At 35.8% G+C, this 137703-nt stretch overlaps 7 protein-coding genes across 11 annotated transcripts in view; 4 read left to right on the top strand and 3 right to left on the bottom strand.

Annotated features, from left to right (window-relative positions):
• Window positions 1-6963: 6963 nt before the first annotated feature.
• Window positions 6964-17306, bottom strand: septin5b (septin 5b). Its single transcript, XM_051121907.1, has 12 exons — window positions 17248-17306; window positions 17076-17086; window positions 15322-15412; window positions 13512-13598; window positions 13305-13428; window positions 13090-13224; window positions 12481-12598; window positions 12245-12346; window positions 10682-10778; window positions 10403-10538; window positions 10220-10322; window positions 6964-8118 (listed from the first exon to the last, which is right to left on the bottom strand). The coding sequence occupies exons 1-12, from the start codon at window positions 17288-17290 to the stop codon at window positions 8056-8058; spliced, it is 1110 nt and encodes a 369-aa protein (XP_050977864.1). The 5' UTR covers window positions 17291-17306; the 3' UTR covers window positions 6964-8055.
• Window positions 17307-32975: 15669 nt separating this feature from the next.
• Window positions 32976-34490, top strand: cldn5b (claudin 5b). The gene has a single exon (XM_051121805.1). It carries the CDS (start codon window positions 33118-33120, stop codon window positions 33769-33771), a length of 654 nt encoding a protein of 217 aa, XP_050977762.1. The 5' UTR covers window positions 32976-33117; the 3' UTR covers window positions 33772-34490.
• Window positions 34491-39836: 5346 nt separating this feature from the next.
• acads (acyl-CoA dehydrogenase short chain) lies at window positions 39837-47641 on the bottom strand. The gene is made up of 10 exons (XM_051120255.1): window positions 47573-47641; window positions 46485-46648; window positions 46243-46392; window positions 44707-44818; window positions 44328-44479; window positions 43958-44128; window positions 41797-41934; window positions 41567-41662; window positions 40488-40544; window positions 39837-40395 (listed from the first exon to the last, which is right to left on the bottom strand). The coding sequence occupies exons 1-10, from the start codon at window positions 47598-47600 to the stop codon at window positions 40243-40245; spliced, it is 1221 nt and encodes a 406-aa protein (XP_050976212.1). The 5' UTR covers window positions 47601-47641; the 3' UTR covers window positions 39837-40242.
• Window positions 47642-49923: 2282 nt separating this feature from the next.
• crybb1 (crystallin, beta B1) lies at window positions 49924-52466 on the bottom strand. Of its 2 annotated transcripts, none has more exons than XM_051121355.1 (6): window positions 52361-52399; window positions 52007-52153; window positions 51006-51124; window positions 50574-50706; window positions 50352-50494; window positions 49924-50264 (listed from the first exon to the last, which is right to left on the bottom strand). In XM_051121355.1, exons 2-6 carry the CDS (start codon window positions 52130-52132, stop codon window positions 50087-50089), a joined length of 699 nt encoding a protein of 232 aa, XP_050977312.1. In that variant the 5' UTR covers window positions 52133-52153; window positions 52361-52399; the 3' UTR covers window positions 49924-50086. The 2 variants fall into 2 exon arrangements, with proteins under 2 accessions (XP_050977312.1, XP_050977311.1); XM_051121354.1 differs by having other exon boundaries at window positions 49925-50264; window positions 52373-52466.
• A 4417-nt stretch (window positions 52467-56883) lies between these two features.
• cryba4 (crystallin, beta A4) lies at window positions 56884-62437 on the top strand. Of its 2 annotated transcripts, none has more exons than XM_051121414.1 (6): window positions 56884-56985; window positions 57308-57354; window positions 59191-59309; window positions 61708-61849; window positions 61984-62126; window positions 62208-62437. In XM_051121414.1, exons 2-6 carry the CDS (start codon window positions 57316-57318, stop codon window positions 62353-62355), a joined length of 591 nt encoding a protein of 196 aa, XP_050977371.1. In that variant the 5' UTR covers window positions 56884-56985; window positions 57308-57315; the 3' UTR covers window positions 62356-62437. The 2 variants fall into 2 exon arrangements, with proteins under 2 accessions (XP_050977371.1, XP_050977372.1); XM_051121415.1 differs by having other exon boundaries at window positions 56931-56985; window positions 57311-57354.
• A 1234-nt stretch (window positions 62438-63671) lies between these two features.
• On the top strand, window positions 63672-128428 carry grk3 (G protein-coupled receptor kinase 3). The gene is made up of 21 exons (XM_051120688.1): window positions 63672-65708; window positions 72148-72224; window positions 93604-93677; window positions 93919-94020; window positions 94606-94680; window positions 94826-94887; window positions 94984-95035; window positions 95126-95217; window positions 95304-95403; window positions 95492-95570; window positions 99213-99343; window positions 102678-102772; window positions 103339-103446; window positions 106040-106106; window positions 109079-109179; window positions 109690-109756; window positions 113854-113949; window positions 114308-114470; window positions 119096-119232; window positions 121889-122002; window positions 125084-128428. The coding sequence occupies exons 1-21, from the start codon at window positions 65596-65598 to the stop codon at window positions 125243-125245; spliced, it is 2067 nt and encodes a 688-aa protein (XP_050976645.1). The 5' UTR covers window positions 63672-65595; the 3' UTR covers window positions 125246-128428.
• A 6156-nt stretch (window positions 128429-134584) lies between these two features.
• LOC127172200 (unconventional myosin-XVIIIb) overlaps window positions 134585-137703 on the top strand; it is a 70146-nt gene continuing 67027 nt past the window's right edge. For all 3 annotated transcript variants that reach the window (XM_051121398.1, XM_051121400.1, XM_051121397.1), the window contains exon 1: window positions 134585-134730. The gene's annotated coding sequence lies outside the window, so the exon portion shown is untranslated. The remainder of the gene's footprint in view (window positions 134731-137703) is intronic.

Raw genomic sequence — 137703 nt, 5'->3', positions numbered from 1 at the left:
TGTACTTGTTTCGGTCGACTCGGTTGTTTTCAACGAATCGGCGAGTGAACCGTTTCTCAAAGAACGAATCTTTCTTCGAGTCACTTAAATGATTCAAAATCAATCACGGACAATTTTAGACTTTCAAACTATATTACTTGAACCAAATATATTTACTGCAAACATTTTGTAAAATTGCTAGTTTATAAAATGAAGGGAGATAAATGAGTTTTGCTTTGTTGTAATTTATGAGGAAAAAACATGTTGTTTACAAATTGTTGTGAAGTTTATTTATTTGTATACACTTGTGAATCGTTGTCTCACAGAACAAAGCTTTCGAATGATTCGAGTCACTTGAATGATTCAAAATTAAGCACAAACACATTTTAGTTTTAATCTAGACTTTCAAACTCAGATATATTTTATTACCTGAACCAAATATATTTGGAAGGATTTTCTGCTGCAGTCATCGGCAAGTAAATCATTGTCTCGGCAAACATTTTGTAACATCACAAGTTTATAAAATAAAGGCAGAAAATGATATGCTATAGTTTTGGTTTGTTGTAATTAATGAGGAAAACACATACAGTTTATTAGTCAATTTGTACTTGTTTCGGTCGACTCCGTTGTTTTCAACAAATCGGCGAGTGAACGGTTTCTCAAAGAACGAATCTTTCTTCGAGTCACTTAAATGATTCAAAATCATTCACGGACAATTTTAGACTTTCAAACTATATTACTTGAACCAAATATATTTACTGCAAACATTTTGTAAAATTGCTAGTTTATAAAATGAAGGGAGATAAATGAGTTTTGCTTTGTTGTAATTTATGAGGAAAAAACACATGTTGTTTACAAATTGTTGTGAAGTTTATTAGTAGTTCCCCTTCAGTCGTTTCACTACGACGTTACATATGGGAACTCGCTTGAGAGTCCAATCATCTCCAAGCCTTATTCAAAAGGCCATTGAACATTCATGAACATTGGCGAGTGGTATTTGCATGCCGAGCCACTCCCCCGTACATACGGGAATATAAGATGGCGGCGTGCAACCACTCATTCAGACTTTTGCTTTTGGAGCCTCGTCTTCCTGAGCCGTAAAATAAAAAAAAAAAAAAAAAAGAGTTTCAGAGTTTCCACTCTCTCTGCTGACGTGCTGCCAAACAACTAAAAGAGCTAGCTTCTGAAGAGCGTTTGGCAGCCGTCAGCAAAATCCTGCGGGCTGCCGTTTTCACGGCATCAACGCCTCCCGCACTCCAGCGAGCGCCCCGTCTGAGTGCACAGTTGTGCCGCGGTTCCTCCCTGGGCGGACCGGGATTTCAAAAGAGTGAATTTCTCACGGCTGTCGAGGGCATCTTCCCGGTATGTCTCTCCGGCCGTGCGCTTCCGGGTGCGGTAGTTTCCTCGCTTCTGTGGGCGGACATGATCGCTGTCTCACGTGCCTGGGCCGAGAGCACGCTGAGGCAGCGTTCACGGATGGTACATGCGTTCATTGCGAGCGTATGTCCATGGCCACGTTAAAGTCCCGCCACTCATTCATGGTCGTCTTCCCGCGGTAAGTCGTTGAGCCGTCAAGGTTTTTCGGCTACCACGGCAAGGCACTCGGGGGACATTCAAGTGACTGTACAGAATGTTCCGTCGGCCCCTAAAGCCCCACGGACTTCTGTGTCACTGCGCGGTCCCGTTGAGCTGCCAGAGCAGTACACCTCCCCATACAGCGGGCTGGGTGTCTCCTTTGGCGCTCCCCAGGACGTCGAGATGTCTGCTGCAACATCAGAGGGAGAGCCAGGCGGTGAGGCTGACGACTCGGCGGATCGGTACCCCTCTGCGGTTGCCGCCCCGTCTGAGACGGATGCTGAACTGTCGGCTATGCTCCTCCGAGCCGCCAAGGAGATCGGTCTGGAGGTGCCCAAAACACCTCCGGCCGATCCCTCTAGGCTGGATGATTGGTTTCTGGGGAGGGCTCCGCGGCGCGCCGCCAGTGCCTCCCCCAGTGCCTTTCTTCCCGGAGGTGCATGAGGAGCTCCTCTCCCCTCGCCTCTCTCGATGGCGGTGCAGCCCGGGTTATGAGGCCGTGGAGGTGGAGAGAATCGCTCTTTGGGGGACGACAACATCAACGTCCCCACTCCCGGTGGAGGGCCGGGAGCTGCTGTGTGCTCAGACGCTGCCGTCGGCCTACGGGTCGGCGGTACCCACAAGGTCACAGAAAGAGCCAATTTTCTCACCTCCGGGGCAGGCCCCGAGTTCCCTCTTTGAGCAGCGCCCAAGAAGTGTCTCCTCGGACTTGGAGCCTGATGTCGCCAGCGCGGGAACCAGGGAAGAAGGTAAGCACTGCTCAGTGCAGTCTGACTTTTCTCCAGGACGTTCTTCCTTCTGGGATCAGTCCCCTTCCCCTTCCCCCCCCAGGCTGCCCCACTGCGGTCACGTCGGTCAACGTCCCTTTGATACCCCTGGCGACCAGGCTGGGAGCCAGGCTTCAGCTTCCCAGCCCCTCGCGGTGGTTGATTCGGACGGTACGTCTCGGCAATGCGATTCAGTTCGCTAGGCATCCGCCCAGGTACAGAGGCGTCCTTTCCACTTCTGTCCATTCGGACACACATGCCGCTGTGCTTCGTGCGGAGGTTGCAGTCCTACTGGTGAAGGACGCAATCGAGCCTGTCCCTCCAGCCGAGATGAAGTCAGGGTTTTACAGTCCTTACTTCATCGTGCCCAAAAAGAGCGGTGGGTTAAGACCCATCCTGGATCTTCGAGCTCTGAATCGGTCCCTTCTCAGGCTACCGTTCAAGATGCTCACGACGAAGCGCATGCTAACATGCATTCGTCCCCAGGATTGGTTCGCAGCCATCGACCTGAAGGACGTGTACTTTCACGTCTCGATCCTGCCTCGACACAGACCCTTCCTACGGTTTGCTTTCGAGGGTCGAGCGTATCAGTACAAAGTGCTTCCATTTGGCCTCTCCCTCTCTCCCCGTGTCTTTACGAAAGTCGTGGAGGCTGCCCTGTCCCCTCTTTGGCAGACGGGCATTCGCATCCTCAACTATCTCGACGACTGGCTTCTCATAGCTCACTCGCGAGATCTGTTGTGCGAACAGAGGGACTTGGTGCTCCGGCACCTCAGCCATCTGGGCCTTCAGGTCAACCAAGAGAAGAGCAAACTCTCCCCAGTGCAGAGGATCTCTTTTCTCGGTGTGGAGCTGGACTCGGTCAGTATGACAGCCCGCCTCACCAACGAGCGCGCGCAGTCAGTGCTGAAGTGTCTGGAGTCATTCAGACACAAAACACCCCTCTCAAAACATTTCAGAGGCTCCTGGGGCATATGGCAGCCGCAGCCGCAGTGACGCCGCTCAGCCTGCTTCATATGAGACCGCTTCAGCGCTGGTTACACGATCGAGTCCCGAGATGGGCATGGCACCGTGGCACACTCCGGATTGGCGTTTCCCCGCAGTGTCGCCGTCTGTTCAGCCCGTGGTCAGACCTGGCTTTCCTTCAGGCCGGAGTCCCCCTGGGACAAGTCTCCAGGCATCTTGTGGTATACACGGATGCCTCTTCCACGGGTTGGGGTGCTGTATGCAACGGGCAAGCAGCATCGGGCTCCTGGACAGGACCTCGACTGCAATGGCATATCAATTGCCTGTTCGCACCGACAGCACAGCGACTGTAGCCTATATCAACCGTCAGGGTGGTCTACGCTCCCGTCGCATGTCACAACTCGCCCGCCATCTGCTCCTATGGAGTCAAACGTAGCTGAAATCGCTACGTGCCGTTCACATTCTGGGAGAACTCAACCGTGCAGCCGACCAGCTCTCACGGCAGTCCACCCATCCTGGAGAATGGCGACTCCACCCCGAAACAGTCCAGCTGATTTTGAGCCATTTCGGGGAGGCCCAGATAGATCTGTTTGCTTCCCCCGAATCCTCCCACTGCCAGCGGTTCTACTCCCTCAACGAGGCTCCCAACAGCCTCGGCAGGGACGCACTGGCACACAGCTGGCCTCCGGGGCCCAAGTACGCCTTTCCCCCAGTGAGCCTCCTTGCACAGACACTGTGCAAGATCAGGGAGGACGAGGAGCAGGTTCTGCTGGTTGCGCCATACTGGCCCACCCGGACCTGGTTTCCAGAACTCATTTCCCTCGCGGCAGCCCCTCCCTGGAAAATCCCCTTGAGGAGAGACCTTCTTTCTCAGGGGATGGGCACAATTTGGCACCCGCGCCCCGACCTGTGGAACCTGCACGTCTGGTCCCTGGACGGGACGCGTCAGACCTCTCCGGCCTCTGGGGTCTGTTCGTCGACTGGTGTTCCTCTTGCGGGGAGGACCCACAGAGATGTACGACTGCAGTAGTGCTTTCCTTCCTGCAGGAAAAGTTGGAGCGCAGGCTGTCCCCTTCAACTCTCAAGGTGTACGTTGCTGCCATTGCAGCGTACCACGATGCAGTGGATGGAACATGCCTAGGTAAGCACCAACTCATCGTGAGGTTCCTGAGGGGTGCGAGAAGGGTTAATCCCCCCAGGCCGCACCCCATACCCTCTTGGGACCTCTCCGTCGCCCTCCAGGGTCTGCGGGAGGCCCCATTTGAGCCACTTGCGTCAGTTGAGCTAAAATATCTGTCACTCAAGACAGCGCTCCTGACCACACTGGCCTCCATCAAGAGAGTAGGGGACCTACAACCTTTCTCTGTCGACGAAGCGTGCCTAGAATTCGGGCCCGGTGATTCTCACGTCATCCTGAGACCCCGGCCTGGTTATGTGCCCAAGGTTCCCACCACGCCTTTCCGCGATCAGGTGGTGAACCTGCAAGCTCTGCCCCTGGAGGAGGCAGACCCAGCCTCTGCGCTGCTGTGTCCAGTTCACGCTCTGCGTATATACGTGGACCGCACTCAGCACTTCAGACGCACCGAGCAGCTCTTCGTCTGCTTTGGAGGTCAGCAGAAAGGGAATGCTGTCTCCAAACAGAGGTTGGCCCATTGGGTGGTAAATGCCATCTCCCTGTCGTACCAAAACCAGGGAGAGCCATGCCCCTTAGGTGTTCGTGCCCACTCCACACGGAGTGCTGCCTCATCCTATGCGTTGGCTCATGGCGCCTCACTAGCAGATATCTGTAGAGCTGCGGGTTGGGCGACACCCAATACCTTCGCCAGGTTCTACAACCTTTGCCTAGAGGCCGTATCCTCCCGTGTCTTAACATAGACATCACAGGCGAGCGGGAGTCCGGCTGGTGTCGGCTTGCTGCGCCATTCCTAATGGATCCGTGAGCTATTTCCCTCAGTTGTTCCCTCCGGCGAACCTGGGTCCTCCATGCCCCGCAGTCAGGCCTAGTGCGGAGTAGTGCTTGTCTGTGCTCCGGTTGGGTCTCCTTCGCCAGCAGGTTGTGGCAACATGTTTCAGTATTTTTCCACGGTCAGCCAGAAGGCCGATGTTTCCCTCATATATCCCTAAAATCTATGGATATATTGAATTTCTTGTGTTCCACATGTAGAGATTTCATGTGCTCCGCCCCCCCAACTCCTGCTTCAGTACAACTGGCATCCCTGTGGGGCCCCCTATTGGCCCCCAGGGCGTTGGGAAGTTTACGCTCATATCCGTCTGCTGACACGTCCGCCTGTCCGCCTGTATTTTAGTTTTAATGTAGACTTTCAAACTCATATATTTTATTACCAGAACCAAATTTATTTGGAGGAATTTTCTGCGGCAAACATTTTGTAACATCGCTAGTTTATAAAATGAAGGGAGAAAATGATACGCGATAGTTTTGCTTTGTTGTAATTTATGAGGAAAACACATGTTGCTTGCAAATTGTGAAGTTTTTTAGTAGATTTGTATATACTTGTTTCTTTCGACTCCATTGTTTTCAATGAATCGGCGAGTGAATCGTCATCTTTCGAATGATTTGAGTCACCTGAATGATTCAAAATCAAGCACAAACGCATATTAGTTTTAATCTAGACTTTCAAACTCATATATTTTATTACCTGAATCCAGTTTATTTGGAGTGATTTTTTGCTGCAAACATTTTGTAAAATCGCTAGTTTATAAAGGAGGAAAATTATAAGCTAGTATTGCTTTGTTGTAATTTATTAAGAAAACACATATGTTGCTTACAGATGGTTATGGGGTTTATTAATGGATTTGTATACACTTGTTTCTTTCGACTCTCTTGTTTTCAGTGGATCGGCGAGTGAATCGTTGTCTCACAGAACAAATCTTTTGAAGAATTGAGTCACTCGAATGATTCAAAATCAAGCACAAACGCATTTTAGTTCTAATCTAGACTTTCAAACTCATATTTTTATTACCTGAACCAAATATATTTGGAGGGATTTTCTGCTGCAAACATTTTGTAAAATCACTAGTTCATAAAATGAAGGGAGAAAATGATAAGCTAGTTTTGCTTTGTTGTAATTTATGAGGAAAATGCATATGTTGCTTACAAATTATTGTGGAGTTTATTAGTTGATTTGTATACACTCGTTTTGGTCAACTTTGTCGTTTTCCACGAATCGGCGAGTGAATCGTTGTCTCACAGAATGAATCTTTCGAATGATTCGAGTCACTTGAATCAAGCGCAAATGCATTTTAGGAGTCACTGGAATGATTCTGTCATGGTGTGTTGTAGGGAGGACGTGGGAGACAAAGGAAAATAAACTTTAACAGACTTTATAAAATAAACGATGGGGGAAACAAACTAAGGAGCAGGCAAACACAAGAACAACTGAGTAACAAAGTAGACAGGACCATGAACTCGTAGAAAACAGGAACTAAAATACACTTGATAATTAAGAGCAGGTGGAGGAGTAATCAATTAACTAAACAAGAACAGGAAAATGACCAAATAAGGAAACACAGGAACTAAGACTGGGGGGAAAAACACTGAATACAAAGTCCAGAATCCTGACAGATTCCAACTCAAGCACACATGCATTTAAGCTTTAATATAGACTTTCAAACTCATGTATTTTATTACCTGGGAAAAAATATGTCATGGAAAGTTAATTTGGATGTTAATGACAAGGATGATAAATGATATCTTGGGCAATATAAAAAGTATTTACATAAATAAAAAGATGTACAGACCAGACAGGTTCTACCACAGAGGATGTGTTTATTTTTCAAAGGAATCATGATATATGGCAGATGGTGCGTTTGTCATGCTCAGAGGAATAGCTTGAGTAAACACATACATGGGATACAAATCAATATCTCAACGCATCCATCTAAAACACCAACAACAGTTTATATAAAAGATGTCAGAGCCTCTACTCACTGATAAAGATTGTCTGAAATCCATTTAGTAAAATATTATAAATAATTAGGTGCTTTAAGACTTGATCAGTCATCCTAAGTGACATATTATAACCTGAATTACATAAAACTGTCATAAAGAATCAAATTTGTATGTTCAGTCAATTAAGTAGACAAAAGTTCAGTGAAAAGTCAACATACAGCAATCGTACAATAATGTTTGCAATTCAAGGTGCTCTGATAAGGCCTTCAGAGACATAAATTAACGAAGAATAAATAAGTGTTCACTTTAATACTGCAGATGTTTTCATACTTTTAAACCTTGTTCAAAATGTAATGATTTATTAGCTGCTTCAGAAGTAGAAAATCACTCATATCTTTAGTTTTCCACTTGTTTTAAGCAAATCGGCGCAGGCACACAAACTCACGCACACATTACTAAAAATATAAAAAATTGGGATAGAAACAGATCACAAAAACAGCAAACAAAAAACAACAGAACGACAGAACATTTGCCATGTCTACTGTGAATAAAGCAGCAGTTTTTGCCATGGAAACAGTCATACAGCATCACATGGACTGTACAAAGTGTGAAAACAAACTAAATCACTAAATCTTTTAGCGTTACTAAAAATTTCAACTTGGAGCCTGGTTTTAGATATCAGGCTCAGGTGACCCTTTTAACCGCAGTGCTCGACACATGCATTCATATCTGTGCGTTACACAATACATCTCTTTCCCTACTGCATATCCTTCAGTGTGATGATGGTAAAGTGTTATGTGTCCGCTTGTGTGAAAGTGCAGACAAGCTGAATTCAGCCGTTTTTGTTCAGGACGGTGTTCACAGGTCCTGTTCGTGCATCTGCTGCTGCATTTTTTGAAGCATCTCTTGCATCCTCCGCAACTTTAAAAGACAAAGTGATACATATTAGGCAGTTTCAACATTTAGTGTTGCAAACAACACCTAAAATGAATTGTCGCCAAACACCAAATGCGAAAAAAAACAGTGTTGGTGAGTATTTGAGTTACTCGTCAGTTGACTGTTAACTTTTTTTAATTAATTCTAATGCCTGAGAATGTAATATGGTTTAGCACGATTATCAAATTGCAAAGACTGCGTTGTAATTATATAAATAAGTAATCCTGAAAATACAAGTGCCATACATCTTACCAATGAGAATTTTGGAATGATTATAATGAGAATGGTTTATAAATGTCTAAAAAAAAAAGCATCTCAACAGAAGGTCCCTCACGTTTTACATCAAAAGCAAAATAAAAACATTTGAAAGCAAGGAATTTGTACTATTTGTACTATTGTTATAAACATTAATAGTACTACTTAGTATTATTATTCAAATTATTACTATTATTATTATTATTAAATGCCATTAAATAGTATTATAGTGATATTTCTTTATTGATTTGTTTAAATTTGAACAATAATATTATTGTGCATTAATAAAACAATCATAATAATAAATAAAAGTATTTCTTAAATGTATTACATTTATTTAGTAAATTATTATAAAATAATAATAATGATTAATAAAATTATAATTATCAAATAAAATAATAATAATAATAACAATTGAAATTAGATGTGTTTCGCCAATTTGTTCTACCTGTTGAATATAATGCACATACTGTTTCATGGCTGGTAAAAAATATTTTGAAAATTTTCTCAGGTCTGTGAAAGCCCGTTTCTGACACTAAATAAAAAATATGTTTACTGAGATTTTTTTATTCAGAATTGTGAGATATAAACTCACAATTGCAAGTTATGAAGTCAAAGTTGCGTGACTTTTCTGACTTTTTTCTTGCAATCGTGAATTTTTATCTTGAAATTCTGATTTCTTTCCTCAGAATTGCGAGATAAAAACTCACTATTGCAAGAAACGAAGTCAGAAATGTGAGAAAAAAAACATGCAATTCGTAATTTTTTCTTGCAATTACGATTTTTTTCCTTTCTTGCAATTCTGACTTTTTTCTTGCAATTACGAATTTATATCTCACAATTCTGACTTTTCTTGTAATTCTGACTTTTTTTCTCAGAATTGAGATTAAACACATAATTGCAAGAAATAAAGTCAGAATTGTGAGATAAAAAACTCAAGGAATAGAGTCAGAAATGTGAGAAAAAATCGTGCAATTCTGACTTTTTTTCTCGCAATTGTGAGTTTATATCTTGCAATTCTAACTTTTTTTCTCAGAATTGAGATAAAAACTCGTAATTGCGAGAAATAAAGCCAGAATTGCGAGATAGAAATTCACAATTGCGAAAAAATTATAAAGTCAGAATTGTGCAAAAAATTGCAATTTTTACTTTTTTCTCAGAATTGATATATAAACTCATAATTGCGAGAAAAATGTTAGAATTGAGAGGCGTAAACTCACAATTGTGAGGAAAAAAGTCAGAATTATGAGAAAAAACTGACAATTTTTACTTTTTTTCTCAAAATTGAGATATAAACACATTCACGAGAAAAAAAAGTCAGAATTGTGACATTAAAAACTTGCAGTTTTTCCTTTTTTCTCAGAATTGATATATAAACTCATAATTGTAAGAAATTAAGTCAGAATTGCAAGATGAAAATTCACAGTTGTGAGAAATAGTCAGAACTGCGTGAAAAAAAACTTGCAGTTTTTACTTTTTTCTCAGATTTGAGATATAAATTCACAATTTGCGAGAAATAGTCAGAATTGCACAAAAAACTAGCAATTTTTACTTTTTTCTCAGAATTGAGATATAAACTCACAATTGCAAGAAAAAAAGTCAGAATTGTGAGATAAAAACTCGTAATTACCTTTTTTATCTTTATTCAGTGGCGGAAACAGGCTTCCATACAAGTCACTGTTGATTTTCAGGTGCGGCAAAATGTTTTAGGCCCTGATTGCAAATGTTTCAAACCCACTATATTTTCTGTATATTTTTGTGCTCAGTGCCACATTTATAAAGTAACAGCTAAGAACTGAATTGACTAGATTAAACAGGACAGTTGACTGACCTCTTCATCCTTCATCTTTATTAGCTTTTCTGTCTCTACGTCCGGGGTGGACAGTGGTAGTATCGGGATGGGGCTCTCCACGCGATTATCCTGGGTCAGTTTGCTGGTGAAAACAGAACAGCTCATTAGTGGAAAAAGTCTATGATATTTAGTAAGTTATTTGAGAAATGCATTGTGACTTGCCTTGTCATTTGCTGTATGCATTGCGCTCTGTAGTTTTCATAGTGCACGTCACACGTGATGTCTTTCAGGTCGTGCATGTGTGAGCGAATCAACATGTTCCTCAGCTTGACGAAATCGCAATGGGACTGATTCTCCACTGTGATAAAAAAATATGCACACAAATGTGAAACCGTTTCGGGTTGATTATATGAATTTTAAAACGTTTTTTGATGCATTTGTTATCAGTACAGAGCCTGTCTCATGCAAAATGTAGATATTCGGGTGCAGATCTGTACTGACCTTCCACAATGCCCCATGGGTAAAGTCTCCCTCTCACCCGCTGACCTTTGACCTCCACTATCGTGTTGCTCCCAATCACAGCAAATGGAGTGCTTTCCTGAAACACACAACATAAAAATTTAGCTTCTAAATTTGAATGTTTTACATTAGTTTACATTAGTTAATAAAGTTCTCCAGGAAAAGTTGAGTTTACATTCATTTTTTTTATGATAGATTCCATTGTTTGAGTAAAATATTTTTATTTATAAAAAAAAATTATATTTTAATTTAATTTATTATTTTATATAATAATTTTATTTTATTTGCTTTTGAAGTGTGTATTATTAATTTAGTTACTCAATTTCACAGACATTTGTACAGGCATTTTCTAGCTATATTGTATTAATTTCATTTCATTTTAAAGTTTACATTAGTTTGTTAGTTACTGAAGTTTCTAAGGAAGAGTAAGGTTTAAAGTACTTTTTCGAAGATTTTGATGGATTCCCTTGTTTAGGCGAAACATTTATTTTTATTTTATTTATATCTAATGGTATTTTTATTTCATTTTATATTTTTATTATTATTTTTATTTTATTTATATTTAATATAATTTTTTATTTGACTTTATTTTACAGTTGTTTTTCGAAGATTTTGATTGATTCCTTTGTTTACATGAAACATTTATTTTTATTTTATTTATATTTAATGGTATTTTTATTTTATGTTATTTTACAGTCATTTTTCTATGCTTTTGATGGATTCCCTTGTTTAGGTGAAACATTTATTTTTATTTTATTTATATTTAATGGTATTTTTATTTAATTTTATTATTATATTTTTTATTTAATTTTATTTTACAGTCGTATTTATTTATATTTTATGTTAATTTATTTTATTTTATTTTATTTCATTTTATTTTGTTTTTAAAATATAAAAAACAAAGTAAGTTAGTAAGTCAAGTTCTCCAGAAAGAATTAAGTTTACAGTCATTTTTTGAAGATTGTGATTGACTCCCTTGTATAGGTGAATATATATATATATATATATATATTTTATATTTTATTATATTTTATTTTAATTCATCATTTTATATTTAATTTGCTTTCAGAGTTTACATTAGTTGGTTATTTTGTTAAGACGAGTTTACGGTTAAGTGTACGACTGTTATGGATTCCCTTGTTCAGGTTAAATATTTATTTTTATTTTACTTTAATTTATTGCTTTATTTTATCCATTGCTTTATTTGTATTATTTTATTTTGGCTTAGGAGTTAGAACTTTTCTGATTTTTTTGCAAAATATAGCAGAGGTGTAGTTACAGCATCTACCAGCAAAGGCTAACTGGATCAAACTAACCAACCAGTCAAACCTTAAACCCCTCAATGAGGGCAACTCAGCTGGTTTTTGGATGAATGACTTTGATTCTTTGTCAAACTCATAATGGTTTTAATCTGGCATGGACCCTATGAGCCAGACATCAACCTTGGATGGAAACAGCAAACATCAGTTTTCAATGTTTTCAAAGTTTTCATCAGTCTCAAGTCATGAAGTACTCCAGCATCCATTTATGAGTCATTATCCTGACCTTTAGCTCTCGGTCCTGTTGCTTGAACTCTTCGTCCTCATCAGAATCACAGTCTGGGAATTGGTACACTTTAATTCCAAACTTTTCAATCTCCTCCCTCACCTTGAATAGAAGGATCAAAAACACCGGTTACGTCAGAAACCCTGACACCGCCGAGCGAGGACTTGGTGTGGGTGTGAATGTGAACAGAGCGTGCGCCTGTATAAACAGTATGAGGTGGAGGTGGTCCACTTTACCCTGTCCTTCATCTTCCTCATCTCTGCTGGCGTCAGACAGTCAGCCTTGGAAATGAGTGGAACCACGTTCACCTTGTCCTGCAATGCCTTCATAAACTCCACATCCACGGGCCGCAGCCTGAGTGGGGAGAAATGACAATGAGTGGGCTTATTATTCACTTTGCATAGAAAAAAGACACGTTTAGAGTCTGTTTTTTCATAAAAGAGGCCAAATGATAGACAAAGGATGTATTACCATTCAAATGTTTTTTTTTTAAGTTTTTGGAAGAAGTCTCTTTTGCTCACCAAGGATGCATTTAATTGATTAAAAATACAATAAAAACTGCAAAATTGTGAAATATTATTACACTTTGAAATAACTGCTTTCTGTTTTAATATATTTTAAAATATAATTTATTCCTGTGATGCAAAGCTGAATTTTCAGCATCATTACTCCAGTCTTCAGTGTCACGTGATCCTTCGGAAATCATTCTAATATGCTGATTTGCTGCTTAATTGGCTGAGCTACTACAATGCCTTTATCTGAATGTATTTTATTCAAATATGTACAGCACATATTTATATTTTGTATATTATCCAGTATATATTAGCAGAGAGTCAGGGTTGTACCCATGTCCAAATGGAGGGATGAAGTACAAGCAGCAGTGGACACGGTTATCCTGGATGTTCTTCCTGTTCAAGCCGCTTTCATCCCGAAAATACTGTTCAAACTGCTGGTCAATGTAGTCAGTAATGGTCTTCCAGCTGATGATTGAGACAAAAGCAACTATGATTAGCTGAAAACTCAATAATTTACAAATCTGAGGTGAACTTCAAGCACGTACCTCTCTGTGTTATTGACAGCGTCTCCAAAGCCTGGTGTGTCTACAATGGTCAGCTTCAGCTTGACGCCTTTCTCCTCAATGTCAACCGTGTGTTTGATGATCTCCACGGTCTGATTGATGCGTTCTAAACATAGAATACATATTTGAGGAAGGACAGATGGTATAGTTGTAATTGCAGTAAGTCTGAGTATGGAGGCAGAAATATACCTTCAGCGTTCAGTAGTTTTCTTTCCTTGTATAGATCTGTGAGGAACAAGCTGTTGATCAGGGTGGACTTTCCAAGACCAGACTCTCCTAAAAGACAAGGAGTGTAAACATTCAGAAATGCCGTTTTTGATCATGTGGTCACGGAAAGTTTGAATCTTCCTCTCTTTATCTGTCCACTTTTCATTATATGAATCATTAAAAGTAGCAAAAAGACATTTTATTTCCCAGGGTTGTTACAGTTTGTCAAACTAAAACTGAAACTAAAATTAAAATTAAATAAATAAATAAAAAGTCATTACTTGACATAAAATAAATGTTACATTAAAAAGAACTAAAACTAAATAAAATATTTGTAAAAGTTATTCAGCTATTTCAGCTTTTATTTTAGAAACAATAATTGTTTTAATTTAGTTTAACTTAATGTGCTCAATTAAAACTAAAATTGAAATTAATTAAAAATTAAAACAATTAAAAAACTATTTTAAAATGACGAAAACAACAAACTTACTGAAGTTTTAAATGAAAATGCTAAATATATTTAAATAATATATATATATATATATATATTAATAAACACTCCAATAGTTTCTCAATGATACTAAACTAACACTGTTACTTTAGTGTTTTTGGTGATAAGCAGTGTTAATTTAATATTTGTATATAATGTTATAGTATTTAATTTAATAATAAAAACTGGAAATATAAAAATAAGACTCAAAATATTAATATTTTGAGTCTAATTTTTATATTTTTATTGTTTATTTTATTCTTAGTTTAAGTTTTAGTAATTTTTTTTTACAGACAGGTTTTATTTATGATTCTATTTAGCTTCATTATTATTTGTATTATTTTAAGATTATTTTAATATTTATATTAAAATTAAAATAAAAATATATATATTTAAATAATATATATATAAATAATATTTCATTTATATTCATATTTAATATTTATTTAATCTTTATTTCAGTTCAAAAGTGAAAACTTTAAATAAAATAAAATAAATTGAGGGTGAGTAAATTATTTTATTTTATTTTATTTTATTATTATTTTTTTATATAGAGTTTTCATTTTTGGGTGGAATATCCAATTTACCTGAAATAAAGATAAAATCAAATATACGTTTACGATATACGTTTATTTTTATTTCAGGTAAATTGGATATTCCACCCAAAAATGAAAACTCTATATAAAAAAATAATAATAAAATAAAATAAATTAAATTACATTAAAAAATCATAATTTACTCACCCTCATATTGTTCCAAACCATATGCTTTTCTTTCTTGCATGTGGAACACAAAAAAAGATATTTTGAAAAATGTTGATAACCAAACAGTTTTGGATCTCATTGACTGTATTTTACCGTTTATTTTACCGTCACCGTTATTCTTCAAAAGATCTTCTTTTATGTTCCACAGAATACAGAGAGTCATGAAAACATATAGACAGCCATGGAACAAAATGAGTAAATGATGATAAAATTTTCAAAAATGTACAGCTAATGTACTCACCCCTTTGTCATCTAAGATATTCATGTCTTTCTTTCTTCAGTTGTAAAGAAATTATGTTTTTTGTATTTTTTTTTTTTTTTAAATAACCGATCATTTCGCTAGATAATACCTCAAAAAACATAATTTCTTTATGACTGAAGAAAGACAGACATGAACATCTTGGATGACAAGGGGGTGAGTACATTATCTTTAAATCTTTGTTCTGGAAGTGAATTTCTCCATTAAGACATACAATATTTAATAGTTCTAAAAATAGTTTCAGTTCACATTAACAACACCGGTGATAAGGAAACTCACCTGCCACCATGAGTGTAAAATCGAAGCCTTTTTTGACCGACTTCCTGTGAACCTGATTCGGGAGGGTGGCGAAGCCGACATACTCTTTCTCCTAAAAGAATGACATATGATGACATCACTTAATCATGCAATGCTAATACTACCACAGTCATTTCAATACCAAAACAACTGTACAGCATGCAAAAACTGACATCAGCAAAGCAAATCATGTGATAGCTGCAGGATAAAGATGAATCCAAGCGCCCCAGCGCCCCAGCGCCCAACCCCCAACCTACACAGTCAGCCTGATGTATGCCACACTCACTTCCTTACTAGGGCAATCCCAGAATTCCTGCCATGTTGCATTGTGCTTAGAGATTCTGTGCGGGAGCGGCCAATGCCGGAGGCCTCACGGTCCATATTTACAATATTACGTAATTTATCCTATTATATATAACCGCTCTGCTGTCATATAGAATCATTATGCTTGGTTTGCATCACAAATATGCAAAATTAGCCCTGTTTATTGGTCAAATGCATCTGTGTTTGTATTAAATAAAATTTTGAATCGAAAAGTGAAGGTCACAGACTTAAAATCCTCCTTGGCTTCATCTCCAGGATTGTTTGGCCTGTCTGGGTATCTTGCTGAGGGAGAAAGAGGTTTATCATCACCTAGAGGCACGGATATTGGATTTTGGTTTCATGCACGGCTGGCAACAGTCTCAGTCACTGGAAGCCGTGTGCATGTATTCGTGGGCGTTTGGAGAAATAAGACAAGAATTGAATTGAATGTTTCATAGCAGACAGAGGCATTAGTGTTACTTTCATCAGTCGCCCAGACCGACTGACAGTTCGCCCTCGGGTGGACATACGGAGGGCCAAGTGCACATTTAGACATTTTCTAAGCCAGTGCACTGAGCAGACCACATAAACAGCAGCTTAATGCACATTTATCATGTTTTTCAAGATTTGAAGAGGAATATGAAATCAGAGAAAATTGCAAAACCTCATAAAAAATTAAAACAGGCCTATAATAAATGAACTAGGATATTTATAATTTAAAAAAAACTATATGGGTTAACATAATGCATGCCAAAATTAAAAGAAAAAAATATGAAATTAGATTTTGCATAAAGGAATATTAAAAATTATTTTTTGCATTATTTCTGTAACATTTAATCAAATTTCTCCGCTAAAAAGTGTCACAATGCAAATTGCAAACATACATCATTCGTTTTCTTTCTGCAAAATGCAATTTTGCTTTTGGGTGAAATGTCTGAGATTCATGCATATAATTAAAATAATTATGTAATTAGATTCAATGAATTTTAATAAGCAGGTCAGGACTAGTGGCTAATGATTTCGCATCTTTCTCATTGTCCTCAAATGATGCAATGCATGCAGTGCTCCTGCTGCTTTACAGTGAGGTCAAACTGAGATTGTGATGAAATGTGGGACACTGAGGATTAGTTTCATGCATTTCTAAAAATAAACAGTGTTTACGAATTTGATGCACACAGGTGATTTTCAGCCTTTAAATTTCAGACCAAACATAGAATATAACATTTTTGGTGTTCTTTGTTACTCTCACAACCAAACAGATGTAAGTGAGGCAAGACTGTCATATGAGCCCCATGGCTCTATTCATAGCAACCCAACCTACTGTCCCAGAAATACATGCAGCATCCACACAAATTTGAAGCAACCTATGACAAACACATAGATACGCAGGACATTATTTAAATTGATTAATACAGACTAAAAAGTAGGCTTACCTCTCCATCCTCTGTTGTGTGATGTGAGACGCCCACAGCAGGTGAAGGATGCAGACGCCCATTAAGGCGTTAAGAAATCCAGAGCGATTGGTGCAAACAGACAAATTACATTTGCGTTATTAAACCTTGCCGTTATTTCACTCACATACCGGTAATACCTCACTTATCTTACCTGATTTCACCGCCCTGCTCTTGTACCTGGCGCTGCTCGTCATCCCTGCCGCTTTTGGAACGCGAATTCGCGAATCGTACTATGGAAAAGGAGTGTCATTAATATTCATTAGCACAGCCTTTTTTATTTGACGGTCACCGAGGAATGTCTGCGCGGGTCTATGGCTATTGGATGGCAACCGCGCAACGCCAGCATTGTGTATTTAATATTCATGAGATTAGGTTTCGCCATAGTAGGATTCATATGTTGGCTTGGAGAACAGCTGGAATAAATATGATGCTGCGGGATGGCAGGGGAGGATAAAACAGTAGCTAAACCTGATTTGAACCATAGCAAAACTATTTTTGGCGGTTTGTCTTCCGGTAACATAAAATAAAAATCGATATTTGTATTAATAAATAAATGTAAAATAATAATAATAATAATAATAATAATAATAGTAATGAATTAAATAATAAATAAAATAAAATATTTTAATATGCAATTATTTAATTAATTTAGACATTTGGCTATTATTAATTTATTATATTTATTATTATATTAATTTATTATTAATTAATTTAAATATTACATATATATAATTAATAATAAATTAATTAGGTATTAAATATATAATTGTATTTATTATAATTTTTACGTTGAATTAAATAGTTTATTCATATAGAAAAATTGAATTAAATAATAAATTAAATAAATTATTTTAATATGCAATTATTTATTTAATTTGGCTATTATTAAATTATTATATTTATTATTATATTAATTTATTATTAATAAATCATATATATATATATATATATATATATATATATATATATAGAGAGAGAGAGAGAGAGAGAATTAATAATAAATTAAATAATAATACATATATATATATATATATATATATATATATATATATATATATAATTACATTTAATCAAATAACTGAATCATGACAATATAGAATTAAATAATAAATTAAATAAATTATTTTAATATGCAGTTAGCTAATTAATTTAGCCATTTGGCTGTTATTAATTCATTTATTATATTTATTAATTATTAATAATAAATAAATTAATAATATATTAATATGATATATAATTAATAATACATTTTAGAAAAATATTTGTTTAATTATTTTTTTACATTTAATCAAAGAATTTAATAATTTAGAAAATATAGATTTAAATAATAAATTAAATAAATTATTTTTATATGCAATTATTTAATTAATTTAGACATTCGGCTATTATTAAATTATTATATTTATTACTATATTAATTTATTATTAATAATAAATACATTAATAATAAATTAATATATATAATTAATAAAAATAAATTTCTGTATATAATTTTTATTTAACATTTAATCAAATAATTTAATAATATAGAATAATATAGAACAATGAATAATATAGGCAATGAATTAATTAATTTAGGCATTTGGCTATTATTAATTTATTTTTTATTATATTAATTTATTATTGTTGTTTTTATTATTAATATATTGCCTTTTTTCTTTAATCAATTGTTTGTTCATTTTGATTACATTAAAAAAATGATAGCTTGTATTAGTGGTTCTTCCAGTCCTGCATACTGTAGAGATCCGACACATGGTGGCAGTATAGCATCAGAGTCATTTGTTGTGTGACTCTCATAAATGTTTGCCCTATAGTGGTTTGAATGGATGCATGTGAGACAGCCTGCTTAAATGACTATAGGTCATGCATGCATAGTCAAGCATTGTGATTTTCCTCCCACATGAGGACATGGAAAGGAAGATGTCCGGAGAGTAACACAATAGTGAGACCCTGCTCTGTAAATACTGCCCAGGAAACCGTGTGACAGGTTACCAGGCTGGACTAGGGGGAATTGTTCCTCTCTGTGTCAGAAACGGAGCATTTATTTATTCTAGAACCACATCAAAGGCTGCTTAAATTAGGAAGATGCTGACTTTGTAACTCTGCTGAAAAAAAAATGAAGTAGGCCATTGAATGAACATGGGGTGTATTAAGAAATTTCCTCCGAGCGTTTGAAGGTTGTTGAGGTAATGTTGATATAATAATGTTGATAGCTGTCATTTGCTTTCAGAAGCTAGTACTCTGAAAACTTATGCTGATGTTTTAACTGATATATTTGATAGCATCCATTATAATATATAAAACTACACTTTTCTGTGTTTTTAAGTACTTTAGGATTTGTGTTTAGGGGCCTCCAGTGACCACTGAGGGGCGTTTCTTCATTACAAAGGATTTGGTCAATCTAAATGCATTAGAAGCATGTCAGACCATTTCTATGGAAACTTGAAAACTGACATCTTACTGTATAGTCCTCAAACAAAAGAGCCTCCTTTGATCCATTAGGAGGTCCGCAAGCCTATAGTGTGATTTGTTGTTTCAGCACCTTTTTCTGCCCGATTCATAAATCCGATCCAGGGGAGACTTTTCTTGCATGTAAATGACTTCGGATGATTTGATGGGATCAGGGAAGGAGGTCAGCACTGCAATATGATTCACTGAAAGCTCACAGTAGTTCCCTCTGGTGCAGTTTGTAATTAATTTGGCTTATTCTTATTTCAGAGGAACTTTCGATCGCTCAGATGTTGCTTTTGCAAGAGAAATTACACAATTATGTTGTTTAAGTATCAACTCTTGATGTAGGAGAAAGAAGTGAGCTTGATATTTCAAGGGCATAGGTTTGATTTTGGCATTGATGGGGACAGCAGACAACAGAGATTTAATTCTTTGTTCAAAGCTATAGGGACAATTTAGTAGTCGCTGGATATTGGTATATGTGGACGTGTCATAGCATCCCTACTAAATTCTACACGCTTTAAAATCATAACAAGCGATATCCGACTTTGGACACTATACAGTCAACTTTTGAAGTGGATCAAAAAAAGTTCATCAAAGTTGTCCTAAGACAAGAACAGATTTAATGAAAGGTTTTGATCCACTTCAAATGTTGACTACACTGACTACTCTTTGTCAACACATTAATGAGTTCATCCAAATTTCACAAAAAGCTTATGGATGTAATTATGATATAAGTCAGGAATTGAAGTAAGTCGCTGTTTTTGTCACACTTCTGAGGAAGATATCATTCACTTTTTTGTCAATGCATGGTCAGATATGTTTAATGTTCCTAATCTCATTTTGTAAGTGAATTTTCTTTCTGTTTCTGAGTGTTTGACAACTCAAAAGAAAATATAGGAAAACATAACAATGTTTCCTGCTAGCTAAATTTCACATATATGAACAAAAATCTGGCTCTAAATCTCTCTTTTCTTTAATCAAAGTTGATCTAGACAAGTATATGGAATATTAAATATATAAAACATGGTTACTACATGTTAATTTTTTAAGGGATTTGTTTTTGTGTATACTTTCTTTTGTTTGTTTGTTTTTTTATAACTGTTCTTAAGGGGTTGATGTTCTGTACTGTTAATAAAAAAAGAAAGAAGAAAGAAAGAAATCAGCAAATAAGATTCACGAACCCGCTCCGAAGTCCCGATCTGAATCAGAAGATTTTTTTACAAATCCGTTCCGAAGTCCTGAACTAAAACAAAAGATCCCACTCTAAAGTCCTCATCTACATCAAAGTGTAAATACAAGCGATGTCGGAAATGAATGGCTCTTTAGATCTGATTTTTGCTAGTGCATCGATTGAACTGAATGATCGAAGTCATAAGTTCGAATCAATCGGAGTGTTTCCAGCATAAATGACTCACTCCATTGATTCAGTTTGTCTGTTCCACCGCATTACGTGTCTTCAGCCATGTTTACACAACACTGTCAGTAGTTCGCAAGTTTTATAGCATTAACTGAATTAAGATTAAAAAAGTATGATGTATACAAATAAAATATACATTTTCCATTGCAAAGATAACATTCAACTAATATACGATATATACAAATATACGAACATATTCAGGTGAGGTAACCGGTTTACTGCTAAATAAACACTCCATGATGAGCTGCACCACAAAATGCATGTTGCATTTTGCAACATTGTGCATTATGATTCGAGTTTGTAGCTTAATTCACTGTATTTTAAGTAGTTTGACCACTACAGTTCAGTTGGTGGCAGTTTAATCAGTTAAAAGCATCCATATCACACAATTGAAGTGCAATATATCAGTATACCCACTAAACATTGGACGTCGGATAGACGTGCAGATCATGTCTATATTGGGTCCGTCGGTCAGGGTCACGTCACTACGACGTCCAATGTTTAGTGGGTATATTGTAATAAATATTAGAGAAATTGTTGTATCTGATTGTATTAGTCTATATAGAGTGATAGTCAATGTAAAAAGAGCAAGTGGGAGAAGCATATGAACACAAAACAGCAACAATATAAAGTTAACTTCATCATTCAGCTGAACTGTGCATGTATGTTTTAAACACTTTGGCGATCTTATATGTTCTTACTCCGCCATGTATTAAATGTACATCCTTGATACCGCACAGTTTTTTTTTGAAACATTATAAATGCTTTTTACTGACATTTTTAATGCATCTTTGCTGAATAAAATCAGTGTGTGGCATTCTTTTAACATCTGACATTTTTCTAATACAAAAAAAGGACAAAGTATTGTGGATTTCATCTTTTGTTGCAATGAAAAAGTCAATGAAAGATCAGACCAGACATTTGCAAATAGCTTTATATGACCTGATGTTAAACTCGTTTATCTGATATCATTTTCAATGGCGCCAGAGTAGCCCCATAAAGCGCACTGAGAAAAGAGAGACAAATCTGGACGATCTGTAGTTTGTAATCAACTCATCAGCCTCAGAGTTTCTGTTGTGTTATTGGCCGGACGACAGCTGATAGTTACAAACAATGGTGCAACAAAACAAAAACATCATAAAAACAGCGAGGCAGCTCTGCAATGGCTCATGCGACCAAACTAGCACAGGAGCAAACCGGAGGAAAACAATGATGGGAAAATCCTGTAGAAACAGTGAAATAATCCAGCTGCTCACCACAGTCACCTTCCTGTGCTTCATTGCTAGTTATTAGACAGCAGCCAAACAATTAACGCTGCAATTAATTGTTCACTCCAGATATGAAAAATCAGCTATTTGGCAGTCTCACAAGCATTGTTGTTGTATTTTTGTTCTTCAATAACTTTGCTTACAATTTGGTTTCTTAATTGAAATTATGGCTCTGATGTCTTTATGCTTCCCTGCTGTTTCATCCCAGCATTTTATCTGTCCCTGGAGCAAAGGCCACTGTTGCTAATCTTATCATTGCATACATCAAAACTTACTAAAATGTGTCTTTAAAACACAGATATCTATGTTTTAAGTCCCTCTTTCAGATGCAGTCAAATTATTGTATTACAGTAAAATATTATGCACAAAAAAAGGTTTATTGTATATTGTCAATAGTGTAATGAAGTAAGAAGCACAGCTCACACATAAGTCACTTTCAAACCAACCAGCCTTTTGTGGGTCAATGCAGCAAATTTATATGGAATCTTGTTTCCACCACAGAATAAAAATTAAAAAGGTACCTGGAACTTTTTATTTTGCAATTCTGACTTTTTACAATTTTTTCACAATTCTGAGATTATATGCCAGAATTCAACAGAGACTAAAAGTTGGAACTTAAAGATGTAAACTAAGAAATCAGTTTAGAAAGTCAGAATTGTGAAATATAAACTCAGAATTCTGAGAAAAAGTTAGAATTGCAAGATATAAATTTAGAAAAAAGTCTGAACTTCGAGACAAAAATTTTGCAATGTTAACACAGAATTGCAAGAAAAAAGTCTGAATTCTTTTAGTTTAAATATCACAATTCTGAGCTTAAATGTCAGAATTCAGAGAAAAATGTTGGAATTGTAAGATGTAAACTAAAAAAGTCAGGATTATGAGACATAAACTCAAAATTCTGAGGAAAAGTCAGAATTGCGAGATACAAATTCAGAATTCTGAGGGAAAAGTCTGAATTGCAAGATATAAACAAAAAATTCTAAGGAAAAGTCAGAATTGCGAGAAATAAACTCTGAAATTTGAGAAAAAAAGTCAGAATTGCAAGATGTAAACTCAGAATTCTGAGGAAAAAAAATGAATTGTGACATATAAACTTAAAATTCAGAAAAAAAGTCTGAATTGCGAGATATAAACTAAAAATTCTAAAGAAAAGTCAGAATTGCGTGAAATAAACTCTGAAACCTGAGAAAAAAAGTCAGAATTTTGAGATATAAACTCCGAAATCTGAGAAAAAAGGTCTGATTTATGAGATATAAACTCAGAATTGATAGGAAAAACAATGAATTGTGAGATATAAACTCAAAAATCTGAGAAAAAAAATTAATTATGAGAGATAAACATCGAAATCTGAGGGAAAAGTCTGAATTGCGAGATATAAACAAAAAATTCTGAGGAAAAGTCAGAATTGCGAGAAATAATCTGACAAAAAATTCTGAGAAAAAGTCTGATTTATGATATATATAAACTCAAAATTCTGAGAAAAAAGTCACAACTCGAAAAAGTCAGAATTAGGAGATATTAAATAAGAATTTTGTGATTTTAATTGAATTGCAAGAAAAAGTCTAAATTCTGAGCTTACATCTTGTAATTCTGACTTTTTATTATTTTTTTTTCTCACACTTCTGAGATTCTATGTCAGAATTCAGAGTAAAAAGTTTGGAATTGCAAGATATAAACTAAGAATTCAATTTAAAAAGTCAGAAATGTGAGATATTAACTCAGAAATCCAAGGAAAAAGGTCAGAATTACAGGATACAAACTCAGAATTCTAAGAAAAAAGTCAGAATTGTGAGATATAAACAGAATTTTGTGATGTTAACTAAGAATTACGAAATACTAAGTCAGAAATTTTTGATGTTAACTGTGAGAAATACAGTTCAAATTGTGACATATAAGTAAGAATTGTGAGATAAAAGCCAGAATTGTAAGATTAAAAAATAACAATTACCTATTTAATTGTTTATTCCTTGGCAGAAACAGTCTTCCATAAATTCACACTTTGAACCTTTTGTGAAATTTTCCACAATAATCCACGTGATCAGTGATTTCATGTTAGGGCTCAAGTTTTCCACATGCATATTTCTCGTGTTCAAGTTGTTCACGTGAATTTGCCACGTTGACCAACAGAAAGCTGCTTGTTTTGAATGTGATGTCTGTAAAATGCTTATTCACAATTGCGTAAACAGTTTTTTTTTTCTTTTCTGGGATCTGGCATCTGGTACGTTTTATGGAACCTGGTAGCAGCAAATTACATAAGCACTACGTAAAACACATGAATTTGTGCCAGTTGCATTGACGTTACCGAGGGACCTTATTTGTTTCTGTTTGGAATGTCTGAAGGTGCTCGACGTACTACAGGATACTTCATGGTCGCAGACTGGGCATGGAAGCTTTCTGAACGTTTCCTCCAATGGACAGCAACAACTGCGGGCCACAATAACTTTTCTTGGGAAACTGGCACCTCAGGAACACATAGGGTTTGTGTTACGCATCCATACAATAGCTCATTAAAGGTGGATCGAGGGGCTTTGCACCAGCTCAGTAAAGATGCCTGGTACATTGCAGGAAACGTTTATTGTTCTGTACAAGCTGTTTCCTTGTTTCTCTTCTCATGACGAACAATTGAAGCAAGACGGGTGGGGGTTAAGGCAAAGGTTCCTCTCTTTTCTCATAATACTCAACTGAAAGCTATGGATTTTTCAGAAATGTAAGTGCAGAACAGTGGAGAATGATATAAAATATTTAAATAATAAAAGTAATTATTAAAAAACTAAAAATAAACTTACATTTTGCATCTAAATATTATTTTCGTTTACATTTTTTTATTTATTCATTTATTTATTTTTAAGTGCAAAAAAGCTTTGAGCTAGTTATGTTTACTGACATAAAATATTAGTTTTATCTTAAAGATTGCAATGGATTTGGCTGGGTTAATACAATTATGTTAAAACAATTAATATAACTGTGATTTTCTATACCACAGAACAACAAAAATAGCTTCTTATAATGAAAAATTGCTCTCAAAATGTTAGTCAATGTACAAATTTGAAGGAAAAGTAAAGAAACTGCATAGTCAGCTCATACCATTTCCAGCAAATCTAACTCCCACCTTTCTAAAAACAGAAGGAAAAAAAAGTACAACCATGTACAGTGTCGCAAACATTGTTAAAAGCTTATCTGAGAGGCTATACAGTCCATAAATGTTTCTTTATGATTGTACCATATGGACACAGGAAGTGGCCTCAGTCTTAAAAGATGACGGCTGATCTCAAGATTGATAGGGAAAATGGCTCAGGAAATTTGAAGGAAACAGTGAGTCAGATGAGTGAATTTTCTTCACTTTAAAGGACCAGTTAGAACCAGTTGGCCCTGGGGGCATAAATGAGTAATTCCCAGCTAAACATTTGATGAAATGATGGGCATACTTGTACAATGACTATAAACACAGCTGTATACAAAGTACTTGACTCACAATTTCCTTCAGAAATGACAACATTAATGTACAAGATAGAATCAGACCTGCTTCCTGGTGATAACTGGATCTGGATATAAACTTCACTACTGTACTTGAGGAACACTTTATAAAATTCATTTTGTAATAAAGCGTTGTGACTCATTAAGGGTGGGTGGAACTCAGTGACTCTTAAAGTCTGGCATTCGATTATTCCTATGTGCAACTGTGAATATAAACAAAACTCCCATTGGCATAAATCACCTTGAAGCACCAGCCTTCATATTCCACAAGCTCACTGTTTAACAGTTTACTCATTAAAGGAGAAGTCCACTTCCAAAACAAAAATTCACATATAATGTACTCATCCACTTGTCATCCAAGATGTTCATGTCTTGCTTTCTTCAGTCATAAAGAAATTATGTTTTTTGAGGAAAAAAATTCAGCATTTTTCTCCATATAATGGACTGGTATGGTGCCCCAGTTTTGAGCTTTCAAAATGCAGTTTAAATGCAGCTTCAAACGATCCCAAATGCGGTTGCAAACGATCCCAGCCGAGGAAGAAGGGTCTTATCTAGTGAAACGATCAGTAATAAAAATAATACAATTTATATACTTTTTAATGTCAAATGCTCGTCTCGAGACTGTTTTTTTCCAGTTCATGACAGTTAGGGTATGTCGAAAAACTCCCTTCTCATGTTCTCCCTCAACTTTAAAATCGACCGAAGGAAAAAAGACATGAACATCTTGGATAACAAGGGGGTGAGTACATTATCTGTAAATTTTTGTTTTGGAAGTGGACTTCTCCTTTAATTCTAGTACAAAAGTTCAATAGGTTTATTCACACAGACACAAACGAATGTCACTCTTGTTGTGAGTGCTTATACGGTTATGCTCACACACAATTAGGTTATTAATTTCAAGACTAGAGAACTTTTCTGTTGTTATGTCAGTCGTGCTGCACTTCAAACTCCATAAAATCCACTCAAACATGCTGTCCGATTTGACAAATAACATCACACTGGTGTTACAGACAATTACAAATTGTACCTGTCGCTATGGTTACAGCTGAAATTTGTCGCAAGTGCAAAAATAAAAAAAAGAGATTCACAATTGTTAATACAGTTGTTTGAATACTCTAGACTATGTGAGCTGTTATATATGGAAGCCCATTTCATTATGACTCACACTTTGGTAAGTCATAATTATGACTTGAAATGTTGATATTAAGACATAAAATGTCAAATGATGACATACCAAGTCATAAATATGATATTACAATGTCAAAGTTGCATTGAAAAAGCCTAGCCAGAAGTACTTTAAAGCTTGAGGTTTGAAGGTTTTCAGTTTGAAATAGTTAAGTTTTCATTTAGTAAAAAAACAACAACAGAGCAACAAAAAATAGTTAACACAGCTTAAAAAAAACAGCTAAAACCAGTTAATTTAGGAAAAACAAGAAGCTAGAACCATTTAAGACCAGCTGATTTTGCAAAAAAAACAAATAAAAGCCAGCTGAAACTAGTTCATTTAGTGCCATTAAAACCCTGCAAAAACAGTTAATTTAGGGGGTGGGGGGGCTAAAAAAGCTAAAACCAGCTGATTTTGCCAAAAAAACTAACAAAAACAGCTAATGACCAGTTTAAACCAGTTCACTGAGCAAAAACACAAAAAGCTGATTTTGCAAAAAAACAGCCAAAAACAACTAAAACCAGTTGATGGTTTCAATAAATAAAGCCTTTGTAATTTAATTATACATTTATTTCTTAGTAACTGTAACTAATTACAGTTACATTTATTTTGTAATTAAATTACGTAATTCTGTTACATGTAACTAGTTACTTCCCAACACTGCATATGAACAGAACAAGTTGAAAATCACAGTTTATTGGTCCCAAACACTGCATGAATGTACATTATGATATTATGACTCCCTTTTTAAATGTAAATCCATGTTTTTTGTCTTTTTGAAGTCTTATGTAATCAATACTTAGCGAGTATAGTGACTATTAAGCAATAGCAATGGTGAGCATTTTTGAAGCATTTTTAAAGGATGTCAGTTTAGAAAGCTTGTGAAAGATTAATCATATGAAAACTAATGGTTGATTGCATAGTTGGACTCGCCACCATGCTAGAACAATAGTCTTGAGGGAAATAATAAGACAGGACAGGATTTCCGCACCATACAACTCCATCCTTCCCCGGTCCACGTGACTCCATGCGGCTCACCTCAACCTTATCCACAGGCCGAGGTTCAGCTGCTGAGACCGCTGCCAAAGAAGGAGGTCTTGATGCTTTGTTTTCTGTGCTCACGTCCTGACTGATGTTACTGATGAGGCCCATTAGATACGTGTTTGATCACAGACACCTGGCGTGGCTTCTGCCCGCAGCTCAGAGTAGAGGAAACATCTGCAGAAAACATGCACATCAGCCGTTTTTGTGCACTTCTGGTGTAGGTGTCCGTCTGGACAGTCCTCAAGATTCGTGGTAAAAGTGACAAAACATATCGCGCCCTTTGGAATGCTTGGATGTTCACTGCGAGCGCATGAACATGATATGAGGTCAGCCTTTGATTAACACAGCTTTGTTTGTGTACTTTCTAATTATACTTCCATGAGGATGAGGGGCTGATTGTTCTCAGGAAATTACGCCAGTTATTAACTGACCCGGTTTTAATGTGTGTTCTGCACATTCACGTTCTGCACTTTAAAATAATCAAACCTAATCTTCAAAAATAAAATGTCCATCCGTCCATCCATCCATCTCTGCCTTTAAATCTTCAAACTTCAGAACTTCTTTATGAATTTCAATAATTTCCTTACATTTAAATGTGACTTTCTGCTGCTCAAACGTGAATTTTGAAAAACTAATTTCCCTGCTAATGCTTATATTTTTTGCACACTTATGTCTAGCGCATTCTGGTCTGGTCTGTACGTTTCCATTACTCTGTTATCATAAAAGCCCACTTTTGCTTCCCTTTGGTAATTTTCTTATCAGATCCCTCCCAATCAATCTAGGTCACAAGGGTAGCGTTCTTATGCTTTGTACACATGCCACACTAAATAAGGAGACTTCAGTGATTGCATTTTGGGTTTCTAGGGGGATGATTTTCCCACTGTAATGAGTAATATAAATAGGTGTAAGTAGTAAACGTTAGCGGTTTGGTGTGGTCTATCTTGTGATCACCATGCTACATTTACTTTACAGTAAACACATAAAGTAAGAAAACGTGAATCAGCCAATGAGAGCATCTTTCTCTGTCATCGGCAATTACTGGCATCCTGTTAATGTTGTTTGAAAAATGCAAAATGTCAGTTCACAGGACTGTGTTGGCGACACAAGCACCAAAACAACAAGGGCGTTGGGATAAAAGCTGTTATGACAGAAGAACCAAGACCGTTGACTGTGTTTGTTGATATTGGTAGTTTTGTTTGCATGAGACAGTTTGAACATATACATTTAGAAATATTTACATCTTTGAAATACACTCCTAAAATTGATCTTACACTCAAATAAAGGTTTTCACAGCAGTGCCATTGAATAACGTAACATTTTTTCATAGTTTGAAGAACGTTTTTCTTCAATCAAGTTTTAGTACTGTTAAAGGTTCTTCATGGAACCTTCAATGCCAATAAAGAACCTTTATTTTAAAAAGAGAAGTTCACTTCCAGAACTGAACTTCCAGAAATGTACAGATAATGTACTTACATCATTGTCATCCAAGATGTTCATGTCGTTCTTTCTTCAGTTGTAAAGAAATTGTTTTTTGAGGAAAACATTTCAGGAATTGTCTCCATATAGTGAACTTCTATGGTGCGTTTAAACGTCCAAAATGCAGTTTCAATGCAGCTTCAAAGGGCTCTAAACGATCCCAGCCGAGTAATAAGAGTCTTATCTAGGAAAACGATTGGTAATTTTCTTAAAAAAATAAAAATTTGTATACTTTTTAACCTCAAATGCTTATCTTGTCTAGCTCTGCGATGCGCATGCATACTCTGTGTAATCCAGGTCAGTACAGTTAGGGTATGTTGAAAAACTCCCATCTCATCGCTGTTTTCATCACCTTTTTGTGTAAAGGGTGTTTGACCTTGTTTGCATGTTCACTTTGTAAACACTAGGTCCGTACTTCTGCAGCAATGTAGGACGATTTTGAAGTTGGAGAAGAAAATGAGATGGGAGTTTTTCTACCCTAACGGTATTGACCCGGATTACACAGAGTAAGCATGCACGTGGCAGAGCTAGACAAGTTGAGCATTTGAGGTTAAAAAGTATATACATTTTTATTTTTTTCAGAAAATGTCAGTTCGTTTTGCTAGGTAAGACTCTTGTTCATTGGATGGGATTGTTTAGAGTCCTTTCAAAATAAATATTACAAAGGTGTACAGAACGTATATTTTTTGTGCAAAAGATACAAATATTCCAATTTTGGAGGCCATAATGTCAGCCATCAAACACCGAACTGGACTAGATCCAAAAAGCAACAGTCTGAACACAAAGAGGTCTGAGACACCATTACTGCTTAAGTGGACCAAAAAAGGATCTGAGTTCTTTTTCAGGCACAGCGACAGTGTGAACATAAAGAAAACTGGGTCCTTTTTCACTTGGTCCAACTCTTGGTCCACTTAAAGGGGTCTAGGTTTGGTTCTTTTAAAGAGGACCCAAGTGTGAAAACACCCTTACTAACCAGCCAACCTTTTAAAACGAGGTGTAAGAGAGACATGCATCCCCAATAACACAAATACAAGCATATCACTCCAAACAGATGATGTGGAGGCTGGTACATGCTGCGGAGTTTTTTTACCCAGACCCTCCTGAGGAACAACAGCCTGAATCAACAGAGATTTTCCTGCTTCAGTCTGACTCATGATTAGTGCTGCTGTCAAGGTTCCACCGAATGTGTTGCTCAGCATTTTAACACACTTTGGCTTTAACACAGCGTCTGACTTACTTATACCACACTTTTTTTTTTTTTCTGAGAATCAAATAGGTTTCAGTACCAAAGAAACCTGGTTACAGTAAATGTCATTAATAGCTTTACATGGAATTAAGCCTCTATGCGGGGCGTCCACTCTAGTAAATGGACAATTGAACCTTGTGGACATAGGAAATTGTCACTTCTGGGAAAGCAGCTTTGTGTGAGAAACCAGTGTTCATTTAGTTGACCAATTATGATATCTTTGTATGCAAAATGAATGAATAAATACATAAATAAAGGAAATAAAACTGTCTTTACACATTCTGCTCAAACAAACTGTTTGTTTCTTGAGTGTTCGGTATCTAAGGTGGTACTGTGGCTGTCCCTTCCGTCATTTTCTCTGCAGCTGCATGTTCACAATCACAAATACGAGACAGTTCACCCCCTTCCTGTTTTTCCTGCGCCACTCCTCTGCATGCTTTAGGAGAGGAAGTAACAAATCTAAGCATACATTATGACTGTACACATGACACACTGGACTGCACGTAGATAAAAATCGTATCACGCAAGTTGAAAGGCATTTAAGGATTTTTTTGTGTATAGTTTTTCTTTACGGTATTTAGATTAATCATATGACAAACCATAAAGTAAAGAAAAATGCGAGTTTATAACTTGTCATTCTGAGATACAAACTAAGAATTCTAAGAATTCTAAGAAAAATGTCAGTTGTGAGAAAAAATGTGAGTCAGAAATGTCAGATAAAAGTCACAATAGAGGGTTTTCATGATGTGTCATCAGTCAGCCATATTGGTGGCACTGAATGTAAACAATGCCACTGAACTGAAGGAAACTTGCATATTTTGCTGATTATTGCTGCTGAAAATGGTTAATTATTATCATGTTTTGGGCTGTACTAATTGGTCGGACCGGGAAAAACATTTGGAGTACTATAGACTGCCAAAAGTTATAACAAATCAAGGATAAGAGTGTAAAAAACTGAGGAACAAAAAGCATTTGTGGGTTGGCCAAACTGAACCAGGATTTCCACAGCAAGAATCTTGACAACATTCATATTTGTTCTTATTATTTCTGGACATGCAGGTGAAATATTAGGCTAATATTTTAATTAATACTGCTAGTCTGTCAAAATATTGCACCCTTTCCTGCTTATTAAATCCTTCTCAATATGATTTAGCAGCTTCCACACATTTGTGTGTGGTTTGGACAGCATAAATTAAAGAAAAAAGTATTCAGTAGTACATTTACTATGTAATCCATGCTGTTGTTTACATCCGAGTATCTCCAATATGTTCATGCATCATGACGTAAGCACAAACCCTCTATTATCTTTTTTATCATTAACTTTATTTAGTATCGCAGGTGCCAGATTAAAACAATGAAATATAGCCTAGTTAATTATTACAAAACAAAGCTGGTTTTTAGCTATCAAAATCTTGTCTTAATGCTTTAAATAGTTTTAAAAGTGTGCCGGAAATACAGAAAGCTAGATGAATAGGCAAAATGCGCATATGTAAACATTTCCTAAGATGGGAGTTCTGGCACATTGCTAGTGTTGTAGCAGCTTGCTTTATATGTTCTGGCTGGTTACTAGGCCTAGTTATGATGTTCCGTTTAGCTACTTTGCGTTGTTGGACGTCTATGAAGTAGTTCCAGGTTTTTTTTTGACCGCGTTACAGTTGCATATCACAGCGCCAAACAACCACAAGTGGCAACAGAGCGTCAATAAACAACAGGTAAGCGACAACATGGCTAATTAACGCGGATAAAGTTTTGATTTTAAAAGTAATAAATGTAAAAATAACTGTACATAGACAAAAATATTGTGTTAGGGTGTACTGAAGCGACTGAGAGAGCGAGTGACGGGGAAAAACGCAGATAAATTAAGCGCTCGTTCTCTCCCACACACACACATTTGCACAATATGAAATGATTAGCGATTATTAACGTTGTTATGGACTCTTTTTAACCGTAATAATTAATTCGCGTCGTGGCTGCGTCATCGCCTCAGGTGCGGATGCATTTGCAACGCTCCGTCGTCAGTTATTTCTGACGCGCCTTTTCAACATATCGAAATTCTCTCTTATATTATACATTTGTGTGCTTGTTTTGACACCTGCCCCCCTTGTGTAAAGGGGGCTTTTCTTCCCAAAGAATGCCAGGAAGACAAGGAAGTCACACTTCCAGTTTGTTGCTGCTACCGTCACTTTTGAAAAGTCCGAGTGAATGATCCAGTTTGGCTTTGTCCAGTTTTGTCCAGCAACTCTCACTTCTGATTGGCTGTTGGGAGACGCACTGCGCTCTGATTGGCTGTGCTGCGCTCCTCTTTGTTGTGAGTGCACTATAACAGCATCCTCCCTGCACACAAGAGCAGAAAACTCCCACTGCAACACTGCCAAGCGATGTAGAGATACTTCTGCTCTAAACACCTGCTTTGAACTAATTACAGGATTTAGACTTTACTAGACTTTCTACACAAAGCATCAAAAAAACTTTGCAAAGATGATTTCTGCATGTCTGGAGATTATTGGACTTGGCTTGAGCGTCACCGGGACCCTTTTGGTGATGGTGGCTTGCGGGCTGCCCATGTGGAAAGTGTCTGCCTTCATCGAGGGCAACATTGTGGTGGCGCAAAACATCTGGGACGGGCTGTGGATGTCCTGCGTGGTCCAGAGCACGGGTCAGATGCAGTGCAAAATGCACGACTCCGTCCTGGCGCTGACCACTGACCTCCAGACCGCTCGTGCTCTGACGGTCATCTCAGCGGTTTTGGGCGTCCAGGCTCTGATGATAACCATCGCCGGCGCTCAGTGCACCAACTGCATCAGTAAAGAGTCCATCAAAGCCAAAGTAGTCAACGTCGGAGGGGTGATATACATCATCGCAGGCTTGTTTGTGCTGGTGCCTCTGTGCTGGATGGCCAATAACATCATCTCGGACTTCTACGACCCTCACGTGCCTTATGCAAAGAAGAGAGAAATCGGAGCTGCGCTCTACATCGGGTGGGCAGCATCTGCCATGCTTCTGGTCGGAGGAGTGATTCTGTGTTTCTCTCGTCCAGCTGATGAGAAATCCTCGTATCCTCTAAAATATGTTCCTCCACCTATGAAAAGCACATCAGTCAATGGGGACTATGATAAACGAAACTACGTTTGAACTTCAACGTTCAACCATAGACTTTTTAAGGCTGTAAACTGCATATTGCGGTAGCTCACCAACAATCTTTTGTTTAATTCAAAAACAAGATTTTTATACGAAAATGAATTTTTAGGTGCTGTAACTGTGCTGAAATGTTTTTTTTTTACGTACAAATATTGTATGTTCATTAAAACGCAATGTCATTTTGAAAAAAAAACATGTTTAAAATTGTTTTGTCACTCTGCAGCCAACTTCCCATGCAACAAGTCTTGTACCAAACTTACCGGACTTTCAGATAATCAACTGACAGAATGTATAAACTTTAACTGTATGTATGTATGTATAAACTATTTTTAATTATATTGTTCTGTCTTTAGCTCGTTTAACAGTATGTCACGGTTATGATGAATTAGATGTAAACGGGTATTTTTGTCTTAGTTACTGATATTAGGGTCGGCGGCCCACTTGTTTGCATTTGATTTTAATCACTCTGGCTGAAGGGGGGTGAAGGGAGGGTCTATATTTCTTGTTTTTGTTCCACTTGATGAGAGTGCACTAATTAGATACGCTCTGTGCCCCAATAAGACACTGAATAATGCCTATTGTTCTGCCTATAGACTCCAGGCTGCAGCTTTACATGAGACTGTTTTGATCATCTAAACCTCCTGATTGTACATAATTGTATGAAACTGTTTTTTAGTAAATCTGTGCATATTCAAAGTAATAAAAAAAGTTTTTTGATAATAATGTGTCTTGTTGCATATTTTGATGGTACATAAATGATGCATGTTGATTTGTCTGAAGTGTGCACTTTAATAATTTTTTAATAAAAATCAATTTTGTTTTGAATTGTCTAAAATAAGCCAAAATTTCTTGATTTTCTTATTAAAAATCTTAATATAAAAATCTTATTTTCAATGCTGGGTTAAAAACCAGCCAACTTGGGTTATTTTGCAACCCAGCATGCTTGGTGAATATTGGACAGAACACATGCTGGGTTATTTTTGGGTTAAATGTTTTTACCCAGTATGCTGGGTTATTTTATTGAAGTCAACTATTGTTTCAAAATTATTAAATTGCTGGCTTAAAATGCGCCGGAAATTAAAAATCACACACAGAATTATAGAGGCAACAGCAATAATCAAAAGATGAATGTTTATTATTAAGCAAGAACACCCAAATTAAATTTATTTGGGCGACTACAGCATACAGAATATTACACACCATTAAACTCATTTAACAATCATTTTAGAAATAAAAAATGTAACATTTAAAAGTAGCATTTTAATTTAAGTATATTGAACCATTCTCTATAATCACTTTTCACTGAAAAAGTGCTAATTCTCATACTGGTGTGTTTCCGAAATCTAAGCTGGTGAAGGGTTGCTGTTCACCAGGGGAACTACAAACATCAGACCGCCGCCTCGTGTTTCACTCGTAGCTGAAAGATGCCGTGACTGACTCCATAACCTGCCCTTAAACAAACAGTACTGAGGTTAGAGAACACATTTTAACATCAGATTAAATTACATTCAGTATTATAACGAATAAAATCAGTTTATGTTATGCAAAGCAAAAGGCGTTTCCATCATGAAAAGCGACTGCTGCTGACACAGCAGACTGACATCTCTTCCTTGTATGTTGAGTTGTTAAAAATAATATAATTCACAGCATAGTAAAGACTTTATAAAAGAAATAAAATGTATACAAACCTTTATTTTGCTGAAGAAGTGCACTCAATCGGTGCTGAGAACCGTTCTCTCCTGTAGAGGACGCAAAAAGCCTGCACTCTGACTGTAACTCAACAGCTGGGTTGTTTCGTCAGAGACGGGCTCAACGCAGTGGTTGAGTAGTATTTTTTAGAAATAACTAGGGATGTGACGAGATCCGATGTGTCTAGCGAGATCCGAATGGTCTCGCGAGACACATCGGATCTCGTGGTGATATTCTCATAAAACATTTTGCAGTGTTTACATTAGAACTGCACAATTAATCCTTAAAATATCGAGATCTCAATTCAAACACCCACGCGATCTTATTCCTGAATGACAACGATTTAGCTATGTCTATTAGGACTGTTTCACATCGCGAGTGTCATTGGAGCGTGAGAAGCACATTCTGTCGCTGCCCATGTTAACGAATCAGAGGGTCGGGGTAAATATGAATGCAGAAAGAGCAACACAAACAGTCTTTTCAACCACATTATAATCATTATTTCTGTGTTGCAGACATTTAAATAACAGAAGTACTGGGATAAAAGTTTATAGTTTGGGTATAAACACTTATTGTCTACAGTAGCGATAAAAACAAAATTATCTTAAAACTTGTATGTATAGTAACGCTTATCCTCTTAGGCCAGGAGGTGGCGAAAACTGCCTGTTTAAAAAAAGTATGTCATTGAATCATTCATTCAGGAGATTTCAATAGTCAAACAAGTCTTACCCTGTATCCCAGTGTGGATACTATCCACCATATCTGCCCTAAATAGTATAGAAAATTACTACTATTACATAGAATTTAGGATGGATAGTATGCACATTGGGATGCAGGCTTAATGAAGTGAGACACTGACTTTGTTTTGATTTTGTTTAAATGAATATATGTTTTAAAAGACTTAAGCAATGAACAGTTTGTCAGAACCACTAGTAAATTATGTTATTTTGTTTAGTTTTCCAATCTTTTTTTCTCCAGAATTGTGAGAAAATCATGGTCTCCAATTTTTTAAAAACAACTGGGATTCTCAGTTTAACCAGAATCGTGAAGCTCTTGTTTAAATGTTGTTTTTTTTTATATAATAATTTATTAAAATGGAAGTTTATTTTCATCAAGTTCAAAATGCACCTAAATGTTTTTTGCATTTTGTCTTTTTCAGTTGAATAAAAGACTATTTTCCCTATATATTTCATCATTGAGGATTTCTTAAGAAAAGTTTAAAAATCTCATCTCGTCTCATTCTCGTGAACCCAGTCTCGTGTCTCGTCTTGTCTCGTCTCGTGGGATAAGTGTCTCGTCACACCCCTAAAAAAACCCCAAATAAAATGACCCAACAAGCTGAACCCAGCATTTGGGTTAAAGAAATAACCCATCATTTTTTTGAGTGCTGAAAAACTACCCAGCACCTGGGTAAAAATATTAAAAATAACCCAATAAAATGACTCATCAAGCTGAACCCAGCATTTGGGTTTAAAAAAATAACCCAGCATTTTTTAGAGTGCTGAAAAAGTACCCAGCACCTGGGTAAAAATATTAAAAATAAACCAAATAAAATGACCCATCAAGCTGAACCCAGCATTTGGGTTAAGAAATAACCCAGCATTTTTTTAGAGTGCAGAAAGACTACCCAGCACCTGGGTAAAAATATTACACATAACCCAATAAAATGACTCATCAAGCTGAACCCAGCATTTGGGTTTAAAAAAATAACCCAGCATTTTTTAGAGTGCTGAAAAAGTACCCAGCACCTGGGTAAAAATATTAAAAATAAACCAAATAAAATGACCCATCAAGCTGAACCCAGCATTTGGGTTAAGAAATAACCCAGCATTTTTTTAGAGTGCAGAAAGACTACCCAGCACCTGGGTAAAAATATTACACATAACCCAATAAAATGACCCATCAAGCTGAACCCAGCATTTGGGTTTAAAAAAATAACCCAGCATTTTTTAGAGTGCTGAAAAAGTACCCAGCACCTGGGTAAAAATATTAAAAATAAACCAAATAAAATGACCCATCAAATAAAATGACCCAGCATTTTTTTAGAGTGCAGAAAGAACCCAGCACCTGGGTAAAAATATTACACATAACCCAATAAAATGACCCATAAAGCTGAACCCAGCATTTGGGTTTAAAAAAATAACCCAGCATTATTTTAGACTGCTGAAAAACCAACAGACTGAACCCGGCATTGTGGTTTACAAAGTAACCCAGCATTTTTTAGAGTGTACATTTAAAATGAATAAATATATTAAATGACTCCCTAAATTACCAATATATTTGACAATATCCTTAAAAACCAAACAATATAAAATATAAGTATAAAAAAATTAATTATTGACTTTTAAATTATCTTTTTCAAAATAATCTAATGCAACAACATTAATACATTTTTAATGTGTTTATACTTTTTGGTGTGCAACTGTAATCAGTGCAGTTGTCTCAGGCCATCCAATTTGTAGATGAGTTTATTTCTGCATCAGAACAGATTTGGAGAAGTGTAGCATTACATCACTTGCTCACAAATGAATCTTTTGCAGTGAATGGGTGCCGTCAGAGGACATCAGAGCCCAAACAGCCGATAAAAACATCACAGTAATCCAAAAGTAATCCACACCACTCTAGTCCATCAGTTAATGTTTTGTAAAGTTAAAAGCTGCATGTTTATAACAAATTTTCATTTTTGGAGGAATCATTTTTTAACCTGCACTGATTACAGTTTTTATTTTTTTTGTGTGTATGATCTGAGGCATTTTTAAAGCAAGGACGACAAAAGCCAGAGTTGTGACCTTTATCCTCATAAAACATCATCAGTGTCATTTCAGGTCTCAGGAATACTGGAACTTTGACCCAGTTCTGAGTCCTGTGGGAAAAGCACACACGCTCTGAAATGACAGAAATGGCACACAAGAAATGATGGCGCCTCTTCTCCCCTGATGTGGCCAATAGATTAGAGACCAGCAGCAGGTGGGACTGAAGCCAAATCTGGTCAAGCGCTCATTTCCCCATGAACTCAGGAAGAACATGCACTAACATCACATGCACAAACAAATGCATTAGAGATTGAATATGTAAGTTAAATAAACAGGGTTCTTTAATGGATTCTTTAAAGTTTTTTTAATTTTAGAACTACACTACCAGTCAAAAGTTTTTGAACAGTAAGATTATTAATGTTTCTTTAAAGAAGTCTCTTCTGGTCATCAAGCCTGCATTTAATTGGTCCAAAGTACAGCTAAAGCAGTAATACTGTGAAATATTTTTACTGTTTAAAACTTTCTATTTGAATATATTTAAAAATGTAATTTATTCCCGTAATCAAAGCTAAATTTACAGCATCATTACTCTTCAGTGTCACATGATCCTTCAGAAATCATTCTAATATGCTGATTTGCAGTTCAAGAAACATTATTATTATTATTATTATTATTATCAATATTTAAAACAATTGAGGATTTAAAACAATTGAGGATTTTGTGAAAAATAGAAAGATCCAAAGATCAGCATTTTTCTAAAATAAAAAACTCTACACTATACATTAAACATACTCTATACCATTCAAAACCTTGGAGTAATACTTAATTAATAGAAATTAATACTTAAATATAATGTTACAAAAGATTTCAATTTTAGATGAATGCTGTTCTTCTAAACTTTCTATTCATTAAAGAAACCTGAAAAAAATTCTACTCTGCTGTTTTCAACATAATAATAATAAATGTTTTTTGAGCAGCACATCAGAATATTAGAATGATTTCTGAAGGATCATGTGACTGGAGTAATGATGCTAAAAATTTAGCTTTGAAATCACAGGACTAAATTGCATTTTAAAATATATTAAAATAGAAAACAGTTATTTTAAATAGTAAAAATATTTCAAAATTTTTGCTGTACTTTGGGTAAAATAAATACAGGCTTGGTGAGCAGCCTGTATTTTTTTTCTTAAAAAAAAAAAAAAAAAAAATCTTAATCTTACTGTTCAAAAACTTTTGACTGGTAGTATGTATACAAAAATGTTTACTTAAATCTGGAAACAACCCATTTTATGATAATGAAAACATGAAACAGATATGATTAAAAATAAATACACAATATTTCATATTCTGCCTTTTTCTAGGTCATTAATCAAACTTAAGACATTTTTAGTTACATTTTCACACAATTGGCATGCATTTCTTTAAATTAAATTAGACAAAACAGAAGCATTTTTACTTGCGATCTCAAGACTTCTGGAGCCCACTTAAAATTGTTAATTATTTCAGCATTGTATTATTTAAGTTTGCAGCATATTCTGGTCAAAGAAACAACTGAAACGTGTACCAGTGTATGCAAGCAGTTGAAAATCCGCTGTTTTCCATGAACAATTTCCCTCTAACCAAAACCAAACTATATCATCAAAACTTTTGCTGCTACGGAATCTTGGAATTACAATAAGGTGTGTTACAGTAAAACAAATGAAATAAATTGTACTATTAAAATGTGATATCATTATTTATTTTAAAATGCATAACAAATACATACGATTCATTATGTACAATCAGATATGCATTTAAATTCCCAGTGAAAATTAGTCCTTACAGTCTGACATAAAGGCAAAAGATCCAGACTCTCTACTGCACTCTTGTGGCACAAATGAGAAAAAGCGGCACTTCAAACAGTCTTGTGTCACTCAATCTGTGACAGAGCAACATTAATACATCTTCAGTGGCCGGTCACAGTAATACAGTCCTGAGATCTGTGATCAGGCAATCCAGACACAGTCAGTGAACGTCAGCTCTTCTACTGCTGATATTCTTTGAGAATGTTGTTGGCGATGACTAATCTCTGGATCTCGCTGGTGCCTTCATAGATCTCTGTGATGCGGGCGTCGCGGTAGTGTCTCTCAGCAGGCATGTCTGTGACGTAACCCATCCCGCCCAGCACCTGAATGGCCTTCATTTAAAAAAAAAAAAACACTCATCTTAGTGGGTGCATTTCTTGCTTTAGAAATAAAACATCTACCATTAAGATTTATATATGAATACCTGGTGGGAGACAAATGTAGCAGCCTCAGATGCAGCCAGTTTAGCCATAGCAGCTTCCTGCAGAACAAACACACACACAAATCAAGAGTTTGAGCAGGGACTACTAGGTTACACTACCAGTCAAATGTTTTTAAACAGTAAGATTTTACATGTTTTGTTTTTTTTTAAAGTCTGTTCTGCTCACCAATCCTGCATTTATTTGATCCAAAGTACAGCAAAAACAGTAAAATTCTAAAATATTCTGACTATTTAAAATAACTGTTTTCTATCAGAATATATTTTAAAATATAATTTATTGCTGTGATCAAATCTAAATTTTTAGCATCATCACTCCAGTCTTCATTGTCACATGATCATTCAGAAATCATTCTAATATGCTGATTTGCTGTTCAAGAAATTATCAGTTATTATTATCAATATTTTAAAAAGTTGAGTAATTTATTGTCAGGATTCTTTGATGAACAGACAGATCCAAAGATCAGCATTATTATTATGAAATAAAAAGCTTTTGTAACATTATACGCTATACAATTCAAAAGCTTGAAATCAGTAATTTGTATTGTAATATAATTGTATTTTATAGAAATGAATACTTTTATTTAGCAAGGATGCTTTAAATTGATCAAAAGTGATGATAAATGGTGATAAATACATTTATAATGTTCAAAAGATTTCTATTTCGGATAAATGCTGTTCTTCTGAACTTTCTATTCATCAAAGAAACCTGAATAAATCTACTCAGCTGTTTTCAACATAATAATAAGAAATCAGAATATTAGAATGATTTCTGAAGGATCATGTGACTGGAGTAATGATGCTAAAAATTCAGCTTTGAAATCACAGGAATTAATTACATTTTAAATAGTAAAAATATTTAATTTTTTGTACTGTTTTTGCTGTTCTTTGAATCAAATAAATGCAGGCTTTGCGAGCAGAAGAGACTTTTTAAAAAAACATTAAAAATCTTACTGTTCAAAAACTTTTGACCGGTAGTGTATGTAGTTGCTACCGTGCTAAAAGAGTCCATATATGCCATATATCCACATCTATTCATTGTTAGTATAAGAAAACAGACTTACCTTAGTGAAAGGTTTCTTTGCGTCTCTCAGCATTGCAGCTTTCCATGTGAGAAGTCGAGCGCTCTCTATGGCCAAGGCCATGTCTGCCAGTTTAAACTGAAAGAGACATTTATAGAGAAATGTCAGCAGCTGAATCATCCCGGATAAAAGATGAAAACACTAAAGCTTTCTGCTTTCCCTCTGAATGTCACACAGGAAGAGTTTATAGTGAGTTATAGTCAGTATATCACCTGTATCGCCTGCAGCTTTCCAATCGGAGCGCCGAAAGCTGTTCTTTTATGAGCGTAATCAGCCGCGCAGTCCAGCGCCGCCTGAGCAATACCAAGAGCCTGTGCTGCAATACCAAGCCGCCCGCTGTCTAGAGTTTGCTGTTGGATGAAAAACAACTGCCTTAGATCACAAAATGCAATGAGAGCTTTAGTTTTAAAACTTGACGAGAATGAAACGGTTTTGTGTACAGTAACTGAGTTTGAATGAATCATTTTATAGATATATGAGAAAAACACTGGCATGAGAAAAAGCATAAATGTAATATTGATGGCTAGCAGTTGAAATGGTACTGCGGTCCAAATTCAATATATTGAAGAGGGTTTTTCCATCTCACACGGGTTGCCAGATTGAGGATGAGCCTTACACTATAAGTTGATGAGCTGATTTATCCGCATTTTCATATGCCTCTGGTCATAGAGGTTTTTAGACGGATGCCAAAGCTTTTTAGATTGGGTAGAATCTGCAATCTCTGTCCCAGTTCATTTTCTGGCTTCCATAGTTGCAATTCACTGTTTTTTCCCAACAACTGGCAACCCAGGGTCTCAAATTACTATTGGGTAAACTGTCAGTGAGCGGAGTCACACAGACCAAAACACAGGCAAAAACACAGTTTTTTCATGCACCTGTCAAGTTTAAGATTTTGGGCTTTTTGTTTTTTCATAAAGTGGTTTTTCAGACTAGTGGAAAGAAAATATCCAAAAGACTTTTTCATTTATAGCATTTTATCTATGTGTGTCAATAGATTTCAATTGCAATACATATTTTTAAAGGCCGTTTTCTCAAAATGAGTTTTTTTTTCTTCTACACTGAGCCATAAATCTCCACTTACACACACCAAGCTTTACATTTTTATTCCTGTCTATATCCTGTAGGTTTTTACAGAGGGATTTGTACATATATAATTTGCTTGATTTCATACAGCATTTTATTTCCCAAAAAACTGTTACAAATATATTGTTTTCTTTCTGTTCTAAGTTTTTACACAATTATGGAGTAACAAAATGAGATTCGAAATTCCTTCTAAGAACATTTGACTCTAATATGTCAAACAAAAAAAAAATTATACAAGAATTTTGAAACTGATTTTATCTAGTGTTTAGATTTTTGTACTAGAAATGTATGCATATTAGCGCATATTTCATTAAATAATGCCTCATTTGCATATTTAAACCTAACATTTAAAAAAAATGTTTGCAATTATCAATGTAATCAATCAACTAGGTAAGTAAGGTGATAACTATTTATTCTATCATTAAGGTGATAACTATTTTACCCTATTCACTTGCAGTATCTCACCTTAAGTGCTCTAATCGGGTCCCCGGTGCATCTGCCAACCCAGAAAACATGAAAAAGGACAACCTAGTAACCCTGTTTTGGTAAGCCTTTTTCTGCAAGCATGTGAAAAAAACGAGCACATCATTGGATCTTACTGCCCCTTAATCTGTACATTTTCACCCACGGCGACACCACTGTGCTTTCGCAAGTGACAACGGTGTAGCAGTTCTTATGCCATGGCAAAAGTTCAAACAAAGCATGCTAACTGTTCAGACGGGCAACAAACACTATTTAGAGTCCCAGCCTCAGAGGAGACAAGAGAGCAGTGGATTTATTGATTTATTTACTGTATATTACGCTGCTGCCACACGGATCTAATATAAACATGCAATTTCTTTCCCAGCTGTTTACCTTCACAGAAACGACTGTTTGCGTTTTGAACATAAACTTGTGTGTATTTGACAGTTTAAGTGTAATAAGACATGAAAGAGAAATTTAGCAATCACATGGCGTGTGACAGCTGCCTTCTGTGTGCATGCTTTGGATGTGTGCGCTTAGAAAATCGCATTTCAGAAGTTTAAAATAATATGGTTTAAAACGCATGATTTCAGCACGATAGACATGATAATCAACTCCAAACGAATGTTTTTTAGCAGAGTATCTGAATTATGAGCTGTGAAGGCAAAGTCCTATTCTTGAAAAGGGGGTGTTTTGCATTTGCATTTAAAGAAACATGCATGAAAACTGCATGTTTCCTTTCAAAATGTGCATTATATAATAAATGATCTGTGGGGTATATTGAGCTGAAACTTTATAGACACAATCTAGGGACATAATAAATCATACCATTGCAATCTTAAAGCCCATTCCTCGGTCTCCCAGCATGTTGCCGAGTGGGATGCGGCAGTCTTCCAGAATGATATTGGCAGTCGATGAAGCTCGAATTCCCAGTTTGTCTTCTTTCTTGCCTAAAGACAACCCCGGATGAGGCATCGGCACTAGGAAGGCACTAATTCCCTGATTTTCATATAAAATAAAACAACATGAAATAAATAACTGTATAATGTAACTCTTATTTTTTTTAAAAATCCCTGTTCACTCTGTGAATACATAAAATCAAATCAATTTCAGCTCTTAACATTTTTATGAAAAAAAAAAAAACATTAATTACAATTACACTGCCTAATAAATCTTTTTCAAATCAGTTGATTCAAACCTTGTGTTTTAGGCTTTTGTCTGTTGTGGCGAAAACGACGGTGGCGGAAGCATCCCAGCAGTTGGTTATCCAGGCTTTGGTTCCGTTCAAAACCCACTCGTCTCCCTCCTGCCGTGCCAGCGTTGACGCCGCACCTGCATCGCTTCCATTTCCTTTATAGCAACAAGCAAGTCTTCAGCACAACATTTCATAACACACAAAGGTGAAAACAAGCTCTCACTGATGTTAGTGCAAATATGTGCAACTCTATGGATCTATAGACATATGAAATCATTTCAATATAAGGCTTCACAATTGGTGGTGGTGTATGGTGGAGGACGACCAACTGCAACTGCGTTTAGAAAGCAGACAGAGCTCATGGAAAAGCAGCTGTGTTTACCTGGCTCACTCAAAGCGAAACAGCCAACTTTCTCCCCCGTGGTGAAAGGCGTAATCCACTGCTTTTTCTGTTCTTCTGTGCCAAACTTCAGAATTGGACCCAGGTACAATGACTATAAAACAGCAATCCGGTCACATGCAGAAGTAAATATATATACAATTGAAGTCAAAATTGTACATACATCTTGCAGAATCTGCAAAATGTTAATTATTTTACCAAAATAAGAGGGATCATACAAAATGCATGTTTTTTTTTTTTATTTAGTACTGACCTGAATAAGATATTTCTCATAAAATATACATATCGTCCACAAGAGAAAATAAAAGTTGAATTCATAAAAATGACCCCGTTCAAAAGTTTCCATATACTTGATTATTAATACTGTGTTGTTACCTGAATGATCCACAGCTGTGTTTCGTTGTTTAGTGAGAGTTGTTCATAAGTCCCTTGTTTGTCCTGAACAGTTAAACTGCCTGCTGTTCTTCAGAATAATCCTTCAGGTCCCACAAATTCTTTGGTGTTTCAGCATTTTTGTGTATTTGAACCCTTTCCAACAATGACTGTGTGATTCTGAGATCCATCTTTTCACACTGAGGACAACTGAGGGACTCATATGCAACTATTACAGGAGATACAAACGCTCACTGATGCTCCACAAGGAAAAACAATACATTAAGAGCTGGGGGCTGAAAACTTTTGAACGGACTGAAGATGTGTACATTTTTTCTTATTTTGCCTAAATATCATATTTTTTTCATATTTTTTAGTACTGCCCTTCAGAAGCTACAGAAGATACTTGCATGTTTCCCAGAAGACGAAATAAGTGAAATTTACCCTGATCTGCAAAATCAAAACGTTTACACCCCCCAGCTCTTAATGCAACGTGTTTCCTTCTGGAGCATCAGTGAGTGTTTAAACCTTCTGTAATAGTTACATATGAGTCCCTCAGTTGTCCTTAGTGTGAAAAGATGGATCTCGAAATCACACAGTCATTGTTGGAAAGGGTTCAAATACACAAAAACACTAAAAAACCAAAGAATTTGTGGGACCTGAAGGGTTTTTCTGAAGAACAGCAGACAGTTTAACTGTCCAGGACCAATAACTCATCAACAACTATAACTAAAGAAAAAACACAGCTGTGGATCATTCATGTAACAACACAGTATTGAGTATCAGTATCAAGTGGATGTAAACTTTTGAACAGGGTCATTTTCATAAATTCAACTATTTTTACTGTCTCTTGTGGACTATATGTAAACATCCTTAATGTGAAATATCTTATTCAGGTCAGTACTAAATAAAAATAACAAGCATTTTGTATGATCCTTCTTATTTTGGTAAAATAATTAACATTTTGCAGATTCTGCAAGGTGTATGTAAACTTTTGACTTCAACTGTATATCTGAAAATATATTTTTTGCTAATAATTGCATAAGTTCTTAGTACACTGTTTAAGAATTTACTTAAATACAGATTGAACTTTTAAATGTGCACTTAAACAGAACTCAGTGGACCACAGAATAAAAGGCGACTCACATTATTCACACTGACGATGACTCCGGTTGATGCACATCCTCTACTGAGCTCTTCCACGGCCAGACAGTATGCGAGATAATCCATCCCAGCTCCTCCCAGACTCTCCGGTACCTCTACAGCCATGACACCCATCGCTCCCAATTCTTTTACCTACAACGGTGAAAATCAACTACAATCATCCTCATATGCTCTAATCAAGAGACTGTGACTACTGTGGAGCTCCATGGCTGATGTCCTTTTACCTGCTTGGCTGGAAACTTGTGATCTTTGTCCAGCTGAGCAGCGATTGGTGCAAGTTCTTTTTGAGCGTAATCCTTACATGTCTGCCTCATCATCTGGTGCAACTCTGGCAACTCCGCAAGCTGGGTCAAACAGCGAACGCTATGGCCTACTGCCATGCCCAGAGCTGATAAATACAGAAAACAACATGATATTGGCATGTATACTGTATATACTTACTAAATGAATAATAATAAAACAAAACTGCAACATAAATGTGATTCAGCAAAAATAAGTTAATGATAAAGCAGAGAAATCTTAGATACATGGCAATAAAAACTGCATATATTGCAACAATAAATCATAATCTTATAAAATCATATACATAATCATTACTTGTGAAAGATGTGTTAATGCGCAAGCGCAGAAGCAGCAGAGTAAAAGTAGGTAAAAGGTCACCGTGAGCTTTCGAGCTATCAAAAATAGCTATACGTGCATTAAAATTGTATAAATGTGCTTAAATGTGTCTGTATATGCATAAATAGTTAGACAGAACAACATTCAATGCATAACGCCTGTATTTCCTTTAAAAACCAGCTGCAGTTTGACTGTTCACCCTAAGTGACATTTGTTTTGAATGAAACAGTCAGCTGTCAGGGTAGAGATTAACCCCATATATCACCAAAAATTATCCAAAACAACACAAACACGTCAAACTAACATTTCATATGAAGTTTAACGTTAATGTGTTCATGCCTAATCACGGGAAATCCATTACAAGTTAATTTTAATAAGGCAACTAAGCATGTGATTATTCTTATTCTATTCATTGTCTGGTTTATTAATGGCCTTAACTTCAGATGTAGCCGAAACAGCATCATATCACGGAAATTATTATGTTCTACGTTAATATTTATTCAGTTACCACCAGTGATTTAGACAGTCGTACAACAGTTTGTGCACTTTATGTGATTAGAATCACTCTGAATTGGTCCCTTTAATAAACTAGCTGCAGATGCATCCAGCGGAATATTGTATGCACACAGTGTCGCTCATGAGCTGCGAGTGATACTGGTGTAAACATATAGTAATAATCAGTAACACTACTGACCTCTCCGTGCTTTGAAAAGCGCCGCCATCTTGGCTCTGATGTATCTGCTTTTGCAACAGGAAGCGGTGTGCGAGCGGTCAGGTCATGTGATCATGATGTAACGCTGACGTTTTATTTTGTTCGATTTTTTTTTGTTGTTTAAAATAATAAATATACATTTTAATTTTGTATTATTAAATTAATTTATATTCATTTCGTCTCACTTCAGTGATGTAGGTTTGATTTTGGCATCGGTGGGGACATAACAGCAAACAAGAGACATTTCATTGTTTGATCAAAATTATTGCTAGGGACAATTTATTAGTGGATATTGGTAGGGATAGCATCCCTAGCGTCCCGACTAAATTCTACAGCAGGCACCTTGACACTAAAAAGACTAAAACTGTGGTTATACAAAACAAACAAACAAGCAAACATGCTTACTGCACTTTTTACTATAATAAAAACATAGTTAATTTTTAATTTTCTTAAGGGATTTCTAATTGTGTATATTGTGTATAAAAAATAAATCAGAAAAAAATATTCGCGATATGCACCGAAGACCTGATCTGAATCAATGATTCACGATACGCGCTCGAAGTGGCGATTTGAATCAAATGATTCGCGAACCCGCACCGAAGTCCCGATTTGAATAAAATGATTCACGCTCGGAAGATCTGAACTGAATCAAGAGATTCGCGAACCTGTTCCGAAGTCTCGATCTTAATAATGATTCGCGAACCATCATTTCAGATCGGGACTTGGGAGCGCGGATCGCGAATCATTCATTACGCGAAATCATTAACGAACCCGCTTCAAAATTCCAATCTGAATCAGATGATTCGCGATACGCACAGCTCCGATCTAAATCAAATGATTCCCTGTCAGATCGTGGGTTCGGTGTGCCGATCGCGAATCATTCAGTTCGCATGATCAAATTATTTGCGAACCAGCTACAAAGTTTTAGTTTAAACCTGCGTCCCAATGTGGATACTATCCATCCTAAATATTATGTGATAGTAGTAATTGTAATACTATTTAGGGCAGATAGGGTGGATAGTATGCACACTGGGACGCAAGGTAAATCAAATGATTCGTGATACGCGATTTGAAGTCCAGATTCAAATAAATTGATTTGCGATACGTGATTTGAAGTCCCGACCTGAATCTAATGATTCGCGATCCGATTAGAGCTCTTCGAAACAGTGAATCATTTTGCGACGCAGCGGTTGAACTGATTCGGAATTTTGAGAAGTTCCGTTTGAACCCATCGTCACTATACGTGCTTTGTAAAACCAATACAAGTGATATGAAAATGAATGGCTCTTTAATTTGTTTTTTGCTAGTGAATCGCTTAAACTGAATCAATCGGAGTGCTTCCAGCGTAAATGACTCAAGTGATTCGGTTCGCCTGTTCCTCCGCTTTTCGAGTCTCCAGCCATGTTTACACTACGCTGTTAGTACTGATACTGGCTTAGCTCTGTAGTTTTATGACATTAACTGAAATAAGAGGGAAAAAGTGTATGATTAGATTATGGTATTTACAAGTAAAATATCAATTATGCCATTCAAATGACAACTGATTACATACATGTTTAATTGTTTGTTCAAAATTATTGCTAAGGACAATTTAGTAGTCGCTGTATATTGATAGGGACATGTTCCTAGCTTCCCTACTAAATTCTACACCCTAGTCCCACTCTATATTATGGTAAAAAAAATCTAAAAAAATGGTTCTAAAAAATATAAATCATAGTTCAAGATGTATTTTAATACAATAACCATTGCAATATTAATTGCAAAACGTAATCTGGTTCTGATCAATAATTGTCTTAAATTATATATAATAGAGTTTAAATTGAGTTAATTGTATTAATTTATCTTAATCAATACTCATTGAAAATTAAAGGGTTAATTAAATTAAGGTTTCACTTTTTATTATGATAAAGCAATGTAATCATAGCATGAAATACATTTCAATAAAAAATGCATATTGCCATACTAAGGCATAACCTGATTAATAATTGGCTTACAGATATTATTTGAGTTTAAATATAAATTTTTATCTTACATAAAAATATAAATTCATTTTCATTCAAAATCTAAATTATAATTTTTTTAAAATATAAGTTTACAATATAATGTTGTAAAGATATTTAAATATAGATTTAAATTAAAAATAACCCTGATAGCAAAATTAAAAGAGATTTTAAATATTAACACTTTCCCTAGAAAATGTAACTTTTTTTAAGCTAGTAAATTGTGTATTTGTATTGCATATTTGCCTATTTAAGTCCTTTAAATGTTACTGATCAATGCTAATAATAAAGTAAGAAAAGAATAACAAGAGAAGTCAGCTTTTTGTTTTTCCAAAACATGTTTATTATTGGCATCATAAAAAGTCAGTTAGATGTCCGGGACAATTTAAATTAATCTATTCTGGGGGTGAGGTATCAGAGAAGAGGGGGAGGTACGGGGATAAAAAGCGCCATGAGAAGGCTAGTCGTTATGCTACAGGACCGCAGCGGGATGAGTTCACTGTTTAGCGGCAGTCAGGTTGAAGCAGCCGCGCTGGTGGAACTGCATGTCCCTCACACGGCGCATGGACTGAATCTGAGGCTGGAAGGCACAAAACTCGTTGTAGTGTCTGTAGTCGCCACACTCAAACAGATACTGGTAGCCTCTGTAGCCGGGGTACTGGTATCCCACCCAACTTCAAAAAGAGGAAAACAGTGTGTAAAACATGGGGTAGTATTGCTATTGCTATTACTGTTGGATAAGGTTTTGATTTGGTACTCACGCTCCACCGGGAACCCTCACGCTGCCCACTCTGTCACAGAAGCCATGCGCCCACAGGGTTGGCACATCATCCTCCTGGATCTCCATCTTGTTGCCCTGGAAGTCACACAGCTCGTACAGGCAGATCTTGTGCTCCATGGGGTCCTGTATGCATTTGGAACAATTAGCAACATGCATTTGATTTCAATAAGGAGAAATTGCAACGCCCTCTCGAGTGTCCTACCATGCGAATGGGTCTGAGGGACATGAGACAATCACTGCGGTAGCTGTTTGACCAGGTGTCCCAGCGAGGATACTCGCCCTTCTCCAGGATGAACATCTCGCCACGGAAGTTAGTCTGCTCGAAGGCAACAAAGCTAAAGATGTAGACAGCAGGGAGAGATGCAGACCAGATAGTGGACGGCAACACAAGGACAAGGAAAAAAAAGAGGGACGGAGGGATGACAGCATGAGTATGGGGAAAAAAAGATGGTACCAACAAAACTAAAACTGCAACAGTAAAAATACATTTTTCAGCACTAAAACTGAAATAAAAATGAGTACAAATTATATAAGCATATTAAAATAATAAAAATGTTAACAAAAAATGAATTCAAAATACTAATAATGTTTTTCCTTTCCACATTAGATAATATCCACTGTTCGGGTGACTTACGGGCCGCACTCAACAATGATACTGCGGACTCTGTCCATTCCGCGTTCACAAACGTTCATGCACTCATTCTGCATCTCCATCATCCTGCCCTGGAAGTTCTCCTGATCGAACAGGAAGATCTGCAAGAGAAGTAGACCATGATCAGGTTTTCCACTTACTTTATTAATTTCACAATTTAGCTGGACTAAAAGGGGATTTCTGCAGCAGTGCCATAGAAGAACCATTTCGGATTTCCCAAAGAACCTTCTTAAAACCATTTTTTCTTGGTGTGAAGAACATTTTAATGATCTACATTTTGGTTCCCAATAGAACTTTTTCAATGAAGCAATGGAGGTTCCATGGATGTTAAGGGATCATTGAATCATAGAAGTCAAAAAAAGAATTTACATTTTTAAATTTGCAGAAGGATCATTTTGGTTTCTCAAAGAACTTTATAGTGAAAAGTTCTTTAAAAAGCATTTTTCACTATAAAGAACTTTTTTTTGTGCAATGGAGGTTCCATTAATGTTAAGAGTTGTTTATAGGATCATAGAAATCAAAAAAGCACTATAATGTTTTTAATTTGTAGAAGAATCATATTGGTCCCCAAAGCGCTTTTTAGTAAGCTTTTTGGTGCAATGGAGATTCCATGGATGTGAAGAGTTCTTCATGGAATCATAGAAGTAAAAAAAAAACAACTTTAATTTTTCAAATTTGTAGAAGAATCATTTTGGTTCAGCAAAGAAACTTTTAGTGGACAGTTCTTAAAACATTTTTCTGCTACAAAGAACTATTTTGTGCAATTGAGGTTCCATGGATGTTAAAGGTTCTTCATGGAATCATAGACGTCAAAAAATAACTTAAAATTCTTAAATTTGCAGTAGAATCAATTTGGTTAATGGACAGACTCCAATAAAGAACTTTTAGTTTTAAGAGTGGAAGTTTCATGCTAATCACAAAGTCTGTATGTCGTTTGTCTGCCAAAATCTGTTTCCTCAAACCAGTTCAGTGCATATACTTACTCTGTAGTTACCCATGAATCCGGGCTCTCCGGTCTTGGAAGCCTTGCTGGTGGCGGCAGGGGCGGGAGCTCCCTTGTCCTTGGCGTCAGTGCCCTGGTTGGTGGCGGACTTGGCGGTCTGAGACATGGTGAAGGGGTTCAAGAACGTCTGTGAGAAAAGAGCAAAGGGTGGGAAATGTCATGAGGCTTGAAACTGGTGCGTATACTCCAAAACGTCTATACAGGACTGGTGTTGTGGGACGGGGTTTGAATGTTAGGGATGGTTTGGACTTCACAGTCGCTGAAAAACAAGGGCAGTTTCCTACTAGATCCGTGAGCTGGTGAGGGGACTCAGCTTTTGCTATATCCGATTTACCTGGGCTCTTACCTGCTTGAGTACAGCTGTGCTGGGTTGGCTGGCTCGTGCTGGCCCCCTCTGACCAGTGCTCTAACTTTTATACCCTGGCAAGGGGAGTACAGAGGCACTCGGCATACAATAGAAACACGTCGTCATCAGACTTTGTCTGTGCCAAAGCCGCAGGGTCATCGCATAGCCCAGAAGGCTCTCCCCGCAGCGCCCGTAAGCATTTTACTGTCAATGGAAAACCCTGACAATGGCACTTTCCCCTCTTAGCCGGCACTCTATGCTATATGGTACATATGGAAGAGAGGTATGCACGCAGGTCAGAGGTCACGTGATCCTTATCCGCCTTAACCCGCTCTCTAACATGCTCTCTGAGTTTAACAAGCATTATGCGCTGTGATGTTACACTCTGATGTCAAATGCATTATAATATATAATATATATTTTGAGTGCAATAATTTTTTTCATCAAATATTATCATTTTAATTGTAATATATTTTCATATTTTAAATATATATTCATTATTATTGTTAATATTATTATTATTGCTACATACTGTTGCCCATTAGAAAATCCATATCTGACATCTGATACCAGTTTTATTCCAATCATTCAGATACTCATGATTTATAAGCTTAGTATTACATTTGCAGTGGTATCTTTTAGGTCGTGTTTGTGTGATAGCAGATGCAGAATGAGCTTGTTATGCAACTGAAGGATCCCACATGGAGTTGCACAGAGTCTCACAGGCACTCTTTGAGCATGCTGTATGAGATATACGGCTACAATCTTTTAAAATGAATGCTGCAATAGCCATGTAACAACTGCAATGTATCTTTTGAGAACCTCTCCTACTGACTCGCTGAATGATTAGCAGTAACCTTTGAAAGCAGAGTAATAAATAAAGAGCAGCGTATAAACCTTAACATGTTTTGGCTTTATAGAAGCCTTTTATTTTATATATTAAATGTTTTTTTTTTTATATTCTGACGTGAATGATTTTTGAACATTTATTACTATTATTATTATTATTATTATTATTATTATTATTATTACTACAGTAGATTTGTCACAGTCAGTTTTTTGTTTATTCAAACAAAAAATAACCCAGAGTGGTTAAAAAATTCTGCCAGGGTTTTCCTTGGGGTTGGAGATGGAACTGCAGAGGGTTTGTGAGACTGCTGGAAATGCCAAAATTTAGTTATATAAATAAAAAATAATGACAACAATAACAAACAAACAAATAACTGTCCATTTAAATGTAGAAAAAATGTTGTACTGTTTATTAGCAAGAATTCATTAAATTTTAGTGGTAGTAAAGACATTTATAATGTTACATAAGATTTCTATTTCAAATGCTCCTTCCGCAAAAATATTAAGCAGTACAACTGTTTTTAAAACTGATAATAATAAGAAATGTTTCTTGAGTAGCAAATTGGCATATTAGAATGATTTCTGAAGGATCATGTGACACTGAAGACTGGAGTAATGATGCTGAAAATTTCAGTTTTTTATCACAGGAATAAATTACATTTTAAAATATATTCAAAAAGAAAACAGTTGTTTTTAATAGTAATAATATTTTCCCACAAGATGAAAATGAATATAATTAATATTGTCGTTAATGCAGTAAATTGTTAAACATTTCTTTGTCCATTTCTTACATGGACCTGTTGTTATAAAAATTGCAGTGTTATTCAATTTTTAATTTTTTTTTTGCCAAATCTCAAAATTGTTCTATGGTGTGACCCTCAATCATGGTTCAATAAATTACAACTTTTATAAATTAAAAAGAAAAGCATAAAAATGTAACAATACAAGTGTCTATTTTAGTAAATGGCATTTATCAGTTTTTTCATCCATATATTTAGAAACTTGATATATTTTGTCTCTGAAAACCATGTCCTCTGGTGTGACACCATATTCTGATTTTAAATCGGGCAATTCCAGAGAAAACTTTAATTGGTTGAAGGACCCCTTTCATGATTGTGTGACTGAAGCCCCATGTGAAGCCCATGACAAGTGCACATGGTCAGTTTTTGTTTCAGAATGGTTCAAATATTTAACTTTTTTGGAACCACTACAGAAGTGTTACGTTTTGTTGTCCTTTGGTGTGACACCCCTAAATTATATTTTTTAATTAAAAACCATGTTAAACTACATAATCATAGACAGTTATGCAAATGTGTCTTGCTACCCGCTAACTCGGAATAGTAAGGTCGTTTATCAACACAAATTGCTGAAACGTCCCGTGGTGTGACGCCTGTACTGTCACACCAGAGGACAAGGTAGATTTTTTTTTAGAAGCATTTTAAATAATTAAATAAGGTTTGTTTAACTCCTTTTTGTTCTTTTTTGATCATTTTCAGTGTTCTTAAATGCAATAATTACATTATTAAAACTATTTTCTGATGTTTTTGCAGAAAACTTGTACTCTTATAGCGTGTGATGAAAATGAGTATAAAATGTGATACTTTGTTTTTGAAAAAGAAAGAATTGAGGGAGGGGAGATTAGTGGAAGAGAGAGGGTACAGAAATACAGACAGAAAACTAACAGGGATCCACCAGAAGCGAAAAAATTCTAAGAGAAGTCAATAGAAAGTAAATAGAATCAATATAATGCCTTAACATGAGTATCCATATAGTTTAAAAAGATTCATTGACATCTTAATGAATATAGTTTGAATATCATTCATATTTAGCTGTGCAGCAAGGGGGGGCTAGAAGAGTTTCAGCAACATACTGTTTGAATAAGAATGATGAAAAATACTTTGTTTTGTTTAAAAAACATGTTGATATTATTTGTTTTAAAATGAAACTTTCTTTTTTTTGTTGTGTTTTCTTTGATTTGTTTTGATCTCAGAATAATTTAAAAAACATTTGAGTACTGCAATAGGGGAGACAGAAATATCGCTCATCTTAAAATGGTTTAAATTTCAGCATTTTTGAACGGATGACAGCAAAGTTTTGTTGTCAAAGTTTGTCTTGAAATTGTCCAACAAGTAATGGGGTAAAAATTATGTTAATTATAATTTTTATAAATAAGTGTCTAACAATGAAGATAAATCTTTCTCATGCTATTTATATATTATTAAGAGTTTTTTTTTTTTTCTTAATTATTGCTATGTCACACCATAGGACAAATTTATGGTACAGTTCAGTAAAAATGTAAAAAAAACAAACAAACAAACAAACAAACAAAAAAACAGTGAACCCTTCATATTTTCCTTTTCCCCTGTGTTTTGTTTTCACATCTCCAAAGTATTAAAAAATAGAGACCAAGATCAGTTGTCAGCATATAAAATATATCTCAGCATATTTAAAGGTTATCTACATTTTTGTCTTACCTACACTGCTGTTCAAAAGTTTGGGATCAGTAAGATTTTCAATGTTTCTTATGCTCATCAAGGCTGCGTTTATTTGATCAAAAATACAGAAAAAAACAGTAATCTTGTGAAATATTATTACAAATTAAAATAACGGTTTTCTATTTTAATGTTCCATAAAAAAATATAATATATTCATGTAATGTAAAGCTGAATTTTCATCATCCATTACAGTCTTCAGTGATCCTTCAGAAATCATTCTAATATGCTGATTTATTATCAATATTGAAAACAGTTAATTTTAAATTTTTTAGAACATTTTTTGAAAAGATTCTCAGCATTTTTCAAAATATAAATATTTTCTATGAATATAAGTCTTAACCATCACTTTTTTATTTTTTATATATATATTTTTTTATTTATTTTTAAATACATGATATTCTTTTTTACTTCTTATTCACTAAAAAATATCACAGGTTCCAAAAAAAATATTAAGCAGCAAAAACTGTTTCCAACATTGATAATAAATTAGCATATTAGAATGATTTCTGAAGGAATAATGATGCTAAAAAAATCAGCTTTGCATCACGGAAATAAATTATGTTTTAAAGTATATTAAAATAGTAAACCGTTATTACAAATTGTAATAATATTTTAGAATATTACTGTTTTTCCCTGCATTTTGATCAAATAAATGCATCTTTTATGAGCATAAGAGACTTCTTTAAAAAACATTTAAAATCTTTCTGATTTCAAACTTTTGAATGGTAGGGTATTGTAAACAAGGGGTATTGTAAAACTGTATATTATTGTACAAAACCTGTTATTCCCCAAATATATTATTGCGTAAATAATAATACTTTTGAATAATTTAGTAACTTTTATTATGATACTGTAAGTGATGACATCTTCATAGCATTACTGTAAACCTCTACTGCTGTCAATTATAACACATTCACTGAACCAAAACAAGAGCGTCATATATGGATCGGGTCCAAGACCCGCACTTCTGCCCCTACACATGCACCGCCTCAGATCCGCGTTGGCCCTTAACACATATGTGCATATGACTCGCGTGTGTCCAGGTCCGAGCGTCCATGCCTGGATCCAGGCGGGGATAGTGTGGCGTTTGCACTTCTCCAGCTGTATAGATTTAACCCCTCCTTTGTCAGCTGGACAATGGCAAGCCCCTCCCTCGCTGCTGAGCCGGGGCTTTTACTGGGCCCTTTGCCAGGGGAGGCTTTAAAAGGGTACATGCACATGCCCAGCTTTCACTCTCACATCAGGACGTCCCAAGGGCATCGAAGCGAGGTGAGTTGTTCTCCGCTACGGGCCCGCTGTCTGTCCCCCCAACCTCCCTCACACGTCTAAACCGCAACAGGTCCACGGCTTCTTCTAGAGAGGCCTTCCTGTATGATCCAGTAACTTGGGAATGACTCAAACACAGAGCACATAGTCAAACTGTACTGATGTAAAGTCTCATTTAGTTTAATTCAGATGTGCATGTTGTTGTTTTTGAGATGTATGGGATGTTGGTTTGTCATCACTAATATCTGTAGTGAAGTTTAATTGACTAATTCTGTTTAATCTGTAACTTTGAACTGTTTGTACCAACTTGCTTTTTGTTTTCAAGCAGACAAAATGACTCACCATTGCACCAAGTTCTCTGGCCATTGGAAGGTATGCTGTCAAAAATTATTTTTCTGAAATTGTAAAAACGATTATCAAAGTACATTTTAGAAGAAAATACTATTTTTTTTTCTAGTCTTGTTTTTTGTAATTGTTTGAATTTTACTTGCAATTTCTGAGTAAAAAATAATCAATATATAAAGTATTTATTAATATTTAGCATTTGATTTTATTTATGTTTTCAGTTTTCATTTTAATTTTAGCTTAAGGTTTTTTAAAATATGTTTCTTATAAATAATAACTAAAATCTATTTTTTTCTAGTCTTTTTTGTAATTGTTTGTGAAAATTACTAGCAATTTCTGAGTAAAAAATAATCAGAGTAAATCCTACACCATTTTAGTGTATTATATAATGGTATAAAGTATTTCTTAATATTTTGCATTTGCTTTTATTTTTCATTTTCATTTCAGTTCACTTTTTTTGTTTTTTTACAAACATTTCTTTAAATATATCAAATATTATTTTAGAAGAAACGATTTTATTTTTTCTAGTCTTTATTTTGTAAATGTGAAATTTACTAGCAATTTCTGAGTAAAAATTAATCAGTAAATCTTTTTAAAACACCATTTTAGTGTATTAAATAATAGTATAAACTATTTATATATTATGCATTTATTTTTGTTTTCATTTTAATTTTAGCATACGTTTTAGTCTTTTTTTTAATATTTCTTTAAATAAGTCAAATATTATATTACATGAAAATACTATTAGTTATTGTAGCCTTTTTTGTACTTGTGAAATTGACTAGCAGTTTCTGAGTAAAAATTAATCAAAGTAAATACCACACCATTTTAGTGCATTAAATAATAGTATAAAGTATTTATTAATAATTTGCATTTGCATTTGTGTTTGTATTTTCAGTATTCATTTGAATTTTAGCTTGTTTTAGTCATTTTTTAAAAATTATTTCTTTTAAAAAGTCAGAGATTGTTTGACAAGAAAATACTATTTTAGTTTTTTAATCTTTTTTTGTAATTGTTTGTGAAATTTACTAACAATTTTTGAGTAAAAAATAAAGTAAATCCTATACCATTTTCAGTCTGTTATATAATAGTAATACTTTGCATTTGCATTTATATTTTGTATTTTCAGTTTTCATTTAACTTTTAGCTTAATTTTTCAGTAATTTAAATAAATCCAATATTATTTCACAAGAAGTGCATTTTACAAGAAAATACTATTTCAGTTTTCTATGTCAAAATTTCACATTTAATTAGTTTTTTTGTATTTGTGAAATTTTCTGTCAGTTTCTAAGAGAAAGTTGTAAAATTAAACAAATATTACTGAAGTACATTTTACAAAAAAATACTATTTCAGTTTTTCTCCTTCAAAATCTTACATGTATTTAAGCTATTACATGTTATTTCTTTGTCATTGTGAGGTTTAATAGCAATTTCTGAGTAAAAATTGTCAGATTAATCAAAGTACATTTTACAAGAAAAATATTTTTCAGTTTTTCTGCTCCAAAATGTGTTCTTTGCAACTGTTTGTGAAGTTTACTTGCAATTTCCAAAACACCCCAATTTTTTTCAGCATATGTTTGACACAATGCTGTCACTCATCGAGATCTCCAAAACAAGCGGTTGTGTTCCAAGGAATCCTACATAAGTCCGAAAGGATTGCATAATGATTTCAAGGGCTCCAGGAATGTTGTTATCTGGATGGTTTTGCTATAATTTGATAGTATAATTCCTAATATGTACACTGATGTTGAGCAACGCTGCTGCTTTTCTAGAGCTTCACATCCCATTTGGCCTTTTCCCCAACATGCAAGTCTTTAATTGTGCCCTTGAAATCTTTAAAGGTGCCCAACCTCTGTCTTCCAGATCATCGTGTACGACGAGGAGTGTTTCCAGGGCCGTCACCATGAGTTCACCTCAGAGTGCTGCAACGTCATGGAGTTCGGTTTCGAGAGCGTGCGCTCATTGAGAGTGGAGAGCGGAGCGTGAGTGTTTTCTCCAAGCTCTTTGTCTGATAGTCTACGTAATTCCTGAGGTTTGCGCCAATTATCTCCACTAGCTGAGACTCCATGTCGGGCAAAAACCATGACCTGACCTTTTATTCTCTAAAAAACATGCTCTGTAAAGCCAAAAAGCAACATCAATAGAGTTTAGGCTTAGAGTTTAGATTTCTCTGTTATTCAGGTCTCTGGATGTGGCTCAAGTGAGTGCATCTGCTCAATTTGATGCTGGTCAATTGAACAATGCTGGTTAAATGGCTAAATCTGGGGTGAATGGTTTGTTAAAATCACTAACCCTAAGTAAAAGCAGCAGTTGTGATTCTTGGTCAGCAGGGGTTTTGTTTAACAAGCGTGTCTTTATTCCATGTGGTGTTTTATTTGTGTAACCTTAATTTGAACAGGCAGGTCACTTAAGAACATGTTGCAGTGTGCAAAGACGTTCATATGCTTATCCACAAATTGATGCCACAGTGTTGTCATAGTTTGATTTACACCTAAAAAAAAGATTATTTTGAGTAAGAAAATACTCTTTCAGTTTTTTGATTTCAAAATTTAATGTTTAATTTGATTTGACTTGCCATTTCTTTGTAATTATTCATGAAATTTACTAGCATTTTTTGAGAGAAAATTGTTTAGAAGTACATTTTATACTATTTATTATGTATTATATATACTATTAAAATATTTTTTAGAATTTTAGTTTTAGTTAACAACACTAAAAAAATATATTTTTCAGTAAAAAACATTTTTAAAAAGATTATAAGAGTGTTTTACAAAAAGTAGTATTTCAGTCTTTCTGTTTTTAATGCCGATGTGTGACTTGCCGTTTCGTTGTAATTATTCATAAAATTTACTAGTAATTTCTGAGTGAAAATTGTTTCAAAGTAAATTTTACACCTTTTTGTGTATTTTTGTATACTATTACTTTATTAATATTACGCATTTATTTATTTATTTTTTAAATATTTTCAGTTTTCATTTTACTTTTAGCTTTTTTGTTGTGTGTTTTTGTGATTTTATTATTATTTTTTAATCATTCATTTTTGTTTTAATTTTTTTTTTAATGCTTCAACTTAACTTATTTTATTTCAGTTAGCTGCCAAGGCGTTTCTAATTTGCTAACATTTCTAATTTTCTAAGCTCTTTTAATCAAATATTTGTTTTATTTCAGCTTTATTTAAAATGAAAAACATTTTAAAAATGTTAAAATTAAAAGTTGTTTTTGATTATAGGAGCATGTTTTACAAGAAATAGTATTTCAGTATTTCTATTTCAGAAATGTAATGTTTAATTTGATGTGACTTGCCACGTCTTTGTAATTATTCAATTTATGAGTGAAAATTGTTTCGAAGTAAATCCTACTCCATTTTTTGTGTATTTTATGTACTATTAGAAGTATTTATTAATATTATGCATTTAAGTTTTTTGTATTTCAGTTTCAGTTATTTTAGCACTTCAACTTAAATGTGTTTTATTTTAGTTAGATGCCAAAGCATTTGTAATTTGCTAACATTTCTAATTTTCTAGAGTTCTTTTAATCAAATATTTATTTATTTCAGCTCAGTTAAAAAACATTTTAATCATCTTAGTTTTAGTTAACAACATTGTAAAAAAAAAATAGCTGTAAAAATGTTTTACAAGAAATAGTATTTCAGTCTTTCTATTTAAAAAAAATCATGTGATTTCTTTAAGTGAAAATTATTTCAAAGTAAATTCTACAACATTTCTTGTGTATTATATACTATTAAATTATTTATTAACATTATGCATGTAATTTTTGTATATTTTCAGTTTAAATTTAATTTTAGCTTGCGTTTTAGTAATTTAGTTGTGTGCTTTTTTTTCAATGGTTCATTTTTTTTTATTTAGTTTTTATTTCAGTTTTAGCACTTTAGATTAAACTTGTTTAATTTCAGTTAGTTGCAAAGGCATTTTTTATTTTGCTAACATTAAATATTTACATTTAATTAAATATATATATATTTCTGCTTTATTTCAAACATTTTAATAGTTTTGGTTAACAACACTGTAAAAATATTTTTTATATAAGAAATAAATTCAACACCAATTTATTTCAGTTTATGTATTATATATATTATTTTGCAATCTCTTTGATTTCTCTATTTTTAACTCAAATTTTAGTAATTTTGTCATGTGCTTTTGTATTTTTGTAGCTTTAATTCTTTTTTTTATTACAGTTTTAATTCTTTTAGTACTTCAGCTTGTTTTATTTAATTTAGTTGCCAAGGCCAAGGTTTTACATCTACCATTTATATTTCATTTTAACTCTATTTTAATTAACTAAATTGATTTTTCTATAGTTTTAATTCTAGTTAATAACAACAACACTGTGGCACACTGTTTAACCCGTGTTTGTCTTCAGGTGGGTGGGCTACGAGCACGGAAATTACCAGGGTCACCAGTTCGTGCTGGAGCGGGGCGAGTACCCTCAGTGCGATGCCTTCGGAGGAAGCAATGCTTACCACATCGAGAGAATGACCTCCTTTAGACCCATTTCCTGCGCTGTAAGTTCACAAAGCTCGAAAACCACAACCTGCCTTATCTGAACTTATTTTGCACGGGGTTTCTTTGATCATTTTCGGCATTGCATTGGAAAAATGCTCACTGGCTGACATTACGTTTATATAATTCCACCCAGAACCACAGGGAGTGCAGAATGACCATCTACGAGAGGGAGAACTACCTGGGCCGCAAGGGAGAGCTCAGTGACGACTACCCCTCTCTTCAGGCTATGGGATGGTGCAACAATGAAGTGGGCTCTATGCGTGTTCAGTCCGGAGCGTGAGTATCTGCTTGGGTTTCCTTCATCTGTTCAGTGTCCTTGCGCTTTTTCATTCACCGCTGTCTGTTCTGTCTGTTCAGGTTTGTGTGCTACCAGTTCCCTGGTTATCGTGGATACCAGTACATCATGGAGTGTGACCGCCACTGTGGGGAGTACAAACACTTCAAGGAGTTCGGCTCCCATTGCCAGACCCCTCAGATCCAGTCCATCCGCCGTATCCAGCAGTAACGGATTTCTCCTCGCCCTTCACCTAAAAACTCTCACGCCCCTTTCTGCCCGATGCTAAATAAACTGTCTTTCTTAAACCTCACTGACCTCCTGTTATAAATCTGTGTCCAAAACATGGAGTGCATTTACTGAAACCTCAGAGCAACATTGAGGAGTTTCGGACACTTTCAAACAGATTAAACATATTACATGCTGTGCTTTTTTTCTTGTTGTTTTGGCTAAAAAACTTGAGTTGACCCAAAATTTTAATTCTGTCATCATTTGTCACCTGTATGAGTTTCTTTCTTCTGTTAAACACAAAAGAAGATATTTTAAAGAAAACTGCTGACGGCACCCATAGACTTCCATTGTTTTTCCCCCCATACTATGAAAGTCAATGGCTGCCGTCGACCAACATTCTTCAGAATATCATTTTTCGTGTTCAGCTGAAGAGAGAAATTCATACAAGTTTGTAAAAAGCAAATAATGACACTATATTCATTTTATTGGGTGAATTATCACTAGAAAATAAAATGCACTTTCACTCGTCTTCCGCCAGGGGGCGTAATAAACCTACAAGCCAAATGATCATAAATAAGAATGCCGTGCAATAAAGGTTTAATGAGAAACAAAATATCAGAAATCCCTTTGAAAAAAAATAAACGAAAACGCTCCACAACATGACTTAACTTGTTTCAAGAAGTGGGTTTCAATTTCATTGTTTGTCAGATTAAATCATATGACGGGGAACTGAAAGAACAAACCCAAACAAAAAAAAAAAGCAGTATGCTTTTTTGTAGATGAAGTGTTGATAAAAGAGGTGGGATGCGCTTACACAACGATTTTATTTAGATAACATTGCGCAGCCGCTAGACTTACTATGATGTAGCCACGGGTTATGAATATTAATTACGTAACGTGACGTGCTCCAGCACGCCTAGCAGATTTGCTGAAAAGTGAGTGGGCGCTATTTAGACGGCGAATGAAAAATCCTTCTATGGGGAAGGTTTGACTCATGAATATTAATGAGGTAACGTGACTGGGCGCTTCAGGAAGGTTACTAAGCAACGTCAGCAGGATCTAATTAATATGCATAACTCAAGCCTTCGCCGTAGTAGGCGAAATAGTTTCGCGTACTTCATTTTTTACGCTTTTATTTAAAAAGAGAGCATGTGTTGCGTAAACCAGTTAGGGGGTCTAAACCAACTCGTTAGAAAAGTATACAACGTAAGTAAAATCGAGACTTCACACCTCAAACTGGAGTCCAGCTCCGCCTCGTCACAACATTCCAGTTCCGCGTTTTTCGACTCCAGCGCCGGGTTTTGCGTCGACTCGGCCGCTGGGAGGAAGTGCAGCTCTCAGAAGAGCCTGAATTTCACTTCACGACGCGCCGTTGGGGCTCAGCTCACACACAAGCACTAAAACAAGAAAATAGCCGTGTATTCCCATCTGGATTAACCGTAGGGAATCCTCAAGAAGCACTCGTTCCCGGAGGGTCTGAGTGGAATCGGACTGGAGTGTTTTATGTGGACGGATATAGTGTTTTCGTTGAGCGATGTCGGAAGAGATGAAGACTTGGATCTGCGACCCAAACACGGATGGGAAAGAAAAGAGTGGTTTCTCTCGGCAGTAACATCGAAAAATCTAAATCAGATGTCTTTTGGAGGAAAGTACATTTGAAGCTTCTGAACGAAGCGTGTTGGGGTTAAAAGCCACGTCGTTTTCTTTTCTTCGAAACTCAGTTTCGTCCATATAAGCTTGAGTTTGAAACGCACAGCCATGCATATGAAGTTCCGCAAGATCTAGCGCAGAGATTTCAGGGTGAACTGTTTATTTTTGTGCGTTTCATTTACATCAGATCACAGTAGCTGTGTTTTTATGTACGTTACTGCTTTGCAGTTTCATCTGAGCACGTTTCGTGCCACCATCGCGACATTTTTTTTTTAGAAAAAGGAAACTCGGATTGCTTTCGTTCACATTTGCTTATTTCCTTTTCTAGCGCCCCCCCCTCTCATCTGTAGGTTACAGTAGAGCAATATCTCAGCCGTTTTGTGCTTAGAGCACACCTCTCTCATTATATAAATAAATTGACGAGCAAGCAAATCCAGTTTAAGAGGAAAACTGCATTGCATTGCAATGGACTTGCCACATCAAAAAGGCTTCTCTAGTTTAATTTTGGCCCTTTAATTGGCTTCTAACATCAAGACAAACAGCTTGGATCAACAAGAGGAGTGACAGGCACATCTCAACCGTCGACCCACAAAAATGGGGATTTGTTTGTGATATGACCAGGATATTTACTCATGCATATGCTGTTTAGATCTTGAATGCATTTGCCTCGGATGTTCAGGAAACACTCCAGCTGCCCTTGTCGCATCGATAGCCATTATTTATGTTTCTCCAACCATTAGACTTCAGATTTCCACCATCTTTCCGCCTTTTAAGAAGAGGAGGACACGTATTACCCTTGTTATATGTGGTCTCTTTGCGTGCTGTCAACTGGTTAATGTGATTAAAGAGGGAAACATCGGCGCTTACGTCGTCCATTTTCATGCATTGGCGATTTTCTCCGTTTTGCAGCGAGCTGGCTTGCTTTATTTTAACACCTTAAGGAGATCATCTTGTCAAGATTGCATCGTCGTTTTGTAACACTGACTGGCCAGCTTGGATGCATTTGTAGTTAACTAGCCTGTTATTTCCATCTATCTGCACGGACGTTGGTTTAAATTAAGTTACATGTCATTTTTTGGACGGTCGTTGCACAGGCAGGTGGGTTGTTCGCGTTAAACTCACCCAAAGGGGTGGGTGCTGGATGGGGGGGCTCGATTAATCGATATAATCATTATTTTTGGCAATTTCCAAACCTGGAGGTGATGCCATGCACATATATTTCTCCTTTCTGAAACAAGAAGCCATTTCTGCAACTCCGTTGGACCTGAGGTTGACGTTGCTTCAGCTAAGCAACATATAGGTTTTCTATTCACAGTGGATTTTTTTCTTCCTTCCGCTTTTTTCGTCTATTTTCAGCCACGATGGTTTTCTGAGGGACTTCTGAAGGGAAAAAACTCGATAGTAAAAAAACTGAGGCTGGAATAGATGTTCGCGCCTCTCTCTCGCATCATCACCACCATCATCATCATCATCACCACCACAACCACCACAGCTCCCGCGCTCGTCTCGTGCTGAGTCCGCCCTCACGTTACCCCCTCACGGCTGGTTCTGGTACCGTTAGCGACTCGGTTCGACCCAGAGGGCTCGAAGATGGCGGACCTCGAAGCGGTTCTCGCCGATGTCAGCTACCTGATGGCGATGGAGAAGAGCAAATCGACTCCAGCGGCCCGGGCGAGCAAGAAAATCATCCTTCCCGAACCCAGGTAAGAGAAACGAGTCTGTCAGACAGTTAATGTTTTGTTGCGAAACGGCGGTTTGACATGTCAACATACTGAGTTATGAATTTCCACTGTATTTGACTAAATATTCGTGTTAAATAAACGATTTGAAGTGTTCGTTAGAAATTCCCTGTCACCGTTATCACCAACGGCCTCTCATGTAACGTTACACGTAGGGTTTGTTGTTTGCTTTCTAACGCTTTCAAAAACACTCTTTTAGACAAGCTATTTGTTTATATATAGATATAGCTCAGCAATATACCTTGTTATTTAATTATCTCAGAGCTCAATGTAAATACGATGGTTTGAATATGATAGTCAGGCCTGTACAGTATCAAAGTACTGACTAGCAGTATCGTGGTAACACCACAGTACTTTTTTCTGTAAGCGTTGGCTAAATCCTAATTATTGTGTTAAAAAGCTAGTGTCACATTTTGTGCTGTGTTTAGTGTTTTTGAGGTTGTTCAGCACTTACTGAGGCCTGCTGGGAAAATTCCCCCATGTGAATCAATGGCTCTTATCACCTGTAGATTGCTCCGGGTTGAGGGTGATATTCACCGTAAACAGGTCGAAATTCTGACATTGGCTTCACATTTGGGCTTGCATACTCAAAAGTGCCCATTGTTGGGATTTTGTGTGACTGTTGAATAGTTAGACCTTGAAATGTTGAAACAGATAGTGTGTGTTGTATTGGAGTATAAATGTATTTCAGATGGTGAATGCGTTTCTTTTACCTCCTACTAGTTCACTTTTAGTTTCTGCTTTCAAATGGTAAGCAGTACGTTTACATTGTAACCCCCTTTTCCTACACAGTCTATATACACTCTTGGTTTTCATTGCATTCAATCTGCACATTGTTTGGAGGACAACATTGTAAATATTTGATGGAAATTAATAAGTATTTTTGGATTTTTCATCTATTTAAGCAAAGAAATAATCAACCATTGGTTAATAAAACATAAAACTCTCTTTAGATTGAATCAGTTCTGCACATAAACCAAATTTCTTATTAGCAAGACATTCAACAACACTTATACAGGAATCTAGAAGTAGTAAACCTATACTAAACATAATTAGATAGGCCTAATATATAGTTGATTATGGTTTTGTTAGAGTTTATTGTACCTGTCCTCTTGAACACCGTGTGAGGAGTTCGTTGTGTGTATTGGATTTTTGTTTTTTTATGGCCACTGTCCGAAAACCGTAAAAGTGATAAACTGACTGTGCCGTCACAGTTTATGTAGTTATTTGGCCGTTTACTACCCCATCGGGAGACCAAACACTGTAAATGTTATTTAGACCTGCTTTTGGTAACAAACCCAAGGCCCAAGAAAAGGGAAATGGTATTTCATATTGCAGAGTTTGCTCATCTCGTTGGATCACTATGGTGATACAGCTGTCAGTTTACAATGTAAAGCCTGTAGTTCAACACAAAGCTTTTATTGTACAGTTTACACGAGCATGTGTCTCAGTATAGCCTGCGCATTCGTGGAATTGCAGTAGCTGGAATGTTTTTAAAGTTTATGTAACACTTAAAAGTGATTAGTGATCTCCTGGTGTAGCTAAAAGTTTTGTTGTCAGGTATACAGATAAGACTAGTTAAAAGTGCACAGGTAGCAGTACATCCCTTTCTTGGAAGTATGAGCTGTTAAGGCCATGTTTAGACTTTTTCTCAGCATGTTATGCTATAAAGTGTTTCTCAATTACATAGACTGCCTTGGATGTGAAAAAAATTGAGACAGCATTGTCATTTTACAACTGTTAAGTGAAATATTGATTTATTTACAGGGCACATTCACAACATTTTTGGCAAAAAGCCTATTGTATATTGTCAGAAGTGTAGAAATGTGTGAGAAACAGCTTACATAGAAGTAACTTTCAAACCAGACAGCTTCCTGTTGGTCATCATGGCGAATTGTGGTGAACAATTTGCGAAATTGTCTTGGGGAAATCATTTGCTTGCATTTGAAAGCCCCGATCGTGTGGAATCCCGTTGGAATGACTGGATTTCACATGTGAAAATTTGCAGAGCAACGGTAAATATGACCACACCTTAACAATAGTAATGTATTTCTGTCTTTTGGTATAATACTGTGTGAAATTATTATTATAATATTCAAATTCTTTGGCTGCACCTTTGTAATAGTAATACATTTCTGTCCTAGGTATAATAAAATTATTATTATTGTTATATTCAAATTGTTTGGCTTCCTACCTTTGATTTTGGTTTGAATTAAGGATGTCACAATACTCAATATAATATCGAACCATTCGGTACGACATCTACGGTTCAATATGCACTTGTGAATTGCGTTTTTTCGGTTTTGCATTTAAATAACTTCCTTGTTTTGTTTCTCACTGAATTTGCTGAATTCCACGTGCTAAAATGAGGAAACGATGATATTTGAAAAAGCAAAACACGCAGAGCATCTTCCATTCTAATGACATGCAATGATAAGCCTTTCTAAACCTGTTGTCCAACAAAAGGTATAAACACAAAAGTTATAAAAAACATTATAACTTGTTTTTAGTTCACAACGTCTGTCTAGTGTTTGAAATAACTTTCTTATGTGATCTGATGTGGATTCTCATCACAGAATGAGGCAGACAAATTCTATACTCATATTCTATGTATGTGAGTTAGCATTGGCTTATGAAAATACACGAGATGGCTTCAACACAGATAAACCCTATTATTGCAGACAAGTGTTTATTGTCCTTACATTTTATCATTCAAAACGTTTAACATTATATCTTGTTTTTATTCAGTTACAGCAATAGCGACGCCTTTATCCATATTAGAGAAGCTGGAACGGAACGTATCAGTGATGCTTCTTTGACACGTGGATTTTCTGCATGAGGGCGCCCTCTGGTGTCCAATATGAATCAAACCCATTCTATTTTGTGTAAAAATCTAAAAAACAATACCTCTCTCAAAAGAAAAATTAAGCAGACATATACTAAACCACGCTTTTTCCAGAGGTTTACGTGAGTATTTTGTTAATTTGTTGCAAAAAAAAGTGGCGAGATATCAGAACCGAAAACCGTGGTTAAAAACCGAGGTGCATATTGAACCGTGGACTAACTGTATTGTTGCGTCCCTAGTTTGAGTCCATTTTAAAATCCAGCTACAAGTCAATGCAAAGACTCTTTTCAGTTTGGTCACTGAAACTGGGTTGAATAATTTAGTTGAACTTGTTGCTTTAATTGTTAAACGTAAAATTGAGCGCCTTAACCATAGTGTTCATTACTTTTTATTTAGCATGCCAAATGCTCATGGTGGCACCATGAGCTTTAAAGACGTTTTTGTTGACGTGATGGTTCTAAAACCTTGAATCAAGAATATCTTAAGTAGTGCGTTTTAAGTGCTCACTTTTATTGCTGACCTCCCAATTATTTATAGAGCTTGTCCTTAGTGATTGTCACCCATGTAAACGTAACATAAAATCCTATGAAAGCATTCAATCGGGCATTTCAAAAAGTCTTCTAGTAGGCCAGCATCAGTTTAAACTCGCGGCAAGATTCATTTACGGTTAATCATCTTCCATCCTACGCCAAGGCTAATATAAACGTCTCTCCCTGGGCTGAGATGATGCATGTGCCGGTGGGCTACTTAGCCTCCCCGGATGAAGTGGTAATGCGCGGTACGAATCTGAAACGATAACAAGGGTTGGCTTTTCCGTTCGGCAAAGTGGTAAGCCATACATCCGCTCCTCATTGTGATTAGTCTGCTTTAGTGGCTCTGTTTGCTCTGAGGGATTACTGTAGTCCGCAGCAGGGCGGCATCACCACAGATCGAGTGAAAGCATTAGCCGTTGACATCAATGTCCCCATCATTAGCATTATTACGACCTCCATAAGCTTGACGCCACTCCCAGCTGCACCTTCTGACTAACGCTGTTGTTTAATGTCAGACTCTTCAAGTGCCTTTTTGTTGGTGTTCAGAAAGCATTTTTAAACCTGTGTGTATCAGTATCCCATATTGATGATCCATTGTGCATAAAAAAGCATTAAGCTGATGGTACAACAAAGGCGTTTGTTAATAAATAGAAGGTACTTTGTCCTTTGCCGGCAGAGAAAGTAGCGGCGGAGAGAGATAGCGCGGCTCTGCTACATTCTCCTCGGGCCAGTCGTGAGCCCGCTGGCAGAGAGGTGAGATTTTGACAGCATGACTGGAAGTGTTTGAGGAGCTGGCGGGATTGTTTGACAGCGAGACGAGTGGAAGAGACTGGAGATTGTTTCAGTCACGTAGACGTTGGACCGTGGGACGGAACTGATGCGATTGCAGACAGACAGAGAAAGAGATGAATGTGTCTGAATCCTGAGAGAGACAGGAGGCGAGGGGTCGTGCATGTTGTGGTTGAGTGCCATATCTCCTGCACGGGTGCAGTCCTGCGTTGTAACTCCCATCCATCCATTAGTCGGTGGTTTCGAACTAGTTGCCACTTTTGAGATGCTAAAGGCCAGTTAATGTGTCATAATAATGTAGGCCAGGCGATAAATTATGAATGCGGTGCGTGAGTATAACATGTAGTCATTAATAAATGAGAAGTTTGTTTATGTCTTAAAAGGGCTCATCGCAAGCTTGAGGTTTCAGCCACTCAAGTGTATGGCTTATGAGCGCTCCAGATAACAGCTTTTGCTTTTTACAGTAATGTGTTAAGTCATTTAGGGCAGGGCGTTTAAATATTGTTTTTAAACTTATATTGATCTGATATTGATCTCCATTTATGTATTTTCTCTGAAATGACTTAAGATGGTGTTTGGAAGATGGAAGAATTAGATGAAATATGGGACCCTGGACCACAAAACCAGTCGTAAGGGTCAATTTTTTTAAAGTTGAAATTTATGCATCTGAAAGCTGAATGAATAAACTTTCCATTGATGTATTGTTTGTTGGGAGAGGACGATATTTGAAAATCTGGAATATGAGGGTGCAAAAAAATCTAAATATTGAGAAAATCGCCTTTAAGTTGGCCAAAAGTTCTTAGCGATGCATATTACTAATCAAAAATTAAGTTTTGATACATTTACAGTAAGAAATTTACAAAATATCTTCATGGAACATGATCTTTACTCGATAATTGATCATTTTAACCCATACGTTGTATTTTTGGCTATTGCTACCCGTGCTACTTAACAATGGTGTTGTGGTTCAGGGTCATATATAGAACTGCAGTTCTAAAGCATGGGGGTCAGTAAGATTTTTAATGTTTGTAAAGAATCTTATGCTCACTAAGGCTGCATTTATTTGATTAAAGTGCAATAAAAACAGTCATATTGTAAAATATTATTTTAATTCAAAATAACTATTTTCTGTTTGAACATATTGTAAAATGTAATTTATTGCTAAGATGCAAAGCTGAATTTTCAGCATCATTACATGATGAGTCACATGATCCTTTATAAATCATTATAATATTACTGATTTGCTGCTTAATATTTTTGTCCTGATTCACATAAATGAATCAAAATGTTCTATGCCATTTTTGCACACTGACCATCTGAATTACCATAAATATACAGTATGTGACCCTGGACCACAAAACCAGTCATAAGGGTAATTTTTTTTTTTTTTTTAAGTAATTTATCTTTCCATTGATGTATGGTTTGTTAGGGTAGGACAATATTTGGCTGTGATACAACTGTTTGAAAATCTGGAATCTGAGGGTGCAAAAAAATACTGAGAAAATCGCTTTTAAAATTGTCCAAATAAAGTTCAATGCATATGATATTACTAATCAAAAATTAAGTTTTGATATTTACTGTAGGAAATATGCTTGATGGAACATAATCTTTACTTAATATCCTAATACTTTTTGGCATAAAAGAAACCCCAGTCATTTTGACCCATACAGTGTATTGTTGGCTATTGCTACAAACATACCCGTGCTACTTATGACTGTTTTTTTTGGTCCAGGGTCACATATATTGAGTATTCATATATCATCGCCCAGCTCTGTTTATATTAGCAGCCCTGATATCAGCCCTGTCCATTTACCGCAAAGTGTCAGGTCACTCACTACAGGAGTGTCTGTGTCTGGTCCGGGACTGCAGGAGCATGTTTGGGGACACTCCTATCTCCCCTGACCTGCACTCTGACTCTGTGGGGCTGTGGTTGGGTGATAATGAGCCCTTGGAGGGGGTGCTAATTGATTCAGTCTCCCAAACTTGCTGCTCATTAACACCCTCTCCCAGGGCAGCACGGCAGTGCCCTCCGTTGGGAAGCGGGCGGAGAATTGAGCAGGTGGTTGTGGAGAGACCTAAACTAAGGCCAGGATCGAGGTGGAAGGGCAGCGCAGTCGGCTGGCTGAAGAGTCCCGTTGCCTTCTTCTTAGGGCTTGGATGGCATTTGTTTTGCATGTAAAGTTTTGAACTAAAATGAACTGATCTTTTATATTTTGGTTTCTCTATTTTCTCACAGTATTCGGAGTGTAATGCAGAAGTACCTGGAGGAAAGGGACGAACTGGCCTTTGACAAAATCTTCAACCAGAAGATTGGTGAGTTTTCTTAATCTTTCATGTCGCTATGAGCGTGGGTTGCTTTGGAAAAAATTGGTCCGATCATTTCAGATTTATAAAAAGGCCATTATTGAGGATGCAAATAGAGTAATTCTTCGAAAAACCTTTTAAAAACATCACATACCCTTGAGACATTTTAATCGCCATGAAGTTAAATAAGGATCTTGTTCTTCCTTTTTTCTTATCTGTGGAGTCAAAGACCGCTCTTTGTTCTTTGTAACCACTGGCCGTTATGTCTCTATTAGTCACCTGAACAGTTAAACTCTTTGTCAGACAGCGTGTCGTACAAATGCTCTTGTGTTGTGGTCCGATGAATGCATATGCCCAGATAACCTCAGGTACCTAAGTGAAAGCATGCTTTTTTCCCATTGGTGCTTCGGAGAAAGACGTTTGCTGTAATGTGTGAAGTGTGAGCTGTGAAGGCACCATGGGAACGTGGCAGCCAGCCCTAGATTTTGATTAACTTTAATTTTTACTTACTTTTGTGTCTGAAGTCCCAAGTGAGGATCTGCTTCAGTGGTTTCTCTCTCTCTGTCAACCTTTTTTTTGCATGCATGCATTGCATTATACAATAACGTGCTGATAGTGCCTAGTTATGGTATCTGAGATTCTTATCAGCAGTTTTAACAAACAAAATAGTTGTGGGTTTCCCACCTGGGGTTTGAGAGTTGATGGAAAAACTAGTAATTAATGAAAGGAATGGTTCATCCAAAAATTAAAAATTGACAGATGTACACTCGTCAGCGCCAATAGCCTTGTGGTTAGCGCATCGACATATAACGCCATTGCGCTGCGGGCGGGCCGAGTTCGAATCCCGGCTCGTGGACCTTTCCTGATCCCACCCCCTTCTCTCTCTCCCACTTCGCTTCCTGTCCATCTACACTGTCCTAAACAAATAAAGGCGTAAAAATGCCAAAAATAAATATTTAAAAAATAAAGCTCACCAATAGGTCCTCTGTGGTGAGTGGGTGCTGTCAGAATGAGAGTCCAAACAGCTGATAAAAACATCACAATAATCCACAAGTTATCCACATGACTCCAGTCAGTTGATGTCTTGTGAAGCGGAAAGCTATGTTTGTTCATAAGAAATCTATCATTAAGGCATTTTTAACTTCAAACCGTAGTTGTAGGCCATTGTCCACTGAACTACCTAGATCACCTGTTTAAAGACCCTATAATACAGGTCTTTTATGTGATCATATGTATGTATTCTTATTTATGTTTTCATAGGTTGTATGTTTTAGACTGTCAGCGTTGTTACAAAAGTGTTACTGTAGTATAAAATGAGTCACTATCACAAACTGTTATTTATGTACATGTAAACAAGTGGACTGTTTGAGTGGGAAACCTGTTCGTGAGCTTAACAGGGAAGCCGCTACGCATGTGACATGTTGATGGGTCTAAACAACAAGTACATTAATTAAGTGAAAGAAGGATTTTCACTAATGCAAATATCTGAAGTAGCTTGCAAATGTTCCATGTCCTCTCTAAAGAGAGGCCGAAGCAGGAAACCGGCGTTCGCTGCTGCGGTGTCGCTAGTTCACATGCTGAATTTGAATGACAAATGTCTCGGTTTTGCATCTGACCAGTGGAAGGAGATAATGACTCAGGGGCTGATTGCATAATCAGATGCTTCCCTTCTGTCTTTGTCTTTTAACCCTAGTCGCTGTGGCGTTTTGTGTTTATTTGATGGACCAAATAATGTCGCATGACATAACAACATGCGTTACTGCTTGGCTTTTCTGGGCCAGTTCTTTTAGGTCATGATAGCTGTAACCTATTGATCTATTTTAGTTCTTTTTGATGTCCTGAAAATGCATAGTTTCTCATGTGTTTGGTAGGGCAATTTTTCAGATTTGATCGATTCATTTGAATTTAATGTTTTGCCACGATTTTTTTTTTTTATTTTTTTTTTTTTTTTTTTTTTCAGAAATCGAGTAATCGCGATTTTGAATAAAAATATTACCAAACTTTAGAATTAGACACTTATATACAATATACCAATGATAACACTAAAGCAAAAAGAACTATCCAACCGCATGTGAGCTCACGTGATTAACCGCTAACGCGTGACACGCTCATACCTCTAGGCGCTATTCACACAGAATGCGCTTTTGTGTTGACAAAGATGTGACGCAGGCAGTGGAATAGGAAAGGATGTGAGTAAACTTCTTTTAACTTGATCATCACGTTTTTAGATTGCCGCTTCATGCATGAGACGCGGGTGCAACAGCAAAACGTGTCCATGTTTAAATAGAAAAAGCAATGGAAAAGCAGCGCAATCGAATAAAAAAAAAACTGTGAAGAACAACTACTGTATGTCTGATATTTCATGTTTGCATGAAATGACAGGCTGAAAGCTGCTGTTCATTGTTTTTACAGAACATTTATAGTTAATAATAGTCTGCTGGTGTTATACCTTCAGTCATTTTTAATTTGATTTACCTTGACTTTTGATTTTTTTTTTTTTTTTTTAAGTATTTTTCTCATATTTCTCATATACTCATATTTCAAGTTTGTACAAGCTGTAGTTGTAGTTCATGCATCTTTATTTAACAAGTGATTAGTTGAACATTTGCATCATGTTGACAACGTGTGGTGCACTTAGAATAGAGTTTTCTTGAACTAGAGGGTTAATAAAGAAAAAGTTACTTGTAGTTACATTTTCAAGTTGACGAGCTAAAAATCAGAGAAAAATCGAGAATTGGTGAAACGTTATCGTTCTGATAAAAATGAAATTTTAATTTTTTGCCATGTTGCTCAGGCCTAATGTTTAGTTTCTTTTCAGTAAGCCTTCTTGTTTTATTCCCACTGTGAAGAACCAACACGTGCTGTGATCCACCTAGTCATATGAGGCCTAATAGGGATCAACAAGTAGCTTTTACCATTAAAATTGCATGAGAAATTAATAGAAATAAATCTTGCTTAGCAGGAGGAGATGTAGAGAGCAGCGCAAGGATGAAAAGCTCATGCTCAGGGGTGTCTGTCGGCCCAGAACGAAAGAGGAAAATGCCATCCTCCTCTATTGATATAATTTGGTTTGACAGTCACAGCCATAAAGACATTCGCATGGAAAAACTGAGCGTTTGATGTCTGACTTCATTGGCAGAAGAACTCGATGTACTGGAACATCTGGAATGGTCTAGATAATGCTGTCTATACATGTTATACTATGAGAAGCATTCATAAATATCGGATTGTTTATCCACGTCAGTGGCGTTTAAAAGTATCATGTGGCGAGAGGTCAGCATTGATCATTTTTGATTGATTTTGAACCCAGCATTAAATGGTTAACACTCCTCCTGAGCCATGTGAGCGATAACTGTCTGGCGCAATGGGGGAAAATGCTTCATGTTCCTACTTTGATTGTGCCAGACAAGCGTAGCATTTCACAGCTACCGTTGTTCTACCCTCACAGGATAAACTAAAGCCATTTTGCCCAAACTCTTTCATGACCTACACGCACCAAAGATCTTGCATGCTCTGCAGGTCGATAAGCTTGTTGCATTGACGCCTTTTATTTAAGTCTTCTTCCTGTCTGGGAAGTCACGACTGACTGTAATAAATAAAGCAGGGCAGCTCAGGGCGAAGATGAATAGCCCTGGTTGGCAGAACGGCATTGGTGCACCGTTGCACGCGCGCTCGTGTGCGTGTATCTGTGCAGAAACGTGACAGTTTGACAGCAAGTTTTGGGCTGATGATGTCTCTCCATCCCCCCCTCTCCATGACAAATGATTTATTGGTCGGCGATGTCGGTTTGTGATACAGAGATGCTGCACTGCAGTGCAATTCTCTCTCGTTTGCACTCTCTTTCTTCTTCTCCTGTGATTTTACTTGTTAGCATGCTTCACTTTTTGGCAGGTGACATCAATTTCATTTTATTGCGGCCAGCGGAATTTTTGGAACAAGGTCTCGACCCTGTGCAGAAATAAAATGTTATGGTGCTGCTGTGTTAACATTAACATGGGGAACAGAGATTGCACAAAAGTGAGCATTCTTCGTCATCATCTACTTTTAATCCTCCTCATGTTAATCAAAAAAAGCCCTTTGACCCTTCTTTCCTCCGTTGGACACCAAAGTAAATGTTTTACATAATCTCTTAGCTTGAATGAAAATCAGTATGAGGAGTTTATTTGCAAAACACATTTATTCAAAAAAGCTGGTATTGTCCACTTTTATAGCATCGCGATTTCACCTTTTACTGCAAGCGCCTTTGTTGTTTGTGAATAGAAGTCCATTTTAGCGAATCAACACACTGTATTCAGGTCAGGTGACAAGGCAGCCAGTCACTTTGAAAAGTTGCGCTAGATGAGGGGATTTTACTCAAAGCTGACTTTGACGAACTTGATGAACCGAGGATATCATCTTCAGGGCGTAAAAGGAGGAAAAAAAGCTGAAACTTTTTCACAGAAACTTACAAAAGCGGCACGTTACAGTGTGAGGGGAAAACTGTGTGTAATTACTACCGTGCAGTCTATGATCACAACAACAACGTTTGTCAGGAGTCTACATTGTATACAAAGATTAAACAAGTGTTTTTTTTTTTGTTGTTTTTTTTTAACTAAAACGAAAAATGTGGAGTTATTGGCTTTTGCTAAGATGTTTAATATATAGAAAAAACATACTATCAGTGAACTTTAATTTTGTAAGTTACCGGTATTTAAGTTATTATTACTTAATCAAAACAACCCAACTGCAGTTTGGTTGATTTTTACTTGTAATGCACAGTAAAAAACATGATTTCTGCAAATAAATAATAATTCAGTTATCTGTTTTTTCAAATAAACTCTTAATATATTGAAAAGTTAAAATTATGATATTCATTTTAATTTTCGGTTCATTTATCCGATTAATTAATGTTTTTTAAAACGTTTTGTTTTATATTTTATTTTTTACATTTCTTAGTCTCATCATAACATTATGTACATATATGTATATTTTATTAATATTATTTTATATTTTTTTAATTTAATACTTAGTGCCCTTAAATCTTTTTAAAAAATGCACTTGCATGAAAAATATTTTCTGTGAATAGTGACTAAGTTCGGTCTCGTTTTCATGCTACAGAAAGCTTGTGTATGTATGTATGTATGTATATATGTATATATATGCACTTTCATATATATGTGTATATATGCACTTTGACCAGTAAGCACAAAGCAATAGAATGTCGACTCATACACATGGTTATTTTACCTCATCTAATGTACTGATTTATTATAGCTTATTTTTTAATATATATTAATACCAAAGACTCTCTGTCTACATTATGAAAACTGATAAAACAAACAACAAATATTATAACAGTAAAATTCCTAATAGTAACTCCACTAATTCCAAATTGCAACAACCTATGTTTCTCTATAAAAACAAAAGTGGTTGAGCATGTGCATTTATTCAGCAATCACAATCGCAATTAATGTAGTCAAGATCTCATGACAACAGACTAATGATTTAGATCACTAAACTTCAACTTGTTTGTCGGTGTTTTTAGCTCATTGTTGGCGGTGCTTTCACAATGATGAGCGCTGATGAATGCTCGCATAGTAGAGGCATGTACAGCAGCCCACAGTAATATTTTGCCCCTTTTTTTTTTTTTTTTTTGATGAAAATAAGAGATTTTGGTAACGTTTTTATTTTTTTAAATACATTTTAGTCTTGTCTTTTATCGTCAATGAAATTGCATGTTGATGTAGTCAAAGTTATTGTTTATTGACATTACTGTTGTCTCGTGTTCATCTTGATTTAGTCATGGGAAAAAAGCCTGTCAATGACATTGAACCGTCATGAATGTCATGAACCGGAAAAAACAGAGTTTAGGGAGAGCAAGACAAGACGAGCATTTGAGATTAAAAAGTATATAAATTATATTATTTTTATGAAAACAACCAATCATTTCGCTAGATAAGACCTTTCTTCCTTGGCTGGGATCGTTTACATCCGCATTTGGGATCGTTTGAAGCCGCATTTAAACTGCATTTTGTAAGTTCAACTCGGGGCACCGTATCAGTCCATTATATGGAGAAAAATCCTGAAATGTTTTCCTCAAAAAACATAATTTCTTTACGACTGAAGAAAAAAAGACATGAACATCTTGGATGACAAGGGGGTGAGTACATTATCTGTAAATTGTTGTTCTGGAAGTGGACTTCTCCTATAACAAAATTAACATTAGTGGAAACTATGGCAGTGCAGGACTGTCAGTCAGTGCCCGTGGGCGGTGCCTAAACAGTGTGATGTCATACTGCTTTGAGAATCAAAACCACATGCCTAATGAGACTGGGGTGGTTTAATGTGGATTAAAAAATAAGGAGTGGGTGGATTTTTATCATTGTAGGGTGGTTGTGTTTATTTCCAAACATTATGTAAAAGTGAATTTTACACAATAGGTTTGACTTTAAAATGTCGTGAATATTTAATACTAGTTCTATATTTGCGTCTCTTCATTTGTCAAATGAGGCCAAAACAGGCGAAAATACCACCAATAGCTCCGACTGCTCTGCTGTGAGTCAGTGTGCTTGTTTATGATACACAACCAGATGAGCAGTCTCTTCATTTCCTGGCCCAAGCCATCACTTATCATGCAGACCCCGCCTCCCCCTTTATCGTCAGTAATGGTTTCACGATGACAGGCCAGAGCTGTCAAAGGACACAGCACACGCCGTCCCCGATCGCACGCGTCGTAAAAACGTCCTCGTATCTTCGCCATCTCTTTGAGCTGGTTTATTCTGCTGCATGCGTCTCATGGCTTTGATGGCCGAGGGAGGCGTTCACAGCTCCTATGGATCTCCCTAACGCTCCGCTCTGTTGTTATGATGTTATTCCTCTATCTGCCCTCCTCCTGGTTTCTTCATTTGTGTTCTGCCTGTCCACCCCTCCTCCTCCTCCCTCATTCACATCTCCCTTTCTCTCTCTCTCTCCCTCTCGTTCCATCTGTCAGAGTTCTGGAATGGATGTTTGAGAGTTTTGTGTTGCCTAGCAACTGCGGTTGCCATGGGAACGCTGAAGATATCCCGTGTTCGCTTGGAGACCGGGAAAATGAAATTAAAGGATGAATTAAAGAACAAGGAAATAGATGGTTTCCATTCAAACAAAGGAAAAAAAAACCTAACAGATTATTCACTGATATGTTTGGATAATTACACCCGTCCTCTTCCTGGCCCGAGGCTGGGAGCTCTGACTGGCCAGATTGATCAATGCTCATTAACAGTTTAGATTTCATTTCCAGTGTATTTAGATGCACATTTGGCCCTTCTCTGTAATGAGAGCGCAACATATCGATGCACGTCCTTTGTTAGCGAGTCAGACCGTCTGTGCCCAGATGTGTTTGTGTCTGTGTGAGTGAGTGAGTTCATGCATACGTGCGCATGTGTGCACTAGCATTGCATTAATTGACAGTTCTTTGATCCACCAGCCTCTGTTAATTGCTCTGGGATTTGGAGAATTAATTGGCCAGTCAATGTCATTATTTCCACCCCACTCACCCTCTCTCTGTCTCTCTTTGGCCTACACTAGGGATGCTCAAATCGTGTAGCTTGAGGGACACTTTTAGAAAATGCAGGGTGACTGTGAATGAAAGTGTGCAGTGTTGTTTACCAGATTCATTTTTGCATTCTCATTCAGTTAAAATAGTCATAATGGTTAGTCTCTAAAAACACACTTCTTTTTTCATTATCCATTGTACTTCACGGTCTTGTATATCTGTTACATTGTTTTCGCTCATGTGCAGTCCAGGCATAGAAATGGCAAAAATAAAGGCCGGATTGCGGAGACGGGCGGTCTTTGAGCCAGTTTTAAAATTTGAAGGCTGCTTGTCTCTTTCAATTGCTGTGTGGACCGCTGGGAGAGGCTCTGGAGATTTGGTATTTCCAAATCTGCCTGTTTTCTTTTTCTGACCAAATTCTATGGCTACATCGCATGTATGTAGCAATGCAATCACACAAGTCATTTCAACAAAGTTAGTGAAAGCAATCCATTTTTGATGTGGTGCGAAAGGAGAGAGATGTTACAAAAAATTTCTATTTCACATAAATGCTGAACTATATATGAAAAAATGTAGTTTCCACAAAAAAATGAATTAAGCGGTACAAATTTTTCCAGCATCGATGATAACTAAATGATTGTTAAGCAACAAATCAGCATAATACAATGATTCCTGGAGGATCATGTGACATTAAAGACTCAAGCAGTGATGCTGAAAATTCAGATTTGAATCAAAGGAGTAAATTACATTTTAAGATTAGTGGTGACAATCAGTTTAAAATAATTAACTAATTAATCGCACTTTTTTTTTTCCTGAAATTAGTAGTGATTAATCACGATTAATCCCACCTAGCAATTTATTATAATTTCAGTAATTTCACATTAAATTTTCAAATTAATGTAGAAACCACCTAAAGGAAGTATATTTTGATATTAGTTTAATGCAAGAATCACTGATACCAACTGATGTCTCTGTGAAGCCATTCAACATTACAGTATGATTGAGAGCTTTCAATTTAACATTTATTGGACTTGTAATTTAAATGAACTTAAAACAATCTTCACATAAACCCATTATAATATCTGTCATATAGCTATAGGTGGCCTTCAGCAAGAAAGTATTAAATTTTTTTTATTAAAGTTATCAAACACTCAAATCTAAATTAAATAAAAGATAAAGCTTACCTACAGAAGTTACTGATTTCCTCTTTTTTAATTTTGTTCTTTGACTAACAGACATCACAGCAGCTGGTTATTAGGATATTTTGGCTGCTGTTACTTTAAAAGCTGCCGCTGCTGAACTTGAAGCGGATCTGACACTTTAATAATGAACACTTACATGCACAGTTTAAAGGCAGCTTAATTACTCGAAGTTTCATTTGGGTTTGACTGTGAAACAGTGCTTTAATAGGCTATAGCCTAATACAGCGCGCCGGCGTATTTGTGCGTGCACTTGAAGAGTATGTGCTATGAGCACAGTATAACGGCTAACAGGACAGGAAGCATCTCATCTGACTGCTGTTCACTGATGTTCTACTGAAGCTTTCGAGGTGACATTGGAGCACGCGTCTGAGAAGTCTCCCATTCGATGTGCTCGTTATTACACTCTGCATCTAAGTAAACGCAATTCTTTAGTGGTTGTGGGTGGGTTGGCCAAACCTAGCTCCGCCCCTGCATTAATTGTGTTAAATATTTAAATCGCTAAGTTTGACACCACTAAAATATATTCCTATAGAAAGGAGTTATTTTAAATTGTAATAACATTTCACAATATTACTGTTTATCCTGTATTTTAATCAAATAAATGCAGCATAAAAACTTTAGTGTAGTGTTAATCAACATGTGAAGTTTGAATTAATATGTGACCCTCAACCACAAAACCTGTCAGAAGGGTCATTTTTTTTATTTATTTATTTTTATTTTGTTTTTAGATTTGTACATGTTCTGGTATATGGTATATTTATAAAGTAACATTAATCTAGATTAATAAGTGCTGTATATTCTTAGTTCACGATACTTAATGCATTAACTAATTTTACTTAATTAAACCATGAAGTCTTACCATTTCTTTTAAGCATCTAGAGTTTGTTAAAAATTTACTGTTTTATTCAAAATTTGAGTAATATTCAAGTATGGTGCAAGACATGATGTCAAAAACATGCACCTGATTCATATATTTTTTTTTTATATTCAGTAACAAAGCTTCTGCGTATTTGTCTGCGGGGTACTCGAGCAGCCCAGATGACCAGAATGAACATCCCTACTGTGTTTTGGGTTGATTCATATCCAAGCAGCTCCATTTGGGCCTGATCCACATAAGCGTCTAGAACGACTCTATTATATGCTGTGACTGCAGGCGTTCTCTCACAGAATCATTGTCTCTTGGCCGGTCAACATGCTGTGTAGTTCTCTAATCATTTCGGGCTGTTTTTCTCTTTTGTCTCTCTGCCGCAGTCTCTCGTCCTCTGTCCACTTTTGGCACAGGGCCCTTGTGGCTTTTTACACGCTGTGGTCTGTCATACAGTTATTTTCCCAGGCAGACTCAGCCTGTATCTCGCATGCGTCTTTGCCCTATAATTGCTGTTTATTTTAGTCGTGTGACACGGCTCTTTGGCTTTTTTCTTACTACCAGTTTTACCAATCAGATCCTGCAGGTTAGATCCTACGATACCAAACATCCTGTTGACTCTTGGAGAGATTGAATGACTGATTTGAAAGCCACGCACTTGTCAATATGCAGCCAGAGATGTTTGCTGCTTTTCGAATTAAGCTTGTGACCTTCCTTGTGTGCACGGCAGCTTGCCAAGCCTGCGTGTTTGACGTTGAGAGATGACAGTTTGAAGAACGAGCCACAGTTTCCAAAAGAGCGATCTTCTGCTCCAAGTTCCTCCACCATGGGATTTTCCCGCGGAGCGGTAGATGTTTTGGCATCCAGATTGAAGAAGTAATGCATTCAGCTTTGGACCAGGAAAAATGAATCCTAAGTTGGTGTTGCATCATTTAAATAAGCAGTAGCAGCAGCGGCAGCTAGTTTGCGAAATGTGGGCCTTTGGATGAAGGGTTTGTGTTACATGACAGATGGCAAATAACCTTTTTGAAGGCTGTCACATTAGACAGAAAGGAAAGTTGCATCATCGTGCACTTTGCCTAAAATGACAGCCATTATGGAAGCCACATCCGCCACCTTGATTATTATTACTTTTAGCAGGAAGAAAACAATGTTTGGTTCTCTGTGGGTTTACAGCTTAGAGATTAGTATAATGAGTGACCACCATTTTGCATTTATGCACTTGGATTTTTATTGTTAGAGAGTGACACTCTTGCTATGCACATTCACAGTTTTGCTGTTTTTTTTTTTTCTTTTTCTTGATGCTGAAGTGTATTTTTTTTTTTTTTTTTTTTAATTAAATTATAATAGTTGTCTTAAAGCAGGGGTGTCAAACTCCGGTCCTGGAGGGCCGCAGCCCTGCAGAATTTAGATGCAACCCTAATTAAACACACCTCATCCAATTAATCAAGTCTGTCAGGCTTAATTGAAAATGGCATAGTATGTGTGTTGGAGCAAGGTTGGAACAAAACTCTGCAGAGTTTGACACCCCTGTCTTAAAGGCATAGTTCGCTCAAAAGTAAAAATTGTCATTTACTCGCCCTCATGTCATTCAAAACCTGCATTGCTTTCAAATTCTGTAGAACATAAAAAGATATTTGGAAAAAAATGTATCTGTTGTTGTTGCTGTTGATGCAATGAACGATTTTCATTGTGTGCACAAAAACCATTTTGGAAAACAGAAACCCAAACCCAAGGTTTGTACAAGGTGCTTAAAGTGCTTGAAGTACTTGACTTGTTGAAATTTGAGGCCTAGAAAACCCTTGAAAATAGCAATATTCCTAAAGAGGTACTTGAAAAGTGCTTGAATTATTGAAAGACAAAGTATCTATGAAATAAGTGTTTAATTTTTTCAATAAACATATCTTTTCACACACAATTCATGCAATTAAAAAAAAAAATCCTGCTGTTTCCTCTTATTTCAGTTAATGTCTTAACTAGCAAGCTCAGCCAGTAGTTGTACAGACATTGTCGTGTAAACATGGCTGAAGATGCGAAAAGAGGAACAGAATAACCAAGTCAGTTGAGTCATTTACGCTGGATCCGCTCCGATTCAAACTCTTAACTTTGATCATTCTTTTTAAGCGATTCACTAGCAAAAACCAGATCAAACTAAAAGAGCCATTCATTGTTGAATTTCGACATCACTTGTAATGCTTTTAAAAAGCACGCAGTGATGGGTGAGACGGAGCATTTCGAAACTCCAAATCAGTTAAACCGGTGTGTCACAAAATGATTCCCCGTTTCGAAGCCAATCGAATCCCGAATCATTTGATTCAGATCGGGACTTCAAATCGCATATCGCAAATCATTTGATTTAGAACATGGCTTTGGAGCGGGTTCGCGAATCATTTGAGTTAGATCAGGACTTCGCTTCGGCGAACATACCACGATTCATTTGATCGTCATTTAGGCCTTATTTGAGTTAGGGCTGGACAATAATTCGATATCAATATATATCGCGATAGAATTTTTTTCAATAACGGTGATACGATTTTTAAACCCATTTCCGATATTTCGATATACATTTGCATATATATATATATATATATATATATATATATATATATATATATATATATATATATATATATATATATATATATATATATATATAATTTTATACATTAGCATTTGTCACTGAATGACGTTCAGTGCTCAGTCGTCAGAAAGAGCAGAACAGAATTGCGTGATGACGTACATCACAGACACGCTGCCAGCGCTCAGCAGTAGTTGGTTAAGCTCCGTCGCGGAAAGTTTTAGCTACAAAATGAGTACCCCTGACCAGAAATTATATTTCTTACCAGAATAATATTTCTTGCCAGAAACCTCTAGAGCCTGTCATAGGGTGTCATCAACACTAGGGATGTTTATTTCGGTTATTTTTCCTAACCGACAGCCGACGCTTGTTAACCGATTATTAACCGTTAACCGACAAGATTATTCTAAATTAGAATTTAATTATTTTAGAAAGGATAAGTGTCTGTGACCCGTTAAAATACCAACATCTGTTTTCCGGGATTAATTTTACATGCGCAAAAAGCAGCAAACAACAGAACATGAGGATTCACATGGACACGTCGCATCACCTGCAGCTTCTGCGAATGGAGAAAAACATCATAAAGCTAGGCTATATATATAATGAATGAATAGGCCTATAAGATAAATCTTTTTTACTTAATAAAACAAACAAACAAAAAAAGTGCAACAAGTAGCTAGTATGCAGAGTTTTCGTTCATTTTTGTGCTGCGCGAAAGGAAGACGGCTGAAAGCGGCATCCTATTTTTCTTCATTTTACAAACAGCAAACCGTTTACAGTTTTGATTATCTGTAAAGAGTCGTTTCCCCTGTTAGAAGGAAAAAAATCAATTGATTGCGCCGGCGCCGCACGCGCACACACAATCAGCCAAACATATGGGGAAAAAAAATAAAAAATCACACTGCTTAATCGTTATCAACTTACTGCCTTGATATTATGCCAAACATTTTTTATGTGGATATTTTAATGCGAGAAGTACAAAACCAGGTTTACATAATAAATAATATTTTAGCATTCAAATACATCTTGAATACGGAGACATTTGGATTTGTGTCATATGAGAGACCCAATGTTAGTTTCAGTTTCGCTTTAGCCTAAATGATTTCGTTTTGGCTTGTCGCCAAGCTTCTTATATTTTTCATTCTTGTTCTTTTCTAAATACTGTTAAATTGAAAGGATTTTTTGTGGAGTGAGGGGAACTAAAATAGCCTAGCCTATGTTTATAGTGTATTGTAAATATTTCGCGTCGACACCAGGTCTTTCTGAATGTAATAATAAAATGCGACTTAACGTTATAGGCCTACGCGATTTATCTTTTTTCTTTCAAAAATGCAATTTCATTTTATTTTAACCATCCAGAAAACGTTTTAAAATATTTTGATTATTGAATTACTGAAAAAAAAAGACCTTTTAAACCGTTTAACTGATTGTATTAATCGGTCAAAATTCTTTCTGTCGGTTAACGGTTAACCGGTTAAAATGAGCATCCCTAATCAACACTCAACAATGTTCCGGCCAGAGCAATGTGTTTTTGTTGTTGCTCACTCTTTATTTATTTTATTGTATTATTTTTGTTTCTTTATCCTGGCTGAAGCAGTTTGTTTGTTGTTTCAATTTATATGAATATTCAGCCTGTTCTAGTTTAAATGGAAATATATTATTGTTAATAAGCTGAGTCTGAGAGTTTTATTTATTTGATAGTTTATTTCACATTTCTTGTTTGTAAAGGCTAAATACAAATAAAATGTGAACCTTATTTTTTTTGTACTGTTTTTATTTAAAAAAAATATATATAATTTTAATAGGAGGAGCCTGGAGGTATTATAGACTTTGCAAATTCAGTTTGCAGACATTTGTAGGTACAGACATCCATTGTGTGTGTCCTCGGCAGTTTTTTCCTGAGGCTTTTTAATATTGTCCGTATCGATATTGGAATTATATCGTATCGACCGAAATTAAGAAATATATCGTGATATAAATTTTTGCCTTAGGTCCAGCCCTAATTTGAGTCTGTAATAACTCTTCTTTATTATATGATTCACAACCTGTTCCGATTTAGATCGGATTAGGTTGTGAATCATTTCACAAATTGAATGATTCAAATCAGATGATTCAGATGCTTTAGATTGGAAGAGGTTGTAAATCATTTTACGAATTGATTGATTGATTCAAATCAAATGATTCGCAATACGCGATTTAAAGTTCTAATCTAAATCAAATGATTCGTAATACGCACTCCAAGTCCTGATCTGAAATGATGGTTCGCGAATCATTATTCAGATTGGGACTTCGGAGCATGGATTGCGAATCATTTCGTTTAAATAGGAACTTTGGTGCAGGCTCATGAACCTTTTGCTTAAGATCAGAACTTTGGAGCATGGATTGCGACTCATTTGATTCAGATTGGGCCTTCGGTGCAGGTTCGCGAATCATTTGATTCAGTTTGAGTACGTATGGTGAATCATTTGTTTCAGATCAGGATTTCGGAGTGGTTTTGCGAAATTTTTTTTTTTTCAGATTTTTTTTTTTTTTTTCTTAAACAGTAGAAAACATCAACGAATTAAGGCAGTGCAGTTATAAAAACAAAACAAAGAAAAAAGAAAGAAACTACACACAAATACAGAAAATTAACAGTGGCTTTACCATAGTAAAAGTGTAGTGTACTTAGTAGTAATGCTTTGCATGTATTTATTTATTTATCTTTTTCAGAATTTGAAAGAGATGACATTGTTTGATAAGCAAGATCTCTGTTTGAAGTCCTTGAAAATCAAAAACAAGTAGTGCTTGAAAAGTCTTTGAAAGCTCTGGAATTTCATTTTACAGTATCTGTATGAACCCTGCAAACCGGTTTAAAATGTCACGAGGAAATGATGGCCAAACTTTTTTTTTTTTAAGAGTGAACTGTCCCTTTAGATCTTTAAGTTAAATTTTTCTAAAAAGCAATCATGCAAATATTTGTTTGGCATATGGACCAACAAATAGAACCAGTTTGACAACAATCATTATTTTCACCATTCCACCTCAGAAACTACACACCTCAGCACCTGCATTTTCAGAACTTGGCCACCTCTCAACACGACATGTGCAACGCCTATTGGTCTGATTCATCGTGTGTATAGTCATGATGCTCAAGACTAGAAGGATCTGAACAGAAGCTCTGGCTGCAAGTCCCAAGCCCACTCTCCATTCTGCCCGGCACGAGCGCTGCGTCTTTTTGCTCTCCACCCCCTTCCACACTGCCGTTGATATTGAAACTATGCATAGGGAAGTGTTTGTGACAGAATAAGAGAAGACGAGGGCGTGTGTGTGAAATAGAGTCATGACAGTTTCGGCCTAAAATAAACGGACACTTGTTTGCTGAGTCTGCACCGTGTGTATGCGTGTGGGTGTGTGTCTGTGTGCGCTCGTGTGTGTTTAATGGGCTGTCCGTTTTTCCATCTTCCATCTTCGCCTGCCTTGTAAACATCACTAAGACACTCACGTTGTTGGCAAGGTGTTGTAAAGTAAGGACATATTAACCTGGCCTACTAAACCGCCCAGGAAATGGTGGTTGTTTCCCTTTGCGATGGCCCACGGTAAACTCTAATGTAGTTCCTTGTGTTTTTTGGGCTGTGCGTGGGCAGTGTGGTTAGCGTTGGCCTGCACGCTTGCATGCACATGTGAATGCTCCTTCCCTCCTCTCACGGAGGCCTGCATCTCCATATTGATTACACGCTTCCGGGTGGCTGGTGAAAACGACAGGATCAGTTCTGGAAAACAAGTCATGCCTTTGTGGAACTATAGAACGCACACCTTCAGAATTCCATAGAAATTTCTGTAGCATTAAAACACCTGTCATGCACATACTCCTTGATGTTTGTTTTGCCTTCAGGCTCATTTGATAATGCTTTCAACTGCTAATGAGACTGTAGCACTCTCCAGCTACTTTTAACTCATGTTATCTTGCATTTACATTTATGCACATGCTTTTATCAAGTGCACTGGATTCAAAGTACATTAGAGCAGCTACAGTAAAGTCAATATGAGCTGATATTCGCAGCCTTTATTTCTTTATAGGGATGAATTTATGAAAATACTAGGGCGAGACTTGTCACTCTGCTGTGGCAACCTCTGATCAAGGGAGCAAGCCGAAGCAGAGAGAGAGAGAGAGAGTAGGACAAGACACGACATTATCCATTGTTTGTTGATTGGATTATGAAAAGTAGCTGTTTCAGACCTGAAGTTGTGGAGGGAATGCAAATTTTGTCCATTTAGGCCATATTTGAGTCCATATATATATAGTCATGGCCAAAAATATCGGCACCCTTGCAATTCTGTCAGAAAATGCAATCCTCCTTTCAGAAAATTGTTGCAGTTGCAAATGTTTTGGTACTCACAAAACTGAGAAGAAAAGTCAAATCTGATACAATTCCACACAGAACCCAAAAAATGCACTGGACAAAATTATTGGCACCCTTATTTTAATATTTGATGGCACCCCCTTTGGAGAAAATAACTGAAATTAGTTGCTTCCTGTAACCATGAATGAGTTTCTTACACCTCTGCACTGGAATTTTGGACCACTCTTATTTTGCAAACTGCTCCAGGTCATTCAGATTTGAAGGATGCCTTCTCCAAACTGCTGTTTTGAGATCTCTCCACAGGTGTTCTGTGGGATTCAGATCTGGCCATTTCAGAACTTCCAGTGCTTTGTTTGTAGCTATTTCTGAGTGTTTTTGAAGTGTGTTTCAGGTCATTGTCCTGCTGGAAGACCCATGACCTCTGGTGGAGCTTTCTGACACTGGCCACTACGTTGCACCCCGAAATTCTTTGGTAATCATCAGATTTCATGGTACCGTTCACACAGTCGAGGCATCCAGTTCCAGAAGCAGCAAAGCAACCCCAAAGCATCTTCCGCCATGTTTGACTGTAGGGACTGTGTACTTTTCTTTAAAGGCCTTGTTTCTTCTTCTGTAAACAGTGCTATGATGTCCTTTACCAAAAAGCTCTACTTTTGTCTCATCTGTCCACAGTACGTTCTCCCAGAAGGATTGTGGTTTTGTCACATAAGTTTTGGCAAACTCCAGACTTGCTTTTTTATGCCTTTGTGTTAGCAGTGGTGTCCTCCTGGGTCTCCTACCATAGCGTCTCTTTTCTTTTTCTGTGTCTGGAGATCAGCTTGAATTTTAGGTTACTTGGCGTTCTTTATCCACCATTCGAACAATCCTTCGTTGTAATTTTTAATTAATCTTGCTCTTCCGTCCACGTCCAGGTGGGTTAGCTACAGAGCCATGGGCTGTAAACCTCTTGATGATATTGCGCACCGTGGACACAGGAACATTAAGATCTCTAGAGATGAGCTTGTAGCCTTGAGATTGTCCATGTTTTTCCACAAGTTTTTCTCTCAAATCCACGGACAACTCTTTACACTTCTTTCTTTTCTCCATGCTCAGTATGACACACAACACCACAAAGGTTAAGTCAACTTTTCTGTGATTACTATATTGTCCACACCTGTTACTTGCCACAGATGAGTCTAAATACAAATTACAGGAGCATCACATGCTTAAAAAGCAGCAAGGTGCCAATAATTTTGTCCAGTCCATTTTTGAGTTCTGTGTGAAATTTTATCAAGTTTGACTTTTCTTCTCTGTTTTTTTTTTTTTGTGTCGTTGCAGTGCAAACAAAAACAACAAACATGTAAATACCAAAATATTTGCAATTGGAACATTTTTCTGTAAGAAGTGTTGCAGGGGTGCCAATATTTTTTGGCCATGACTGAATATTTTCAATACATTTAAGACTGAATGCTTTATATATTGCTATTTGGCCATTTTAATTTAAGGTTGACTTTAAATCAACAGTGTGGAGGAAAAAAAGTGTAGATTCCTTGCAGGCCTATGTGTAATTATACCCCAGCTGTATTCAGAGGGACTCTCATTGGATTTCTACTGGATTATGGCACTGATGAGTTTGTGATTCAATGACCGTCATCCCAGATCTCCTGTGCTTCAAGAGGAAGCACACGCCAAGCGGCCCGTCAGCAGGCTTACCCCACCTGTACTTGGGTTTGAGTGAGAATCCTGCAATCAAGGAGAGAGATCGCTTTGTGCGTTCAAAGCGCGATTAAGGCTAATCCATTAACTCTGTGACGTAAACCACGCCGAAGGTTGGCATCCTCTTTGTCAGTCCTACTCAGAACATCAGGATGTGGAAACCTTGAATTAGTCTATTCCCTCTGCAATTTCAGTATACGCGCGTTGTTTATATGTGGCGTCATTGTTCAGCAGTTAGAGCTGAACTGCTAGTTTTTATAGTAGCATCCATAAGCATGTTGTTTTCCTGTCGTTGTGCATCTTCATGCTCATTAATATGGCCACCATCTGATCAATATGTTTACACTGTGAACCATGACTGTGTCACCATCCGCTGGGTTTATTTCTCTCTGGATGGTGTATATGAGACCTTCTGATGCTACTTTGCAGACAGCAGGAAAGGGAGGAAGACAAAAGATGAGTGTCCGAGAGATAATCGAGCGGAGGAAGAGAACTGCAGGGAAGATAGTGAGAGGAGAAAAAATGTTTCTGAGAGGCCCTTATTATTATTGCTACAACTATTTCTTATACTTAAGAGGTTTGATTGTGGTGCAGACATGAATTATACCTTAAACTGTGTCTTGTTGTTTTCAAACTGATTAAGCATGCAAAAAAATCCCATAGACAGACACTGAAGGAGGCACTGAGAACGAAGTATCACAATATATTACTGTATCATTGTGACATGTCCATGATGCATTATTTTGATCTAAATACTCCTCAGTTTGTGCAGTCTGTTTCTTGAGAAACATTAAAGTCATGCACAGCTTATTTTACTTCCTTAAATGATGGATTTATGAAAATCGTAGATTAAGACTTGACTTCATCCATTGTGAGTTGGATTGCATAAAGTAGCCGTTTCAGTTCTGAAGTTTGCAGTTGGTTGTGGAGAGGACAGTGCTAACTGCTTTTTTTTTATTGTATATGATACATGTTAAATGTATATTAAATAATACAGACTTTGTAGTATTTCTGGACAAATTACATTATGGGAAATAATTTCAATGTGCAAGTCTGGAGCAGAGATCAGGCAAAATTAAACAAAAGGCTGGTTGCTAATCTCTGACTGGTTTGGATCGATGGCCGGTTGACCGGTGCATCTCCACACAAAAATTATTAGTATTTTATATAATATATAATATGTATGTGTTAGACTACCAGTCAAAATTTTTTGAACCGTAAGATTTGTAATGTTGTAAAAGCCTGCATCTGTTTGATCCAATGTACAGCAAAAACAGTAAAATTTAGAAATATTTTTACTATTTAAAATAACTGTTTTCTATTTGAATATATTTTAAAATGTAACTTATTCCTGTGATTTCAAAGCTGAATTTTCAGCATAATTGCTCCAGTTACACGATCCTTCAGAAATCATTCTAATATGCTGATTTGCTGTTCAAGAAACATTTTTTTTATTATTATCATCAATAATTAAAATGCATTTTTTTTCAGGATTCTTTGAATAGAAAGATCCAAAGATCAGCATTTATCTGAAATAAAAAGCTTTTGTAACATTATACACTATACCATTCAAAATCTTGGAGTCAGTATATTTCTAGAAATTAACACTTTTATTTAGAAAAGATGCTTTAATTGATCAAAAGTGATAGTAAAGACATTTATAATGTTTTAAAGGCTTTCTATTTCAGATAAATGCTTTTCTGAACTTTCTATTCTTTAAAGAAGCCTGAACAAATTCTACTCAGCTGTTTTGAACAATAATAATTAAGGCATGAGAATGAAGTACCACAGTATATTACTACGTGATTGTAATCATAATGTCCATTATGCCTATAATTTCAGCTGTGTGCTGTACTGGTTTTGGTGTAAATGTCATTTTAAAACAATTTAATTCTTTATTTAAAAAGAAAAGCTGTAGAGTTTGTGTTGGAGCTGCCCTGCAGCTCAATGTTTGTGCTGTTTTTTTTTTTTTTGCTTTTAATCTCCCGAAGATAATTCTGCTGTGATCCAATTAACGCCTGCATTACCCTCCTATTTTAACAGCAGTAATCAGCTCGCTCTAATGCTGCAGGTATCAGAAGCAGCCACGCTCTCAGATCTCAGCACCCAGCGCTGAAACAGTCACCCTAAGCCACTTCTTCCTCCGTCATCCTTTAATCAGCTCCATTTATATCACTTGTGAAGACTGTATCGCTCCTTGACACCCTCGAATTGCATTTCATCTTGTGACTTTTGCCCTCTGTTTGTCGGTGCATCCGCCCAATCACGCACTGAGACGGGCAGCAGTCGTTAACCGACGTCCATCCTTTCAGCTCGTGACTGTGGCCCATTATTGTTGCTATGGGAACAGTTTCAACTTTGCTGTTTGTGCTGATCTTCTTCCTCTGTGCCACGTCACGAACACGTGAGCTCATGGGTTGTTAAACTGGTCACTTCTGCTGCGCTTCGTTGAAAAGCAAACAAGTTGAAGATGAGTAAGGAAGTGCTGCAGCTGGCGGGATCCAGCGAAATGAAAGGTCAAGTTGGCCGTCTGATGGAGGATTTTCTGAGTTAGGAGAGTGGTGTCTGTCCTGTGATTTAAGGATAATCCTCTTAACAGTAACTAATCCGCCGTCCACCGGTTGGGTTGTTGTTATCGTCCCTCATTCATTGAGAGCGCTTACCTCCACGAGTCACGAAAATGAGAGCTAAACTGTTTGGGTGCATCTCGAGTTTGCGTCATACCGAAAAAGGGAATAAAATTAAATGGTTTTGCATAAAAAGCCTTTTTATTATGTCATTGTTATAAAGTGTGTTTGCTAGGATGAGTGCATGTTTATGATGAATGTCCATTAAATATATATAGTTTGTGGTCTTTCTTGTTTGTTCTTCAGCATGTGATATTGATTTGGTTATGAAAATGCTACTTTGTTGAAACAACTTCTCCCTTCAAAGCAAATCATATTATATTTATTCATGGTGGTACAGCTGCTGTTTGACCTGTCTTTTTTTTTTACTTTTGTTTACTTTGGCATGAAAGGAACTTTGACAGGTGTCAATATCGCTGCTGTTTTCTTAGTTTTTATATATATATATATATATATATATAAAAAAAAATACGTTTTTCTTGTGTTGTGCATTGCATTGCAATGTTTCCATCGATCGGTCTGTTTCGGACCTTATCTAACCGTTCTCTTTCCTCCCTCTGTTGTCCAGGTTTCCTCTTGTTCAAGGATTTCTGCATGAACGAGATCGACGAGGCCGTTCCGCAGCTGAAGTTTTACGAGGAGGTAAAATTCTAAAATCTATGTTCCTTTCATTGCTAACAGAACAATCAGTTGTGTGGGTTTTTTACTAAATAGTTTCCACATTGTGTACTTGACCTGACCTGTCCTCATTCTGGTTAAGACCTGAAATGGCACGGCTCAGTTGCAAAGTTTTGTTCCCCTTCCACTGACCTGAAGAACATTGTGTGTCCTATTAAGCTTGGGGGTTGCGTCTAAGATGATGGTGATCTTATGTCTCCTTCAGATTAAAGAGTACGAGAAGTTGGATTCGGAAGAGGAGAGACTAACTCGCAGTCGACAGATTTATGACGTCTACATAATGAAGGAGCTTCTGTCATGTTCACATGTAAGAAAAAAAAAATTGGTTTGTGTGTGTGAAAATAAATAAAATAAATTTATTTAATAAAATAAATTTACTGTAGATGTATAGATATATATATGTGTGTGTGTGTGTGTGTGTGTGTGTGTGTGTATGTATATACATTTTTTTTTGTTTTTTTTTTTTAATAACAAAATCGCTCTCTCTCTAGCTCTAATATATTTTATTATTTATTTTTATAATATAAAAATATAGAGGAATATGGTTCTATAATGGTGCTAGCTGGAGGGACTATGGTTCTTATTGTCCATTGAAGATCCGGAGACTCCATTCGGATGTTTCTGTTGAGAAAACAAGTGTCCCATTAGCCCCCGTCAGTCTCTAGTCATAGCTTTTCAGAAACAGGAAGCCTGATTGAACCAACACAATGGCCTATAGGACACTCAAGGCCTGTGTGATTATGTCACAGTGTTTTATGTTGTGATAACCGGGAATGCTTAGGAGGTTAATGTCGAAGCTTGACGTTTGTTCTGGGGGAACAGTTCTTGTTGTTTTAGTGTTTTGACCTCCCTTATCGCAAAATGTCACTTAATCTACCTTCCTTTCTCACAGCCCTTCTCTAAGAAGGCAGTAGACCATGTCCAGACTCACCTAGCAAAGAAACAAGTTCCTCCAAATCTCTTTCAGGTAAGTCTCCCAACACGAAATAAAATCTAACCTGTTTTTCCAGGTGCCGGTTGGCTTTTGTGCATTTGACACAAAGGAAGTAAAGTGTTTAGGTAGGAGGACTTTCAAAAGATCCTGATGCACTTGTTTGCTTTTCTTTTTCTAGCCATACATAGTTGAAATCTGTGACAGCCTTCGAGGAAAGATCTTTCAGAAATTCATTGAAAGGTGATATGAACAGCTAAAAAAAGCATACATGTGCATTTTTTTTTTTATGCTTGAGAATGATTTTAACATCTTGAAACCTTTCGCTTCACCCTATAGCGACAAGTTCACACGTTTTTGCCAGTGGAAGAATGTAGAGCTCAACATCCATGTGAGTGTTTCCTTACATCTGCTGCTTTTTATTCACTGATTTGCCTTTATAAACTGATTTTCCTTAATATTGCTCTTGATTTTCACATAGTTGACAATGAACGACTTCAGCGTGCATCGGATCATTGGCAGAGGGGGGTTCGGAGAGGTTTACGGATGCAGAAAAGCGGACACGGGGAAAATGTAAGTCTTCTGTACGGATTAAAACAAAAAGAAGCCAAATTTGGGTTCACATAAAAGCATCCGCTCACTTGCTGTGTGTATCTCAGGTATGCCATGAAGTGTTTGGATAAAAAGCGGATCAAAATGAAGCAGGGAGAAACGCTGGCGCTCAATGAGAGAATCATGCTGTCGTTAGTCAGCACCGGGGTGAGTGATACACAAACATACACAAACTCAGACTGCACGCTAACTGTCTCGCTTGTTTGACCCTCTCTATCTCTTTCTCTCCCTGCAGGACTGCCCTTTCATAGTGTGTATGACATATGCCTTCCACACTCCTGATAAACTGTGTTTCATCCTGGACTTGATGAATGGTAAGGGCTGCCATCATCACTTCGGCCTGTTCACAGAGCATGATTACACAACACAAAAATATGAGGCTTTTGTTCGAACTAAAACTATTTAGCTTAAAGGATTAGTTCACTTCTAGAATAAAAAAATCCTAGGAATGTACTCACCCCCATGTTATCCAAGATGTTCATGTCTTTATTTTTTCAGTCGAAAAAAAATGAAGGTTTTTTTTTTATAGTGGACTTTAATGGGAGCCAACAGGTTGAAGGTCCAAACTGCGGTTTCAGTGCATCTTCAAAGGGCTCTACACGATCCCAGTCGAGAAATAAGGGTCTTACCTAGTGAAACGACCGGTCATTTTCTAAAAAAAAATAACGTTACTTTTTAACCAAAAATGCTTCTCTTGCACTAGCTCAGTTTCACACATTACGTAGCCACTTTTAAAAGGTCATGCATGACATAGGCAGAAGTTTTTACAAAGCAAATGTGCAAAAAAAGTCAAATGCCCTTTACAAAAAAAAAAAAAAGGTAAAACAAAGATGTTGGCGATTTTGAACTGGAGTACACAGACAAAGAACTAACCACACGTGACCTTTTCAGTGTGATTGGGTAATGCACTTCTCAGTTTTAGTGCAAGACAAGCCATTGTGGTTAAAAAGTATATAGGCATTTTATTTACTTATTTATTTTAGAAAATAACAGCGCATTTAGCTAGATAAGACCCTTATTCCTTGGCTGGGATTGTGTGGAGCCCTTTAAAGCTGCAATCAAACAGCAGTTTGGACCTCCAACCCATTGGCCCCCATTGAACTCCACTATATGGAGAAAAATCCTGGAATGTTTTCCTCAAAAACCTAGATTTCTTTGCGACTAAGGAAAGAAAGACATGAACATCTTGGATGACATGGGGGTGAGTAAACTTAGGAAATTTTTATTCTGGAAGTGAACTAAACTTTTAATGCCTAATGCTAAAACTTCAAATACATGTTTTTTTGGCACCCAAAAGACCAAAAAAATCGCAGTTTAATGTTTTGGACTCATATGATTGAAATACTATTGTGGTTTATATGTGGTTTTTATAGTATTTTTTTTTAAGCCGCGTTTAGCCTCTAAACTTGCTAACTGGCACTTTATTAGGAAAGGCTATCCCAAAGATTCATTAAAAAAACCCTTATACTCTCTCCTGCTGTAAGTGAAGCTGGATCATGAATGATTTGCGCAAACATAGACGGATATATGTAGTTTGGGAGGCGCATTCCCTTCACAAACAAATGTAATCTACTGCATCTTCAGCGACTCAGATGTCGGGAGTAAATGACGACCACTATGTTCATTATTACATCCAGCAACACACCTCAATCGCTCAATCAGAGATATTCTTGTCTAACTTACATCCCTGCTCCAGCATCGAAACAAAGAGGGTGGACTGTTCCAGCTGATCTGAGGTAAAACGCTCATGTCAATCAGCTATCGTGGGAGCGGCCTCTGTGGGTGTGACGCCACACCGACAGGCATGTGAGAATGGCTCAGTTTGAAAAAGGGAATATTATTTTTACAGATTAATTAAAAACCACTGCATGGATTTTTATCATTATAGGGTAGATTTGTACATACACTGCCAACACACATTAATGTTCAAACAACATGAAAAGTGAACTTAGCATCCGATGAGCCCTTTAGCTTACTACGAAAAAGTATCATGAGCATCCTCAAATCTCACAGATTGAAGCTGACACCACCCAGTGTAAGATTGTAAAAGCCCATTTAGGGCTCTAAAATTAGCCTTCCTCTATAACTTAATGTCAGCTTGAATATGGGGCGGAGCTTCCTCTTCAGACACACTCACACTTCCTGTATCTGCGCTGCAGCGTGGGCCACTTCTCTGAACGTCCTTCTGGATTTGTGAAACAATCGAATCACTTCCACAGGTCTTCAGACGAAAACATATTCTACAAAAGCATTTAGACACTGATGGGTCAATTAATAATAGTCTGTGCTACATACCAAAATGAGAAACATTTTCCCAGAATTCTCAGAAATGCCCAGTGTTCAAGTGGCTGTTCATGTGACGTCTATCCATTAAATGACTTTCATTAATGGAAAAACTCTTACTGGGTGAACTAGAAGCTCCTTAACTGACCTTTTATTTGAAACATAATTAGAGAGGATAAGTGTTTTGCAAACTGCAATTAAATATAAATGTCACTGCTCAAAAAAAGGCTAGTACGCACATTTCAGTAAATTAAAAATGTGAAGTTAATCAAGAATCGTCAGGTCAGTCCTGGCGATTTCAGGAGTTTCTTTTTGTTTTGTTTTGTTTTTATTTTATATTATTATTATTATTATTTTTATTATTTTATTTATTATTTTATTTGTATTATTTGTAAATTATTTGTAAATCTTTATTTTACTTTATTTCTACTTCATTTTTTATTATTCTTTATTTTATGTTTGGCTTTGCTTTTAGTTTTATAATTTTATATATTTTTTTTATTTTGCTTTATTTTATTCTGCTTTATTATTTTATTTTTATTGTTTTTAAATTATTCTACTTTTTTCAACTTTATTTTACTCTATTTTTACTTTATTTTTGTTATTCTTAATTTTATGTTTGGTTTTGCTTTTTTATATCTTTATATATTTTTTATTTAGCTTTATTTTATTCTGCTTTATTATTATTTTTTATTTTATGTAATTTTATTATTGTTATTAATTATTCTAATTTATTCAGCTTTATTTAACTATTTTACCTTATTTGTGATTTATTTTTTATTGTTCTTTATTTTATGTTTGGCTTTGCTTTTAGTTTTATACTTATGTATTTTTTATTTAGCTTTATTTTAATCTATTTTATTGTATTTTTTTATTTATTATTTTAACTTTATTTTACTTTATTTTTACTTTTTTTTTTATTATTCTTTATTTTGTTTTTGGCTTTGCCTTTAGTTTTATACTTATGTATTTTTTATTTAGCTTTATTTTAATCTATTTTATTGTATTTTTTTATTTATTATTTTAACTTTATTTTACTTTATTTCTACTTTTTTTTTTTATTTTATGTTCGGCTTTGCTTTTAGTTTTATAATTTAATATATTTGTTATTTTGCTCCAGCTTTTTTTTTTGTTATTTTTTTCAGCTTTATTATATTATTGTATTTTTATTTTATTTTTATTATTTTTAAATTATTCTACTTTATTTTACTTTATTTTTTATTATTATTTTATGTTTGGCTTTGCTTTTAGTTTTATAATTGTAAGATTTTTTTTTTATTTTGCTTTTTTATTCTACTTTTTAATTTATTGTTATATTTATTATATTATATATATATATATATATATATATATTTTATTTTTTTTATAATTTTTATATTCTACTTTATCCAACTTAACTATTTATTTGACTTTATTTCTACTTTTTTTTTTATTGTTCTTTATTTTATGTTTGGCTTTGCTTTTAGTTTTATAATTTCATATATTTTTTTGTATTTAGCTTTATTTTTTTCTATTTTATTATTTGAGTCATTTGTTTTTTTTTTTTTTTTAAAGCATGTACAGTTTATTAAAGAAATTAGTTAGTTGATATGGAATTTATTGCGATTATATTCTATGACTGGTCATATATTTATAACACGGTGTAATTGTTTGATTGTACTTGTGTCTTTCAGGTGGAGACCTTCACTATCACCTGTCTCAGCATGGTGTCTTCAGCGAGAAGGATATGCGTTTTTATGCAGCCGAGATCATACTGGGCCTCGAACACATGCACAATCGATTCGTCGTCTACAGAGACCTCAAGGTAAGGTCATCACCGTCTCAGTCGTGCCTTTTTCACAGAGAAAGAATCGTTCGTACTGTCCTCTGTCACCGGAAAGCTGTCGATCTTTGCTTGCGATTCCCTGTTGCCACTGAAAAGGGAAAATGAAATGTTCCATCGAGTTTGTGTATTTTGTAACGCAAGCTTGTATCTGTTCTGCGTCGTCGTCTGAGGTTATTTTTTATTAAGTTTGGCCGAGCTGTCTCTCTTGGCAGCACTGTTTATTGTCTTTAAACGGAAAAGTACGTCATATGACGGAGCGAGTCGAGGTTAACCTAGAGTCCCACACGTACAGTGTAGCCTGCCATCTCAATGACTGCGAATATCACGTAATTTGTCTGCCCTCCGTGTGGAAGCAGCAGGAGTATAGTTATGCGATTGTTGTGAATTATGCAATTTTAAGTGAGATGTTTGGGCTTCGTGCTGCCAGATCGCTGAGAATATGCAGGTTCTTCCCTGGCAAGCTCCTGAAACGGGACACTGCACATGCGAGCGGGGTGCACTCTGTGAGCGAACAATCCTGTTGTTTTTCCATAGTATCACTGCTGTTTGTGTAGAAGAAAAACTCAGTGCAAAATAGATCATGTTTGCTTGCTTATACCTCTGAGAAATGTTCCTGAGAGCCAAAATACATGGCAAGGATTTCAGCGCAGTGCTTCTTACTGGGAAAATCTCATCCAGTAATTAAATTTGTCATAGTTTACTTGCCCTTTACGAGTCTTTGCGAATTTGTATGCTGCTGTTTTTCGGCAAGTTTTTTTTAATGTGTTTTTTATGCAGGTTTTTATACATTGGTAGTGTAAAACTCATAGTGTAAAACTGGAAGGGCAAATTGTTTTATATTTATTTTTATATCTCATTGGTCAAAATCCCAGTATATAAAACATCAAATATGTTCTCATTTGCTGTGATTGCATGACATTCAGTGGTTGAGTGGTCATTTTATATATGTGTGTGTATATATATTATGTATTATATATATATATATATATATATATATATATATATATATATATATATATATATATATATATATATATATATATATATATATATATATATATATAATTTTTTTTTTTTTTTTTTTTTTTTTTAAGTAACTTATTAAACATACTATAGTTTTGTTTTTTTGTTTTTTTTCCATAACTTTTTCACTTTATTTGGTTTTGTTTTTATTTTTTTTGTTTTGTTTTGTTTATATTATTTTTTTATTTGTGAATTCTCATTGGTCAAAATGAGTGTATCAAACACACAAATGATTTATTTATTATAAATACTTAGTTTTATTAGTGTTTTAATTGTATTGTTTAATTATGTTTGTGTGTGTATACAGATATTTACTTTTTTATTTAAATAAAAAGATTGGATCATTTAAATAAATAAATGAATAAATAATTAATATTAAAAACGCACAAATAAAACATCTCTCTCTTGCTCTCTATCTCTCTCTCTCTATTTGGTTTCATTTTTATATTTTATGTTTTTTTTTATATTGTTTTTTTTTATTTGTGAAATCTCAATATCAAAATTTATTTTAAATAAATAAATAAATAAATAAATATATATATATTAGTCAGATGGTTAGTCATCCCAGTTGTCAGCCACGCTGCAATTGTAGCGGTTAGCCATGCCCAGGCCCGGTTGTACGGAGATACTAGACAGTGCTAAATACCCTCAAACGAAAGCAAAAGCAATTGAAGATCTGGCAAACTATTCTCTATCCCCCTTATCCCAAAACAGCTTATACTACTGTTTCAGCTATTAAAATAGTTCAGTTTTGTATGCAATGGTAAAGTGATTATATGTCTTTTTTATCAAGATAATTTAGAAAAACTGTTTTAAAGCATTTTTTTTTTGTTAAATATAACTTATTAAATATAAAAAATTCCATCATTTGTGCGGAGAATGGAAGCTAAAGCCGCTTTGCAAGATACGGAGGCGCCAGCGCGATCACTTTTTTTTCAGTGAAAACAATTTAAAATATTCTGTCTTTTTTACTGATAAAAGTAAGAATAATACATTGTTCCAAACTGTAAAGGGTCTACTTTTATTTGTGTGCACTAACAATATCAACAAAACATTGCGAACTGTGCTTCTATAAAAGAAAGAAGAACATGACACGCTTTCTGGCGTCTCAACAGGAACGCTTCACAAAAATGAACCGAAACTCAGTGAATATTTACCTCATAGACATAATACATATATCTATAGAAAGCTTTAAATTATAACTTAATGAAATAAAGCAAATCGAAACAAAACTTTTTCATTATGTAATCTGTAAAGATGCATTTCTCTCTAAAGGCGCATCGAGATGGCAAGTCAGGATCGGCAACTTCATCCTTGTGACACTGACTCAGAAAACACAAGTTTATTAATAATTCATTAAAAAATCTGCTTACTATTTCCCCCCAACACATTCATGGTAATAACTTTTGCCGGTGCTTTGTGGCAAGCTTTAGCCTATTCTGTTGTGTGCGCTTGAACACGGAACTGCTCCTGCGCTTGCTGCTGCTGACGCTAAAACACTAAAAGCCGGTCTCGAAAGTGGTCAAAGTCTCGTGTTGTTTCCACCAATGCAGATTTTTTTTTCATCACCATAATTGGTGGATGACTAAACTATATAATAATAATAATAAGGAAAGCCTAAAACATGCCCAAAGCATGTGTATATATGTATATATATATATATATATATATATATATATGTGTATATGTATATGTGTATATGTATATGTGTATATGTATATGTGTATATATATGTGTATATATATATATATATATATATATATATATATGTATATATATATATATATATGGTTTTATTTTTAGATTTTATGTTTAGTATATTTGTTTTTTATTTATGAAGTCTCATAAAAGTCTCATTTTTTATATTTTTTATACATTAATAATTTATTATTTATTAATAATATTTAGCATTTTTATTTATATATCTGTGTGTATACTGATTTTTCATTTAAATAAAAATATTTAGCTATGTAAATATCCCTTTGTATTAAACATCAAATATATTCTCATTTGCTGTTATTGTGTGACACTGTGCAATGTAAATGCTTTCTGTTTAGGGTCAAATTATTTTTCGCCGGACAGTTTTGGCTTTGCGCTCAGAGAGTGTGTTCCACTTGTGTTACACTTGCCGTTTTTCTTCATTAAATGTACTCCATTTAATCACAGTGATGCCGTCTTGGTAGATGTTGCTTACAAAAAGACAGTCTGTTCTATATCAGGCTCTTAAAAAGATTTTTTTTGGCCTGTTGGACAGTGTCCTAATCTCCCCATTGCTTTCTGTTCCTCACAGCCTGCAAATATCCTCTTAGACGAGCACGGCCACGTTCGCATCTCCGACCTGGGCCTGGCCTGCGATTTCTCCAAGAAGAAACCTCACGCCAGCGTGTAAGTTCCTCTTCGCGAGGCTTCAAAACCTCATCTTTTATTAGTGCAAAATAAAAGGACCTGTTGTTTGGGGAAGGTGTGGTTGCTTCTGTTCTCTCACGACGTTTCTTTGAGCATACACAAGCTCTTTGTTGTCTCATGCATATTGCAGCATTTTTTTGCATTCAGTTACAGAAACTGAAGTGCATGTATACAAAAGCATACATGCAGTGTTTGTGCTCACATATTGGCGTTGATATGACATCATAGCTGTGACTTTTTTTTTTAACGCATGTCATGTCAGCACCAATTCAGTGCTCATTTCGCATTCAAAGGGCCTAGACGGTTTTATTTATAAAACGTTCTCTCTTAAATATAGACTGTGCAGTCTTAAAGGCAGAGTAGCGAAAACCTCCAAAGGGTCAGAGAGAGGATGGAAAACCTTTTGTGTGTAATGTAGTAGTTCTTTGCTTGTTTGTGTTATGTATGAGAATGAGCTTTGTTGTGTTTACAGTCACTGTGTGCTCAGCCTGGGGGGTGTGTGTGTACGCTTTGAATTTAATGTGCATTAATTGCTGTGTTTGCAGAGGTACCCATGGCTACATGGCACCTGAGGTTCTGCAGAAAGGAACGGCATACGACAGCAGCGCCGACTGGTTCTCTCTGGGCTGCATGCTGTTCAAACTCTTGCGAGGGTAAGACCGCCCTCTGCAGCGGCCCGCTCATGAATTCTTTATCTGTCTCTCTATCTCTCTCTCTCTCTTTTAGTCTCTGTCTGTGTTTCTCACCTGTTTGATGTGGAGTGTAAAGTTTAAATGTCAGGGGTTTGGAAGTAGGAGGTCAGGAGCAGACATCATAGAGAAGAAAGACACGGAGAGTGGGGGTGGAGACCACTGAAACGGTTGCTAGGTAGAGAGGTCGGGGGGGTTATAGGGGGAGGAGTATGGGACATGTCTTTCTACTGAGGTGTGTCATACGCTTCTCAAAGCCGAATGGAAGCAGGTTAGAACAGGCCTCGAAACACAATATGTATTTTTAAACTTTACACAACAAAAAAAACTATGTGTGCTCTCTCTCTCTCTCTCTCTCACTATATATATATATATATAATTCAGTTATATAGAATGTATATGGGTCAAAGATGTTAACATGTCCACATCAAAAGAAATTTACAAAAGTGGTTTTATGTCCATAGAAAGCACGTTACATGTAAGTAAAGTGTCTGCTTTTAAGGTTTCAACGTTTTTTGAGAATAAAATGTCAAAATTTGGTTGCAATAATGTTACATTGTCATTCAGTGACACAATATTTATGTAAAGATTAAAACAACATGCTGAATCTGATTTGTACATATTAAATTATATAAAAGAATAAGGGAGCTTATTCAATTTTACTGTGTTTTAAGTAAAAATTCTTACTGACAAATGGGCAAAACCTAGGATAATGGCACATTTTAAAAATGTAGAATTACAACTAATTAGTATTTGGGGTGGAAGTAATTTGTCAAAATATGTCAAAATTAATTTTTGTTGTAAAGATTGTTACAGGGAATGATATTTTAGTAGGTGTCTTCTGTAAATTAGGGAAAAATGAATATTTATTTTTTGCTCAAAGAAAAACAAAAATGCAATTAAATTAAACAGAAAACTTTTTTGGAAAAACAACAATTTAAAGCAGTATTACACTTATTGTTTTTTTATGCTTAAACCCCTTTTCATCTTTGACCCATATATAAATGTAATGATAATTTAATTATAAATATGTATCATTGTAATGATTATTTGTACATTTTATATATGGTATGTGTGGTGATTTATATTTGTTTCTAAATTATAGAGCTGGGTAAAAAATCAATTTCTAGATTTTTTTTTTTTTTTTTTTTAACACAGCTCTATAATTAATCTATAATTCTCATTTTTACAGAACAATATTGATTCTTAAATCCCAAGAATCGATTAGTACAATTAATACAATTAATAAATTAATAATTCATATTTATTATTTATTATTAATTTAGTTATTTATTAATTATTTTTATTTACCTTTTTTCATATTTTATTTTTTAATTTTACTCTAGTTTTTTAGGTAAATTTACACTACCAGTCAAAGTTTTTGAACAGTAAGATTTTTAATGTTTTTTTTTTTTTTTTTTTTTCTTAGTCTTTTCTGCTCACCAAGCCTGCACTTATTTGATCTAAAGTACAGCAAAATATTTTTACAGTAAATATTTTTACTATTTAAAATAACTCTTTTCTATTTGAATATATTTTAAAATGTAATTTATTCCTGTGATTTCAATGCTGAATTTTTAGCAGGATCACATGATCCTTCAGACATCGTTCTAATATTTTGATTTGCTGCTCAAAAAAAATTTATTATTATTATTATTATTATGTTGAAAACAGCAGAAAAGAGTAGAATTTTTTCAGGTTTCTTTGAATAGAAAGTTCAGTAGAACAGCATTTATCTGAAATAGAAATCCTTTGTAACATCATAAATGTCTTTATCTTCACCTTTGATTAATTTAAGTCATCCTTGCTAAATAAAAGTATTCATTTCTATAATTTATTTTCCAAGAGCACAAAAAAATATACTGACTCCATGCTTTTGAATGGTGTCATGTATAATGTTATTTCAGATAAATGCTGATCTTTGGATCTTTCTATTCATCAAAGAATCCTGAAAAAATTTGTTTTAAATATTGGTTATATATAAAAAAAGAAATGTTTCTTGAACAGCAAATCAGTATATTAGAATGATTTCTGAAGGATTATGTGACACTGAAGACTCGCAATGATGCTGAAAATATATAAAAATATATAAATATATTTTGAAATAGAGAGCAGTTATTTTAAATAGCAAAAATATTTCATAATATTTCAGCTTTTGCTGTATTTTGGATCAAACAAATGCAGGCTTGGTGAGCAGAAGAGTCTTCTTAAAAAACATTAAAAATCTTTTAAACTGGTAGTGTTTTTTTTTTTTTTTTTTTTTTTTTTTATTCCTCTAGTTTTTAACTTGTTTTTTTTTTCCCCTATACTATTTCTATTTTTATTTCATATTAACGTTTTCATATTATTTAAATAATGGATGCTGATCCATCTCAACTGTTGCTTTACACCAAATTGACGGGACTGTAAGATGCTTGTGTCTCACGACCAATGAGACTGAAACTTTCTCATGGAAACCCCCCTTACGCCTACATGTTAATACCTGTGTCCTCTGTATGACATTGCGAGGCGGAGCACTCAGTGTTCAGTTGCATGCACTCTGTTTCTTTTCTTGCAGGCACAGTCCATTCAGACAGCACAAGACCAAAGACAAACATGAGATCGACCGAATGACCCTTACCATGGTAAGAAACCAAAGCGGCGTCATTCTGTTGTTTGCCTTCATGTACCTTTACACATCCTCCCATATATGAGAGATAAAAGAGTCCCATCGGAAAAAATAAGCCAGTTGCAACTACCTGTAACATTTAAGAAACCACCCAGTTCTTAGTTATAGCTTAAGAGACTTAAAGTGAATCTTATCTACAAACGCTGTCAAAGTACAATCAGTTGAGACGGGAGCGAGCTCTGTTATGCCGATTGACTGATATTGCTGTGAAACAGGAGCTGGATAAACGCGCCACAGCTTTCCATGGAAGTGAGGAGGGAACGTTTCATCACAGGAGCACCTGTGCCTTTACACCCACCATGTTTAACAAGGGAATGCTAATGGAGAGGAATTTGCATCCACGCTTTGCATTTACTGTCCTCCTCTCACCATCACAGTAATTTAGTCCTCATCGTGGTGCCACGCTCTTGACTGTTGTACAGTCACCAGAAAGGAAGTCACTTGTTTTTAATGCTGATTTTGTGGTTTCCCTTCAAAATGAAGTCTCAAGTGAGTCTCAAGCGTCAGTGATCCCAAGGCAAAATTATACTACTATCTGAGACATCTTGTTTTGATTAAAATCAAAGCATTCCCAAAAATACATTGTGGAGCTTAGATGAAGTCAGTGCAAATGTCAATTATAAATGCATTTTTTAAAAATTCTTATTAGAGTACCAAGTAGCTTGTTCAGAAACATGTCAGACTTTATTTTTCTCTCTATGACTTCTAGTCAGAAATCAGCAGTAAAAGGTCTTCGGTGTCCAAGCAGGTGTGCACCCGGCAGAGACGTTAAACAGTTTTCTTCTGACGGACAGGATGATCGTGTTTTGTTTGTAAAAACTGGAACACAAAGATTATGGGCCAAGACTGACAGTGTTGACACAATGTTCAAAGTTCTTTTTTTTTTTTTTTTTTTTTAAATGATGTCCAAAAGCGAATCTTTTTTTTTTTTCTGGTGAAATAAAGCTGTTCCAGTGAACGCAGAGCAATTCTGTCAATAATTTAACTATTAAGGTTTATTTTTGGATGCCGACCTCACAGGGAAAATTATCTCCAGCTTTCATTATTCAAGGATTTAGAAGGTATCTTGTAAAATAAGCTGTTTTATAGTCTGATCAGATTTAATTAAGATTGGACTGTAAAACTTCACAGAGGTTCACTGGCCAACATAAACTAGCATTAAAAGGTTTAGAGCTGGTAAGATTTTTTATTTTTTTATTTTTATTTTTTTTAAAGAAGGCTCTAATGCTCACTAAGGACGCATAAATTTGATCAGAAATAATGAAATAGTGCTAAATATTGTTACAATTTAAAAAAACTGTTTTCTATTTGAATATATTTTAAAATGTAATTTATGCAAAGCTGAATTTTCAGTGTTATTACTCCAGTCTTTAGTCTCACATCGTCCTTCTGAAATCATTTCAGTATGTTGATTTGATGATCAGTTTAATATTATACACTACCAGTCAAAAGATTTATGTTTTTCTGCTCACCAAGCCTGCGTTTATTTGATCCTAAGTACAGCAAAACCAGAATTTTGTGAAAATATTTTTACTATTTAAAATAACTGTTGTCTGTTGTACATAAATTACAATGTTTTAATATGTAATTTATTTCTGTGATCAAAGCAAAATTTTCAGCACCATTACTCCAGTCTTCAGTGTCAAATGATACTTCTGAAATCATTCTAATATGCTGATTTGCTGTTCAAGAAGCATTTATTGTTGTTGTTGTTGTTGTTGTTGTTGTTGTTGTTATTATTATTATTATTATTAATATTTAAAACAGTTGAGTAAATTTTTTCAGGATTCCTTGATGAATAAAAATCCAAAGATCAGCACTTATCTCCTTTTTTTTTAAATTTTATATCTTTTATTCAGCAAGGATGCTTTAATTGCTTAAAAGTGATGATAAAGACATTTATAATTTTACAGAAATTTCTATTTTTAGGTAAATGCTATTTTGTAACGTTATACACACTTTTTTTTTTTTTTTTTTTTTTTTTGGAAGGAAATTTTAGAAATGAATGCTTTTAATTAGCAAGGATGCTTTAAATTGATCAAAATTAATGATAAAGACATTTATAATGTTACAAAAGATCTGTTTCTGAACTTTCTGTTCATCAAAGAAATCTAAAAAAATGTGACTGGAGTAATGCTGCTAAAAACTGAGCTTTAAAAATTTCACACTTTTTGCTTTTTGCTGTTTTTGCTGTTCGGATCAAATAAATGCAGTCTTCGTGAGCAGATGAGACTTCTTTAAAGAGACATTAAAAAACTTTTGACTGGTACTGTGTATGTATATTTTTACTTTTTAATTAAATAAAAAAAATCCCTTACCTGACCCTTTTGAATGGTACTTTATAACAGTGGCACCTTTGAAACAGATGGGGAAAAAATCCCATAGACTTTTCATTGAATGAGGAACCCAAGTTGGACTCTTTTGACTCAAGCACACTCACAAGTACATAGCAACAAGCTACCACTCAGAAAACCTTAGCTTCTATAATGCAATGCCCTGTTATTTAAAGTTCAATGTTACAGTGACAGTACCTGACAGCCTGAACTGAATGAAGTTTGTTTGCATGCATTTACTGTGACTTTGGTGAACATTGACCTTGATTTGAATGTGCAGTCAGCGCTGCCCGTTACGTAAGAGAATTGTTTTGGCTGTCCTCGCATTCATTTGTATGATTGTGAGGATATTTAAATACCGTTAAGCGCTGGTTACTGTTAAAGCTCTGTTGATCTGGACGGCTACTGAGAAGTTTGCCGTTCTTGTATATTTGCATTTTACTAATGAATGTTCAGTGTAACTGATGAGGAAAGCTAATGAAACAAAAGCAAACATCTCGTGAAAGTCAAACACAGGCTGACACGGCATAAAGTTGTGTTTAACGAGATGCCAGTCAAACTCATGAGCCGCTTCCTGTTCCTTCTCTCTCGTCAGAATGTGGAGTTGCCTGACTCCTTCTCACCTGAGCTCAAGTCCCTCTTGGAAGGACTCTTACAGCGAGACGTCGCCAAAAGATTAGGGTGTCTGGGTCGGGGGTAAGTCTTCAAAATCAGACATCTGTCTAGACGAATGTGTATTTGGTTTGTAGTGAACTGTACAAATGAGTAAAAAACAGTTTGTTTCCTCTTGTCCAAATGAAGCAACTCTCTGAAAGCATTTAGTCTTATAAAAGACAGAAGGGTATGCTGGGAATTACTTGCAGCCCGTTCTGAATTGCTGACACCTGCTGGTCAGAAGTGGCAATGGTTGATATACATCCTATTTTGCCTTAATGTGTACAGTATACTCCTGCAAAGCAACATATAGCTATACCTGTATAGCAGGTTTGTTGTCAGATATAACTATTATCACCTAACTCGTTAAATAAATGTTTTGTCCAACTTTTTCTGCATGCATACAGTGTACTTATGCTTAATGCAACTATAAGGCATGAAAATGTTAAGATATTAGAAACATTCTGTAAAGCCACTGTGAAACCCTGTGTAATGTGAAAAGCACTTTACAAATGTATTTGACTTAAACGTGATCTCTTTTACGCTCTGTAGGGCGTCAGAGGTAAAGGAGCATGTGTTCTTCAAGGGAATCGATTGGCAGCAGGTTTATCTTCAGAAGGTGAGTCCTTCGACCTTGTTTTTAGTATTAGCCCCATTAAGAAGCCTTGCTAAAGTCGTCATATCGCTATCGTCTGATAGATAAGAGGTTTTGCGTAATTGCAATTTATAACTGATCTGATTTGGAGTCCAGCTGATGGACTAGTTATCCAACCATCGATTAGCAAGCTTTGGATTTTTTCTTTTTCTTTTTAGTGCTGCTGCTTTAAAAGGCATGAATTTAGATGAGCAGCATCGCGGAGAGTGTGTTAGAGTGCTGACAGTGGCTGTTAGCATACTAAAACCCTCTCTAGGAAGTTGTGACTCTTAATTTCATCCCCTTTACAGCACCATCGGAACTGCCATCAAAGCATGAAGCCAAGCCTTTGACGATACATTTTCATAAGACAATTACTGTCAGACCTCAAATCACTTCCTGTGTGCAGTGTTCCCATTAGTGAAATGTGTAGATCTCTGTGTTATGAGGATTTTTATTTATTTATTTATTTATTTTTATAGAGTTTTCTGACATAAAAGGTCATAGTCATTGAGCTTATGGAATGCAACAGTTCCGCAAGTAAAAGCTCCGCTCATTTTATCCATAGGGGAGTTGATTTTTAACAATAACTTGTAACCTTTAAAGACAAACATACTGTGAGTTCAGTGGTTATTTTACTGAAGCAGTTCACATTCACACCCACAAGCACAAATGACGTAATCGAGTCAGACTTGCGTTGCTGTTAAAATGCACGCTACAGTTGAAGTCAAAAGTTTACATCAGCAAAATAAGAGAGATCATACAAAATTCATTTTATTTTTTATTAAGCACTGACCTGAGTTCCTTGTTCGTCCTGAACAGTTGAACCGCCTGCTGTTCTTCAAAAAAATCCTTCAGGTCCCACAAATTCTTTGTTTTTTCAGCATTTTCGTGTATTTGAACCTTTTCCAATAATGACTGTATGATTTTGAGATCCACCTTTTCACACTGAGGACAGCTGAGGGATTCATATGCAATTATTACAGAAGGTTCAAATGCTCATTGATGCTTCAGAAGAAAACACAATGCATTAAACTTTTTGAATTTGAAGATCAGGGTAAATTTACTTTAACTTATTTTGTCTTCTGGGAAACATGTATATATCTTCTGTAGCCTCTGAAGGGCAGTACTACATTTAAAAATGTTTAGGCAAAATAAGAAAAATGTACACATCTTCACTCTGTTGAAAAGTTTACACCCCCGGCTCTTAATGCATGGTTTTTCCTTCTAAAGCATCACTGATCATTTGAACCTTCTGTAATAGTTGCATATGAGTCCCTCAGTTGTCCTCAGTATGAAAAGATGGATCTCAAAATCATACAGTCATTGTTGGAAAGGGTTCAAACACACAAGAATGCTGAAAAACTAAAGAATTTGTGGGACCTGAAGATTTTTTCTGAAGAATAGTGGCCAGTTTGACTGTTCAGGACAAACAAGGGAGTCATGAACAACTGTCACTTAAAAAAAAACAGCTGTGGATTGTTTGGTTAACAACACCGAATTAAGAATCAAATGTATGTAAAGTTGAACAGGGCAATTTTTATAAATTCAACTACTATTTTCACTTGTGGACTATATGTAAACGTCTTTTATGTGAAAAATCTTATTCAGGTCAGTACCAAATAAAAAAATAAATAAATAAAATAACAACATGCATTTTGTATGCTCTCTCTTATTTTGGTAAAATTAACATTTTGAAAATTCTGCAAGGTGTATGTAAACTTTTGACTTCATCTGTATGTATACATGGGTGCACAGATAAAATGCACTGTAAATAAGTTCAGACCGCTCATTTGCATACCCACATAATTTCCAGCTGTTAATGCATGATCACCTTTTCAGATCGACTAACTGTAATACTATATAAGATTTCTATTCGAACTGAAAGCATTAATCTAGGCTGCGCGTTACCGGTTTCAGAGCAAATATGCAAAACTGTGACATTTCATTTACTGGCACACTTTGCTTGGCAGCGTTAAACCTGGCAGAGCATAAACTTGCTTGCCCTCAACCTGCCAAAATAGAAGCTTGCTGATTTTAGGTTTAAAAAAAACATTAAAAATAAACACAAAATGAAACGAAAATGTAAATATTAGCCTTGTATTTTTTAAGTGTACTATAAAATTATTGCATTTTTATTAAATATTAATTATTATTTTTTAAATATAATAGTATCATCAAACTTTTTGATATTTTAATATTATTATTTATAATAATAATATTAACTAAAATAATAAATAATAATAAAATAACTAAAGAATACCATTATTGATATTATTATTTATTGGGTCACACTATGTGCAGTGTATATTTATTTCAAATGTGCATTTTTGCAAAAAAAAAAAAAAGTCAGATTTATTGTTTCTATGTATATAATCAACTTTATATGAATAGTTTTATAGTTCTCCATCATTTTTAAATCCATTAAGTACACAGACATGTGACTTTCTAATGATTTTTTTTTTTTTTTCTTCAAATCAAAGTTTGTAATGTTGTAATTCATCTTGTAGCTGGTTCACTTGCTTCATAACTTACAGGGGTTGGACAATGAAACTGAAACGCCCGGTTTTAGATCACAATAATTTATTAGTATGGTGTAGGGCCTCCTTTTGCGGCCAATACAGATTTAATTCGTCTTGGGAATGACAGATACAAGTCCTGCACAGTGGCCAGAGGGATTTTAAACCATTCCTCTTGCAGAATAGTGGCCAGGTCACTACGTGATGCTGGTGGAGGAAAACGTTTCCTGACTCGCTCCTCCAAAACACCCCAAAGTGGCTCAATAATATTTTAATCTGGTGACTATGCAGGCCATGGGAGATGTTCAACTTCACTTTCATGTTCATTAAACCACTCTGTCACCAGTCTTGCTGTGTGTATTGGTGCATTATCATCCTGATACACAGCACTGCCTTCAGGATACAATGTTTGAACCATTGGGTGCACATGGTCCTCCAGAATGGTTCGGTAGTCCTTGGCAGTGACGCGCCCATCTAGCACAAGTATTGGGCCTAGAGAATGCCATGATATTGCAGCCCAAACCATCACTGATCCACCCCCATGCTTCACTCTGGGCATGCAACAGTCTGGGTGGTACGCTTCTTTGGGGCTTCTCCACACCGTAACTCTCCCAGATGTGGGAAAGACAGTGAAGGTGGACTCATCAGAGAACAATACATGTTTCACATTGTCCACAGTCCAAGATTTTCGCTGCTGGCACCATTGAAACCGACGTTTGGCATTGGCACGAGTGACCAAAGGTTTGGCTATAGCAGCCCGGCCATGTATATTGACCCTGTGGAGCTCCCGACGAACAGTTTTGGTGGAAACAGGAGAGCTGAGGTGCACATTTAATTCTGCAGTGAGTTGGGCAGCTGTGGTTTTATGTTTTTTGGATACAATCTGGGTTAGCACCCGGACATCCCTCTCAGACAGCTTCCTCTTGCGTTCACAGTTACTCCTGTTGGATGTGGTTCGTCCTTCTTTGTTGTATGCTGACATTACCCTGGATACCGTGGCTCTTGAAACATCACAAAGACTTGCTGTCTTGGTCACAGATGCACCAGCGAGACGAGCACCAACAATTTGTCCTCTCTTGAATTCTGATGTGTCACCCATAATGTTGTGTGCATTGCAATATTTTAAGCTAAACTGTGCTATTACTCTGCTAATTAAACCTTCACACTCTGCTCTGACTGGTGGAATGTGCAATCAATGAAGATTGGCCACCAGGCTGATCAAATCTGTCCATGAACCCTCCAACACTAAATTGGCCAGTGTTTCAGTTTCATTGTCCAACCCCTGTATAATGATTTAATTTAGACACTGGGATGAGTGAATGGAAGAAATACTTGGAAACCATCACTGCTAAAAAAAAAAAAAAAAGTGGACAGGCACTGTTGCACTCTGTTGATGTTTTTAACATCAATATATGACCAACCAATTTGATTGGTTCCTGATGTGCTTTAATTCTGCAAATAATTATATATTTAATCTGAAAATATTGCGTTTTGCACATTCCTCCCATAATTGTTTTTCAAAGGATTCATTTGATATTCTCTGCATCTTCTGTTTGATTGCAGTACCCGCCACCCCTCATTCCCCCCAGAGGAGAAGTCAACGCTGCAGACGCCTTTGACATCGGCTCGTTCGATGAGGAAGACACCAAGGGAATTAAGGTAAAACCAGTAACCGTGGGACCAAACTTTTCACTTATTCCACTTGATGCTCAAGGCTGATGTCTTTGCTTCAGCCCAGTGACCATCAAAGTAGACTACTTAGTAGTTTTTCAAGTGCAGCCAAGATTGCGTCCAGCACTGAGAGAACCGTATAAAATCTAAGAGCACTTGAGCTTGTGTTTCATGCTTTGAAATCTGGAGGAATTTTCCACTATGCTGTGAGCATGTTAAATTACTCCCTTGTAGCCTGAATTTGACTTCAAGCATAAAGTCTGGTCTACATTGCAACTTGTGTACTTTAGACAGGATGAGACTGTCTGAATTGAAGGTAACTATCATCTTTATGTGTCTCTCTCAGCTGCTTGACAGTGATCAGGAGCTCTATAAGAACTTTCCACTGGTGATCTCCGAGCGCTGGCAGCAGGAGGTGGCCGAAACGGTGTATGATGCCGTTAATAGCGACACAGATAAAAATGAGGCGCGCAAGCGGGCCAAAAACAAGCAACAAGGCCACGAAGAGGGTGAGATATGGCATATAGTTTTTTTTTTTTTTTTCTGCACATTTCCTCCCTAATTCTCATGAATATATTGTGGCTTAATATTCAGATATTGTATATTTTATGTATTTATATGTTTTTGAAACAATATTCATAAGTTTAGGGTAAATACGATTTTTAATGTTTTTTTTAAAAATATCTTTTGGTCATTAAGGCTGCATTTGTTTGATACAAAACAGTGAAACAGTAATATTGTGAAACATTATTACAATTTAAAAGAACTGTTTTCAATTTTAATAGATTTTAAAATATAATTTATTCCTGTGATTGCAAGCAAAATTTTCAGCATTATTACTCCAGTCTTCAATGTCACATGATCCTTCAGAAATCATTTTAATACTTAATTTAAGATTTATTTGAATAGAAAGTTCAAAAGAACAGCATTTATTTGAAATAAAATTCTTTTTGTAACATTATATATGTATTTACTGTAACTTTTTATCAATTTAATGCTGAAATAATTTATTTAAAAAAAAAAATTATTTATTAAAACAAACTTTCTTACCCTAAACATTAATTGGTAGTGAAAATTTATATTTAATTATTTCATAATTTTGTCTACTTCAAAATTTTTATACATGTATACTACCAGTCAAAAGTTTTGGGGCAGTAATATTTTTAATTTTTTTTTTAAAGACATCTCTTCTGCTCACCAAGCCTGCATTTATTTGATCCAAAATACAGCAAAAATAGTAATATTGTGAAATATTTTTACTATTTAAAATAGCTGCTTTCTTTTTGAATATATTTAAAAAATGTAATTTATTCCTGTGATCAAAGCTGCAAATTTGCTGTCAAAGAAACTTTTTTTTTATTATTATTATTATTATCAATATTTAAAACAGTTTAGTACTTGTTTTTAAAGCAGCAAATCAGAATATTAGAATGATTTCTGAAGGATCGTGTGACTGGAGTAATGATGCTAAAAATTCAGCTTTGAAATCACAGGAATAAATTGCATTTTAATACATATTTAAATAGAAAATAGTTATGTTAAATAGTAAATTTTTTTCAAGATTTCAATGTTCTTGCTGTACTTCGTATCAAATAAATGCAAGCTTGGTGAGCAGAAGAGACTTCTTAAAAAAAAATAAAAAAAAATAAAAATCTTACTGTCCAAAAACTTTTGACTGGTAATGTAGCTTATTACTTGGTTTTGAATCCTGATATTGCTTTGTGAAATTAGTCCACTAATAAGCTAACTTGATAGCTGCCTTAGTAGTAAAAAGATATTTAGAAAATTATATTACTTAAAGAAATCTTTTATAAACACTAAGTTTGTGACTAGTGAGAGGTGTCATGACAATGTACACAGAACAGCTGTTTGCAGAATGCTGTTTGTAAACATCCTGTTTGCTCTTATTCGGCAGACTCTCATTTTCTGACTACTGTAGCGAGTTCCTTGGGAGTGTCCTGTATTTTGGACTTACAGAGAGTCATGAAACCCTAATGAACGGCCGCTCCAGGCGTCGCGTCGTCTGCGGCGCTCGGTCATTTACCCAGGTTTTAAGCCGGTCCAAAAGATAATGCTTTCTGCTGGAAACTCCAGTTTGCGTTAAATCACAAGCCGTCTACAGAATTGACAAGCAGTAATTTCACACTGTGGTGCCGAGAGAAGCAAACGGCATCTGCTACGGTAGTGCCACATTCTCCAGCATGAATTAAAGACCTGGACTGACGTCAGCTAATCGACTTTCACGGGTCCGGCGTCAGTTCCGTCAGCGACCTCGAAGAGGGGATTGAACCCTTCGTACTTGTCGTGCAGTGCTGGTGCCACATGCTTCCCTCAAGGGAAAGACAGAGCACCCATCACATGACCGACTGTGTGATGGTCAGAAATAGATCTGAAAGAGCCGTGTAATTTAGCAAACACTGAATTAATGGTGTGCGTCACAACTTCAAGATACAAGCACGGGAGTTAAAAGGAATTGATGACCCAAAGTGATCCAAATGTGGCTTTCTTTACAAAAAAATATAATAAATATAGCCCGCAAGCAGCGACTACCAGGTTCAAGCTCTTTAATGCATTTAAGCATGTATGAAAAAAAGACATTCATTCAAGACATTTAGAAAGCTTTTAACCACCTAAATCAGTGATTTCTAAAAAGCATTTAAGGTAAATCCAGGTAATTTACCATAGAAATATTTTGTTTTTTAACTGTTATGACTGTTATAGCACCAGCTGTGGTCCGATCCCCTTAACATTTTGTATGCTTGTTTAGAATCGCCTGTCGCATTCAGGTTTTGTGAAGTTTTGAGTTTTCCTTTAGGCTTTATAGGATTTTGGGTAAATCTGGACAAGCCTCTTTTCTAAACGACCCTGTTATAGCAATTCTGTGTCAAGCAATAGTTTGTTTGGGTTTTTCGCTTTGCTTCGCTTTTAAATAACTTCTTAAAGCGCTGTGCGCATTTTACTTTCACTTTCAAATTAGTGGCAATTTGTCATGGATTTAATTCAAGCAACAACAAAATACAACGTCAGACTCATAGAATTTACTTAGGCTACACAAAATTTAAATAGCCTAGGTATACAAACTAAAAATCAGCAAACACTGTGGCACCAAAAAATGAGAAACATACATTTAATCGCAAAATGAATAAGAAAGTTTGGAGGTGCGGCATATACGTTGATGTAAAATAAAAAAAGATATATAAAATACACAAAGTTTAAAATGAAATAAAAAGCAGCAAACACTGTGGAACCAAATAAAAAAAGAAACAAAGGTTTTAAAAAAGCTTCCTAAATCATCTTAGATTCGTTTCTTCTGCCATCGGCTTGTCTTTCTCACCTCCCTCATCTTGTCAGTCAGCTTGACTCACTCTCCTCACTTGATAAATTAAATCGGACTCCTGCTGCTGTTCTGTGATGTAAATAAAACCGTGTCACTGTCATATATACAGAGGTAAGCCGAACATGTAGGATTCATATTTAAAATGTATTTTTGCATTTTAATATTCACAGACACTAGTCTATATCATGATTTAAATTAAGCGACAGGCCTACTTTTGATTTATTAATCCAAAACTTTACGACATGGCATACGCGTTGATATAAAATTTAAAAAAATATATATATATATAAAATACACAAAGTTTAAAATGAAGTAAAAAGCAGCAAACACTGGAATCAAATAAAAAAAGAAACAAAGGTTTAAAAAAAGCTTCCAAAATCATCTTAGGTAAAGGCCAAAAGACAACAGGCTTTTCGAAATCCAAAATATTGCCAAACAGGCGATTTTGCCTTTCGTTTCTTCTGCCATCACCTTGTCTTTCTCACCTCCCTCATCTTGTCAGTCAGCTCGACTCACTCTCCTCACTTGATAAATTAAATCGGACTCCTGCTGCTGTTCTGTGATGTAAATAAAACCGTGTTACTGCCATATATATATATATATATATATATATATATATATATATATATATATATATATATATATATATATATATATATATATATATATATATATATATACACACACGCACATACATATACAGACGCAAGCCGAACATGTAGGATTCATATTTAAAATGTTTTTGCATTTTAATATTCAGAGACACTAGTCTATATCATGATTTGAGTTAAGTGACAGGCCTACTTTTGATTTATTAATTCAAAAATTTACAAATTCCGTAGCATTCCGCATTATAAAGTAAATCCATTTTTATGAATGAACTCCGCGATTTCGTCTGCGTTTTTGTGGAACTTCGGAACATTTCGGGTTGTCCTGTGTGTTTGAACGAGCTGCAGGGGTGACATCACATCATAGGGTGTCTTTCTCTCTCTATTGACCTTGTCTAACAGATGCTCAAATTTCATCGCCCACGTTTCTTGAGATACACAAATGTCCTTGTAGACACTTGTGGCACTTCAGACCAAGACCGTGCACAAAGATTTTCATGTTGATGGAATAAATAGTTGTGCAGTTATAACAATTTTTTAAATATTTTCCCTTTTATAGCGCCACCAAGTGGCCAAGCTCCACAACTTTTTTTTGTGACCTTAAATTTAGCTCTTACATAAGTGTTTTGAGTTTGGCCCATTCCTTCAGGAGTTACAGGCATTTTACCCTTTCAAACGTTTAGCGTCCCTTTGCGACGGGTGAGTCAAGTTCAACTTTTTTTGATAATTTTTGATATCTGCTCTCCAGAGAATCTTTCTGGACCGGTTTGGTTCTGATTGAGCGAAAAACCTAGGACTAGTTCGCACAAGTAGGGTTTTCAAAAAATTCGAAATACAAACGATATAAAATACTTGAGCCTGCGGCTGACGGTTGAGGAGTTATGAGCGTTTTCATACTTTTTTTCGCTGTAGCACCCCCATCAGGCCGACTGGGGCGAGCCTTGGTCACATTTTAGGTGGTGTGAGTACTACCATCCCTCCAAGTTTCAAATCTCTACGACTTATGGTTTGCTCTGCAAACCACGATCAGTTGTACGTGGAGATCACTGATCCTTCATCATTCTTACAAATACAATAGGGTTTCAGCGTTATGCACTTAAACCCCTGAATACAAATGAGAATGTCCCAAAGATACGTACAATTATTCCAAAATGACATTGAGCATTATGTGTTTGTGGTCTTTGTGCAGACTATGCGCTGGGAAAGGACTGTATCATGCACGGCTACATGTTAAAGCTAGGAAACCCCTTCCTGACACAGTGGCAGCGGCGGTATTTCTACCTATTCCCCAATCGTGTCGAATGGAGAGGTGAAGGAGAGTCTCGGGTGAGTGTTTTTGTTTTCTTTACTGTTAGCATCTGTATAAAGGGTTAAAGAAAACATTTTTTGAGAATGAACATGCCTGTGTGTCCCTACGCTGTAGGAACATTGGACTAGAACGTTAAAAAAACGTAAATTCAAGGTGAGTCTGGTGCATTTGATTAGCTGATTCCTCCTCTGCTTTAAGTTTCATTGTCCATTGCAGAACTGGAAGTATCAAGAACTATTCTAAGAAAAAGGCGAGGAGGAATCACATCACTTTAGAGATTAGCATACGCCCAACATCGTGCTCCACCCTGCTCCGAAATTCCCATAGTGACGCAGGTTCACCTGCAGCCTGAACCGTTGAGATGCCCACTTCTCCCTTTTAACATCCTCTGCTTCTTTCCACCGCTAAAGCAAACCTCAGTCTTTTCCCATCCGGAGGAAGCTGATTGCGTTTGCGCTCAGATAATGCAGAAGTAGGTCACTGCAGGTTCCCTGGGGCCAGAGAGTTTCTGCCCTGATCTGTAACTAAGATTAAGAAGTGCAGATTTCGCCAGTTTCCTGCATTTTTAACTCCCGGAGTTTCTGAATCTCCGATCTGAAGGGTAAATGCACTTCCTGTGGAACATGCTGGAGAGGAGATGCATGGAAATGGGGAAAAAAAGAGAGGCCACTCGCAAGTCAGATTTGAAAGCTGTGATGCATGTGATACTTGACTACATTGCAGTTGTTCAGTGTTCTCAATTTTAGGAAATCAGTCTGGCTTTAATTTTCATTCATTCATTAATTATTTGATTTTATAGCCCTATGTAGTGTTTTTGAACTTTATACGTACTTTTAGTTTAATAAAACTTAATACTAATTTTTTTTTTTTTTATATTGAATTTACTAAATAACCCAAAAATTGCCATTATTACATGGTGATTTAATATTTAAAATAAAATGTAGTCATATAGCCCAACCTTAATATATGTAAAATTATGTATATAATCTTAGTTTATATAATATTACTTTGAATGTAATAATATAGCACTAATAATCTGTACATCCTTAGTTTTATGTTCTAATCCAGTGTATTGAAAATTAATATGTTCTGGCAGCTGGAAAAATATATTTATTTATATTTGTAACTTGTATGATATTTTTAGTAAAAATTAATTGACTAGATTTTATTTATTTATTTTTATTTAATTTATTTACACTGCCATTTAAAAGTAAGATTTTTAATGTGTTTTTTTTTTATTATTATTATCTTATGCTCATCAAGGCTGCATTTACTTGGTCAAAAATAGAGAAAAATATTATGAAATATTATTCCAGTTTAAAATAATGTTTTTCTATTTAATATATTTTAAAATATAATTTATTCCTGTGATGGAAAAATAAATTTTCATCAGCCTCCAGTCTTCAGTGTCACATGATCCTTCAGAAATCATTCTAATATGCTAATTTATTACTTTTATTATCAATGTTGGATATTATCAATATTTTTTTTGGAGCCTGTAGTATTTTTTCAGGATTCTTTGAATAAAAAAGTTAAAAAGAACAGCATTTATTTAAAATAAAAATCTTTTCTTTGCTAACACTAATTTACTGACGACAAACATATCTATTTTAAGTAAATGCTGTTTTTTTTTTGTTTTGTTTTGTTTTTTTAAAGAATCCTGAAAAAAGTGTCACAGGTTCCAACTAAATATTAAGCAGCACAACTGTTTTCAACATTCATAATAAATCAGCATTTACAATGATTTCTGAATCATGTGACACTGAAGACTGGAGTATTGATGCTGAAAATTCAGCTTTGCATCACAGAAATAAATTGCATTCTATAAAATAGTCATTTTACATTGAAATAATGTTTTACAATATTAGTTTTTTTCTGGATTTTTGATCAAATAAATGCAGCCTTGGTGAGCAAAAGAAACTTCTTCAAAAAAGCAAACCAAATTTTTGGACGGCAGAGTATATACATTTTTCCAAGAATTTTTTAGTGAAAACTTTTCTGACATGCCTAACATAATATAATAAAAATAAAAATTGTAATTATTTATTTGTTTGTTTATCGTTGCATAAATATGATCTATGGGATGCATAAATCATATTTATACAGTGATAAACAAACAAGCTTTGTTGTTGCACCGCATTATTTAAAATTCATTTTCTGTTCTGCTGAACAGTGAACAAAAGGATCCTTATGTAAAAAAAACAAAACAAAAAAAACACTAGATGTCTGTCTTCACAGAGAAAAGTACTTTAAATCAAGGTCTTTAAAAAAAAAAAAAAAAACCCGACTGAATGTGGTACGTGTCATTTAGAGGATAAATGTTTGTACTGAAGTGAAATGACTTCCATTATCCTTCAGCCTGATGGGAATCAGGTATCCGCGATCAGACGGTTACATGAGATGCTACGTCTGCAGCCTGTTGTACCACAGCTGATTTATTGAGTACAAGAACAGCTTGTCATCCGTGTCTCTGCTCCCTCGTAGCCCCAGACAACCTCTAGAATTTCTGCCACAGCGTAAGTGACGCCGATATATGCGTATACCTCAGGCATAGGGTAAAATCCCACCCGCCCAGAGCTTGCAGGTAGCATGGCGTGTTCCTCTCGAACACAGTAGGATAGTCTGTGAGAAGACTCTTACAGGGACGCACTAATTAGTCTTTCCTCCCCCCAGCAAAACCTGCTGACCATGGAGCAGATCGTGACTGTGGAGGAGACGCAGATCAAGGACAAAAAGTGCATCCTGCTGAGGATCAAAGGAGGGAAACAGTTTGTCCTGCAGTGCGAGGTAGGGCACCTTCATGCTGTTCTCACCGTCTCGTCGTGGGTTTCTCTCTTCCCCTTTTGCTTTCGTATTGTCTTGCTTCACTTTTATTGTTCCCTATGCCTCTTTTTCAAACTCGAGTGAGTTGTCTTATTATAAGTGAATACATGACTAAATGTAAAATCAGTCAAAGTCTAATTTAACAAAAGTCACACATTTAGTATTTAAGTCTTTCCTCTCCAGCGTTTTTGAAAAAAGTTTCAAAAAATAATTTTCAGAATAGTTTGCTGTATGAATATCTGAACATACAGGAAAATAAAGAACAGAGCCTTTACTTTTAAACAAAAGAGGTAAGATTCATAAAAAATGCAATATTTTGAGCAAAAAGCTGAGAAAATCACGTTTTTATCAAATATTGCATTTGGATCATATTCAGTAGGATAATCAAAGCAAAGATGCAGTAGATCACTTCCATCAATGCTCAAAAGCTTCACAGTCCTGTACCACTTTGTGGATCGACATCTCACTCAGTAACATTAGGCAGTTTTTTTAAATTTATATGCTGTTTATTGTTAATAATCTCATTGCTTCATATGCATCTGCTTACATATGAGATTGCTTGTTCCTCACCTGTTATTGATTGAGAGATTCTGGACTCATTCAGGAGGAAAAATGAGAAAATTTTGTTTAGCAGGGAAATAGATAAGATTAAATATTATAATTAATAATAATACACAATTAATAATAAATATTATATAGTCTGTTACTGTTAATGTATGGTCTTGCTTTTCTTAAAAAAGAGCTATTTTTTTCAGTCACAAAATTAAGGCAGAAAAAGTAAAGCACTATTCTATGGCCACAAACAGTTAAAGTCAAAAGTTTACATACACCTTGCAGAATCTGCAAAATGTTAATTATTTTACCAAAATAAGAGGGATCAAACAAAATCATGTTATTTTTTTATTAGTACTGACCTGAATAAGATATTTCACATAAAAGACGTTTACATATAGTCCACAAGAGAAAATAATAGTTGAATTTATAAAAATTGACTTTTTTTAACATTTTTGTGTATTTGAACCCTTTCCAACAATGACTGTATGACTTTGAGATCCATCTTTTCACACTGAGGACAACTGAGGGACTTGAAATGCTCACTGATTCAGAAGGGAAAACGATTAAGAGCCGAGGGTGAAAACTTTTTGAATTTAAAGATCAAGGACTTATTTTGTCCTCTGGGAAACATGTAAGTATCTTTTGTCATTTCTGAAGGGCAGTACTAAATTAAAAAAATATATGATATTTAGGCAAAATAAGAAATATGTACACATCCTCATTCCGTTCAAAAGTTTACACCCCTGGCTCCTAATGCATGTTGTTTTTCTTCTAAAGCATCAGTGAGCGTTTGAACCAACTGTAATAGTTGCATATGAGTCTCTCAGTTGTCCTCAGTGTGAAAAAATTAATCTTAAAATTATACAGACATTGTGAACTCAAATACACAAAAGTGCTAAAAAAAAAAAAAAAAAAAAAAAGATTTTGTGGGACCTGCCGGCCTTTGCACTTTGGGCGTCCCGTGTTCGAGTCCCAGCTTGTGGACCTTTCCCAATCCCGTCTGCCCTCTCTCCCACTTCATTTCCTGCCTCACTACTCTCCTATCAAAAAAAAACAAAAAAAAAAACGCCAAAAATAAATCTTTAAAAAGAAAAAAAACTTCGTGGGCCCTAAAGGATTAGGCAGTTTAACTGTTCAGGACAAACAAGTGACTCATAAACAACTATCACTAAACAAAAAACAAAGCTGTGGATCATTCAGGTACCAACACAATATTAGTAATCAAGTGTATGTGAACTTTTGAGTAATTTTTGTAAATTCAGCTATTATTTTCTCTTGTGGACTATATGTAAACGTCTTTTATGTGAAAAATCTTATTCAGGTCAATACTAAATAAAAAAAAAAAACCATGCATTTTGTATGATCCTTCTTATTTTGGTAAAATAATTAACGTTTTGCAGATACTGCAAGGTCTATTATTAACTCTTGAGTTCAACCTTATATGATAATATTAAATTAACTGAGATTAATATAATTGATAATAACAATACACAATGATTTATGTTACCTAGTGTATGTTACTGTTATATTACGGTTTTGTTTTTCTCAAAAAGAAAAGAAAGCTTTGATTTCAATTACAAATAAGGCAGAAGAGCTAAAGCCTTGCCTGATATGATGTATTTTATTTATTTGATGATCATAAGTTAAGATATGTAATTGACTGGATTATGCCTAAACAAGCCCTGACAACATGTTATTTATTAATAGTAATAGTAGTAATAATAATAATAATAATAATAATAATATTTATTATTATTATAAATTATTATATAACCATAATTCCTGTAATATATACCTATGGTCATATTGCCCAAACTTTCTTCGTGTTCCCTCTTGTGTTACTTCATAAAAAGGAGAGCACAGCCACCATGTGCTTCTTATATATGATAAAATTAAATTAAAATATTAATTGACTAAATCCAAAAAAGATTAAAAAAAAAAAAAAAAAAAGCTGGGCCTCTGTGGGCTTTTCTATGTGCTGCTATAAACTTCTGTTCTAAGCAACGTTTATCTTTTTGAGCCTGGAGCAGCATCAGAAGTGTCAATGCATTTGCAGACCTTAGCGAACACTGATCTGAAATTAAACCTCATAAAAGGCTGATTTGAAACACTTTTTATGGGCAGCTTGTGCCATACAAATATCTCACATTAAATGCACAAGCCTCAAGCTCGAGGTTCCAATCCAGTCTGACATTTGCATACTAATAAACCAAAATATTGTTGCAAAAGATATGTTACTGAACAATTTCTCAATCAGTAATTTCATTTAAAAATAACATCATAACTGGCTTTCAGAATGCAGTCTGGTATTACCTTATTCACAAAAGAAAGACATTTTCTGTATCATTTTGCATCCAAAATTTGTAACATTTTGCATCCAAAAGCGCCGACTAGGTAGCTCACTAGTGTTTGAAAGCTTTTAGTATTTTAAAGAAAAAAAATCATAAAGCAGCTGAGAATTAATCGCAAATGTTGTTTTTCTTCTCACAGAGCGATCCAGAGTTCGTACAGTGGAAGAAGGAGCTCACCGAAGCGTTCACCGAGGCCCAGAAGCTGCTGCGTCGTGCCCCCAAAGTCATCGGCAAGGGCCGAACCAATGTGGTGGAACTGTCCAAACCTCCGCTCACGCACCGCAACAGCAACGGCCTGTGAGCCGCCGCCCCCCAAACCCCCCTTCCCGCCACCCTCGTCCACCACTCCTCTCCATCCACCTCATTGACACACACATGCACATGCTCTCACACTCTCTGTCTCCCAGCAAAATGCTTGTCCAGCACCATTAGGCTTCCCAACGGGCACAGCGAGCCGCCATACGGTCCGTCTCGGATGGTTCTGCTGGACTGTGCCCTGCTGTTCCTCAACTGTTCGTCAATCAAATGCACACGTGTACACAGCTCCTTGCAACTTGACACGCCGGGGTGGGCGTTGCTCCAGGATAATGTTAAAGAACAATCAGTGCTGAATTTGGGACCTCGTGGTGCAGGCTGGGATACTGCGCCCTAACTGCGTTTGTCAGCATGTCGTTCCTGATCCCTCCATTCTCCTTGCACACGCCGGCATGCTCGTATATAGGCAAAGAAAGAGGATCTAAGGAGCTTCTATAAATGTGGCAGTGTGCTAATGCCAGACAGTATCAGTACCTCTGCTAGAGGGAAACCAGAGCCATGCGGCCTGAGAGATCTAATCAGATGGAAAGACCCCGAAATCATTTCAGTTGTCTTTTCACATCCTTCATAGGAACGCCAAGGCCATCTCGCTTCTCAAAGCGTATGCTTTGCACCACTTTCCGTCAACATCGTGAGAGTGCATGCCGTTTCGTGCTTAACGGACTCGGATTTGCGGACTGTTTTGGCGTCCCGTACTTGTAAAGTACAAAAGTCTTCGACGCTTCCGTAACACTCGCTATTGAACGAACTGCTATTGAACGGCGAGTTTTGTGCATCCAAGTTGCGCTCTCAAAGGACTACTTACAGTGTAAAAATAGAGTGTTTTTCTTTGTCTTTTTTTTTTTTTTTTTTTTTTTTTTTGGTGCTCAGCCCTTGTAAACTCCAGATTCGTTTGGGTCGCTCATGTGCATTAAATGCGTGTACTTGTGCGTGTACACGATTGCAAAAACTAGTTGTTGTCGCTTCAAAGGAAATCCCCCAGGAAGAATTGTTTTCTTTCACCTTGAATGTATTTTTTGTTTCTCTTTTTCGTTCATTCGTGGATGGAGTGATTTACGCTGCTCGACACAATGGGACGGAACGTGGCGGGACGTTTACTAAGACACGAACCCAACCCCTCCCCCCCAAATACACAGAAGTGCAAAAAGTGCCAATGAAATAAACGTTCGACTTGAGACACCTGAGAATGAGTCCAGGCCACCTGTGAACAGACCCCGAGAACAGTGTTGGAAACCCGAACGCACAGAATAAAAAACTGAACGTATGGACGCCAATGATGATGCATGATGTCTCGGTTCGAGGGACCACTTGGAAAAAAAGAAAAAAAGCAGCAGCAGCAACATCCCTGGAGTCTTTTATCCGACTGTATATATGAATCCTTTCTCTGTGCATCTACAGTATAATCTTCTTGACGATGTTTGCATATATGGCGATTCTCTGTCTCTGCCTGTCTGTGTTTGTCCCTATGTCTCAGCTTGGGGGCGGGCGGGGTGGGTGGGGTTCACATCTGTCAATCAACCGGCGGGCGTGTGCAAACCTCTTAGGACCGTCGGTGTGAGAGAGCGGAGAGTCGAATGGCTTATCTCATAATGAGGTGCGAGGAGGTCTTCTGGCGTCACCGTTATCCATTCACGGGCAGGCAGACCGTTATTCAGTACGAAGGTAGGGCGCTCGCACTCACAGGTGTTCGGATAGGTGGAAGGAGAGACAACTTAAAACCGTTTGTTGCAAGGCTTGATTTGAATATAGGTTAAATTTTTATATTGTTTTGAATGTGACGCAAATGCAGATTTCTATAGATGACATTTTTTGGAGTATGTTATGTGCATTTATTTCAGTCTCTTTTTTTTTGTTGAATGGAAAAACAAGCACAGGCATGAGGTGATTTTAAACAAGTGTTTTCTTCATGTATATTCAGGTTCTTTTTTGTTTTCCATGCAGTAAGTTTCTTTTTCTACGACTCTGTCGTGCAGAAATGTCGGATCAGTTTTTGTAGCCTTTAAAAATCGGGGAGGTGCCATCCCGAGGATGTTTTAGTGCCCTTCAAGGGTTTTATTTTGAAACCAAAATGGCTTGTTTTGAAATACATACATATATATATATATATATATCTATATATCACTGCACTTTTTCCACCACGCTTCACGAGCTGACAAAAAAATGTGCCAAACGACTGTAGGAGAATGTCTTTGAACCAATGAAAAGCTCACGCGATGCTCGCCGAGAGTTAAAATTGGTACGGGCGAGCGGCGGCGGCGAGTTTGAGAAAGGGTACAACAAAAATGTGACCAAATTCAGGTGACGTGGAACAAGTGGGCCGCGGGGCGAACGAACCCTGCGTCATTGACGATACGCCTCAGAGCTACTGATCGGCTAGCCCGTTTCTCAAACAAAGGGTGGCACCTCCGCCAGTCCGAAATATCCATGTTTTATTCAGGGGTTTTATATTTTATTTTAACGGTAGCTTTTCAGTCACTTCGTCAGTGTTTGCTTCATTCGATTGCTTGTGTGTCTGTTCCGTAGCGGTGATTTTTGTGCGTGGGCGAACGCAGGTTTCGAAACGGCGGATGAATAGAAAAAAGAAAAACAAACTAACAAAAATCTAAGTATATATGTGTATATGAAATGAAAACAAATGAGCTTAGGTTTATTTAAAAGACTTAGACACGCGAGAAAAAAAATCGGGACTCGGGAAGGGATCGGGTTCGACGTGAGTTCAACTATTTGTGGTGAAGAATCAGCTCAGATCTTGCACATAAAAGTTTAGATATTGTACCTACGAGTTACAGATTATTATTTTTGTTCGTTTAATACAGGACTCTCTTGCTCTCTTTCATATTTATTGTCTGGTCGGGGAGCTAGTCCCTCTGTGCGTTGGTTTACCTAGGGCACGGAGCTGTCGAGTATCCGGGTTTACAGTCAACCGAAACTCTCTTTTTTCATGTGCCACAAACAAACGCAAATACTACTGTCTGGGGTTATTACCGTTATGGTTATGATGATGATGATGATAATTATGATGATTATAATTATTGATAATATTATTCAATGAATGATAATTGTTATTAAGATTATTTTCCTTTGTTTTCAATTTTCAGAACAGCTAGGAACATGTGTGTTTGGACTGCTTATAAAAACAGTTCAGAAATAAAAGCCCCTTTTTCGTGTTGCCACGTCTGTTGTCTCCTTCGTTTTCGAGGATTTGTCCTGTTTGCATTAGAACGAGGACGCTCGTTCGATTTGATCGAAGTCCTTAGTGTGAGATTTATAAACTCAAACCTCCATTAGCCAACTTTCAGGGCATGTTAAAGCCATTTGGAGGGGCTGCGGCCAAGTCTCCTCGCTAGAGCTCGGTGTGATTGAGCAGTGCATTAGTGTTCTGGAGTAAACACTCCTCTCTTGGACATCCTTCTCTATCCTGCAGCTATAATCAAAGCTCAAGTGAATCGCAGGGTTCTTGAGGTTTATTGTCCTCGCCGTATTGTAATATCTGTCCTCATTTACCTCTGAAGGTGGAACGGCTGAATGGGGTTTTTAAATGCACTGATTGAAACTGCACTGGCCTTGGAAGTATTTGGATACTTGAGTCACAATGTCTAAACGTCATTAGATGAGAAAATCTCACCAAGTGGCATCTGCGCTCAAATGCTGCTAGACCTGTTCGTTTAGTTTCCTGTAAACGGTCTGCGCTTTCCGTAAAGGCAGTGCCTTTACGCAATTACATGAATTCAAAACAGACCCTTTTTCTTTTTGTTTATTCCTCATGTATTTGTAATCTTATATTGTCAGTGATTCAAATGAAAATGTCTTCAGTATCTTTCATTCGTCAACATGATCTGGTCACCTATTTTATCTGGTCTACTTTTTTAATGATCCAGTAAATTCCTGATACGTCAGCGGTTCTCAACCAGTGGGCCGGGACAAATGAGACAAAAGTATTAAAATCTGTCAAAACAACTAAACCCCCTCAACAACCTTTTGTTCTTTAAAGAACCACTTCTTGCTGCTTTGAAAAACCTGGATGTATGTGTATGGGTCAATCTATAATCTCATGTCCGTGATGTTTGTTTTTAATATATTTTCATCAATATAAAGCCCTGATGCTTAATTGTCTAGTACACAATTATATTTTTCCCAATCACACTATATGTTGAAAAAGCCATATCTTTTGTTCAAAAATGTTCATATCACATACAACCCTTTTATTCAGCTGTCCGATTTTGTAAAGTTGCTCATTCTACTCTGTGTTTAAGCATGATAATTACCTCAAATATAAATTAATTTCATAGTTTTGCTTTTAGTTAGATTAGCCCTGCTGAAAAAATCAGCTAAAACCAGCCTAGTCTGGAAGTAGCTAGTTTTAGCTGGTCTTCCAGCTGGTCTCCCAGCCTGACCAGCTAAGACCAGCCTGGAAGTGGCCAAAACCCCTCTAAAACCAGCCTGCTGACCAGCTATAACCAGCTAAGACCAGTCTGGATGATCTAATCTGGTTGACTGGTTTTAGCTGGGGGTTTTTTCAGCAGGGAGGTTATCAAGACATTTGGGTGTGCGCTTCAAAAATAATAAGTGTTTATTGTGATATAACTTGTTTTGTTTCCGAAAAACCAATGTCAAACCCACTAGAAAACCCCCCCCAAAAAGGAATGGTTTGTCTCATTCTCGTGTAATTTGTACAGTATGATGATATTTCCTCTAGAAGCACGTGGATGAAACACTAGATGTTCTCTCTCTTTCCCCTAATATTGGTTAAACTAGCAAACCTGTGTCAAGAGTGGATTCATTGACTGTCAACAGTGTTACCCAAGTATTATTGCTGCAAATTTTAGGAAGGCAATTCAACTAAAACTTTGTTTTGTGTATGAAAATATATTTCTAAACATATCATATGCTCAGTAGTTCTAGGCTTCCATGTTGAGTATAGGCCTAAAACACTAAAAATGTCAATTAAGTTACCTGTCATCTGTGTTACCCAGTAAAATGGTGGACAGTAGCAAACATAGATGGTATTTTATGCACATATTCCTACAGATCACCTTTATTTATATGTGACCCTGGACCACAAAACCAGTCTTAAGTCGCTGGGGTATATTTGTAGCAATAGCCAAAAAATACATTGTATTGTATTGTATTTCTAACAAACCATACATCAATGGAAAGCTTATTTATTCAGCTTTCAGATGATGTATAAATCACAGTTTCAAAAAATTGACCCTTATGACTGGTTTTGTGGTCCAGGGTCACATATAGCACTTGATACAATATAGATTGTTTCAAAGCAGCTATGTAAGGTCATGTTTGGGTTTTGGGGAAACAGGAAAACTGTTTTATTGACATTGTCAAATTCTAAATGTACCCCAAATTATAGCATGAACTGTATATCTCCCTGACCGTTGCATTTTTCTCTGTATGGTAAGTTCCAAACTAGTTTATTAGGTGATTAAAAATATTTTTAATTATCTAATGATACACTAAATCACAAACCCCAACTGTGAAAACCCTTGAAAATTTATGAGGCCTTCACCTTTGTTGTGAACAATGGAGAACCATGGTGACAAATTAGTCAAGTCTCGTCGCTTTTCACTGCAGTGAAATGTCAAATTGTTGAATTGAAATTGTTTTTGACTGCAGTACAAATGCGGACTTCAAATGTCTGATGTATCTTGGGCCTACTGTATGTAAAATGATCATTGGGATTATTAGTTAAAAAAAGAAAACTGGTGCCATAACATAATAGCTATGTTTACATGTATTAAAATAATGGGTTTATAATTAGTTTGATGGACTGAAAAGCCTTCATATAAACAAATCAAATGAAAAAGGGGGGGTGTAGACCTGAAATAGTCCAATCAATAGGAAAAAAATGAGTCATGTAAACACTGGAGTCTGACTGTTTTCTGAATTTAATTCAAAAGCACATGGACAATGCCATGATAATTAGAATAGAATATACTTTTGTTGTCTCATTTTTGGGAAATTTGACTTCAAATTTGGACTTCAAATGGCAATGCCAGCAATCAAAATTTAACACCCAAAGCATCACATAGATACACATAATAATATACAATAATAATAAATGATGCAGCAATGCAGATACACTGCCTTTCAAAAGTATGGGATCAATAAGATTTAAAGAAGACTTTTCTACTCATTAAGGCTGCATTTAATTGATTAAAAATATAGAAAAAACTGTAATATTGTGAAATAATATTGCAAGTTAAAACAACAGTTTTCTATTTGAATATACTTTAAAATAGAATTTATTCCTACGATGCAAAGCTGAGTTTTCAGCATCATTACTCCAGTCGTCAGTGTCACAATCCTTCAGAAATCATTTTAATATGTTGATTTATTATGAATGTTTGAAACAGTTGTGCTGCTTCATGTTGTTTTTGGAACCTGTGATACTTTTTTTCAGGATTCTTTGATTTAATAAAATATTTAAAAAGCAGCATTTATTTAAAATATAAATCTTTTGTAACAATATACACTACCATTCGAAATTTGAGGTCAGTAATTTTTTTTTCTTTCTTTCTGTCTTTGCAAGACAATACTTTTATTCATCAAGGATGTGTTAAATTGATCAAAAAAGTGATAGTGAAGACTTATACTGTTAGAACAGATGTCTATTTTGAATGAATGCTGTTCTTTTGAATTTTCTATTCATCAAAGAAACCTGAAAAAAAGCATCACAGATTTGAAAAAACTGAAGACACTGGAGACTGGAGTAATGGTGCTGCTGAAAAATCAGCTTTGGTTCACAAAAATACATTTGATTTTAAAGTATATTAAAATAGAAAACTCTTGTTTCAAATTGCAAAAATATTACTTTTTTCTGTATTTGTTTATCAAATAACTTTAGCATAAGAGACCCAAACTTTTGAAACATCAGTGTATACATCAATATGTTACATGCAGAAGTCCTACAAATCAAATTTTGGAATTCTTGGCACAAAAGAGTTTTTGTAACAATTTGATTCACACTGAAAATCTAAATCATCTCCTCAAATATACAGTAAGAAGCTGAAATTCTCATGTAAAATGTTGTCAGTTACTATTTTCCTGCTTTATTTTAATGTAGAAGACTTAAGAAGACAAATTGTTTACATCCGTTTTACTTTATATCGTGTGTTTATTTCCATCTCACATCCTGTGAACTGTCAGTGGATGAGTCAGAAAATTTGCTAAATATTTGTTTAAAAAGCTCTCTTGATGTTTGTCATCCATGGTAATTGGAACTGGGAACTAGCTTGTGCTGAAGTGTTTGAAATGCATGAAACGCACATGTAAATTAATTTGTGAATCATATTACAGTGTTTAGGGTTCATATACAGTTGAAGTCAAAAGTTTACATACACCTTGCAGAATCTGCAAAATGTTAATTGTTTTACCAAAATAAGAGGGATCATTCAAAATGCATGTTATTTTTTATTTAGTACTGACCTGAATAAGATACTTTACATAAAAGACATTTACATATAGTCCACAAGAGAAAATAATAGTTGAGTTTATAAAAATGACCCGGTTCAAAAGTTTACATACACTTGATTCCTAATACTGTGTTGTTACCCGAATGATCCACAGCTGTGGTTTTTTTTGTTTAGTGATAGTTGTTCATGAGTCCCTTGTTTGTCCTGAACAGTTAAACTGTCTGCTGTTCTTCAGAAAAATTCTTTAGGTCCCACAAATTCTGTGGTTTTCCAGCATTTTTGTGTAATTGAACCCTTTCCAGCAGTGACTGTGTACTTTTGAGATCCATCTTTTTACACTGAGGACAACTGAGGGACTCATATGCAACTATTACAGAAGGTTCAAACGCTCACTGATGCTCCAGAAGGAAAACCATGCATTAACAGCCGGGGGGTGAAAACTTTTTGAATTTGAAAATCAGGGTAAATTCATCTTATTTTGTCTCCTGGGAACTATGTAAGTATCTTTTATAGCTTCTTAAGTGCATTACTAAATGAAAAAAAATATGATATTTGTGCAAAATAAGAAAAAAATGTACGTTTTCATTCTGTTCAAATGTTTTCACCCCTGGCTCTTAATGCGTCATTTTTCCTTCTGGAGCATCAGTGAACCTTCTGTAATAGTTGCATATGAGTCCCTCAGTTGTCCTCAGTGTGAAAAGATGGATCTCAAAATCATACAGTCATTGTTGAAAAGGGTTCAAATACACAAAAATGCAGAAAAACCAAAGAATCTGTGAGCCCTGAAGGATTTTCCTGATGAACAGCAGGCAGTTTAACTGTTCAGGACAAACAAGGGACTCAAGAACAACTATAAATAAAGTAAAAAAACACAGCTGTGGATCAGTCAGGTAACAACACAGTATTAAGAATCAAGTGTATGTAAACTTTTGAACATGGTCATTTTTATAAATTCAACTATTATTTTCTCTTGTGGACTATATGTAAACGTCTTTTATGTGAAATATCTTATTCAGGTCAGCACTAAATATAAAATAACATGCATTTTGTATGATCCCTCTTATTTTGGTAAAATAATTCACATTTTGCAGATTCTGCAAGGTTTATGAAAACTTTTGACCTCATCTGTACCTATTCCCTTCAAAATCAAAACTCAAACTGCATCCATTCCAACTGATAAAAAACCTAATGTTTCTATCCACCTAAACTGTTTCAGCTAATGAAACCAGACAAAGCAAGACCTTTAGTGTGAAATTGATTTAACATGATAATCAAGTCTGCTAAAGATTAAATTTAGATCATCTTGAGATCAAAACGATTGCATGAGATACTCCTCCATGGCGACTTCATTTGCAAACCGTAATAACCATTGGCCTCCGGCGTTTCCTCCCAGAGATCATGACTGTGATGATACGCTCATGTCCTCTCTCTAATTCTCTCTGACACCTCCTCCCGCTGTCCTGCAGCTCACCTCCCACCCCCTGCGTCTCACAGCTGAGTCTGTCCATCAAACTGCACCGGCAGCCATGAACAAGCCTGGGGATGGTTGGCTTGTGTGCTTTTTTGAGCTGTTTTGCAGCACTGTTTTCCCCTGATTTCCGACATCTGAATGTCCAGTGGAGACATTCTGGACGTCCAGGCTTGACAGAGTCCAGGTGAAACGAATTAATTCCTGACAAATTAATCCACCATGTTTTGAAATCATCCACATCAGGTGATGCATCAGATCCTCGACGTGTTAAAGTCAAAATAATGTCCCGTTTCCCCCCGTTTACAGCGCTCAAGTGTTTCCAAACAGGGTAGTATGTCCCACCTCTTCTAGCCACGGGATATTTATAGCCGGGTCTTGTGTTAACTCAGCTGCCATGCTTATCTCTCTGTGTGTGTGTGTGTGTGTGTGTCTATTTCAGATTGTAGCTTCACCCTCTCAGTGACAGTGAGACTGTGTACCTTGCTTTTGGCCTCTTAGTTTTTCCCCGGAGTTTCACACATACATTTCTCTCATTGGATATATTCTTCCACTCCATCGAGGAACCATCACAAGGTATGACGGTTGACACCCAAATCTGTTCTTTTGTAGATACTGTGATTTATTTATAGGTCTCAGAGTCTCAGACCCTCACAGACACCCATGTCCCGTTTAGCCAGTCTGACATTCTCCTCATGTAATTTTGGGACGTTGGGACATTTGTCTAGACCCAGAAGTCAAGTCTTTTGTTCAGGTTGGGAAATTAAAGGCCTTGTGTTTGGATCGCTGGGATATTCCCCGACTAAACGCGGCGCTGACTCCAGCTGAAACCTGAGCTCTGTCTCCCGGGATCATTTTCAGCCTCTGACTGATTTGTTTTGTTGTTTGCCGTGTAATGTCGAGGCGGATGACAAGATGTCGAGGTTTGGCAGGATTTGAAATGAGAATGCAATGTCATGGTCCTGTGACCTGAACTTCACATGAGTCAGAGTTTGTGTGCATTTGCATGAACATGAAGTGATTTGCAAGAAACAAGTGAGCAACTGTTTATCTTACAGAGGAAGCTGTGATTTGCAAAAAGATGCATGAAAGTTTGACATATTTAACATGTTTATGTGGTGTCAACATGGTGTGTTCCAATGTAGTTAATTAATATTATCACGTTAATAGTGGTGTCTCCATGGTACCAAGGTCAGAAAAAAAGCAGAAATATCTGATAAGTTTTATATTTTATTCTAGGCATAGTTATATATGTCATAACAAAAAACGAGTTGATCATTTAGATCAAAAATTTATCAACACATGGGAGAGAGATCTAGCATAAAATTATGGTAGTATATTAAAATAATAATAATTTAATGGAAACAAGTATTCACCATAATAAAAGTTAAATTTTGACACTGGTACATATGTTTAAAAATAAAGAAAATATCAAGATATCTTTTAAAATATATATTATATATTGCAAGCTGTTAATATTGATTTTTATTTGTTTACTTAAATGTATTTCTTGGCAGAATATTTTATATGATTAAAAAGAAATGTCCCTGAAAATCTAATTTCATAAGGACAAAATACTACAAATATCATGGTACCTTTTAGAAATTATATTGCAAGCTATTGCAAGCTACTATTTTTTTTTTAAATTGTATTTTGTATTCATTTCTTATTTTTTTAAGTGACATGGCAGAATTTAAAATAAATATATTACTTTGTATATTTATTTATTTTTCAAAGTAATATGTGAACACCTTTTTTTGTTTTAGTTCAATAATATAGACTTCGGTCATCACATAATTTAATTAAAATAATTTTATTTACTTATGATCAGCTATCTATATTGGTAGATTATATATATATGCTCGATTAATACTGCAAGCTATTTATATTTATTTTTTCTTTATTTTCTCTATAAGTGACATGGCAGAATTTTCTTTTTTTTTATTTATTAATATTTTTCTTTTATATTCATTTTCTCTTTTTCTAAGTGACATGGCAGAATTTTCATTTTTTATTTATTCTCAGTGCAAAAATATATGTAATGTTATATTATTTAGAATTAAGATTATTAGTTATTTTAAACTTATGAATTGTATTTCATGAATAGAATGTCGTCAAAAATAACGTCACAAAATATTATATTAATTATTCATATTTAATACAAAATATTATTTGTTAGTAAGGTAACTATTTTATCATCTTTGTATACAACATTGCATGTTATTTTTATTTGTAATGTTTTCCTTGGCAGCATATTATATTTGGTTAGAAAGAAATATCCCTGAAAATCAAATTTCATAAGGAAAAATACTTAAATACTTAAATACTAATAAAACTTGTTTTCAGACAATAATAATAAATAATAATAATATCATAGTACCTTTTAGAGCTTTTATTGCAAGCTGTTTATATATATATTTTAATTTCCTTATTTTAAATGCTGTGGCAGAATTTGTATTCATTTTTCTATTTAGTAGTAGCAGTACATTATTTATCCCCTTGCAGAAATTTTGTTTCAGTGGGTTGCACATAAACAATAGAAAGACATTACAACATATCAGCGAAAACACAAAATATAAGTAACAAAATATACGGTTAAGTAAGTTCATTTAAACACTTCACTGCTAAAAAGGTAAAAAGGACTTTTTCCCCCCTATTTTTAATAAATATTGACATTATAAATCTTCCACCTGAAGGAAAAAGCTCAAACACATCATACAATGGATGCATATTATCAGATGCAATTTTTGAAGCTTTACTCAAGCATCTGGTTTGATAAATTTGTTCTAAGCCTATCATAGGTGTACCAAGTAATTTACTTACAACATTTAGAATTTTCTTGAACAAATTTTTGTTCCTCTTGAGCATTTCCAAACCAAAAAGTGACACAAAAGGTCAAAACACTTTCAATAAAAGAATTATAAAACACTTTTAACAGTGGAAGGCTTATGTTTTTGTTTGTTTTAGTACAATAATACAGATTTTGGTCAAGATATATATATTATTTTAACTTTTATTATGACAGGACAGCATAGAGCAGACAGGACACTTAGTGGGAGGAATCGGGAAAGGTCCTCGAGCTGGGATTCGAACTCGGGACGCCCCCAGCGCATTGGCGCTATATGTCCTGGCACTTGCCCACAAGGCTGTCCGCAACAGACTTAATATATTTTAATTAAAACTAGATGAGTAAAGTTTGAGAACAAACTTTAAGTTGGCTTGAGAAAGCCTAGCCTGTAAGTTTGAAGCAGTTGTAAAAGTATGAAAGCAGCTAGCATGATTTAACACATTGCGTACGTGATTTAACATGTTGTTAACATGTTTTAGCATGATTAGCTTGTTGCTTGAATTTGTATAGGCTGATTACATTGTTAGCATGATTAGCATGTCGTTAACATAATTTGCAAGTTACTAGAATGTTGTTAGCATGATTAGCAAGTTACTAGCAGTTACTAGCTTGTTGTTAACATTTTTCTAACATGATTAGCATATTACTAGCATGTTGTTAACATGATTGGCATGTTGCTAGCATGATTAGCATGTTGCTAG

This window comes from Labeo rohita, chromosome 10 (assembly GCF_022985175.1).
Source record: "Labeo rohita strain BAU-BD-2019 chromosome 10, IGBB_LRoh.1.0, whole genome shotgun sequence".
Taxonomy (NCBI): Eukaryota; Metazoa; Chordata; class Actinopteri; order Cypriniformes; family Cyprinidae; genus Labeo; species Labeo rohita.
Note: the sequence above shows the minus strand (reverse complement) of the source record. Positions and strands in the feature narration are given on the sequence as shown.

What these genes read in the sequence shown, in the direction of transcription:
- septin5b (XM_051121907.1), bottom strand. Translation starts at nt 17,290, where the DNA reads ATGACGAGCAGCGCCAGGTACAAGAGCAGGGCGGTGAAATCAG. An exon ending in TTTTACACTCATGGTGGCAG is followed by an intron (nt 13,599 to 15,321) that starts GTGAGTTTCCTT and finishes CTTGTCTTTTAG; the next exon opens with GAGAGTCTGGTCTTGGAAAG. An exon ending in AAAACTACTGAACGCTGAAG is followed by an intron (nt 13,429 to 13,511) that starts GTATATTTCTGC and finishes TTCTATGTTTAG; the next exon opens with AACGCATCAATCAGACCGTG.
- cldn5b (XM_051121805.1), top strand. Translation starts at nt 33,118, where the DNA reads ATGATTTCTGCATGTCTGGAGATTATTGGACTTGGCTTGAGCGTCACC.
- acads (XM_051120255.1), bottom strand. Translation starts at nt 47,600, where the DNA reads ATGGCGGCGCTTTTCAAAGCACGGAGAG. An exon ending in GCTTTTCAAAGCACGGAGAG is followed by an intron (nt 46,649 to 47,572) that starts GTCAGTAGTGTT and finishes TGTATTTATCAG; the next exon opens with CTCTGGGCATGGCAGTAGGC. An exon ending in ACAAAAGCCTAAAACACAAG is followed by an intron (nt 44,129 to 44,327) that starts GTTTGAATCAAC and finishes TATGAAAATCAG; the next exon opens with GGAATTAGTGCCTTCCTAGT.
- crybb1 (XM_051121354.1), bottom strand. Translation starts at nt 52,132, where the DNA reads ATGTCTCAGACCGCCAAGTCCGCCACCAACCAGGGCACTGACGCCAAG. An exon ending in GATTCATGGGTAACTACAGA is followed by an intron (nt 51,125 to 52,006) that starts GTAAGTATATGC and finishes CTTCTCTTGCAG; the next exon opens with ATCTTCCTGTTCGATCAGGA. An exon ending in GTGAGGGTTCCCGGTGGAGC is followed by an intron (nt 50,265 to 50,351) that starts GTGAGTACCAAA and finishes CTCTTTTTGAAG; the next exon opens with TTGGGTGGGATACCAGTACC.
- cryba4 (XM_051121414.1), top strand. Translation starts at nt 57,316, where the DNA reads ATGACTCACCATTGCACCAAGTTCTCTGGCCATTGGAAG. An exon ending in TTGAGAGTGGAGAGCGGAGC is followed by an intron (nt 59,310 to 61,707) that starts GTGAGTGTTTTC and finishes GTTTGTCTTCAG; the next exon opens with GTGGGTGGGCTACGAGCACG. An exon ending in TTAGACCCATTTCCTGCGCT is followed by an intron (nt 61,850 to 61,983) that starts GTAAGTTCACAA and finishes AATTCCACCCAG; the next exon opens with AACCACAGGGAGTGCAGAAT.
- grk3 (XM_051120688.1), top strand. Translation starts at nt 65,596, where the DNA reads ATGGCGGACCTCGAAGCGGTTCTCGCCGATGTCAGCTACCTGATGGCG. An exon ending in AAAGCGGACACGGGGAAAAT is followed by an intron (nt 95,218 to 95,303) that starts GTAAGTCTTCTG and finishes TGTGTATCTCAG; the next exon opens with GTATGCCATGAAGTGTTTGG. An exon ending in TGTCGTTAGTCAGCACCGGG is followed by an intron (nt 95,404 to 95,491) that starts GTGAGTGATACA and finishes CTCTCCCTGCAG; the next exon opens with GACTGCCCTTTCATAGTGTG.